At 39.6% G+C, this 121,896-nt stretch overlaps 1 protein-coding gene and 1 long non-coding RNA gene across 2 annotated transcripts; one reads left to right on the top strand and one right to left on the bottom strand.

Moving 5' to 3' along the window:
* Positions 1–24,733: 24,733 nt before the first annotated feature.
* On the bottom strand, positions 24,734–117,063 carry GRAMD4 (GRAM domain containing 4). The gene is made up of 19 exons (XM_026702959.2): positions 116,558–117,063; positions 83,589–83,793; positions 72,657–72,777; positions 58,778–58,898; positions 52,915–52,970; positions 50,828–50,960; positions 50,254–50,279; positions 49,339–49,430; positions 47,732–47,823; positions 45,478–45,526; positions 43,152–43,223; positions 42,230–42,273; positions 42,009–42,118; positions 39,529–39,683; positions 35,704–35,851; positions 35,071–35,164; positions 33,333–33,417; positions 29,806–29,874; positions 24,734–25,096 (listed from the first exon to the last, which is right to left on the bottom strand). Exons 1-19 carry the CDS (start codon positions 116,584–116,586, stop codon positions 24,995–24,997), a joined length of 1,803 nt encoding a protein of 600 aa, XP_026558744.1. The 5' UTR covers positions 116,587–117,063; the 3' UTR covers positions 24,734–24,994.
* An 89-nt stretch (positions 117,064–117,152) lies between these two features.
* LOC148125545 (uncharacterized) lies at positions 117,153–120,759 on the top strand. The gene is made up of 3 exons (XR_015743765.1): positions 117,153–117,347; positions 117,987–118,125; positions 120,572–120,759. It is a non-coding gene; the product is annotated as an uncharacterized LOC148125545 (long non-coding RNA).
* Positions 120,760–121,896: the final 1,137 nt, after the last annotated feature.

Consider the following 121,896-nt stretch of genomic DNA (forward strand, 5'->3'; position numbering starts at 1 on the left):
TCGCCGGCAGCCAGTGCAGCCGGCAGCGCAATCGGACAGTGGGGAAGAACAGGGACCAGTCAGGAAGTCTGTAGAGGACTCGGACGAGGGTCCTGCACCTGATGCAGAGATGAGCCCAGGACCATCTGAGAGTGGGGTGCTGCCTTTGGAGTCTGGCAACAGCGAGGCAGAGGACCCAGGGGAGCCTGTTTCCAGTGCACATGTGCACAGAGCTGCTAGAAGGCGAGAGCAGCTGAAACAAAAAGGGCGACTTGGGAGTAAGGCTGGGAGGTGATTGCCCCTAGCATAAGGTATAAAGGTCAGGCCAAGATGATGATACCTTTGCAGGAAGCAAAGTAGTTTGATCAATTCAGAGTCATCCTTGAAGCTCTTTGTACTTTGGTTGGGTTTTTTTGTACTTCGGTTAGTTTCTTTTCTAGTTCATTTGATACTTCTGTTTTTGGCAGCACTTCACAGAACTGAAAGGTGTGTGCTTATCTTGGGGGACTATTTGAGATTAATTCCAGCTGGGAATGAAAACAATTCCTAGTGTTGCAATAAAATAAGTCTTGTTTTTAAAATAAGAGTGTGAGTAATTACGGTTAGGAAGCTTGGGTCAGAACAACTGTGAACTCTGGCCATGTCCTGCTGAGTGGGACACAAGTATCACAATTTTCTCTTCAAGGGCAAAAACAACCTGGTAGACTGTTCCAACTACTGACCAATCTGCCATTTATCACACACAATGAAAATTTTTGAGCAGATACTCAATGAGAGCCTCCATAATATCATTGAAATCACTATCAACCAGTGAGGTTTTGTCCAAGGCTTGAGTACTTGTGCTCACAAGTGGAATAACCATCTTAGCCAATTTTGTGCCCCAACTGAGTACTTCCACCATCCAGGTCAGTGACAAAGATCTAGTGAAGAAAATCTCCTTCTGTTCCTTAGAATCCCATATGCAAAGTGACAGTGTCATTAATGAAATAGTGCAGGCAAGAATAAATGCAACATAGCTTGCAGTGGAAGGAAATTGCTAGAGTGTTCTGCGATACATGTATGCCAATTCACCTAAAATCAAAAGTGTATAAAATGGTAGTTCTCCCAGTAACAGGGTATGGCATTCAGGGCCGACCAACCACTAAAAATATAGAGAGATTTTTTCATGCCATGGAGATTTCCATGCTGTGTTGATCATAAGGTATCTCCATCTTGACTAGCAAAAGATGAGCATTGCACCAATAACAGAAAAAGTGGGAGGAAAAGGCCTACAGTGGTTTGGCCATGTTCTACTAGCAGCACCCCATACCATCACTTGTACTCAGGGGTGGGATTCTAACAATTCGCACTGGTTCGGGGTGAACCAGATGTTAAATTTACATCTGGTTCGTCGAACCGGTAGTTGAACCGACCGGCTGGCCCTGCCCACCCTACCCTGCCCCTCCCAGGAGACTCCAAGCAGCGCATTTTGGATGTTGGTACGTGCAGGGTCCAATTGGAGGCTCTGAGAGGGTGAAAAACGGCCAAACCGGAAGTTCTGGAAGTCCACAAGTGGGCCTGTTTCCAGCTTCCAGAGGCTCTCCAGAGCCCAGGGAGGCCGTTTTCGCCCTCCCAAAGGCCCAAGGGAAGCCTCCGGACTCTGGGGAAGGTGAAACATGGCCCTCCCAGAAGTTCCAGTAGGCCACGCCCACCAAGCAACCAGGCAGAGAACCGGTTGCTGGGATTTTTGAATCCTACCCCTGCTTGTACGGCCTACCATTTGAACATTGATGGCAAATGCTCACACAGCAGACCAAATTAAAGGTAACAGGCAAAAGTCACATAGATGTGAAAATCATCCATCGAACCAGGTTTTGCTATATTTGATCATGTGAAATAGCATTCGTTCATCGGAAGATCCTGCACCTGTGGAGAAAACACTGAGGATGAAGAATTTCTGTTGTCTAAATTTGCAAGTTTGACTGACCACTTTAGACTCCTCTGATATGACAAAGAGCCTTAGGCAGATGCTAAATTTGGGGAGGGGTGTCAGTCATTTCATTCTTTTTTGAAATGATTCTTGGCTAGAAGCTGTTGGCTCTGGTGATTTGTTTTCAGTCTCTGAGGAACGACTAGAATTTCATGCCTTGTCACCGGTATATGCCTCCATTTATCAGACTCCTTTCTCAAAATTGTCAACTTGAACATGAGCTTTATATCTGTTACAAGAAAGAACATTTTCTACAACTAACTTTTCTGAAAGTTTCACTCATTCAAAATTTCTGGTCTCTCTCCACCCCAATTTATTCTGGCCTATTTTAAAACCTAAACCAGGAAAAACATTTGTGCATATGTAAAACATTAACTCGTGTGTGAAAATCCTAAAATTACAGCCAGATTTGTAACTATGGCTATAAAAACAAGGCTTTTAATAACAAATAACAAATCAATGAGCTAGTCAATCGAAGTCTGTTATGTAACATTTATTTACTTGTTGAACTGTTTTATCCAATACCAAGTTCAGATTATACTTGTAACTTGCTTTGGGGCCTTTTGTCTGTAAATAAAATTGATTGATTGACTCTTCCACCGTTTCCAGGTAGACCTTTAAAAGGGAAAGGTGCACAGTTCATTAAACTTCAGCAGCTTTGAGACATCCTCATTGTCCTTTTGTCATCAGTCATGTTTTTTTTCCCTTTAAACAAAAGATTCTAAGCAGGGATAATCAATCTAACCAAAAAGAACCAAAGAACAGAAGCATAAGGTTCCAAAGATGTAATTGTTCTGACAGTTTGAACTTAGTGGATTTGGGGAGGAATAGTTTTAATGTCAGCAGCTATGCTACCCCCTCCTTTTTCTTTACTCTGACTAGGGAATCTTCTCCGACTCTTGGGCTTCTCTCGGTTGGAATTAGAACTGGAAGTTGCCTAGAGAAACATCCCAGGGCACAGATGTGTAATAAACAGCTGGTTAATTGCAACACCCAGGAAGACCATTAAGAAAGAATTCCTGTGACTGCCATTTAAAAAAAAAAAAGTTTGATTTGCAGTGATTTCTTCTACTTTTTCTCATCGGTGCAGCGCAATAGCCCTTGAGGCCTTCTACTTTAGATAGGAGGGGGAATCTCTATCTGTCCCTTGTTAGTGTAGTGAACTAATCTAGTTTCAGGCTTCTTGCCCAAAGTAAACCTCACCTCCACCTTTTTGGGGCAAGGTGAGCATCATCTGTCATAAAACATTGGCTTATTTGCTAAGGCTGCCGCAATGGATGTTGTAAATTACAAGATACCCATATTCCAAAATGCAAAGAGTGATGCGGTGGCCTAGAGGTGGAGCTCTCGTCTCACAATCAGGAGGCTGTGAGTTCTATCCTAGGTAGAGGCAGATATTTCTCTCACTGGGGCACACTGAGAATATATCTGCTGAACAAAACTCCTGATTGGTGACAGGAAGGGCATCTGGCCAGTAAACGCTCAGCTTCATTCAGTTGCCCAGACAAGGAATTATGGGGTCATTAAAAGGAAATGAATATACCAAAACACAAAGTGGTGAGTTATGGCTATACAGAGTTCTTGGCAACAACACAGGCGTGTTTCCCCCAACCTTCTCTCCTGTTTGAGGTTCCATCTCTCAGTGGAGTTTTTTTTTCTTTTCTTCATACAGGCAGAGTTCTAGTTGCTCTCACTCCCTTTTTGATCTTCCCAGCAAGGGTATCCCATACTGGGAGCACAATTACTCCAGAGCTTCTCATGGGAACTACAGACACTGAAGCTTCCCATCCTGTCACGTCACTAATCCCTTGGCTGAATTACTCTGGAGGGAAGAATAAGTTTAGAGACAGTTGCTATCACAGAGTTAAAGAAGAACAGATCAATCAATCCATGACTATTCATCTACACTAAAAAAAAAAATTTCACATATATGACTATGAAGAAGTAGATCGTAGTCCAGGAAATGATTGCGCCTAGCAGTCCTGAAGAACTAAGACAAGTGACTATAGTGGATGGATTGAATCAACGAGATTACTGGAATGTCCTTGGAAAACATAATTACTGCAAAAGATAAATGCAGATAAGAAGTATTTATATATACAGTCACTAGCAGTCAAATCTAAGTCACAAGCTTCTAAAACTGCTTTGCCATTATCTCTATTCCCACATCATTTCTAGGGTCCTCTCCCCACAGAATATTCCCAATTCACTTTTCACTTTTTTCCTGGACAGCTGGACATATTTATAAAGGATGACACTGGGTGGCATTCACTCACTACTTTTATTTTGTAAAAGTGCCTAGGGGACCAATGTTGAATCCAAGCATATTCTTGGCTGATGCCTGTTTGCAATGTTTTAACTACTTTTTAAACATTGTTTTATTACTAAATATTTTTTAAAAAACATGGTTAATCTGTAGGCTTGGCAGATAACATGCAAGAAATCTGCAGGCAGACATGGGAGGAATGTAGCGCATCACGTAGACAAGGGGTGCCATCCAGAGACAACAGTTGAAAAAATCTAAGGACACAAACATGGGAATGGAATGCAAAATGTCCAGCCAAAGAGGTGCCAGAATGTGAACTGTTACCAAAACACCTAATTTGAATCTTATTGGATACCACCAAGATGACCAAAGAGGGGAGGACCTGGGAAAAGGAAAAATTACTGGGTTTACTGAAGAAAATCTTCAGATCTGGCTTTGCTTCACTGTAACCACTTGGCTTCAGTGAATGGAGTCAAGGGTCTTTCTTTTCTGGATGTCCAGGCTGGGAAAGGTATGACATACTTGAGCAATGGATGGAAACTGATCAAGGAGAAAAGCAACCTAGAACATTCTCCTGACAGTGAAAACGAATCAGTGGAACAACCTGTCTTCAGAAGTTGTGGGGGCTCCATCACTGGAGGCTTTTAAGAAGAGACTGGACAGCCACTTGCCTACAATGCTATAGGGTCTCCTGCTTGCACAGGGGCTAGAGTAGAAGACCTCCAAGGCCCCTTCCTACTCTGTTATTCTGTTCTGAATTTGGACATGAAAGCACTATTGATCATAACCAGAAATATCTAAGAATCTTATTATACGTAAGATTCTTCCAGTCATCCCTTCCTAAAGATCTTTATTTCTCACACATGCTACATCTTTATACTCTGCACTTAAATAGCTCTACATTCAACTCGGCAGAGGTTCAGAAGCTTTTGAGGGTTCTTATTATATTGACACACCATACTCTGAATGCACTAATACCTAAAATGGCAGCTACGCAAATTTCACAGCCAATCAAGAATCTGGACTTCCTCTTTACACAGAAGGAATCATTTCACTCATTCTTTCACACAATTTGTGTAAAGCACAAATATTACACTATGTGGAGATTTCTGGGGAGCCGAGCTTATTTTGTACTGAAAAAAGCAGAGAATTATATTAAAAATATACACAAGAGGAAACGATTTCTTTGAAAGACTGTAGCTGCAATTAAAAGAGAATTTTAGACCTGCCAACACTATTAACAATTCTTTCTCAAATAATTCTTTTCTTACAAAATTCACCATTTTGAAACATAATAAGACTTCTCCTGCTAAATATATAGTCAGTGATTGAAAAAAAATGTTGCATTTTGGTCTTTACAGTGGATGGAATCAAACATTTGACACCTTTCCAGAAAAGAATGGAGGGTTTTAAGGAATAAAGAGGAATTATAAATGCTCTATGTTGCTTCAGTCACACAACTCTGAGCAGCTTATTGCATGGGGGCGGGCCCAGTCAGAGCCAGGTTCTCCAATGGCCCAGTCAGAGCCATTTTCCGGTTCTCTGAACTATTCAAAATTTCCACTACTGGTTCTCCAGAACTGGTCAGAATCTGCTGAATACCACCTCTAAACTGGACTTCCTATTTTTCCTTGAAGACATTTCATTTTTCATTTAAGAAGCTTCTCCAGTTCTGTCTTTTAAGCCGAAAGGATAGAACTGAAGAAGCTTCTTGGGTGAGAAGCCAAAGCACCTTTTGGATAGCAACACTCAAGATCCAAACCAGGGCAAAGCCATTCAGCTGACCAACAAGCGTCTTCATTGCATCAGCAGGCTTCAACCAAACCTGGAACTCAAGACAGCCTACAAAGTTAGCTATGACCCTTGCATAGCCCCATGATAGTCTGACAGCAGCCAATAAAATACATTTCTTGCACAGGAAGAGGAAGCTCAAGGGTAGGCCCAAGAGAGAATATAAATAGCACCCCCCCCTCTCCCATTTGTTCAGCTGCCCAGAACTTCAAACCATATGGTCCTGTTGATCAATAAACCATCTTTCCAATAAGCCTCCATGTTTCCAGTGTCTTTCTCCCCACTTGGAACTGAACCCAGATGGATAGTTCTTCCAACATATCTATATCTATTTATCTATCTATCTATCTATCTATCTATCTATCTATCTATCTATCTATCTATCTATCTATCTATCATCTATCTATCTATCTATCTATCTATCATCTATCTATCTACAGAAATGAACCTTGTCTTTCATAGTTTCTGTTCTAAGCAGAATCTGCATTTTCAGATATCTTCCATTTCTAGAACTGGAGGTAGAGAGGTTCATTAGATTTGGCAGGGTTTCTCTGCAGAACTGCCTTGCCCAGCTCCCATTCAACTGGAATAACTGGAAATGTAAATCTTCACATGTTTGCTGATCCCGATCCTCTGCTTCTCCTTTAGATGAAAAATAATCCAGGAGAGGTCTACAGTAGGTGGCTCTTTTTAAGAGATGATCACAGATGGCCAAACAGGTTAGAGAATTCTGGGACCTGAAGTTCTGGAGATCATCTAGATCCAGAGGGAAGCTCAGCCATTGAATCAGAAAGTTAACAATTTCCTATGTTCTAAGAGCAAATCAAGGAAGCAGCTTTTTTTTAAAAAAAAAAAACTACTACATGTAGGAACAGGCAGATAATTAAACTCCGACCTACATACTATTAGTGTTAGATATTATAAGCTGTTGATGTTTTAGGTTGTGGTGTTTTGGGATTTTCATTTTTAAGGGCTAGGGATATAGAAAATTTACAACTGTTTATATTCACAAGTCTTCCTTAACATTCAGTCTGTTTAAACAACTGATTTACATAGCTTTAAGCATTTCCCAAGAAACTCTTCTTTAAGAAACTAATTGGTTCACTCTTTGTAATGTGCATTTCCCTCCTGTAATCTCTTTGGGCAACTCTTAGAAACCCACATTCTTTTGAGATGCATATTTCCTTCCCCAATGAGGTTTATTTTTTGACAAACAGATACAAATGGAATCATTCTGTACTGGTGTCTATAATACAACAGGCCCTGCTCGGGCAAGCAATTTTTAGCACAAAAAGAAATCCTTCAGAGATTTCTTTTAAATCTCTAGCTTTCTAGTTAATCCTGAAAAAATTGATGTCATCCCAGCATCCTATCAAGAAAAAGAAAGGACAAGTTTCTTTGAACAGTCTTCTAAACTTAATAGCCACCAGCATATTTTTATTCCATGTTTCTTCTAAAAAACCTCTACAAATAAAATTTTACTTTTGGGCCAGAAACCTATCAATACTAAACAGCTCACAATAATTTTCTTCACTTGTCAGATCCAACTTATGAAGGCACAGATTCTAGCATGCAATTCTTGGTTTTCACCCAGTTTTCTCAATTATGGATTGTTGGTAAAGTTTACAGGAATAGAAATCCAACCATTTGGTAGATATGTAATAAACAAGACAACTTAATGTGACATGACTACTTCACATTATGTAGCATAATGTGAAGGTTCAATAATATATAAGGTCACTTTTGTATTTTTCTTTCAGAAGACTAAGTTGAAACAAATAGTTCAATGAATTAATGCTAAAAAAAGTTCCCAACATATTTAGAAGTTGTGACCCAACTACAAAAATCCACCTGAAACATAAATATACAAGGATTGTGCCACAAAATGAAATTACTTTTATTGTTCTTTATTGACTGCGAATTGACCATGAAGCTGAACTGCTCTCTGCAGTATATTCAATTTTCTCCTGGAAAGTTCCTTAAATCAAATTTAAAATGTTTGAGGATTTCTCAGGAGAACAAATAAAAAAAAATATTGGCTGGGAAATGTCCAGTCAACAATAATCAAATCTGGCAGATCAAACAAAGATGTTTAGAAAATACTAAATGTGCCCGGCCTTTTCACTTCTGTAATGCCTTCAGGTATTTTGGGGTGGAAATAGTTTTTCTTAGGTTGTCAAATAAGCAAGTAATGTTTCTCCTTTCTAGCTTGAAGGCCTTCATCCTGATTCTGAATCAAATTCACCTATCACATATGGGTTGCCATCATGAAAACTGCTACACAAGGAGGTTCGTGTTCAATCTGGAATTCACATATTTGAGTGATAGCAACTTCAAAATATACTTTTAAAAATCAGAAAGCATCAGTAGTGACCTAGGAATGCCTAACACACCAAATGTCACAAATAAGCTGTCCTCAGCATTTTTAATCCTTTCTTCAGAATATGAACTTATTCAGCAGCAGCTGTCATTGTGAAGTACATGCTGGTTTCAACCAACATATTCTTCCAGCATAGAATCGTGTTTTAATAGACTTTATAAATAATCAACAATTATTTTTAGTACATTTATTTCAGTACTGATTCCTGGTTGACTGTCTGGAGAAGTCCCTGCAATTTTCTTAACAGCTTTTTCAGAAGTGGTTTGCTATTGCCTCTTTCCTAGGGCTGATACAGAATGTCTGGCCCAAGGTCACTCAGTTGGCTTAATAATTAAGACAGAACTAGAACTCATGGTCTCCCAGTTTCTAACCTGGTGAAAAAACACTGTCAGCAAACTATATAGAATTTATTTTTGATCCCAAAACTGCCGGAGGTCTTTGTGCGACTTACAAAAATGTAAGGTACCCTTCATTTCTACTGTCTAAGTATGTAGGTATGTATGCAGAAGTGGTGTTCAGCAGGTTCTGACCAGTTCTGGAGAACCGGTAGCGGCAATTTTGAATAGTTTGGAGAACCGGCAAATACCACCTCTGACTGGCCCCGCACCCATCTATTCTCTGCCTCCTAAGTCCCAGCTGATCGGCTGGGTCTTCTTTGGTTGTCCTGCACGGGAGAACGGAGCTGGAAAGCAGGTTAGTAGGGTGGGGAGGGAATGTGGGGATTTTGCAGTATCCTTCCCCTACCATGCCCACCAAGCCACGCCCACAGGGGAATAAAAAAAAATGAATCCCACCATATATATGTATGTATGCATATATGTTTTTTATTTATTTATTTGTTTGTTTGTTTGTTTATTCATTCACTCATTCATTCCTTTTTTTATAATTAATTCAAGATGGCGAACATACCTGATGCTTCCTCCTCCTCCTATTTCCCCACAACAACAACCCTGTGAGGTGGGTTGAGCTGAGAGAAAGTGACTGGCCCAAAGTCTCCCAGTCGACTTTCATGATTAAAATGGAACCATAACTCTTAATCCGTATCCACTTCGGTATTTTTTCTTCAAGATGTGAGAAATTCAAGTAAGATAACACTTCATCTTTTTTTTTAAAAAAACCATACACTTCTGTTATTGGATGCTTAATTTATCATTTTGCAATATTTGGGCTTATTGATAAATATACAGATTGAGCACAATACATTGAGTCCAACTTTCAAAAACTAGACAAGTTCACTATTTCAGCATCAATATGTTCATCAAGTCAAATCTGCATATTAGAAAGAAAAATAGATGAACATCTGTCTCACAGCTATTGGAAGAGTAAAGAATAAACAGCACTGCATGTTTTTTTTTTTTTTAATGATGAAGAGTTATCTTTCTTGAATTTCTCACGTCTTGAGGAAAAACCAAAGCACATTATAGAGTTTAAGAGTTCTGGTCCCATTTTAAGCATGAAAGTCAACTGGGCCAGTCACTCTCCCTCAGCTCAACCCACCTCACAGGGTTGCTGTTGTGGGAAAATAGGAGGGGGGTGGTGGCATCAGGTATGTTTACCATTTTGAGTCATTTATATATAAATAGGAATAAAATAACGGATACAATGATGAAATGTTTATTTTGCCACAGAAAATATGACAGCCTCTAGATCATTTTAGGTTGCTTTTTCAATTGGCTTCTCCAAAGTGTCTTTTTCTTTAAGGTAACTGGATTGCTTTTTCCTTGGGAAAAATGTTTCATTCTCATCCAAAAAGCTTTGCCAGATGAGAAATGAAAGATTTCCCCCCAAAAAAACAAAACAAAAAACCCAGCTGAGTTGCCTTTTGTGGGGGAAAAATCATCTTTGAAACAACTATGACTTGTTTATTTTCATTATTATTATCTTTTATTCATTAACCATGAAACTCAGTCAACTGAACATTCAAAAACGTGTCACAAATACCATTGACTGGTGCTAATGGATTATTATTATTACTATTATTATTATTGTTTATTGTTTGTGACTAAGTTGACTTGTTCCATGCATTCTCTGTCACATATTTCAGTAGGATTGGTTTCAGTTTTCTCCAAATTTATCAATGGTCTCCGATTGCTTGAGTCCTTGGGAATATTCAGTTTCCCATCTCTCAGTTATCTAGAGGTTTTTAAGAAAGTAAAGCTAGCAAAAACTAGATTTTTCAAAGACAAAATTGGACAGCCCTTTGTCTGAAATGGTATAGGGTTTCCTGTTTGATCAAGGAGTAGGATTTGAAGATCTCCAAGATCTCTTCCAACTCTCTTATTATCTGTCCTGAATAGGCTTGAAGCCAATGGCTTTGAATAGCCACGTTCAAAGCTTGAAGTGTGGAGTAGCTGCCTTGAAACAGCTTGGTATTCCTGGATAGTTCAAAAGAATGTGCAATAATTACATGCTTTATATTTTACGTGCTGCAGGCTACTTCTGCTGACTGCCTGCAGTTTGGCAGTTTGATTCTCACTGGCTCAAGGTTAACTCAGCCTTCCATCTAGGGGTGGCATCTGACTGGTGTAACTACTGGTTCCGTGATTTTGCGATTTGCGATCTGCGCGCACGTGTGGAACGTCATCAGCTATGCTGCCCGAACAGCTGAGCAGAGCTGTGCGCAGGTGCACAGCGTTTGAAAAAGCACTATTTTCCTGCTTTTTCAACCGCAGCTGTGCTGCGCAGAGCAGCAGAGGTTGAAAAAGCAGGAAATAAAGGTCAGGTAAGAGCCCGGGTGGGCGGGTGGGTCAACACAGCAGCAGACATAGAACCAGCTCTACGTCTGCTGCTTTTCAGAGCTACCGGTTCTACAGAGCTGGACAGAACTGGTAGAATCCCACCCCTGCTTCCATCTTTCCAAGGTTGGAAAATGAGGACCCAGATTGTTGGGGGCAATATGCTGACTCTGTAAACCACTTAGAGAGGGCTGCAAAATATATAAGTCTAAGTGCTATTGCTATTAGAAGATACTAGTTTTCTTTTTCTAGCCACATATCCTTCTTGAATTACCAATGCACCATTTAATCAGAACAATTTATAATTCCTTATTTCAACAATCTAAGTTTCTATTATACAAAAACTTAAAATCTAAGAGTTAGCATACTGTTGTTGCAATATATTGCTGGAATCATCTAGTCCTATCAGTTTCCATGCACTATAGGGTAACACATTCTGTTACATTATTTTATTACTTTTATGGCTGTTGAGGAGCTCAGAAAGATCAACTGTGAAAAGGGGACGAAGGCATTTTTCAGGTAACAAGACTAAATCATCAGCATAGGTCAAGAAGACGATTTGATCCCTGCCAAAGTCAAACCCCCCTTGTCTGGCATTGATTTATGAATAATATCACTGATAACTAGAAAGAGCTAGCCCTTGGTGTTAAGAAATTCTCATTCTGAATGAGCACACTCTGAAAGGTTGAATTATATGATCTGTTATCGGGAATGCTTATATTGCTGCCCCTTGTTTTTCAATATCTATTCCATTCATGCAAAAAGCTCACTTTTCTAAAATTGTTTTGAAATCTAATTTAATTTTGGACATCAAGCATCAAAGGGCCTTTCACACATTAGAGAGAATCTATTAATACGTCTTGTAAACTCAATTATCTCACTGTTTTCCACCAAGGCAGAAGTGAGAACGGAACAGAAAAATCTATTGGCACAATCAATCAATGGGCGGGAGCTGAGTGTCTCTTGTGTTGATTCAGTCAGCCATGAACAGCTATTGAACCCACTCTGGGTTTTTCTGCCCGTCTACTTGAGAGGAATTCAATTGATGGGTGGCCTAGTATCAAAAGGTACGTGAGGCTTGTACATGAGTACAAACAAATTATGCAGAGGTGTCTGCTGGACTCCTGAAACTTTAAATCACATCCTGCAAGCACACACAATGCAAGATATGTTCAACATAATCAAACTGACCCATCATTTGAGTAACTATTATGCAATGACAGTAAACAGACTTGGGTCAACTCTATTGCACCCTATTACTCAAGAAACCTAACTAGTTTTGGAGCCTTGACATCTCTGTAGTGCGTGGATACAGGTTGGAAGAAACCTTGAACTTAAAAAGTGTTAAGTATAGGCTGCTGGAGCATAACAATGACATTTTTTAAAGTGGTCTGCAATATCAATCTCATTTTGAGAAAACTCTGTCTTACACTTAGGCAAGAAAAACCAAAAGTGAACATATAGACTGGGTGATACCAGGCTTAATAGCAGTAACTGTGCGAGGGCTCTTGGTATCTTAGTGGACAACCAATTAAATATGAGCCAACCATGTGCAGTGGCAGCCCAAAAAGTCAATGTAATCATAAATTGCATTAACAGAGGGATACAATAAAGATCGAGGTACTAATGTAACTCTATAAAGCCTTCGTAAGACCACCCTAGAATACTGCATCCGGTTTTAGTCACCACATGATAAAAAAGATGTTGAGACTCTAGAAAAAGTGCAGAGAAGAACAACCAAGATGATTAGGGGACTGGACGCTGAAAGATATGAAGAACAGTTACAGGAACTGGGCATGTCTAGTCTAGAGAACAGAAGGACCAGGGGAGACAGGATAGCAGTCTTCCAATATTTGAGGGGCTGCCATAGAGAGGAAGGGGTCAATCTATTTCCTAAAGCACCTGAAGGCCAGATAAGGAATAATGGATGACAACTGAACAAGGAGAGATTCAACCTGGAAATAAGGAGAAATTTTCTGACAATGAGAGCAATCAACCAATGGAACAGCTTGCCCTCAGAAGTTGTGGGAGCTTCATCACTGGAAGCTTCCAAGATGAGACTGGACTGCCATCTGTCAGCAATTGTGTAGGATCTCCTGCTTGGGCAGAAGGTTGGACTAGATGATCTACAATGTCCCTTCCAACTCTGTTAATCTGTAATCTGTAAACACCAACTTGTCACTGTCTGCACTTGAGGCATATATTTTTGATTCACCAGGTTGTGGGCTTCGTGTGAAGGATCTTAGCTACCAGAACTTTATGGACCCTTGTCTACTTGCCATCAAGAGCTAACTATGACCTAAAACACTCAATTTGACAACCACTCCACTTACTAGAAAGATGTTATCTTTGAATAACCTGCCCTTAGATGAGAATTACTCTTGCAGGACCTTCAAGTAGTGAATTTTTGCCTTAGAAGATTGAACGGCAAGCATCTAAATGTATACCACCTCTTATTTCTTTTTTCAGGTTTCCTTGTGTTTGTTTATGTTTTAAGTTTTCTAATCTTCTTCTTCTTCTTTTTCTTCAGCGTTTGTCTCGCGCTCGGGCGAGGTCCGCTAATGTCCTTGAGTACTGCTTCCACACCTCTCTGTCTGCCACGTGTGTCGGGTCTGCCTTCGCGATCTCTAGATCGGCCTTGATCGTGTCCATCCAGCGTTGTTTAGGTCTACCAAGCGGTCTCGCTCCTCCGACAGTCACCTTCATTACAGATTTGATGATGGATTCTTCCTTGGCGCGCTCACGTGGCCGAACCATCGTGGCAGGACTGCCTCATGACCGTGGGGATGGGCACGACGTTGAACCGTCTACGCACTTCTTCGTTCCTGACGCGATCGAGTAGGGTGAGGCCTACCGACCATCGGAGCATTCGCATCTCCATTATCTGGAGTCTGCTTTCGACTTCTTTGGTCGTCGGCCAGCACTCTGCGCCGTATATGGCCACGGGCGCACCACAGAGTTATAGATTTTTCGCCTTCAGGCGCATCGGCATCTTCTTGTCACAGAGGGACGCCCGTGACGGACTTCCATTTGCCCCACGCTGCATTGATCCTGGCTGCCACCTCAGTTTGTAGTAGGCCTTCTTCCCCAAGAGTAGTTCCCAGGTACTTGAAGGTGGAGGCGCGCGGTAGCTCCTGCCCGTTCACGTGGATGGAGCCTGTCATTTCATTGTCAGTGGTCAGGTATTCGGACTTCTTTAGGTTCAGCGTTTTAAGTTTTCTAATAATAAATGTTTACTAAGAATAAAGCTGAGTCTGAAGACCCATACAGATGCAAGCAATCTCATGTAATGAAAGCCTTCACATTTTAAAAGAAAAGTTTTCTCCGATTAAATAAAAAGAGAAAACTCTTTCCCTGACATTTAGCTTTCTAAATAGCAAACTACAATGGAATGTTGTAGTATGTCTTGGTTTAATCAGACGTCGGCCTTTAATTCTACTCTCAGAACAGCTAAAAAATATTTCAACAGCTTGCCAAATTGAATTTAATGTCTCAACATGGCCTTAGAGAAACCTCTTTTAGCATTACAGAATGACTTTACGGTTTAAGCTATTCATTCGTCAAACTTTAAATTTCCTTTTTCTGCATCAAAAAGTTCTTGAAGAAATGAAGTCCCCACCCGCAAAACCATTATTTGCCTGCATATAAATTAGAAGCAATCAATTGCACAAAACAACATCAAGTTCATTTGAAAGGAAATGGATTAAATGGTTGAGATTTCTCAAAGAAACAGATTTATAGTTCATCCCTTTGCAATTTTCTTTCAAACAAAGGGGCATTTGCTTCTGCCTGATAGTGTTGTTCTTCCTGGAACACAAGCACCCGTTAAGTTCTTTGTTGAGGAAATGTTAAGTTCTCTTGAGGAAATGCAATATGTCTTCTAAAAGTCTAATAATAACAGTAATGAATACAGAAAATAACTTTCTTATAATTTCTCCTGTTATAAATTTTGCTTGGTAAAAATTCTGTCTTTTTTTCAGCTACATTGTCCACCTAGTTAAATTATTTTGGAGAGCTACTGCCATCAAGTGATTCTGTGTGATAGTGCACTCAGGTTGCACAAGTTCTATCTTTAAGTATTCTTGGAATACAGGAATCTGTTTCTTACTGCCAATAAATGGTATGTTATTATTTAGATATACAGAAGATGGAGGGTTGCCAGTCAACTGCTGGAAAATTCCCACAAAGTTCTTGTCTCTCAAAAGGAACATTTCTTCACAAAAAAATGATTCTGGGACCCTAGAAGGAAAAGAGCAACAAAGATGACTAGGAGACAGGTGGCTAAACTGTATGTTGAACAGGTAAGAGAACTGGCTATGTCTAGTCTAAGGAGGGGAAGAGATGGGAGATCTGATAGTATTCGTCCAATGCTTGAAGGGCTGTTACAAAGAAGGGGTCGATTTATTCCACAAAGCACCTGAGGTTAGGATAGGAACCAATGGATGGAAGCTTGTTAAAAGAGAGATCCGATCTAAAACTAAGGAGAAATTTTCTGACAAGGAGGACAATGAACCAATGAAAAAGCTTGCCTTCCAGAGTTGTGGGATGCTCCGTTGCTGAAGGTTTTCACAAATAGATTGGACAACCATTTGTCTGAGATGCTATAAGGTTGGAGAAGAAGACCTCCAAGATCCCTTCCAGCCCGATTCATGCTGAAACTAGTAATTGATATTATATTCTGAGACTAACAATTACATCACAAATGAGAAAATATTTGCTGGGTATGCATAATTCCAGTGCAGTGAGCCTAATGTCATTGAAGCCCAACAACAAGAGATAATTGGGATTAATATTATTGCTACAGTATATTACTAACATCTTCTACAAAAAGTAGCATCGCCAAAAATGCCTTTGTCATACAATAACCAGTCTAATTGTTTCTGCATAAAGCGAATCCCAAATCAATTCGTTTAATTGGATATAAATAATTAATACGAATAAAATCAATAAAATATAGCCATTATCACGATACTGAATTTGTACATAAATTCGAAATAATGAATTATTGCAGTAATATCGTAACACGTTTAATTTACTTAATTTCCAACACAAATGCTTCTGTGTCTGATTCATAGTCAGTGGTGGGGTTCTGTAATTTGGTACCTATGCACGTGTTAGAAATACAATCTGTTCACCAGTGCTGGAAATATAGTCCTGACAAACATGAAAAGCATTGAGTTGGATAAATCAGAACTATGGCTTTCATCAGTAACACAGAACATTTCAACAGGAGGGATTCTTTTACATTCCTGTAATGGAGTTTACATCAATTGGTTAAGTCTATTAATTGCATTTCTTGTAGCTGCCAAAAGGCCACAAGAAAAACAAAATCTGATTTTGAAAAACAGCTGATTTTGGGTCTCCGATGTGAAAATTTATGATGCTGATGGTAGGAGATCAAGCTGAGAGGATGGGGAAAAAAAAAAACCAGGAGGATGGATTGAGATTATGCTTAGAATCAGTTCTGGAGTCTCTTTTCAAAAATTGACACTTTGGAAGGAAAATTCCCAGAGGTGGTATTCAGCAGGTTCTGACTAGTTCTGGAGAACTGGTAGCAGAAATTTTGAGTAGTTCGGAGAACCGGTAGTGGAAATTTTCAGTAGTTCGGAGAACCGGCAAATACCACCTCTGACTGGCCCCGCCCTCATCTATTCTCTGCCTCCCATTAAGTCCCAGCTGATTGGCTGGGTCTTCTTTTGTTGCCCTGAACAGGAGAACAGAGCTGGAAAGCAGGTTAGCGGGGTGGGGAGGGAGTGGGATTTTGCAGTAACCTTCCCCTGCCACGACGCCAAGCCACGCCAAGCCACACCCACAGAACTAGTAGTAAAAAAAATTGAATCCCACCACTGAAAATTCCTGTTGCCGGTGGTAGGTGCACAGTGCAGGTGGATAAAAACCATTTTGACTCCAATTCAGAAACTAAGAATGGGGTGAGATATGGGTTGGAAAATTATTTTTGGAAATGGATCTGGAGTCTCTTTTCCAAAATCACTGATTTTGGTATTCTCGAATGAACATTACTGATACCTCCAGAAGATGAAAGAGGCAGGGCTGAAAAATCGTTCGAGTTGAATAGAAAAATGGAGTATCTCAATTTGATTTGGAGTAGAATTTTATGCTTTGAACCTGTTCTGGCTTATCTTTTTTGAGAACTGCCGATTTTGTGTCCATTGGACGAAAATTCCTGATGCTGGAAGTTTGAGCAATGGGCAGTGGGATTCAAAAAAGGTTTGAATGCAAAAAAATGGAGTTTGGGAATAGACCAGGGTGGAAGAATGTAATGCTTAGAGTAGGATTCAGATTCTTTTCAACAACAGCTGATTTTAGGTCCCTAATTGCAAATCTCCTGATCCCATCAATAACTGATTGATTGAGGTGGGTGAAAATGCATCCGTCCATATACAAAAATGAAGCATAGGATGAGAGTCGCAGTGGAATTTTATGCTTAGATGCAATTCTGGATTGATTTTTCAAGAACAGCAAAGTTTGAGTCCCTGTAAAAAAATTTCCAGTAGGTTCTTGGGGTAGGGATGGGGTTAAAAAGATATTTCAACCTGAATGGAAAAATGGTGGGTGAGATTAGATTTGGGGTGGAATTTTAGCACCCATTCTGAACTTTCCTTTGGGGAACATCCAGTTTGTGTTCACCAGGAGGAAAATTCCTGGCGCCAATAGTAGGCATGCAGGACAAGGGTGTATGTAAAATATTTCAATCCAAGTGCAAAAATGGAGGGTGGGATAAAATTTGGGGTGGTATTTTATGCTTCAAACCAGTTCTGTTTTCTTTTTCCAGAAATTGCTAATCTTGAGTACCCTGGAGGCAAATTTCTTATTCTGCTGGTGACCTCTGGCAAAAGAAATGATGGACTTGACCACTTCTCTTGGCGCATGAAGGCTATAGAGCTGTGATGGCGAACCTATGGCATGCATGCCACAGGTGGCACGTAGAGCCATTTGTGCCGGCACGCGAGCTGCAGGCAAACTTATCTCACTGCGCATGCGCGTGCCTCACAGCTGATTTTCGGCTGGTTTGAGGCCTTTTTCAGCCTCCCAGAGCTTGAGGAAGGCTTCTGCAGGCTTTGCAGGTCAAAAACTAGGCCTGTTTCATCACTTCGTTTTTCTGGAAATACTGGAAATGATGAAACGGGCCTAGCAGAAACCTTCCTCAAGCCTTTGGGAGGCCGAAAAAGGCCTCAAACCAGCCGAAAATCAGCTGTGAGGTGCAGTGCAGGTAAGGGGGCGTGGGTGGGTGGGGATTGTGTGTGCATGCATAGGGGGCGTGGGGAGCATGCATTGCCTTCTGGGTGCTGGCACGCAAGCGCACACCCAATTTTTGGCACAGGAGCCCAAAAAGGTTAGCCACCACTGCTATAGAGTTTCGGACATGAACAACCAGGCTTCAGGTGAACCTGGTAATACTGAGTGGATCTGGATTTTGGGGTCTTCTGGTTCTGGTATTTTACCATCTTCAGCATTGGATTGTATGACACTGCCCCAGACAGACTTGTTGTGAAATTTGGGGGCTCCTTCTAGTCTGCTTGAGAAACAGGTGGCAGCCTTTTCGCAGCTTTGTGTTGTGCGCCTTGCTGGACCATAAGGCTATACTCACAGTCTCTCGTCTTCTGCTCACATCCGGAATGAATTACTGTAGCAGGCTCAACATGGGGCTGCCCTTGAAGAGTATCTTCAGCTGATGCAGAATGCACCTGTGCTGATAGTTATTATACCTCTTTTGTGCACTGTATGGGTTCCCATGTGTAATTCAAGATGCTCGCTTTGACTTTTAAAGCGGGGGGGACCATTTTGAGGGGCCACCTCTTCCCAATTACATCTGCCCATCCATCCACCAGGTCAGTAGAAGGCAACGTACTCTAAGATCCCGCCCTCTAAGGAGATTCTTCTGAGAGAAACCAAGCGGTGCATCTTTTCTGCTGTGGCCCCCACCCTGTGGCCCATTATTCCCTGAGGTGAGGTGAGCCCCCCATCCCATTAGCCTTCCAGATGGCCCTTAAAACTTTTTTTTTTTACCAGCATTGGGATCCCAGGAACAACTTATAAGGTGATTGTATGAGATTAAGTGATATTTATTCTCCCACTTTCTTAGGTTCTATTTTATATGTTTACGTTATGTGCTTGATTTATTTCTTTTAGATTGTCAGGGAGTTTTTAACTGTTGCTGTGTTAAATGCTACCCAGAGCTATTTGAGATGGGTGGCTATATGAATATATTAAACAAATAAATTCCCACGAAGAAAAACAACCAAGAGCAGAAAGCATTTTTAGGGTTTATTTAATTAAAAATTATAATTTATACCAAGATACCCTATTCCACCTCCCCCCCCCTTTTTTTTTTAAACGAAGAAAGTTCTCTTAAAAAATGTACAGGGCAAATTGTTTCAGTTCAGTTTTTCATACAGTACAACTCTGTCTGAACAAAAGTTACACTGCTAATGTATTATTTACAACTTCAAAATATAGACATAAAAAGTATTTCACATCCATTCTTTTTAATGATTAGTAGCAGAAAAAAAAAATATCTGCCCAAATGTACATAATTAGTTATAAACTACCAGATTTGCTTTTGCAGGTCAAACACTCCCATACTTCTACAGTATCCCCCCTCGGTTTATACAGCATAAAGTCCACTGACTTTGCAAGAGTTTTGCATTATGGTGCTACATGATTTGCCTAGAGTCAAATCCTGCAAAATTAATATGTTAATGTAATAAAATTTCTGATTCTAGCAGTTTAGGGAGGGAACATAAGTTGTGATCTGTTTTCATATCCTTTTATGATGACAAAAGGTCTCCAACATGACCACTATGTTTCTAGGAAAAGACCTTATTTAACTAAATTTTAAAAAATCATCATGAGCCACGGGAGATATTACTATATATGTATCAGCACAACAAATTTATAAAATGATTTTTTAAAAATGCTACTGTAAGGTAATACTTTGTATTAGTAGCACTAATGGAGCTACATTCAGTAAGTAGATAATGAAAATCCCATAGAAAGAGATGAATTTAAATCAAACCTAAGAGTGATTGCCTGAGTACAGAATAGATTGACAAATATTCAGCATTTCAGGATATAAGAATGAAAAAAAAGCACTGAGATGGTCCAGCACACCAAAATTATTTTTAGGGCATGAGATCAAATATCCCATATCACAAAGAACAGAAGTTAATTATGCATTAGTCCTTTCAGTACAAAAATGTAGATGGCTATAGCAAGGAAGGGCAAAAAAACCAGATAGTTCCCATTTTAATGCATATTCACCTAATTTTCCAAATGCTTGTCTAAATTAGACTGCATTGCAATGGCGAAATGTACATTTCACATCTCCTACAACCTTTTTGTGTATGGGTGGAAATGTGTATGTATTTTTTACAAATGAATGTCATCAAAAGTCTACAAAATTATATATTTCATTGTTGAAGTGGTGAATTGGGTACAGGAGAGATCAGGAAAATATGCACACAAATTGAGACATTTTTTTAATTTTGGTGGGAGAATTTATATCCTCGTGCAGAAATAGGCTGGGATAAAATTAAGGATTGGACACTGAGCTAAATGTTGCATGATAAGATTCACTTAATTCCTAAATGCCTGTTTTTTCATGTACACGATACAGACATTAATGGTCTTCACATTCTAATTTGAATACATGTTCTATTCCAGTCTCTTTTCTTTAAGGGATGTACTTTTAAAAGTACAGCTTATTCTGAACATTTTAGTAAGATCACAGAATAACAGGGGAAAATTGAAAGCTATTTACGCATACTGTTTCATTCTGAAAATATAAAAATCAAAGATTACCATTGTGGCATGACTGTACCTCACAAATAGTTTTGAAGCAACCACCTCCTAAAATAATAGTTTTCAACTTCATCAGCTTTAAGATGTGTAGACCTCAACTTCCAGAACTGGGGGATTCTGGGAGCAAAAATCTAGACATCTTGAAGTTGCCATCTTGAATCTAGACATCTTGAAGTTGGAGTACACTGTTCTAGAACAAGTCTTTGAGTGACTACCAAAAAAAAAAAAATGGTTATCCGATTTTCATCAGAAGCAGTAATTTTTGAAACAGACTGAAGGTTAAAAAGTACACCTGAAAATGATATAGAAGGGAGAAAAAAAATAGCTTCCTCGGTAAACAATATAATGTATTATTTTCCCCAGAGAAAATCTCACAGAACATAGAATAACAGGGAGGGATTTCAGAGGTCTTCTAATCTAACCTCCTGCTCCATCAGGAGACCCTGTATCATTCCTGACTAATGGCTGCCCCGTCTCTTATTGAAAGCCTTCAGTGACACCCACCCTTCTCCACTGTCAGGAAAATTATCCTTAATTCTAGATTGGACCTCTCTTTAATGATTCTCTACCTATTACTTCTTGGTCACGTGACCAAAATGCAGATGGTTCGTGTTTATAACATTTGCAGTGTCCCAGGGTTATGCCTTTGGTGACCTTCCTGACAAGCGAAGTAAATGGGGAAGCCAGATTCACTGAACCGCCCTCTTACTAATTTAACAACTGCAGTGTACCACTTAACAACTGTGGCAGGAAAGGTTGTACAATGGAGGACTACTTGTAGGGCAGGTAAAGGGCACAATCACTTCACATGAACTTGATACCATCCCTTTGTTGATGCAATCTAGAACTGTGTTGGCTGTTTTGGCAGCTGCAACACACTCCTGGGTCATACTTAAGTGATTGTCAACTAGGACTCTCACAGACACTGCTGTCGAGCTAGGTATCACCTATTCTACACCTTTGCAGTTGGTTTTGGGTTTCTTTCGCCTATGTATAAAGACCTTACTTTTCTCACTACTGAATTTAATTCTGTTTAATGGGGGCCAGGATCCTTCTGGATCTTGAGCCTACCTTCTAAAGTGTTGACTATTCCCCCCCAGCTTGGTATCATCTCCAAATTTGCTGTGCACCCCTTCTTTCCCCTCTTCTAGCTCATTTATGAAGATGTTAAAGAGCACTGGGCCCAAGAGGTATCCCATTGCATGTCCTTCTCCATGTAGATGTCGTTCCATTGAGGGTTGCATGTTGAGTGTGGTTGGTCAGCCAGTTACAAAACCATCTGTGATGCTGTCTATCCCACATTTTTCTCTTACCAAGAAATAAGCTATAGTCTATTTTATCAAATGCCTTACTGAAGATGAAGTAAACTATGTCCACAGCATTTCCCTGATCCACTAATTTAATCTTTTTTGTCAAAGAAGCCAAAGAAGAAGGTGTGTCTAGTATGATCTATTTTAACAAACCCGTGTTGAGTTTAATAAATTTTAATTAATAAGATTAAATATATAAACATGATTTTTAAAAAGAAGGGGAAAAACGCCAATTCTGTGTAAATACAATTCTAATTTAGGTTAGTAAAAATGTTAATCTGACACAATGTTTATATCCCCATCTTTACATTTACTTGCTGGGATTGTGCCTGGCAAAACCCTTATTTGTTCCAAGTTTTATGAAGCCTACCAGCTTAACATTTTATATATATCACAAAATGTTAATACAGAAATGCATTACTAAAAAAGGTGACATTTTACCATCACTAACTTTTTTTCCACGTTACAGTGCTGGTTCTCAAAACTGGGGGTCACAAGCCCCGGGCCCTCATCACCAACTTTGAGGGGTGCTACAAACGTTTTGAGTATGCAAATCAAGATCACATTAAGATGTTGCTCCCACTCTGCCTGATCACGCCAACAGCAATGTTATGATTTATTTAATTTTTAACAAGTTGCTGCTATAAAAGGCAATGTTAATCCAAAATAAACATGGAACAAAATACAGTATGAGAGCAGCTATCTCAAAAATGAAATCCAGATTTCAAGGGTCATAAAGAAGAAAACAAGTGTATTCTTACCATTAAAATTATGGTTTGATGGCTTTACCATTTATTTCCAGTGAAAAGGTTTTATGTTATAAAGTTGCAATATTTTCTCATGGTTTAATTCTATATGAATTGCAATTTCTATGTGAATTGCATCTTAATTATTAAAAAATCAGTGGTATATTTTTGCCTTATCCCAAGTCCACTGAAATCATGAGTTTAATTCATCATGGAAAATCACATATATTAAATTCATTTTAACATTTTAGGGGCTCGCATTACCACTGAGTTGAAAATCTCTGTACTACCTTATAGAAAATATAAGAGCATATGAACCTTTCAGATCCTGATTCTAGACCAATAATTAACATGTGTTTTAATCCTTTTAAGAAGTTTTTTAACAATTTTTCCCCACACATAAATCAGTTTGTTAAACTTTTCTAGCATTTATTACCCACAATTTTAGTCATGCTTCCTTCATTTCTATTTTTTTTTCTTTTTTGCAAAATTCCATCTTCTTATGACATCTGAAGTTAAAATAATTAAGCTTTACAGCAGTGACATGTTACATGCAAATGCATGTAACAAAGTCAACGACATAATGTAAAACAAGGGATTGGCTTGGGATAGACTAGTTCATAGCACAGAAGGATTCTCTCTTTTCTTATTTGACAGTTCCAATCGTATTTGTAAACAATTGACTCTATGTATATAATAAAAAGTAACTGAGGGGATCATTTGGAGTACAGAATAGATTCCAGGATCTACTGCTTCTGTTAGGAACCATCCACTCTTCAAAAACTGACTTTGAAATAAAAGAAACCAAAATTAATGTATCACGGCCACCTTTATAAAATATTAAATTAACATGTGGCGTTTTAACCATCTACTCAATTTCTTTTTCATGATTAAAGACTACCACACACGAAGTTAATTACTACAAAAAGTGTGGCTACAGCTCTCAAGAAGCTAAAATACCAAAGGAAAAGAATTATGGACACATACAAGGGTAACAGCAAGATCCAGGGGTTTCATCAAAATTATATTAATCCAATGTGGTAGCACTCCTTTTTTATAAGTATAGGACATTTCAAAGTACTACAAAGGGTGCAGAGCTTGTAGTACATTGATACAACACTATTCCCATTATTCCTCATCCACTCCAATGGGCACATTTGTGATAACTTTCAACTTCATGTTTATCCAATATTTTAAGGAAAATACAGGATAATGCAGCATGCCAAATAATTCTAAAAAGTTGCTTCGCTATTGAAAACACTGGAAACGTTTGTTACGTCAACACAGGGACATAAGATTAACGACAAAGAAAGATGTGTTAGGTAGGCTGAGAAGAAATGAGCATACTGACTATCTGAAGATTTAATTTCATCTCCCAACTGTCTCTAAACCTATAAATGCCTTTTGAAAAGATACAGAAGTCAGTATGAAGGTTTTCCGGAAGCACAGCTTCAAATACTCATACTTTCAACTATTATTTACATCTCATTTAGGTAGGAAAATGAATCATGTTCTTGACAGTTTTTGCTAAATTCAATCACAAACTTGCACCATAATGCCACTGAAATCAATGGAATTTGTGCAGTGGGTGTGTGCAGAACCCGTAGCTAAAGAAATATCAGATGAACCACAGAGTTCAGGGTATGTCTAATTAAGACAAGGCCTACCCCTCAAGCTAGTTTTACTAAGAATCTTCCTAAGCGTTTTAATGTCAGTGAACAAACATTAAAAGTGCTTAATGTGCAAGGTTAACAGTGCCGATAGCATTTTCACTGTTCTTTTATTTTATTACAAAAAAAAAAAACCCCAGTAAATAAAAACCAACAGAAACCATGGAAGGCATGTAATAAAATACACTTTCTGTAACATAAGACATATATATGCAACAAAGAAAACCATTGCAGGACTGATGATGAAGGATGTTCCACCTTTTTATTCACTGCTGGGTGAGTAAAACTCATGACGTTTCCTATAAAAACCCGGCAAGGATGATATACTAGCTTTCACTGGCAGATGCTGCAGAGGTTATCTTCACATACTGGCAGAAAATAGTCTCAAAAGCTTCGTCTCTGTGTACCATGGCACCAAACACGAGCGGCTTTCAGGTGGGAAAGAAAAAAAAACACCAAAGAAGTTCAATAAAAGAAGGACCAAAATGTGAGCATTCCAATACACTAGTAAGAATTATTAGCAGAATCCTATACAGTACCCAAAAGGACGTTCATCTCAATTTTTGACTTGTTTAAAATAGACCTACTGGATATACGCAGGACTCCTCAATTTAGGGCCAAGATGTTCCAGGTAACTTTAAATCCTTCCCTTGCCCCCAAACTGCTATGCTGTTAGGGGCTAGTCTGATGATTTCCGAAAGCAGCTGTTCTTGAAATAGAAGCGTTGTGATCTAGGGCAGTGTTATGATTAGCCAGCAGCAGGTGCGGATGGCTGAGGAGAGCGAGGACTCTGATGAGGGGCCAGGACCATCAGGGAATGGACTGCTGCCTTCAGGGATTGTGGGGGCTGGCAGCAGTGACGAGGAGGTTCCTGAGAAGCCTGTGCCAAGTGCATGTGAGCACAGGATGATTGATAGAAGAGAACAGCTGGAGCAACACAGGCGACTCAGGAGTAAGGATGCAATGTAACGGCCCCTCCCTCCATGGAATATAAGCCTTGTTTCAAAAGGTTTTTGCTTTTGCAAAAGGCAAAAACGCTCTAAGGACCCAGCATTGTAGGTCCACCTGGCGTATCTGAAGAATTCTGTCAAGGCTTTTCTGGTTGGACTAATTGGCTGCAAGCCATCTTTTATCTACAAAGAAGTTATTTGTAGATTAAAGCTGAGAAGGTTTGAGTTGCTGTGTTTGTTTGAGATTTTCTTGCTGGCAACAGGGATGGGTCAGAACAGGCAGGGATGTCAAAGTCAAGCCCGCAGCCTGGAAACAGCCCATGGGGTGATTAGGTAGAAGATAGATAGAGAGAGAGAGAGAGGGAGGGAGGGAGGGAGGGAGGGAGGGAGGGGGGAGGGAGGGAGGGAGGGGAGAGAGAGAAAGAAAGAAAGAAAAAGAAAGAAAGAAAGAAAGAAAGAAAGAAAGAAAGAAAGAAAGAAAGAAAGAAAGAAAGAAAGAAAGAAAGAAAGAAAGAAAGAAAGAAAGAAAGAAAGAAAGAAAGAAATGAATTCTTTATTGGCCAACTGTGATTGAACACACAAGGAATTTGTCTTGGTGCAAATGCTCTCAGTGTACATAAAAGAAAAGATACATTTGTCAAGAGTCAAGAATCATCAGGTACAACACTTAATAATAGTCATAGGGTACAATAAGCAATCAAAGCATACTAGGAAACAGTCAATATAAATCGTAAGGATACAAGTGACAAAGTTACAGTCATATAGTCACAAGTGGGAGGGGATGGGTGATAAGGAGTGATGAGAAGATTAATAGTAATAGTAATGCAGACTTTGTAAATAGTTGACAGTGTTGAGGGAATGATTTGTTTAGCAGTGATGGCTTTCGGGAAAAAACTGTTCTTGTGTCTAGTTGTTCTGGTGTGCAGTGCTCTATAGTGTCATTTTGAGGGTAGGAGTTGAAACAGTTTATGTCCGGGATGTGAGGGGTCTGTAAATATTTTTACAGCCCTCTTTTTGACTCATGCAGTGTACAGGTCCTCAATTGAAGGCAGGTTGTAGTAATTGTTTTTTCTTATATCTGACCCGGGGTCCTGCTCTGGAAACAGCGAAGAACTGGCCTGCGTGCAGCCCCGCTCCCCCGAGCTCTGTTTTCGCTGGCAGAGAGTTACAGGATGCTGTCACAGCTGAAAATGGAGCTCAGGAGTCCGTCTTCTGTGGCAGAGCTAGTCTCGGGCCCCCACAGGCTCCCCTGAAATGAGTGGTGTTGATCTAGCCAAGTGCCCCCTGGCACCCCCCCCAGGTCAAACACAACTCTGATGCGGCCCTCAATGAAATTGAGTTTGACACCCCTGATCTAGGGTCAAAAAATGCTCTACTTTGGAGCATTTCCTTCAAGAAACTACTGAGGAGCATAGTTTGGAAAAGGAACAAGGCAGTCCAAAGTTCTTCTCAATATTATGTTCCTGAATTGGAAAATTTTAGATATACATGCCTTGTCTACTTTGCTCCTCAGCTAAGAAATCTCCTAGCAGGGCTGGTGGACCAGTAACAAGCCAGCCTTCCCATCATTCCAACTTAAAACTATAAGAGTTAGTTTCCGGGTTGAGCCCTCCTCGCTGACAGACTGTAGATCGTGACTGTCCGCAGCTATGGTCTGTGCTCTTTCGTTGGAGAGCCCCGATCACTGCGATTAGGGGCTGAAGCTGCCTTGGAGGGGCGGTGGAGTAAGGGGAAGCCACAAGCCAGGTTGAGGGGAGCCGCATCTCCCCTCCTGGGCTTGGTCTTTTTCCCCCTGAAGACGACTGCAGTGATGGTTTAAAATGGCCACCCCGAAGAGGAGGACTCAGCTGGATTAAGATTTGTGCAGGGGGGGAAGAAAGAGGTGGATAACATCTGAACCAGGACAACTGGGCGAAACAACTAAACAAAAAGTACTCCGGGATTAAGGTAACATTGAACTTTTAAGAAAAGAAAAGTGAGCGGCGAAAATACAAAGGGACAGGAAAAACAATAAGCAAACAATTTTGACAGCTAAGCAGGGCTTCGAACCGGGAAAGGAAGAAGCTGGAACTAAAGACTTAATTAAATTGGACTAAAATATTTTGGCAATAAACAGGCATAAAATAAAGCTGGATTTAAGATTGTCAAAAAATAATAATAATAAAGTTTACAAATTGGAGACTGGACTGTGTTGGAATATTGAGGTTCGAAAAATCCTAAATAAAAAAATAGGGGGAAAAGGTGAAGACTTTGTATAATGGAGAGTGCCACCTTTTGACAAAAACTTAAGCTCAAACAAGGGAAAGCATCCTGTTTCTGAATGAACTTGTGTTGATATAATGTTAAAGAAATATTGAAACAAGGTAAGAATCTTAGAAAGTGAAAGCTGAACCAGAATAAAGAAAGAAGCAAGGAAAGACTGATTGTGGGATTGATTTATGTTTTTGGTATAGATCCTGGGCTGGAACAATTGAGAACTTTAGAAAACTGGGAGAAGAAAGAAGGAAAGGAAAAGTGTTTTTTGTGGACTTCAACGATTATAAAATATAAGAGTGTGTAATGATGATATCTCTTTGGGAATTAAAAATAGAACTTAAAAATATGAGAGAGTTACTACAGGAAAGAGGCGAATCACTTTGCTCTGTGTTAGAAGAAATGGAAATGGCGATTGAAGAATAAGAAGAAAGAGCTTCAGAGGAGGAGGAGTTGATTCAAGGAGAAGACATTTTAAATAGACAATTAACACAAAGAACACTACAAAGACAAGGAGAAAGAAGGAAGGCTAAAAAGTTGAGATTTAAGAAGATAATCAAAAAGGGGAATACCTGTGAAATCAGGAGAGGTAGAAAGATCCAGCAGAAAAGGGGGAAGAAAGATATCAAGAAAGAGAGGGGTATAAACTGGAATGAGAAAAGATATGGGAAAAAGAGGGGGAGGAGAGGCAGTAAGAAACAAGTACATGAAATAAAGAAATACAGAAATAGTAAAATGATGAAAAGAAATAGTTTTTTCAGAGATAATGGTTGATGAATTAAAAAGGGGATTCTGCAGGGTGACAAGGGGTAACAAGAATATATTTGCAAATAAAAAATATACTTAGAAAATAGGGTAATATAGATTATTAAAGGAGGGATAGATACTGATAACTCTTATTAGATGAAATACATTTTTATTTTTAAAAGAAAAGTTAAGGTTTATTGAAGAAATTGTAATAATTGAAATGAATGTGAAGATGTTTAAAAATGAGGTCAATATCAGTGACCAGAAATTGAATAGTCGATTTTTTCCCTTTTACTTTTTTGAAATTAGAAATAAAATTAAGGGGGGAAAATATGTTGCGGAATCCAAATGAAAAGATGTAATGATTATTATTGTAACTACTTAAAAATAATGGTTTATTGGGAATTAAGATGAGGGAATAAAGGTATATTTTAACCACTGAGGTGTCACACTCAAAGCAGTAAAAGGGGGGAAGCCTATACTTGTTTCTTTTTCTTTTGTGTTAAAACTTGTATTAATTTAGAATCTATAGAAAGAATATGTGATGGAAAGAAAATATGACAGATTAAAGAACTACTTAAATTAATAAGCTAATACGGACTATTAAAAGGAAGGAGAGACATTGGTAACCTTTTTTATTAGGCAAACATATATTGTTATTTTTATTTTTAAAATAAATATTAAAGGATTATATTTGAAATAATTGAAATGAAACGAAAAGATGTTTTGATTGAGATTAATGTAAGAGACTAGGATTAATTTGCTTGTTTCTCTCCTTTCTGAAAGTTTGGAATGGAAAAGGTAATAATAGAATTAAATATGCATATATGAATGTGTAACTACTGTCATATTTGTATGTAAAACTGATGACCCGGAAATATGTTGTCCACTAAAAAGAGCTTTTTGTTTTTATGTGAAAAACTGAATAAAATTTGTTTTTTTTAAAAAAAACTATAAGAGTTACAGAAAAGGGGAAAAAATGGAAGAAGAGAGAAGAGGGAAAGCATGGGTTTTATTTATTTTTTCATTAAATAAAGAAATAGTTTTCATTAATAAAATGATTCACATTTTTCAAACTAAGAAGTGCTCCAAAAGAGATAAAACCAGCATTCCAGACAGATAAAATTGTCAAGTGATGGTAACCAGCATGCAAAGGAAGTATGTAGGCTTCAGATCTGACTACTTACTTTTTGCGTAGATGGTGTGGATACTGCAATACCCATCCCAGATCCTGGGAGAACAGAAAGTACTTTGTACTAAAATAAAACATAAAAAAAAAACCCAATTTACATACTGAATACTTTCACATGCAACAGAAAAAGTAGGTTTCACCAGTGCAGAAATTTAAACGATATCTTATCTAGATATCCAAAGCTCTTAAAATAATGTATTAAAGTGTAGAATAGCCCACATCTATATGTATAAAAGCAAAATACCACTCATGCATCATCACAAAATCTCCAGAATCGTAGAGCCTACAAACTTGAAATGTGGCACTTATGTTCCCCTTGGCTTCTAGGTGCTCACTAAGAAAGGATTTTTCAAAATGACCTTCAGAGCATTAGTATTTTATTATTAACATGCTCTGATGCTAAGAGTTCTACTCCCCCTCCGCACCTGAACAGAAATCTGTTCCAAATGCAAAGCACAAGCAGGAGAGGAGTTTCAGTTTCAGTTTCAGAGCACCAAGAAGCTTAAATACAGAACAGTTGAGCTAAGCCACGCCCAGGCTCCTTGCTGTCTCCTTCCTGTTCACACACCAAATACTGCTTCAGTTTCAAAACAGCTTTCAACTCTCTCACACACTGACAGGGCGCTAGCCAGATGAATACTGATGGATGCTGCTAGGCAGAGGCAGAATTTTTCCCCCCTTATTTTTCTCCCCCAAAACTAAGCCCGACCATGAAGTTTCGTAACGAAGCATGGGTATCAAACTAGTTTGAAATAAGTGTTTCTGAATGTTGCTTTCACAGTGGAGGAAAAGGAGCAAGGAGAATCACTTTTTTCTTGTACAGCAGGAGTCCCTAACCCCCAGTCTATGGACCAGCATCGGTCCACGGCATACCAGAAACTGGACCGCACAAACAAGCCAAGTCCCATCCGTGGTATGCAGGCAACCCACTGCATGCAGGCAGACTGCCCCTTCCAGTCTGCAGGAAAACCTCTCTCCACAGATTCAGTCCCTGATGCCCGAAAGGTTGGGGGCCGCTGCTCTACAATCATGTTCCACACAGAGGTCAAATCCAACCACTAGACTGTATAAAGGTTTTTTTAAAAAAACAATGAGTACTGATCAGAACAGCCTAATCCTACCATTTTTTTGAAACCCCTGTGCTTGATTTATACTTACATGGCTAATGGTAATCTGAAACTATCATTTAAACCAAATGGTTGTGTCAGATTTACTTATGCACAGAACAAATCCATCAAAATAATTGGACATAGGCTAATCATGACTAATTCGTCCCACTGGTTCAGTGAGTCAGGATTTATTATAGATCAAACACTGCATATGATGGAAAACACTAACCACAGAAATTCAATGTGCCTTGTTAGCGAAACAGAAACAGAATCATTTTTTCTCTGGTTATTTAAAAAATTAGAAACCAATTTATTAAAAAATGTATCATTGCCAGCCATTTCTACAGCAAAGTGACTACAATGTGAGCATGGAATTTAGCATTTCTAGAAACCAAGTCAATGAATGTTATTTGGAGGCACGACCAACATTCTATATTCAGTGAAAAGGTGTTTAAAGAGAAGATTTGTGGTTAGTGTAGGACTATCTCATCCTTGTGCTCCCTTTCAACTCCACAGTTCTGTGATTTTGTCATTTCCTTATGTAGACCATGTAGAAGGCTGCCTATTTCAAACAAGTAACCCTGGGGAGTTACCAAAGAGTACATAGAAATAACATAGTACAGAATATAATTTAGAATAATAATTCATAGCAATAGCACTTAGACTTACATACTGCTTCGCAGTGCTTTACAGCCCTAAGTAGTTTACAGAGTCAGCGTATTGACACCAACAATCTGGGTCCTCATTTTACCGATTTCGGGAGGGTTGGAAGGCTGAGTCAACCTTGAGCCTGGTGAAACTTGAACTGCTGGCAGCCAGCAGAATTAGCCTGCAATACTGCATTCTAATCATTGCACCGCCACGGCTCATTCATACTATTATCCTTAGAACAACTCATAACACAGCAAACCTATTGGGCTCCATTAATGTCCCACCTAAGATCTGAAGAAATTGTCAGCTTTCTCAATCTTCCACGCCTCAGGGGAAAAGCTCTTTCAAAGGTCCGTAGCTGTGACAGAAAAAGCACCTCTCCTGGGTCTTGCTATGTGATCTCGTTTCAGAGAAGTAACTCAGAACATACCCTGACTTGCCAGATCTGATAGAATGAGCTGAAGCCCCTGGAGATACACACAATCCTGCAAGTAATCTGGCCCTTTGCCCTACAAGGCTTCAAAGGTGGTAATCAACACCTTTAATTGCCCTTAAAAGGTGACTGGGAAATTGTACAGCTTGTGCAGCAGGGATGTCACATGCAAGAGGAATCGGAGGACTCTTTAAGTTAATGCAACAAATCAGTCTGGGGGAAATGTTACCCCATCAAGAGCTGGAGAATGGAGGTCTCCAAAGCCAAGAGGCCAAAACCAGAGCCATTCAGGCTTTGCTAAGGATAGGTTACAGTTTGTTCTTTTCCCACCCTGACCCTGACTACCTCCAAGTGCTGGATAAGAATAAGAATTACAGTACGCTAAACTGTGATAAAATTTAACGGCAGAAATAAAATACCACTTTAATATTAACGTGTAATAGGAGCCATGGTGGTGCAGTGGTTAGAATGCAATATTGCAGGCTTATTCTGCGGACTGCCAGCAGTTCGATTCACACCAGCCCAAGGTTGACTCAGCCTTCCATCCTTCCGAAGTTGGTAAAATGAGGACCCCATATGTGGGCTCTGTAAACCGCTTAGAAAGAGAGCTGTAAAAGCACTGTGAAGTGGTATATAAATCTAAATCCTATTGCTATTATTACACATTGTGTATGTATATATCCCAACATAGACATTCTTGAATTAAATTTAATCCCAGGAAGGAAAAGAGACTTTTGATCAGCAAAAAGATTAATTGATGAGTAGAGGTACAATTTACTACAGCTGCACATATTTTAGCAATCAGTTGGAAGATTTGACTTCAGGCTGCTCATATAAGCATAGCAAATCACTAATATTCACTAAAACAGTCCTTTGTTTTCAAGGTTCTTTGGAATCTTGGTAAAAAAAAGATGTAACAGCTCTTTAGGGCAACTATATCTTTTTCATGCTTGCACAGAAATCTGGAGAAAAAAAATAAGAGCTTGCTTAAAGAATAGCACAGAGGTGAAAGTCTAAAGTATTCCTTCCAAGTTATTTTTGAGACATGAAGAGTCCTACAGCTAATGCTGTATTCCTACTTCAATCCTACAGCTAATGCTAAATGGGTCATATATTTTTGAACCTTAATATCTAGGGGCAGCTGTGAATGGATGAGCTTTTTAGTCCTAATCAGTGTTAGTAAATCTGAGGTTTTATTTTACAGAATTTCACTGCATCCATTTGCTGTTTAATACAGGGTTTAATTTTTTTTTAACATGACATGATGGATAAGCTTCTTCAACATAAAAGAAGTTAAAACAGAACACTGAAGAAACATCAAGTACTTACCTTTTGAATATCTGTTATATCTGCAAGTTTTATAACTTTATTTCTTTTAGATGAACCAGATTTGGAACTTTCAAAGCATAAGTAACTAAGGGCAAGGAAAGAAGGAAAAGTTTTTAAAAAGTAAAAAAAAAATCCTAAATGATTTAAAACGCTGCCTTTGAGTTATTTATATTTATTTATTTATATTTTGAATTTCTAGACACCCATCTCCCTCAAAGACAGACTCGGTATAATAACAACATAAATTCAAATTTTAAAACTTAATATGTATCGTATTGTAAGCCACTCAGAGTCACTTTGGTGTCATGCTCCTGTCAGAGTCTGAATCCAAGGAGGAAGACGAACAGCTGACAGGGAGTGGGAGTGTGGCTCAGTTGGCTGTGGAAGAAACTGGGGAAGGGCAAAGTCTGGCTGGGCAGAGCAGGGAAGAGGTAGAACAAGGGAGAGGGAGTTCAGAGGAAGACCTAGGCCCAACCCCTCTTCATCCTAGGGCATATAGGGAGGAACGGAGAAGAGAGCAATATGGGTTGCGTGGCTTACGGGGGAGGAAAGGGCCCCGATTCCCTTCATTAGCCACACCTGGGAAGAGAGTTTAAAAGAGATGCATGCTGGGTACGGCAGCTGCTGGAAGCAAACGTGAGTTTATCTTGTATTGACTTTGATTATCTGTGTTCCTGGCATCATCCCAACCATGTTGAATTACGGCCGTTCCTTCATGTCTGGAATTCCTTCTCCTGCCCTGCTGGACTAATTACCTCATCTTGACTTGATTGGACTTGACTTGATTGGTTAAGAGTTTTTGTTGGCCACGTTTTGGACTTGATTCTCTGCAGCCAAAGGCTGTCCCTGGGAGAGTTTTTCTCCAGCCAGAAGGTAACCAGGACATTGGGGGCAAAGTTGGAGCTAATAAAGGGACTTCTACTGATCATCTGACTGTATTGCCTTTGTGCCATGCCCAGGGTCATCACATTTGGCTAGTGAGATTGGGAAGCATATACATTTAATTTTAATATTTTAATGCTGAAGCCGGGTACCTTTTGTTTTATCCAATTAGCCCAAACTACATATTTTCTGGTGTTCTTACCATTTCATGGCATGCTTTTTATCACTTTTTTTTTTCTCTTTGCCTTTCTGGCACCTGCCTGGTTTAGACCCTGCAGGGTTTTTTGGCAAGATTTTCCAGAAGTGTTTTGCCCTTGCTTTCTCCTTTCTAAGGCCGAGAGAGAGGGACTGGCTCACAATCATGCAGATGACTCTGTATCTAAAGCAAGACTAGAACTCGCAGTCTCCCAGTTTCCTTTAATCACATATTAACTGTGAATTTGTCCTTGTGAAAAACAATGAAGACCTCATCCAAGAAAACCCCACTGAAAACAAGTTCACTCTTTTATTGGATCCTTCTATAATGTTCTTTTCCATTAACCTTTATATTATATCTCAAACTTACCAGACTTATAGCAAGCATCTTTAATCTATTCAATAACATTTTTATAGATTTACAAAAAGCTCTGAAAGTTATTTTCTTTCAAATACTTTTTTTGTAATTCACAAAAACGCGTAACTTCCACCCCCCACCCCCACTTAAATAGAGACATCAGATCAGGGAGGCAGAAATATGGACAACACTAGAATATGGGAGAAAAATAGCTCCCTAGCACCAGCTAGTGATTATCCAATTTTTTTGCAGCCCAGGTGGCCGTAGCTTTAACATTCTGCTGTAAATCAAACAAACACTTACTTTTCAGTAACATAGAGAACTCCATTCCTAATGTAATCAGTGGTTATCTTCCTATCTCTGTTTATCAAGCAGCAGCGCCAGCCATTTTCACACACTACAAAATAGTACAATTATTCCATTTTACTTTTATATGGGAAGCAGCTGTAATATTGGTACATTTCAGATACATTTAAAAGTTCTATATACAGAGTTGGCAAGGAAGCTCCTACAAGGAAAACTTGTTCATAAAGAACTCTTCATATTGAAGAGTTAAATCTTCAATGAACTTTGATTTATGTGGTAAGTTTTCTTTTTAAAAGTCACCAAAGCAACATAACCTAAATCTTGAGAATGCATACAAACTCTTCTAGACACTGAGGTAAATATTTCAAGCCAGGGTAAAAGTTAAAATTCTCTGACAAATGTATGCTCCAATTCCTCAAATTTATATTTCAACAAAGGTCAAACCAGCCACCCCACTTGTACAGAGACTCTGCTGACTGAAAGATAAAAGATTAATATTGATCTGCTGTACATGGAATCCAACAGTAGATCACATTATGATGTCGATCATTTCTTAATAATGTTACTTTATGGGCCTTTTTAAAAAAAAGTCTCATTAGTTGATGTCCACCTCCAAAGTTGTGTGAGTACCTGCCAATGGACGCTCATGTTCTGACAAATTAAATACTTCATGGAAGTTTCCTCTCTTGGTATTGTGAAAGCGGCTGGTTTCCTCATCCCGACTCACTCCTGTTGAGGTGTTTGAACCTACATAGCTTCGGGATGCAGTTGTTTGAGGCTGAAACAACATAAACTTGGCTTTACTAAACACTTGCAGAAATCATACAAACTTCAGTTATGTTATCTTCCCTTGTCCTCAGGAAATGTCCTGCTTCAGTGCTAGAAACCCATGTCTGATGCAGCTGCAATCCCTCTCCAAAATATCCAGGGTTGATCAACTTGTGAAGGATTCCATTAACATCAGGCTGTGAGTTAGAATTCATAAAGTATGCACAGACTCATTGTGTGATACAATTGCACAGGAAGGTGAATTCCAACAAAGCTCTTTCATATATAAGTAGTTTTACTTGACATAGGATCTCTTCTGAAGGCTGCCATGCACAGCATACCGTTGTGCAACTCCTTCAATTGAATCCTCCAGAGGACAGTATATTGTGTAACTGATCTGTGTTGTGGCCCAAAACAGGGCATGACATTTTTTTGGACATCCTTTTGAGGGATAAGAAAATGCATCTTCAAAAACAAAAAAAGACCCCCAATCTCAACTATGAGAACTTCAGACAGGAGCTTTCCGTGAGGTTTCAGGACCTGCCACCAATAAAGCATCAATATACTATGGTGCAATTTAAAACACTGCAGCTATGCATGTTCCCAAAGCACCCAAAAGCCATAAGTAGGATCTCATCAAAGTCATAAAAACAAGTGATTCAGTTGGCATGATATTTGTTCAGCAAAAATTGGTTAGCAGGACTATTACAAGACGGGGGAAATGGGCGACAAAATATTACCACAAGCCACCTCAATAAGCTTGATAATACAGTAGATGTTTTTAGGCGGGAAATTCCATTCACATTCCCACTTCCACAGGAAGTCCACTTCTATTCTAGCCAGCTTTTAATAAGCATAAGCTCAACACTGATTCAGGAATGTTGATTATATACAAGTAGTCCTTGACTTAGAACCATTCATTTAGGAACTCTTCAAACTTACAATGGCACTGAAATAGGCAATTTACAATCGGTCCATCGCAGCATCCCCATAGTCATTGAACCAAAATTTATGATTGGCAACCAACATGCATTTATGTCAAGATGCAGTGTCCTGGGGCCATGTGATTTCATTTTCAGCCTTTCCAGCTGGCTTCCAACAAGCAAAGTTGATGAGGGAAGCCGGTTGCGTTTAACAACCACGTGGTTCACTTAACAAATGTAGTGGGAAAAGTTATACAATTGGGCATAACTCACGTAACAAACACTTTGCTTTAGCACTGGAAGTTCTGGCCCCAATTGCAATTTTAAGTCAAGGACTACTCATAACAATACTTTCCTATTCCTTGGCATTGTAAGAGGGAAATGGTGGGGCAGAAAAACTTTTTTTTTTCAACTTTATGCATTTTGACTCATGGGCTCCAAAGCTTAATTTGCTGTTTTGTAAATGTGGCCATTTACACAGCAAATATATTCCAATATACACAGATTTAAATTTGGGATGAATTACAATTGCCAACATTCCCAGCTGCCCGGGCAACTAGATTGGTCTATCACCAAGTTTAAATGAAGGCATCTTTCATTTCTGTCTCAATTATTTTTCAAAGTACTGTAACATGTAAATCATTATAAGCAAGGGGACTTTCATGACTATTAATTTTGAAGGTATGTCATATTGTTAATAATGGTGTACATTTCTAGAGTTTTCTTCCATTAATCAAGCAAAGTAAAATTAAATAAAGCAATAGTTATATAAGTGCTCTGCCACATCAAGTTTATCAAACCACGTTTTCAACTGAATAGGGAAATATTGAACACAATGCAAAATTGATCCATTAATAGTAAAAAAAACAGTTTCTACACCTCTGGGTCTTTGGATTCAAATGAAGACCCATTACTGCAAATAATACAAATGTAAACATTACAGTAAACCACATCTGCATACACGACAGAGGTGGGAAGAGACAGCGGGAGAAAGAAAGAACAATTGCTGCTCATTATGAACACAAATGATCATCTGAAAGACAGAAGATATTCCACTCTAAGATCCATACCTTTTCATGACCTGACAGCTAGCAGGAGGAAAAAACAAACAAACAAACACAATGTGATGATGACCAAAGAAAAAAAAAAAGCAAAACCTATTTAATTGTATCATATGCAGAATCAAAATACGAACTGGGTGAATTGGCAAGATTTTTTTTTTTTTTGCATACCAAAAGACTAGATCCAATATATATTTTTAAAATCCCTAAAAGATATCAATGCACAGTTTTTGAATTTTATTAAAACTATGGGCGCCTGGCTAGATGTTCCCATCTTGAATGAATCCTGACTTGCTTTGCACAAGTTGGTGAAGTTTAATAATTTCCTCTAATGATGATTTAGCTGAAATTGGTTCACAAAAATATTTGAGAGAATTCTGTAGTGTGTGTGTGTGTGTGTGTGTGTTTTAAATGATTTTGAAGGGAGTGATGATTAAAATGAATTTAACTTTGCTTTTCACTTCTTTAATCATTTGGCACTAGCTGAATGAGACTAATTGTGGAAGATGCTGATGGGGGCATTAGTGGATCTTTTATACCAGGGATGTGAAACTTGCAGCCCAGGGGCTGGATGCATCACGTACAGCCCATATCCACCCCAGCTCCACAAAGAGAAAAACAGTCACAAAACATCACATGATGGCAATGTGACACCACAAGTTTTGACACCCGTATCTTATACTAATAACAAGGATGGAAATATCTATCAGGAGATCCATTGTGAAGCACATAGGAGCCATTTTAAACATTCAGGACAAAGAGTCAGATAAAACATAATTTAGGATTTAGTTGCATATTTTATATACATGTTCTCCCTTCAAGATAGCAAAACATATATTTTACTGTAGTGTCTATTTTTAGCTACCACACTTGGAGGGTGAAAGAAACTGTAACAGAGACACCAATTATTCACCCCTGATTTAAGGCTAGAAGTATTTTATTACTTTAAAAAAAGAAAGAAATTTCAATTTTTACTACTGTTATATGTTACCTGATTGTAGACAAACCAAACATTTGTTCAGGACTTACAGGAGGAACTCTTTATCTTTTAGCTCTTAACAATGTATTCAATGTCTTAACAATAACTATAGCTTTAGGATTGAAGCACAAAGAAGCAATTGTTGGTTTCTTAACAAGTCAATGGATTAAACATGCAGCCCCAGAAGTGCTAATCTGGCAAGCTGCTGCATTTTAATTCCGTAAACATAGCCAAGTTTATCATTACTCCAGATATATGACATTATTACAGTTGCACAATGAGCAAAATTAAAGATTAGTTTATATTGAACAATGGCACAAGCAGAGTCAAGTTCTTAGTTGGACTTTACTTGTATACCCCAAATCTAACTTTCTTTTCGTTCTGTGAATTCAAGTATGGTTAAGAACATATTACAATCTTTCAGATTTTAGAGGAAAGCATTTCCTTTTTAATTTAAAAAACAACAACCTGGCACTCTCTAAGTTGTTTTAAAAAGTCCTTTTTTCCATTGAACAATCTCTTACTTTAAAAGCATTCCTATTCCTATTCCTGAAGATTTTAGAAAGAAGTGGGCAGACAGGAATAGTAATGTAAATATTGGGCCTGAACCATGAACAACTAGTCCTCTGTGTGCTCTGATCACTGAAGCTACACAGATGTTGTTAAGTTGTGTTATGAAGGAAGAAGCAGGAAAGAAAGAAAGAAAGAAAGAAAAAAGAATTACCCGTCTTGATACTGTAGCATTAGCCCTTTCTTTGAGTTGAGGATCCGTAGGCAAGTTCAACCATATGATATAAGGAGTATCATACTTTGCCCGTAGTCTTGGACACCGTTTGAAGACAAAATCAATCAGAAAAAATTTAATTCCTGCATAAAGTCCTGCATAATTAGAAAGTCAAAGGTTGGAATGAGGAAAGTTTCATGACTGAAGTATGAAAACAAAATCTCTCTATATAACAGTGAAATACCATTCATGCATCATCACAAAATGAACCGTAAAGCCTACAAACTTGAAATTTGGCCCATATGTTCCTCTTGGCTTCTAGGTGTTCACTAAGCAAGGATTTTTCGAAATGACCATCAGAGCATTAGTATTTCGTATATTATTATTAACACGCTCTGATGCTAAGGAGTTCTACTCCCCATTTCCACCTGAAAAGAAATCTGTTCCAAATGGAGAAGAGTTTCAGTTTTAGTTTCATAGCACCAAGCAGCTTTAGTACAGAACAGTTGAGCTAAGCCACACCCAGGCTCCTTGCTGTCTCCTTGTTCACACACCAAATACTGTTTGAGTTTCCAAACAGCCCTCAACTCTCTCACACATTGACAGGATGCTAGTCAGATGAATACTGAAGCTGGTAGGCAGAGGTAGATTTTTTTTCCCTTATTTTCTCCCCCAAAACTAAGCCTGATCACATAGTTTTGTAGCGAAGCACGGGTATAGAGTTAGTTATACTATAAATACTAATTTGCAAATACAGGTAGCCCTCTACTTACGACCACAATTGAGCCAAGAATTTATGTTGCTAAGTGAGAAATTTGTTAAGTGAGCTTTGCCCCATTTAACAAACTTTCTTGCCACATTTGTTAGGTGAATCACTGCAGTTATTAAATTAGTAACACAGCTGCTAAGTTAATCTGGCTTCCCCATTGACTTTCCTTGTCAGAAGGTTGCAAAACATGACACCGGAGCATTTCAACCGTCATAAATATGAGTCGGATGCCAAGCATCCAAATTTTGATCATATGACCATGGGGATGCTCCAAGGATTGTAAATATGAAAAACGGTCATAAGTCACTTTTTTCAGTGTGCTGTTGTAACTTTGAACAGTCACTAAATGAGCTGTTGTAAGTCAAGGGCTACCTGCCCTATGAAAGAGGTCTTTAACAATATGCAGGGGCATATCTGAAGATCCTTTCTTTGGATCTTTAAAGTAGCTGCCTCTTTTTCCAAACTTACATAGTTTGTCAGGAAGTATTTCTGCATAGTTGCAGTGCCTCCCTCACCCAAATTCATCCTGAAAGCAAGCTTGCAAAGTGAAAGAGGCTCAGATATAGTGACTCACTTGAAGTTGGTAATAGCCACTATTTAAAAAAAAAAAAGTATTTCAAACTTTATTGCAACAAATAGTCAAGTAAGAAGTGTCTAAACCTGCTGTACAGCAGGATTCTATGAGGAGAGCCGCCCCACAAGAAATCATGATTAGGAAAGTCACCAAAGAACCTTACAAGTAGAATTATTCAACTTATAGGTACTGCTGAATATACAAGTTCAGGCTTTGAAAATAATGCCCAATTTATCATTTTCCTTGACGCTTTTATTGAACATAAACATTGTACGGTCCTTGTCTTGGAACGTTAATTTCCTGGTAACTCCAAGGCAATTTAGGGTGTGGCCCACCTTTTATTATACTGCAACTTTTCTAGGGACCTACATGTCACCCTAATTTCTGTTCTCCTACAAGATGTACCAGTGGAAGAAGAACTAGTCATTTCACTTCCTTTGTTAGACATCTAGACCAGGAGTGTCAAACTCACGGCGTCACGTGACGTATCGGGACATTTTTCCCCTTCGCTAAACCGGGCGTAGCCGTGGCCAGTGCATGACACATCCGGCTCACGGGCCAGGAGTTTGACACCCCTGATCTAGACCAACATCACCCAGTTAATAGCTAAATTGGTTACATTATACATTGTACCTACACAATTTCCTTATGCTAGCAATGGGGATGAGAATTATGCTCCTTATGTTTTGCTTTATTTTATGACAATGCTAACAATCATTTGTTTGATTTTAGGCCTTGGGCAGATGCTATACTTTACTTTAAACAGCTCAGATAAGCCTCATATCCTCTAGTTTGATATTTCATTTATAGTATTGCTTCTTGAATGTCTTTGTATTTCTGCTGTTATCTTGACTGATGATTGACACAAATGAGCAATTACTACTGTTGTTGTATTAATTAGCTTTGTACCTGATTCAGTAACCCGCATCTGAATATGGTAAACTAACTCAAAAATAAAGAGAAATAAAAAGAACATTGCTGACAGCTAAGAACAGATACATTGATTAGCCATCTCCAAACAGTGTGATGTTATAACATAAACTGCATAGGTGGTTTGGAAACCAAACCAATTGCTCATTTTTTAGCAGGATGTGGAATTCTAACATTTAAGAAAGCAAGAAAATATAATAGTTTTACCTATTGCAAGCCCAATGATCCGGTAAGGAATGCAGCAGGATGCAATAAAAGCTGCCCATAAAGCAATATATAGTTTCTGCGTTACTTCAGGCTGGACCCACATGAACAGACTGGAGAGAGAGAGAGAACAGAAAATAAAGGTAAATAGGCAGCATTTAAATATGTCATCATTCAGACCTGATGAAAAATGTTGTTAAAAAGAGAAGTACATAGAAACTTACTTTTTAATTTTTTCCAGTATATCTGACATTTTGCCAAATAAATTCTGTAATCAAGAAAGAAAATGAGTATTAGATTAGAATACATGTCTGTGTATATGAAAAAAAAGAAGTAGTTGTTTAAAAAGTTTACTTTTTAAATCAAACTCTATGCCAGGGGTGGCTAACCTTTTTCGTCTCCTGTGTTGAAAATTGTGCTTGCGCGTGTTTGCGCACACTCGCATGCCAGCACCCAGAAGGCAATGCGCCCGCCCCCCCACCCCCTGCGCATGTGCACATGATCCCGTGTGCACCACATCTCTGTGCATGCGCATGCCCCAACACGCAGCTCTGCGCATGCATGCGCTTCTCCCGTGCCCCCCATGCATGTGTGCCAGACAATCAGCTGTCAGGTGGGTGCCCATGCGCAGTGGGGCTCTTCCGGGAGACCTCTTGCGTGCTGGCAGAAGTGGCTCTGTGTGCCACTTCCATCACGTGTGCCATAGGTTCACCATCGTGGCTCTACACATTTACTATGTTCTGCTATTTCTCAAATCATCGTCGTTTAACAACCCCATAATCCCTTGTGAGGTGGAGTCTGGGCCACTGAATGGAGCTAGCCAAGTGTTTTAATAGCCGGATGCCTTTCCTGTTGCCAATGCGGAGTTTTGTTCAGCAGATATAGTCTCAGTGTGCCCAGAGAGAGGAATATCTGCCTCTACCTAGGATCGAACTCACAGCCTTCTGATTGTGAGGCGAGAGCTCCACCTCTAGGCCACCACACCACTCTTCTGCTGTTTCTCAAATGAGATGGGAAAATCAAGTGTGACTAATACAAGCCACCTTTCATAAACGTTCTGGTCCAGTAGGCTATACTCTCCAAGCACCATTTCTCATGTGCAGATTTCTCACAACTTGCTAAATAGAGATGCCAAAGATTTCATACCTGTGCTTTTTGTGCCACATCCAGAACAAGCTGGAACTTTTCTGACACGGTTAAGTCTTCTTTGGGAGGTTCCTAAAACAGTAAGTATGATTTGTCATCAAACCATGAAATGTGTGACTTTAAACTTAAAGAAAGGAAAAATACTCTCCAATAATGTTGTGGCTTATTTTAACTATTAATTTCCTGAAACAAAGCAGCTGCATAAACTGCACTTTAAAACTAACCAGCTTGCCTCTGATTTAAAGTGTCATTATTTTAAAAAGGAACAAAAGCACCCAATATATTCCTCAAAGCTATCCCCTAAGGCAGAGAGAGGGAAGAATAAGAGCCCTAGGCTTACCAAGCATTATTCGTTCATATAATAATACATACTTTATGGTGACAACCAGATCCGGCTTTTGTAAATATATGCCAGACTGTAGCCAATGTTTTTTTTTTTTTTAATCACTAGGCTGAACACAGCTAGTGGACAACCTTCACTTCTGTGCTCGAGGTACCAAGTCTGCACTAGCAAGTTTGGAGAATTTGGAGATTCAAAGAAATAAAACAATAGCAAAAGAATTGGAGATGGATTGTTTTACATATTTTGCAAACTTTAATCCAATCCAGATGTTTTGGCCAGTATGATCACATGGATCACAACTTTTCCATGTTAAAATAAATTCATTGTCTGGAACGACTGCAACTAGAGTATTTGAAAGACAGCTTGGTGCCTGAACAACTAAACTCATCCTACTACGAACACATAATAAACTATTAAAATACATAGTGTAGATTTAACATTTAACAAGCTTAAGACCTCAGTGATGTAGCTGCCCTCAAAGAGAAATAACTAGACATACCCTGACATTGGCAAATTATTTTAAGTCATTGTTCAGAATTTCATATATATTAGATTCCAGATACTTCAACATATAAGTCATATACAGTATTCCATGTTTCTTCTTTAACTAAACAGTGTACCATGGTCTTTTATAGAATATATTTAAAAAAAAAACATATGAAGTTACAATATGATTAAAGTTGAGTTGATTTAAAATTATCAAATTAGAAAATGCCTTATAGATAGTTCAGGTAGTCCTTAACTTACAATCAAATGTTTAGTGATCATTTGAAATTATAACAGCACTGAAAAAAGTGACTTACAACCAGTCCTCACACTTATGAGCTGTGGCAGCGCAATGGTTAAAAGGCACTATTGCAGGCTAAGTCTGCCCACTGCCAGGAGTTTGATCCTGACATATTTAAGGTTGACTTCTATCCTTCCGAGGTCGGTAAAATGAGGACCCCGATTGTTGGGGACAATATCCTGACTCTGAAACCGCTCATATAGTGTGCTGTAAAGTACTGTGGAGCAGTGTGACGACCAGGAGTGTAACACAAACATAACAAAATCCAAAGTGTAAATAAATGTCCTTTCATGCCTCCAGCTTGGCCCCACTGTTCAGTAATTCTCAGTTGGAGATAAAATGTATTCAAAAATAGTCTTCAAAAGAAAGCAATACAGTCCAAACTTAATGAGCAGATAGAGGTGAAATAAAAACAAACTACAATGAAGGAATTTCCACAACGGACCAGCATAAGTAATTACCAACTTCAAGGAGATAACAAGGCACAGTCTGTTGGAAGGACGCCAACCAAGATAACTTCAGCCCAAAATAACACACACTTTGCTTCTGGCAACGCTGTGTTTTAACCATCTCTCTTATATACTATTCTCTCCAGCTGCAACCAATGAGGGGGATCATGGCCACTTCCTCTCTCATAAGCCAAATTGTTTCCTTCTCCATTCCTCCCTGAAGAGGGGATGGACCTGGTTCTTCCTCTGACTGCCCAACTGGCCTCTGCCCTTCCCCAGCCTCCTCCACAACCTCCGGAGTCACACCTCCACTCCCTGTCGGCTGTTCCTCCTCTCCCTTAGAGTCAGACTCTAACAAGGGCATGACAAGCGGTATATAAGTCTAAGTGCTATTGCTATTGCAACCTTAGCAGCATCCCCATGAACATGTGATCAAAATCTGGGTACTTGGCATATGTTTACAACATGTCCTGGAGTCATGTGTGCACCATTTGTGACCTTTTCAGCTTCCAACAAGAAAAGTCAATGGCGGAAGTTGGATGTGTAAAAACTGCAGTGACTTGCTTAACAACCAAGGAAAAAGGGTCATAAAACTGGGCACAGCTCACTTAACAGCTGCTTTGCTTAGCAATGGAAATTCTGGTCCCAATTGCAATTGTAATCTGAGGACTAGCTGTGTAAATTTAAAACACATCAAAACGTTCATACAAACATTTCAAAAGTTATCTCAGCATCATTTGGACTTACAATAGGCTCAGAAACTTCAGGCACAATGCTCCATTGTATCCTCCACCCTCTAAAAAAACAAAGGTATTTGCATTAAAGGAGGAACACTGGTTTTCTATGTGGCTTCATAACAATGAAACAGAAGAAATCCTTTTGAAAAGCAACTCATGAAGGCAACTGAATATATCTTTCCAAATTTTAAAAAACTTTCTTTAATATAGTCCTGACATCCATCTTAAAGGGGTCTCGTAGTTCTGAATGTTCAATAGACTACATTAGATTGAATAATTAATAAAATGCATGGCTAAGACTTTTTAAAAATAAATAAATAAATAAATAGGCTACTGCAACAATGTTGTTGCACATAAAGAATTGATTCAATGTAGATTATTTGACTATGCAATCAGGATTTAACATCATGCTTATTATGATCAATAAAATATTCCAGCACAGAATTAAAATATAGTAAATAAGTATTTATACTTCAACTTTCCTAAAACTTGGAATTCCCTCTATACGTTTATTGTGTAAAAGGATTTCCATAAATACAAGTGGAAATGGGGCCATGTTTCAAAGTTTATCTCCTTTGGAAAGCCACATGATTCTGTCAATCAGTTCCTGATTACAATGATCACTTCTCACATTAGCTACTCTCAATGTGCGGATGTTTGCTATGAAGACAACGGCAGCAATTTTGCAGGCAATGGATCTGAATAGACCCTGCTCAACTCAATGGAACACCCTTGCTGACTGAGTCTAAGCCATTCCATTATAAGAAATGCAGGAACGGTAGAAGTAACAATAATATTTGGAATAAATTTGGCACATGAAAATGCGATGAAAAAGGGTTAGGGAAGGATTTACTAACACACCAACAATCCAAATGCTATGATTTCTCGCTTACTTTCTCCTCTTATTATAATTTGTAATAAAGAAGCTACAGTTATGCTGAATTTTATATTCCCCAAACATCTGAAACGCAATTTAACTGATTTGTCTCCTTCCCATTTAAACGTAACACAGAGGGCATAAATCACGTTTTATTTGCAAGAATAATCGAAAGGTCGTACTAGAGTAGAAGTAAAGTCAAAAATCCTGGATGAAAAACAAGACCAAAACCTATTTATTTAATCTATGTAACAGGGAACATTTCAGGTTCTTACTCTTTAGGACGGGTTGGGAGTTCCTGAATGGCCCTTGAAAGAATATTTTCCTTGATGAACTAGCACTACCAGCTACTAGTTCTTAAGTAACATATTTCTGACATGGAGGAAATCTATAACATTAAGTACTATAAGTAAACACTCCCTCAAGTCAATACTTCAGTAACTAGATGGGACATCCGTGCAGTTTGGTTGACAATAGATTGGAAGATTAGCCCTCACTAATGTGGAACAAATGGAAACCAGCTTGGCTAAACATAATCTAGCAGTCAGGACATCCAGTTATGAATACAGAATCCCAACCAGTCCTACTCAGTTGCCTGTGGTCTATACAGCAGACCATCTTGCTTCTGATTATGCCAACATGGTTTCTGGAGAAACATCAGGAATTTTGTTCCCTATAGCACAATTACTAAATCTTGAAGCCCAACCATTTGGTAATAGCTTACTACCACCTTCTCCCAAGGAGTTTCTCATCTCCCCAGTCTAGCCAACAAACCTGGGATTTTCCTGGTGGTCTTTCACCTATGTACGAATTGAGCCCAACTCCGTTTAGCTTCCCAGCACAGACGTGGTCAGCCAGGCGGAATAGGCAATTCACCTCAGACAACTTGCTGACAATTCCATGTGGCATAAATCAACTCAATAAATGTTATCTGCCACTGACAAAAAATGGAAATAATGTGAAGAAACAGTAGCAGGTAACATTTATCGAGTTATCCCATGTGGAATTGTCCTGTAGTGAGTTGGCCGTGGCAAAATGGCCGCACTGGGCTGGCTGTGGCAAGATGGCGGTGACGAGTTGGATGTGGTGAGTTGTCCTAGACCCTTCACCAGATACTGCCATCCACTGAGACAGTCAAAAAGCTAGAAACTGGATATTTCCATGTGCAGTACAAAAAATTTAAAGCATGTCACCACCAAAGTCTGTTATTTCCTATTTTGTTATCAATTTTTAAATTAAGTGCACTAAATAGGAAGACAATATAAAAATGCATTATTTATTTATTTAGACAAACTCATACACCATTTTAAATTGTATAAATTCTACCAGTATATACTCCAGTGTGTGTAACATACCTATTATTGACAACATATTAAAGAGCGATTACCTGGCTATGAGGTAATTTAGGGACAACCTCAAAATTGCTAAAAATAAGAACATAGGAATGGCCCAGCCATGCCATACAGCATTCATGTACATCTACAAATAAAAGAACAAATAAACCACATGTTATCTTTCCATGCAATTATTATGTTAAAAAGTATTAACAGCAATGGATAGGAAACTTTCATTGCAACACTACATACCTTGAATTAGATATTGAACACATTATTTTCACTATGTAAATTTGAAAGCATTCCTAATGTCATGTATTTCTTAAATTTCTATGCAGTCTCTGTTCAGAAGCTCATGGAAGCATACATGCAGTATCTTTTTAGGCATGGTTGCAGATTTCTTTAAATTAAAAAGAACCATAAAATATTTATTTGTATGACTGTTCATTAGTTTAACAAATTTATACAGTGATCTATCTCACTGAACATGATTCTGATGGTATAAACCTATCATAACAGAAGCAATACTTAGTCAGTTGAAAGGTTTTCTTTAAGAATTACTTCTTAAAGATACATTATGTCTGGATGACAGAGGCAAAGGTAGAAATAACACAGGTAGTCCTTGACTTACAACATTTAGTGACCATTCAAAATTACAACGGCACTGAAAAAAGTGACTTATGACCTTTTTCACACTTACAACCATCATAGCATCCCCATGGTCACATGATCAAAATTCGGATGCTTGGGAACTGATTCATATTTATGACCGCTGCTGTGTTCTACGGTCATATGATCACCTTTTGCACCCTTCTGACAAGCAAAGTCAATGGGAAAGTCAGATTCACTTAACAACCGGGTTACTAGCTTAACAACTGCAATGATTCACTTAACAACTGTGGCAAGAAAAGTCGTAAAATGTTGAGATCAGTTATGATCACAAGTCAAGGACTGTCTGTATTCTATAAAGAAATATTACCTGCAAGTGAAAATACCAAACATACCTCAGCTTGACTTTTTTTAACTACAGATGTTCTGAGCTTTCCAATTAAAATTCTCAACTTACAACTAGATCACTTAGCAACCATTCAAAATTAGGATGAACCCTCCAAAAACTACTTGTGACTGATTTTGAAGATATGATGAATTAACCCTCTCCCTTGCATTTTGGGCATCTGGCAATTGGCACACCCTTATGGCTGTTTGCAGTGTCCCATGGTTATGTGACAATTCTCGACGTTTTTTGCACAATTCTGGCATTTACTTCCAGCTTCTGATAAAAATTACCCAGTGGGTAAAATGGGTTTGCTTAACAACTGCCATGTTTGTTTAATGCTCATGGCATTTGCTTAACAACCACAAAAAATAACAAAAAAAAATCTGGTCCAGTGATGTAATAACTCGACTCAAAATGGCAATTACTTCTACCTGTAATTTTGGGCTCAATTACAGTTATAAATTAAGGACCACCTCAATTCACTGAATGTAGTACATCAGATTAATTGTAAGCCACGTTTTCAAAGAAATCATAAACAATTTCAAATATTGGCAGAATTGTTAGTGATTGTCATCATTTTCTTTTCTATAACAGAATTTAAATAACAGAACATTATTCTGTTAGTCAAATTGTGTGTTGCTCAACTAAGAAAGAACAACTTACAATAAAGGCAATAGCAGAAGTGTAGACAGAAAACCAGTCGGATAAGGCAGAAAGATTCTTCACAAAATTTGTAACAGGTTTGGCACCTCTCTCTAGGCAGAACAGAAAATATAGATATAACTTTAACTACTTAGGCGTGTGGTTTACAGGTACAATTGAAAATGGCACAAGAAAAAGATACAAAGACTAAAAGTAGAGACAGCTAATTTTTTAAAATCAAATCAAATGTCATTCAGAATATTTTTACAGATAATCTGTAGTCACTCATTTGTATGATCTTTGTATCCACAATCTCCTCTTATTACTTTTGTATTTAAACAAAACTATCTGTGATTTTTCAAAAGTCCAGATGCTAGAAACTGAATGATCGACTGAGTTACGTCACTTCATTTATATAAATACAAATTAATATACAAAACAGCCTCCAATGAAATAGAAAAATGATAAAGAGGCTTTGCTCTTGTTATGATCCACTTCACACATGCAAATTGCCTCTTGAAATTCATAACAATGAGCATGTTCATCTGAACTTATCCCCAAATCATTCATATTAGAACCATCCTAAATCTAATTTGTTTGCTTGTTCTGTGGCATACACCGGTCTCCTTATTTCCCCTTATCAGGTAAACTTATTCAGAGACAGAATACTAGCCCAAAATCTAAAACTTGTTAGTCTAAAACCTGACTTTCCCTGCTAGTAATCCTTAACATCATACTACACTGCCTCTCTTAGTACAAGAGATAGCAACAGAACATATAAATCTATCATTTGCTTGTAGTGCATATTTTAGATCTAGCCGATCTGCATTCTTACACTCAGAATGAACAAGATCTACTGAAATGTCACCTATCTGCATTTGGTATGTTATCCCATTACAGATATTATCAACAATATAAACATGGTTAAATACTTACTTAGTCTTCTCATATTTTCTGTTAGCCTGAAAGTAAAGAATAAACATTTAGAGAAGCCGCTTTGAAAATTAATGCATTTCTGTTTGCTATTAGTACATCTAAGGCAGACTTGATTCTAAAATGATATGCATATGTCTTTAAAGATAAGACAGAAAATCTTCGCAAGTTCAGAGTTAAATTAAAAATATGGAACGGTAATACACACTGTTGCTGATTACAGAAACACAAAGACACACTTGCACATGCGCATACATAAACAAAATGAGAGAAAAAAACAAAGAAAAATACATTTACAAAAATTAGTAGTTTAAAAATTCCGTTTCATTATAAATCAAATATAAAAGTAACAATTAAGAACTATATGATATAGAATATAAGCCAATATCAAATTATGATAGAATTAAAGGTAAAGCTTCTCTTCACACATATGTGCTAGTCATTTCCAGCTCTAGGGTGTATGATAGTCATGCCTTTAATTAACGCTATACTGTTTGTTATCTAGTACATTGATCGAAGGGATTTTTACGTTGATCGTCTTTACATAAGCAAATAGCCTTCTTCCAATATAATTTACCGTCTTGCACTGAGCGGCTCTTCTGTTTCCACTGTGTTTTCTTCTGGCTGAAATCTAAAGTCTTCAATATATTCTCCAAATTTATCATAAATCCACTTCTGAACTCTTGAACACACCATGTGGCTGCGTTTATCTAATAATCAAAAACACATCACATTTTTAAGTGACTTCCAAAACGATCAGTTGAAAACTACTTACAGAAGTAAGTAATATTCTGAAGCACAACCAGAAATTCATAAGATGGCAGGATAATTAATATTAACAGAATCTATTGCCCTAAAACATTCAGGAAACCAAACTTGTTCATTGGCAAAAGGGCTTGCCAGGAATTCTCATATTGGAATCAAGTTCCATCCATGTCTAAATGCACTGAATCCCCGGTACCCAAAAGCTTGGGGGCTGATGCTCTAAAGAGAGAGAAGAAAACAACAACTGAATGAAAAACTGCTGGTGACCTTCTACCGCTGCACCATAGAGAGTATCTTAACTTACTGCACCTCTGTATGGTTTGCCAATTGCCCAGATAGGAAAGCACTCCAGAGGGTTAAAGTCATTGCCCAGAAGTTCATTGGTTACCCTCTCCCCTCTTTGGAAGAGCTTTACAGCTCTCGCTGCCTTAAGAAAGTTCAAAACATTCTCAAAGATCCATCTCATTCTGGGCACCCCTTTTTTGAACTATTACCATCTGGCAGACAGTGCAGGATAATAAAAACAAGGACAAATAGGCTGAAAAACAGCTTCTATCCCAGGGCAGTAGCTCTTTTGAATTCTACTGTATAGTGCAATATTAATGCAATATCAGGGGTTTTCAATTCGATGTACAGAAGGTGAAGCATGTGTGTTTGTGTTTATTTTCATAGTCATAATGTACACAGAACATGGTATTTAACTTCGTTGTACGAGGTTCAGTGACAATAAACTAAACTAAACTAAACTAAAGTTTACATAAAAGATCATAAGACAGCAATAACCATTTCAGTTGTGCCTCATATAAGTAACCAGGTGTTCCAAGTGTGAATTTAATAAAAATACTAAATAAAACAGTTTTGCAGAAGAGCTCATATGCATGAATGAGAATTCCCATAGATATTATTTCAAGTCCTCTGTTTCAAGAAATATTGCATTCATCCATCCATTCACAAAGTAACCAATTATGAATTTAACTGCTTCTGAAAATTTGTATTTATTCATGTATTTTACAAAGAGAACTTGTTAGGTTAAAACCACTGTAAACTATTTATTTTGATTTTATTCTTGTAATATATTTATTTTGAGGCAACAACAAATGCCATTTCCTCCATAGTGTAATTCCCATCTTCAGATAACATAACAACCCTTGATAAATTTCAACAAAGAAAGGTCTGTCTTATTTATAGGATTCTTGGGGAACAGGGCCTATTTGCAGGGTAGATTTTGGTAAAGCTTGATTGAGATAAATCAATGTGCACATTTTCTCTGCTTTTCTTTTGCAGAGGGAAGGTCTTTACAGTCGCCAATCTGATAATTTCCAGATATGACAAAACTCACATTCCATCATCCTCAAACATTTGATCAGGATCTGTTGATAGTTCTGAATCCATAATTTTCTGTAGTATATTTTTTAATAAGTATTGCCAAGGAGAATATGTTATACCTGGGAATGCATAGACATTTACACTAGAATTTTTTTGATGTTTTTTTTCTTTCCCATGTTCTGCTTGGAATAATTCTTTCTACTGGTAAGTCCACGGGACAGAGAACACAATGGCTGGTTTAACTAGCTGTCAGCCTCCTTATTTTTTTTTCTATGCTGAGCTGAGGGTATGGCTGAGTTCCTTTTGATGCTTTTCAAAAAAAAAATTAACTAATCAAATTTAGATTTTTCTAAAAGCCAGCTTTTATTTTTATTCACTTTCAGTGTAGAAAGGGACTGCAATTTCCACATAACAGAATGCGTTAAGGCAGGGAGATGCACATTCTGCTAGATATTTCATTTATAAAACTCTACTGCTTAAGTAGGGGCATTCCTGAACTTGTCGCTCTTCCACACTCTTACAATTAAAGCCCATCTGTAATCATCAACACTTGTAATAATGAGCCAGGTGTACCTGTTCCATTCTGTGCTTTGGGGGGCTGCTGGGTAGATGGAGGTGATTCGTCTGCTCTAAAACAGATTAAGAAAACAAGTGCAATTTAGAATACATTCATTGAACAACGCAACTCAAGACCAAAAACAGAACCAAACAAAATGTCAATATTTCAAAGGAACAGAGAGAAGGGATTTCTTATCTTACAATTTCCACAAGAAAGATAAATCAAAGCAGCTGCTTTGAACAGCCAAGCTGGAACAACATTTAAGGCGGGCTCTGTAAGACTTTTAAGGCAATGGCTGCTTTTTGCCAACATATTCCGTTGCAAATGCCTCTTTTAAACAATCTCTAGATCGACTACCTATCCCAAATACGAGAATGAAATTGATTTTATTTTTAAAATGTATTTATATATCTAACTTAAGTACCCTACCCATGTCACAAACAAGCAACTCTGGGCAGTACACCACAAAACTGAAACAATAACCATCTAAAACCACTATCATTAATAATTATTTTTAAAATATGTGAAAACTGTAAATACAGAAGTAAAACAAGGCATAATAGATGAAAGAAGGTCAATAATAATGGCGTCACCTCATTAGCTTGCCTGTCTGAATTTAATTATTTATTCTGAAATTGGGAAAGACGCTCAGGTGGGCATCGAAGACACCAGGCTCATGATCGCGCATGCCTTATTCATCTTCTGAATGGATTAGTGCAATGGGTTCTATATGGAGGCGCCCTTGAAGAACATCTGGAAGCTCCAACAAAACACAACTTGGCATGCAGGAAGTTATGGGCAGCGCATCTGAATGTACTTGTGTTATACCACTGCTCTGCGAGTTGGGCCACCTCCTAATATCCTTCTGGGTGCAATTCAAAATGCTGGTTGTCACAGATAGAACACTTTTTCGTACGGTGCTGGTATATCTGCAACATCACCTACCACCCGGCTGATTCCACTCATCCCATTAGGTCTGACAAGGAGATGCATGCTGCAGGTCCCATTAATTAAAGGATGTTGCCTTACTGAACCCCCCAAAATGGGGCTTTTCTGCTCTAGCATCTGTCCTTTGGAGCAGTGGTCGCCAACCAGTGGGCTGGGGACAACTGGTGGTCCGCGAGAAAATTTTGGTGGTCCACAGAGAAATGTTACCCCCCCCAAAAGCAATTAATCCAGGCTGCGCAGGGACACAAGGCTGCACTGCCCACATGGCCTGTGGGAATACAAGGCGTGCGTCACTTGCATTGCAAACAACTCGAGGTAGTGAGGGGAGGGGGGAAAGGGCAGAGGGGGGAACTTGCCCACTCGCCCCACATGCCTTGCCTGGCCACCGGGCTGCTTCTTTACGCTTCTGTCGTCTTCCGCTTTTGGTTGCACGCAAGAAAAGCAGCAAAAGTCTTTCTTTCTCTCCCCCAAACTCCGCCAGAAATGAGTCTTTGGGACCCTGCAAGGCACCCTGCTCCAAGACGCTGAGCCTGTGCAACAAGTCTCACAAAGACTTGTTTCTGGCGGAATTTGGGGGAGAGAAAGAAAGACTTCTGCTGCTTCTGCTGCTTTCCTTGCATGAAGCCAAACATCTCACTCTCTCCCCTCCATCCCCCCACACCGAGAATGGAGCTGGAGATGGTATCCTGCGATCTCAAATTAAAAAAAAATAAAAATTGGTAGGAAAACGGGGTTGGGAATTTTCCTGCAGACTTTTGGGGGGATTTTCCCAGAGTCTCTGGTCCGTGGGATTTAAAATTATGAGTTTGGTGGTCCCTGAGGTCCAAAAGGTTGGTGACCAGGGGTGGGATGCTACCGGTTCTGCCTGGTTCTAAAGAACCGGTAGCTCTGAAGAGCAGCAGACACCGAACTGGTTCTGTGTTTGCTGCTGTTTGGCCCACCTGCCCGCCCAGGCTCTTACCTGTCCTTTATTTCCTGCTTTTTCAACCTCAGCTGCTTTGCGCGGCACAGCTGAGGTTGAAAAAGAAGGAAAAAAAGAGGCTTTTCAAACGCTGCACACCTGCGCGCAGCACTTTTCAGCTGTCCGGGAGGCATAGCTTAAGGTATTTTTACACACACGCAAAACTTAGTCACTAAACTGGTAGTAACACTGGTTGAATCCCACCCCTGTTGGCAACCCCTGCTTTGAAGCACCTTTGGTCCTGAGATTAGATTGGTCCTGAACAAACTAATTTACAAAATCAATCCCAACTCCTGAAAGACTCAGGCAGGTGGGTAAACAGGTAGTTGGGATCTGTTTTCTAGATTGGGTTTTTACTTTGGTGGTCAGTATAAATTTTGTAGATTGGGTGATTTTTGTTCCTACTTTGAGTGTCTTGTGTATCTTGTTGTCGTCCAGAGTTATTATATCAAGATGGGCATTGTTAGACTGACTAAATAAATGAACCTTCACTGTTTCACTCTTTCAAGATATGATACAGTTGTGTACTAGTCTTTGCAGGTTTCTCCTGGAAAGATGCAATATGCAAAAAATAATTACCCCACCCTCTTCAAATAAACATTTGAGTGATTGCAGCATGCCTGTAATGAGATAGCATCTCCTTTGAAATCATGCATAGAAGTGAAGATTTCAATCAAGAAAGATACTTGATTGCATTAATGATTAATGATATTAAAATATATGAGCTGAAATATTTTAGGAGCAGCCCTGCCTAGCCAAGAATATATACAGTATGATTTCAAGTTATCCCAAAATTCCACACAAGATATCTCTTGTAGAATGATACCGTATCTGTTTTAACATCTTATTTTCTTGCGACTGATTTCTGTAAAGTTATTGGTGGCAATATCAAGTTAATTTGTGTTTTGACACGCTGCAATTAGAATAGCATGCAACTGGCCATGAATGGTTCATGCCATACAATTTTACACAGCAGCAAAGTATAAGTTTACATTCCCAAATCCATATCCACCTCAGAAATATCCAGGATGGAATGCCAAAGAATTAACAAACTTTTTTAAAAATTTCTACAGCTAGCATGTGTAGTGCAAAAATTAAACATGACATCCTCGCCAATAATGTACCTGAGCATCTTAAAAGTGCCCCACAGAGTTTGAAACACCATATAGTCAGATTTTAGACCTCTTAAGAGACTTACTGTCTAATATTGCTCCCCTCACAATAAGCAATGCTGAGTTTATACTATGAGGCAGTGGTGGGATTCAACTTTTTTTTACCACCGGTTCTGTGGGCATGGCTTGGTGGACACCCTTTGTGTGCATGCAGAGGGTTTGATACTGACCTTCTCCTGCAATCCTGCACTCTCCCTGTGTGTTCAGCAGCTGATGTGCAGCAATCTACTGTGCCACGCGAAGCAGCTGAGCTTCAAAACCAGGAAATAAAGATCAGTATAGAGCCGGGGCAGGCAGGAGGGCCCAGCAGCTGATTGTCAGAGTAAAGCAGTTCGCTCACAGATGATCCTCAGAGCTACTGTTTCAGCCAAACCAGGCCGAACCGGTAGAATACTACCACCACTGCTATGAGGAAGCCCAGTCTATCCCAAATGTTTTGGGACGTACTCACAACAGACACAGAGATCCAAAACATTGGATTGTCTATTGAGAGTTTAAAAAGGAATCTTGGAGAGTACACATATGGGTTTATACCTATGGGTTTATCTATATCTATTAATATATTTGAATGTGGTTAACAGTTTCAAAAGTACTTCAGTTATTTAAATACTAAAGGCCAATTTTGAGTTGTAAGGGTTGAAATGCACATTGAAAACAAGTAAAATTATCTGCTGTTCTCCAATAGCTGGCTAGGAAAATGCTAGCAATTGAGACCCGTTCTCTTTCCTCCTGTACTGAGCCAGTAGCATTGCCAAAGGAGGAGAGACGGAATCCATGCGTACCCCATATCCATACAACAAAGAAAGCATGTGTCTGGTTATTCTTTTGGAATAAATCATTAAAATACTATTACAGCATTAGCAAGTGTGTGTCTTTGTAATCAAGAGTACAGATTAGGGCTGCACATAATCTTGCAGTATTCATTCCCACAAACCAAGTCAGATGAATACATTTTAGCTTTCTTCTTTGTAGTCATCAGTCTAATTTAAAAATATTTTTATTAAGTTTCTGAGGTTCACACTTTTGATAAGAGACGGATATTAGTCATCAAGAAGCAGGAGACTACAACTTCCATCAAGCCCACCCAGATCATATCTAATTACGTAAGACTAATCTAAAATATGTCCTGTATATAAGTGCATATAAGGTAAATAAAGGAGAATTTTTGCAGCTCGGAGTGGAAATGTCCTTGGTGCTTTCTGAGCTTAATTGTTTTCTTGCAGATGTTTTCTTGCCCAAACTAGATAACAAATCAGTGCTAGTCACTGTCACTATCTTCTAAAGTGTTGGCAATTCCCCCCAGTTTAGTATCATCTGCAAATTTCATGACTTCCCCTCTATCCCCTCATCTAAATCATTTATGAAGATTTTGAAGAGCCCTGGGCCCAAGAAAAAAACTTTCAGATATCCCACTGCATGCATCTCCCCATGTAGATTTGGTTCCATTGTTGACTACATAGTAGGTGTGGCCATATAAGAAATAACAAATGTAGAATGGTAAATAAGATATGAAATGGTATATAAAAGTGAGCATGAATTCGAATTTATGTCTGTACAAAAAGATGCAACCCGGGACTAAGCTGCTTTCCAAAAAAATGTTTTATGTTTTCATGTTTTGTGTTTTGTTTGTGTATGTTTGTTTATTGAAAATTAATAAAAATTTATATAAAAAAAAAGAAATAACAAATACAATTATAGCCCCCAATTTGCCAGTAAGGCACTGGTAGCTCTAATTGTAGTCGTGCTATGTGATAAAACTTGCTTTCAGCTTGTAAACTACAAGAAGTGACAGAATGTAATTCATACCAGACAAATGGATGATCGGACTATTTCAAATCATCTAGACCAGGGTTGTCCAACCCGTGGCCCGCGGGCCGCATGTGGCCCAGGTCAGCTCGTAATGCGGCCCAGTGCCCACCCCAAACTTCGTGCAAGAGGACGAGCCAGCGAGGAGGAGGAGGAGAGGCAGGCGTGAGGCGGGGCGAGGCGAGCACCATGCCAAGCAGCAACAGAAAAGGTGGGCGCCATCAGAGCGCTCCTCGTGACGAGGCAGCCGCAGCCCAAGAGTCCCGCTCCGCCACCTCCTGCTGTTGCCGCCGGAGCTGTTGTAGCGGCTTCTGCCGCCGCCGCCGCTGCTGCACCAAGCCTCCTGGTCCTTGCCTTCCAGTCCTGCCGCATCCAGCCGGGCCATTTGCAGGAGGAGAGGTAGGCGCGAGGCAGGCGAGCTTTCTCCCTCCCCCTCCGCGTTCCTTTCTCCCTGGTTGACTATTTTTTATGATATCTTATGAAAAAAATGTTTTCTATGGTTTTTTTTTTGGATGATCAGGTATCGTTATTGTTATTTTATTTTATGTGCGGCCCAAACCAAATTTTCATCTTCTAATGTGGCCCAGGGAAGATGAAAGGTTGGACAAGCCTGATCTAGACCCTTGTTCCCTTGGCAAAATGCCTCCCAGAAGCAGATGCTATTTTATTGCAATCCTTATGCATACTCATAGAAAAGCCGTTAAAATTCACACGATTGTATTATTTAGTATTTCTTTTCTATATTCCCATGGTAGAAAAAAGATAAGGTGGGAACAGAAAATAGGGGGTTAGAGAAGACAAATTTCTTGCATTCAAATCCCACTTTTTAAATAAAATATCTTACAAAGCAACATACAAAAATAAGAGGGTAGATACAAATATGTATCTATATGCTATCAGTATGCTATATGCTATCAATATGCTATCAAGAATAGACATCTCTTTTAAAACTCAAATTACGCTTTACCTTGTAGACAGATTTGTCCTTACCTTGCTTTTAGAATTTCACTGACTTTTTGTTCCAGTTCTATCCTCCTCAAGCGTTCTTTTTCTAACTCTTGTTTAAGTGTTTCAGCATTGGTTTCTTCTCTCAGCTTTCTTAGCTCCTCCTCTGTTAAAAAGGAGAGAAAAATAACCCAGGTATTATGTTTTCTCATCATAGACTTACTTGTGAAGGTTTTGTGCCAGTCTAAACAATCAAAACACCACAGAATAGTGAAAGCTTCTTTTTTTTAAAAAAGGAAAAAAAATCACAATATATCTTAATAAAATCAATCACACAGCAGGAATCCTCACTGCTACACCTGTGGAACTACAACATTCTGGCATAAATTCCTTTGGGACTATCGAAGATCATAGAAAATCCTATGTAAGAGCCAAGCCACTGCTCTTCCACCTAATAGGGATAGAATCAACCTTCACATGAATCACTGAATTAAAAATGAATCACAAAACATACTCTCACACACTGCATTCAGGAAAACTCTGGATTTCACAACTCTATTATTAGACATCTATAGCATTTCAGGAGAACAAAATTATTGTTTGTCACACAGACAACATCACTGCATAATTCATATCACCTACCCATGTTCTGCATCAATTCCAGTACACCAGACTGCCTCCTTGGATTACAACGTGAGTAAAACTACACCTAGGTTGTCATTTTAACAACAGAAGCAATTCTTGAGTGATTCTTGTCATCTTAAGGAAACCCACAACTCAGGGTTAAATTACTTGCTTTCCTTCCAGAAGGATTAATCTCTGCCCTCTTGAGGAAATGAACGAATCAATAAATGAATATTTAAATGAATATTTAAATAAATAAATAAATGAACAGGAAGTGGAAGGAGATCTATGTAATATTCTGGATTATTGTTGCCAATCACAATAGTCAATATTGGGTGAGAGGTATTAACAAGTTGTCATTCATATGGAGACTAAAGTAACTGCTGAAACTATGCCTCAGAGACAGTAGTACTTTAAAACTATAGAGCCAATTATTAACGGTGGCTTCCTATTTTACAACAGAGGGTAAAAATAGGGTGAACTGAATGAAACAAGTAACTTGGAGTTCCATTAACAGGAATAATAGCTCTTACACTCCTAAGGCTTGGCTTACACTGAAGACACTCCACATAACGTCAACAAACTGAATCACTGTATTCAGCTTTTAAAGGCTGGCTGGCTGGCTGGATTATAGTTACCTTTGATTACTGTCAAAGTAGCCATTGTTTTTGTGCCAAATGGCATCATCTATAGGTGTTTTTTCTTAATCTGAGTTGACAACGTTAAAACCTGGGAAAACGTCACATTACCATCATGTAATATTTAATTATTTACCAAATTTGTAAGGCCTATTGCAATATGAACATTGTCCCACAGGATTGATGCTACAGCAGAAGCAGCTCAAATAAAAATTGTTTCATCAAATAAAAATTGTTTTAAGGAATGGGATTTGGAGTGTGCCAATTCTGTTGGATCACACTGATGGATGGGTGGATACTATGGGAGGCACATAGTCCCCCCAAGAAAGGTAGTCCTTGACTTACAACCACAACAGAGCCCAACATTTATGTTGCTAAGTGAGAAATGTGTTAAGTGAGCTTGCCCCGTTTTATGACTTTTCTTGCCACGTTTGTTAAGCGAATCAGTGCAGTTGTTAAATTAGTAACCCGGTTGTTAAGTGAATCTGGCTTCCCCCATTGACTTGGCTTGTCAGAAGGTCGCAAAAGGGGATCACATGACTGCAACAGTCATAAATATGAACCAGGTGTCAAGCACCTGAATGTAAATCACATGACCATGGAGATGCTGCAACGGTCGTTAAGCATGAAAAGGGGTTATACACAGTGGTGGTATTCGACCGGTTTGGCCTGGTTCTGGCGAGCTGGTAGAAGCAATGAGCAGCGGAGACCGAACCAATTATCGCCAACACTATGCTATTGGGCCCGCCCACCCACCTGGGCTCCCATACTCACTTTTATCCACTGAATTTGAAGCGCAGCTGCTTTGCGCGGCACAGAAGAGTGCCGCGCAGCAGCTGCTGAAGTGACCGGCATCGTGCAGGCTTGCAGGAGGCAAGTTAGAACACCTGTGTGCCTGCGCAAACACCTCTGCGCCTATCCAAAGTGTGCGTTTGGCATGCACATGCACGCAAAGTACGTGCACACACGCAAAGCACACCCACCAAACCACGCCCACCAAACCGGTGGCAACAATCTTTGAATCCCACCACTGGTTATATGCAACTTTTTTCAGTGCCGTTGTAACTTTGGATGGTCATTAAGTGAACTGTTGTAAGTTGCGGACTATCTGTAGTTGGCCCTTTGTGTAATATTAATAGTACAAGAAAAGCTTCCAGGCAGAATTGTTTATCTCAGTGTTAAAGATTAGGAATATGATATATTTCACGTGCAATTGGTATCTTCGGATTGCATAAGAAAGGTTCAACACGTTTTAAGCAATAGCTGATATTAGATCAAGAAAACCGACCCAGAGCTAACAATAAAGGGGACATCTATAGCACATATTCCAGAATTATTGGGTATACACTAACAAGAGGAACAGGTAAATAAAATCTATTTAAAAAGCATGATTGCAGTTACATAAGCAATTATGACATCCTTTACTCCCTTCTATTAAAAAAAAATGTTGCTTGCCCCGAGTTTCACCTGACAGTGTGGCATCAGAATAAAGATCTTAGAACTAGGATATGCCTAGGATGATTCAGAAAGAGGCTGAACTAGTTTCTGCCATTTACCACCTGCATTTTATAAGCTTAGTAGCTGAGCAAACAATTCCTAAAAGGTCATTAAAATAACATGAAGGCAAAAGGACAAAGATACTTTTCATTAAGCACAGCTTGTGTAATCCACTGTCCTACGATTTTCTACATCTCTGATGTGGTAAAAGCACAATTTGTAAACAGGTTGGCAATCTAAGATAATTCAGAAACATACCATGGAGCACAGAGGGATTCTCTCTGTAAAAGCAGTTCATTATTGTGGCGTGAATTGTCCTTTTAGCAAGAAGTCTTAATCGGACGCTGCTCAGATATTCCTTTGTTTTATAGGAGGCCCAGGCAAAGACATTTGGCAACAAAAAAGAATTGGCGTGCAATGCATTTCAGATAGGGGATATCATCACGGATGAGTACTCTGGAGCAGTTTTATTCTTTCCATCTAGGAGGAGTGCTAGAAATGAATTAAGTAAACAGTCTCAGGACTCTGTCCATCCATCCCCCAGCAGAACGACGGCCCCAAACCACAGTGGAACCAAATCTCATGCAACAAGAAAGGCCAACGAAAGGAAATTTAAGTTTCAAAATGGGTTGGTTCCAGCTGGGGACTGTAAAGAAAAAAAAAAGAAACTCCGGGGTGTGGGGGAAATCCTCACTACAGATGGACAGCAGCTCAAAATATGGCTGACTTGTCCATCTAATCTCCCTCCCGCTTTCCTCCTCGTCACATGATGCAGAATGGAACAAGTGCAGGATTTCCTGGGCTTCCCACATAATTAATTCCTTCCTTCCTTCCTTCCCGCCCTCCCTTTTCTACTTCTATTATTTACGTAACATGTATCCACCCATTCTACCTTGTCCCTGACTGATACACACCTACACAGAGGCAATAATTAATAAACGTACCAGTCCTTGAGGAAAAAAAATGTGCACATGTGCACACACACGCTATCTATTGCTTTACTAACACAGATGCATCTATGGCGGTGGCAGATAAAGAGGTGAGAAATAATTCCAGAAGCCATGTCTGGCAGGCTTGCCCTGCCTTGTTATTCTTTCCAACCCAATGGAATTTTGCAAAGAAATTACGTAAGGGAGGCCAGGACTCTGTCAGCAAATAAGCTCTGAAATCTAACAGAGCAGGATCCGAAATATGCCAGGTTTGACTAGGAGCTACAGATAAAAAAAAGCTCTCTGTGACTTGAAATGCGGGCAATTGTTCTGTTCCTAAAGCCCTCTGTTCTTTCTCTGGTGTCCGGAGAGGAAAAGAACTCCTCACATCATATGGTGCACATTTTTCCAATCTCATTTACCAGCTATATCTACACAGAACTAGGTCTTGTGAAACTGCATGATTTGACTCAGGGTTCAACGCAAAGTTGCAAGCTAGAATAAATTTCCAACGCTAGACCTCAAAGTTCTCAGTTCGGGATATCAAAAGGCAGAATCGTGTACAAGTAGCCCTCCACCACAATTCAAACCAGAATCTCAGTTGCTGAGTGAAGCGTGTCAAGATGTCACGTGATTGCCCATGTGACCGCTTCGCTCAACAACCACAAGCCCAGCACTTCAGTTGCAGCCATTAAGCAAACTTGTGGATTATTAAGCAGGCAAAGTCTTGGGTAAAGAGCATGCGGTGTCAGGAGCAGGGGTGGAATTCAGCTGGTTTGGACTGGTTCAAGAAAACCTGATGTTAAATTTACACCTAGTTCGCCGAACTGGTACATGAACCGACCAACTGGCCCCGCCTGCCCCTCCCAGGAATGTCCACGTGGCCTGTTTTGAATGCTGGTAAGTGCAGAGTCCACGTGGAGGCTCTCAGAGGGCAAAAAATGGGCCTTCTGGAAGTCCAGAAACAGCTTCCGGAGGGAGGGCCTCTGGACCCACGGGGAGGCCGTTTTCACCTTCCCAGGGGCTTGAGGGAAGCTTCCGGACCCTGAGGAAGACGAAAACAGCCTTCCTGGAAGTTCCGGTAGGCCACACCCACCATGGCCCCGCCCACCCAGCAACCAGGCAGCGAACCGGTTGCTGGGATTTTTGAATCCCACCCCTGGTAGGGAGAGGTCAGAAGCTGAAAATCCTTCCTGGCAAAATCCAAATGGATTTTCACCTTGGCCTCCTCCCCACCTGTCTGAATCATCCCAGGCTGCTTGCTTTACTGCGCCGCCTCTCTGCTCTCGGCATGGATTTTTGCTCCTTCTCCATTCTGGGGGCTGGACGGCAGGGCTGCCTGCCAAATGATTTCCGCTCCCCTCAGTGCACCGAAGGGAATTCTTTCACAGGAATGGAATGGAACTAAAATCCCCTGCTCCATTTCTGCACCCAGCTAAAGGATTTCAGCAGCCTGCTCAGCAGGCTGCTCTTTCCGCTAGCCATAGAGATGAGAGGGAGCCACTCTAGCAGGTGGCAGTAGCTTGCAACCTTCCTTCCATGGCTCCGTCGCTGACTTTCTGAGGAAGCCAGCAGAGAAGATGGCAAATGGTGATGACATGGTCATGAGGCACTAGGCAATGGGTGCAAACCAGTTGCCAAGCACCCAGATCAGGATCACATATCCATGGGGTGGTTTGTAAGATTGCCATACTTCTGGACCATTGTTAAATGAGCAGTCATAAATTGAGGCCTACCTGTAGAAAGGGTTTAAAAGAAAATGACTGTTTCAAGTTTCAAACTAATATGAGAAAGAAACTAATTGAGCATCATTTAGTAAAACCCAGGCCTAGATTTGAATGTTAATCTTTTGTGAATTGCAATCTGAAATAATCAATTTCTCTTGGATTAGTATATAAATTTGATTTATACACAACTTATGTACTTCTCTAAACCTTAAGAACCAGTTTTGGTTCAAAACATATTTTTAAAGTATACTTTATTTTAAAAGAAGCAATTTTAAACATGAATTCCATAAAATGATTTTGTTCTGAATTTTTTTTTTTAAATAAGATTTTAAAAATTGAACACTAGAGGGAACTGAAGATTATAATTAAGGGAAAAAAGCATATAAACTTAACTTACAAGTCTAGAATGGAGCAAAATATTCTAACATCGGGCATAATGAAGCATATTTTTTGAAAAATGGACTCAGAAATTAATAGTATCAACAGAGACATCTGTCTCTGTGAAGAAATTGGGTCTAAAAAATGTTAGGGAAGGGGAACAAATTTGTTCAACAAATACTTGCCAGGATTGAGGCTGAGTTGAAAGTGGGTTTACCAATGGCTACAGGAATGACACGAAAAAAGATGAGTTACACCGAACATAAAAAGGAAACTGACTGAAGTCTTAATAATTAGAAGAGCTATGAATACCGTAAACGAAGAGCGTCGGATTTTCCTATACTTGATTTACAAAGGAGGCTTGTTAAAGTTTTGAACAATTTCATGAGAACAGTCAAAGAAAAAACTGAAAAGAAATCAAGTACTGTGACATTTGAATTAATCTAGATTGATAGAAGTAAAAGGAAGGAATATAAAGTTAGTTTATTTGAGAAAAACACAGAACACAGAATACTAGAGTTGGAAAGGACCTGAGGAGGAAGGAAGGAAGGAAGGAAGGAAGGAAGGAAGGGAAGGAAGGGAAGGGAAGGAAGGAAGGAAGGAAGGAAGGAAGGAAGGAAGGAGGAAGGAAGGAAGGAAGGAAGGAAGGAAGGAAGGAAGGAAGGAAGGAAGGAAGGAAGGAAGGAGGAGGAGGAGGAAGGAAGGAAGGAAGGAAGGAAGGGAAGGGAAGGAAGGGAAGGGAAGGAAGGAAGGAAGGAAGGAAGGAAGGAAGGAAGGAAGGAAGGAAGGAAGGAAGGAAGGAAGGAAGGAAGGAAGGAAGGAAGGAAGGAAGGAAGGAAGGAAGGAAGGAATCTAGCAGGGCTTCCAAGGAAGAGACATGTTTTCTATTCTTATTCTGATTAGGCCATGCTGGGTAAAAGCGTAATACCATCTTTAGTTTCTAGAAAATGGTCCAACGCATTCAAATATTTTGCTAGTAAACTGTTTATTAGCTTCAAGCAGAAGGGCACAGTAGAGTGCTGTAGTTATAACAGCATCCTAGCTCTGTAGCAGAACTCTAGTTGGTAAGGTGCCAGGCATTAGAGAGCCAACGAGGTAATGTAGGTCAGCAAAGCCAGATCACTATTTGAGATGATTAGCTGTCAACTGATCCATTGAAAGTGGCCTCAGCAGACATTAAAAAAAAACCCATCCAGGATTCAATCTGAACAGTGAGCTGTAGGAGAGGGAACATTAAGAACTGCGTGAGCTGGCTTAGAGATGGAATATAGATGACTTGTGTCAATGTCTGGGAGATGGGCAATTCCCAAAGAGTATGCAACAATTTGTTCACTCTTTCCACACATAATTAGGGAACTGAAAAGGGAATTGGGAGATTATTTTATCTGAGCCTGTGTTCCCATGCTGGATTTTCTTTAGTACAGAGTATAGTTCACCATTCCACACAGCCATCCTACCTTTGCATAATTCTTTTTCATTCCACAAACATTCTTGTAACAGCCCACTAATTAAAAGTAACGCCCATACGCACATATCCAAGGCAGGAAATGTATTCCATTCCCAACAAATGGTTGTCCAATCATTTTTTGAAAACCTCAAGCAATACAGCACCCCATAATTTCAGGAAGCAAGCTTCTTTCACTGTAATTGTTCTTAGTGTCAGGGAATTTCTCCTTAGTTCCAGGTTGGAGATCCCTTTAATAATCTTCCACCCATTACTTTTTGTTCCAATCTTCATTTAATTTAATCACAGCCTTCGTTTCATTTAATTTTTTCAATTATTGAGGCTGCCCGCTTCCACAACTCTAGTAGCTTACAATTAAAAAGAAAATGAAAAAGAAACACATATATCAAAAAGTGTAAAAGAAGCAAATAAAACTGTAAGTTCAATGTGGAACGAACTTAAATTCGTTCAATGTGGAAACAACTTCAACAACTTTGGGAGGTAAATAACTCTTCCTACAGATGGAGATCAATCCTGACAGGAGCTCAAGGCTGACTCAGACTTCTATCCTCCCAAGGTCAATAAAATGAGGACCCAGATTGTTGGGGGAAATATGCTACCACTGTAAACCACTTAGAGACGGCTATAAAGCACTATGAAGTAGTATATAAGTCTAGGTGCTATTGCTACTGCTATTGGATTTGATTTTTTATTGCTTTATACTGTTCTGCCTCCCAAGGAATGCAGTGCACTGCACCAACAGGATAATAAAAATGCTTTCAATAAACTGTTTCTGCAACCAGAATATACAATTAAAATAAAACGTTATTTTTAAAAGGCAGTTGAAAAGACTAATCCTAGAGAAGCTGTCACCCTGCTGGGTGAACAAACAACATTTGTCATTTAAAACAAGGCAGCGTGGGAGCTAGTCGCGCATCCTCCACGAACTAGCCATCTCAAAACCAGCTGAGTTTTCTCAAGAGCACTTGGAGAAACTTTCCAGTATGAGGCTACTCCTTCAATCTATATCAAGGTAGGTATTTCCAAGCATCTTGAACGCATCTGATTTCCCCCAAAGGACACAATCTTTTCCTCTTGTACATCTAATGTATATATGGGTAATGAATGTATGGGTGACCTTGGGCATCCTAGGCACTGCTGCCTTGGAAACAATCAAACAAAAGGCACAGGAGACTCCTGGGGTTTAACTGTCAGAGAAAGAAACTTAGGAAGGACTCGCCATAATAGATCAAGTGGTTAAAAGCAATAGAAGGAAATCTGTACCTTCAGACTTGCAGGTTTAATAGATATAAAGCAAAGAATCATTGGGTTAGAAGAGATTCAGGAGCTTTCTGGCTGGGGAATTCTGGGAGTTGAAGTCCTTCAGGCTTAAAGTTGCCAAGGTTGGAGACCTCCGTTCTAGTCCAACCACGTGCTTCAAGGCAGAACATCTTATAACATCCCAGTCAAATTATGGTCCAATCTTTTCTTGAAAACCTCCAGTGATAGAGCACCCACAACTCCAGGAGGCAAGCTGTTTCATTAATTAATTGTTCTCAATATTAGGAAATTTATCCCTAGTTCTGGATTAGATCTCTTTTTAATGGTCTTATATTGTGGTGACAAGAACTGGACACAATATTCCAAGTGTGGCCTCACTAGTGCATTAAGATTGCACGGGCTTTTTTGATAGCTGCTGCACACTGCTGGCACATACTTGGTCCACTAGGATATCTAGTGTAGTAATGTAGTAACTCTCTCAGTTACTACTATTAAGCCAGGGAGCACCTATTCTATATCTAGTGTTTGGCGTTCCTGCCTAAGTACACCACTGAACTGCATTTTGTTGGATAGGATCCAACCCTCAAGTCTATCAAGATCCTTCTAACGCTTGAGTTTATCTTCCAAAATGTTAGCAATTCCCCAGTTTGGTGTCATCTACAAATTTTATGAGTTTCTTTTCTATCCCTTAATTTAGATAACTTGTGAAGATGTTGAAGAGCCCTGGGCCCAAGACAGAACCATGAGGCACTGAATGCTCCCCATTATATAGTTGTAGTTCCATTGAGGACTGCGTGTTGGATGTGATTGGTCAGCCAACTGAAAATCCATTTGGAGGTGATACTGTCTGTCCCACATTGTTATATCTTACCAAGAATTGAGCCGTGGTCTACTTTGTCAAATATCTTACTGAAGTCCAAGTATACTAGGTTTACAGCATTTCCTCGATCCACTAATTTAGTCACTTTATCAAAGAAGACAATAAGATTTGTATGACAAGTTCTGTTTTTTAATAAACCCATGCTGGCTTCTAGGAATTGCCTTGTTCAGGTACTTACAAACCTGTTACTTAGTTACCTTTTCCAGGATTTTTCCAGGTATTAATGTCAAGCTGATTAATCTATAATTTCCTGGATCTATTTTTCCCCTTGTTGTAAACTGGAACCACATTAGCTCTTTTCTAATCTTCTGGTAATTCCCCTGTGCTATAGGAGCTTTGAAAAATTACATTCAATGGTTCCAAAATTATATCTTCCAGATCCTTTGGATCAAATCATTTCTACTCATCCAGGGTAGATAATGGATATATTTCTTTTACCTTAAAGTAGCATGAGTTCATCTAGTTTCCTGTCTGGTTTACTTGGGAGACCTGATGTGACTCATGCAAGTCTGAAGGTCATAAGCATGGATTTGAACTTGATGGCCCATATAAGCCCATCCTATTTTACAATTCATTACATTTTATTCCCATCATATGATAACTTAGTTTGCAACTTGTGGCAGGTTCTAAAAGCTTTATCAGCATACAGTACCCAGACAACTGTTTGGATTCAACTGTCTATAAACATCTTGCCTGAAACAAGTCAGCTCTAGCAAGAGGAGACTCAAAATTTATAAAATATTCAAAATCTTGAGAAGTCATCCTCTTCCAAATCTGCAATAACTCAGTGAGATAAGAACTGAGAATACGCATGGGAGTACAGAGTAGGAATCATTTGGGAAGCTGAAAGCAATGATCCCAAGTATCACAATTTATCGGCTGAATAATACTCTGACCCAGACCTGGACGTTATACATCCCATGGGCCACATCCTGCCTGCAGGTTGTCCCAGGCCAGCATGCAGCATTAGGTGGGGGCATCAGCAATAGAGGCTAGGGAAGGCAGTGCAGGATTGGAGTGAGGAAACAGCAGCCCTTCACAAGAGTTCCAATTTCTCATGTGAGCCCCTAGGAAAAATTAATTACCTAGCCCTTCTCTATCCTCTAACCTAGCCACGGACTACAGGTAGTCCTCAACTTACAACAGATCATTTGTCAGAGCTGAAAAAAGTGACTTAAGTCATTGCCCAGAAGATCGTTGGTTGCCCTCTCCCCTCTTTGGAAGAGCTTTATAGCTCCCGCTGCCTTGAGAAAGTTCAAAACATTCTCAAAGATCCATCTCATCCTGGGCACCCTTTTTTTCACACTTATGACTGCTGCAGCATCTCTATGGTCACATGATTGACATTTGGATGCTTGACAACTGACTCACATTTATGACAGTTGCAATGTCTTGGAGTCATGTGATCCCTTTTTGCAACCTTGCGACAAGCAAAATCAATTGAGAAGCCAGATTCACCTAACAACCACATTATTAATTTAACAAATGCAGTGTTCCGCTTAACAAATGCGGCCAGAAAAACCAGAAAATGGGATAAAGCTCACTAAACAAATTTCTCACTTAGCAACATAAATTCTGGGCTCAATTGTGGTCTTAAGTCAAGGAGTATCTGTGTTACTTTCTTCACAATGTTTCCTAAAATTCTGATACAAAGCAGTCTTCAAGGTGCCGTATTTGGTAACAAGGTGTTGTCTCACAAAAAAATGGTGTGTGTTAGATTAAGTGTCCCTGTAGCTCTTTATAAAGAATAAAGTAGATGAGTTTGTTGGAGATGAACTACAACAAGGAAGAGGAAGTATAGCACAGTGAGACTTGCAAGATTGATGTCAGCTCTGCTGTGTAGACCAAGAAATCAGCTCCAGGGGAAGGCTAAATTGAAGGTGGCCCAGCAGAGATACTACCTGAGACTTCTAAGGAAACAACACCTGAATGAAAAACTGCTGGTGACCTTCTACCGCTGCACCAGAGAGAGTATCTTAACTTACTACACCTCTGTATGGTTTGCCAATTGCACTGTGGCAGATAGGAAAGCACTCCAGAGGGTTAACGTCATTGCCCAGAGGATCACTGGTTGTCCTCTCCCACCTTTGGAAGAGCTTTATAGCTCCCGCTGCCTTAAGAAAGTTCAAAACATTCTTAAAGATCCATCTCATCCTGGGAACCCTTTTTTTTTAACTATTACCATCTGGCAGACAGTACAGAATAATAAAAACAAGGACAAGGAATAGGTTGAAAAACAGCTTCTATCTCAGGGCAGTAACTCTATTGAATTCTACTGTATAGTGCAATATTAATGCAATATCAGGTTTTCAATTCAATCGCATAGAACAAGGCTCTTCAAACTTGGCAAGTTTAAGACTTGTGGACTTCAACTCCCAGAATTCCTGAGCTAACATGACTGGAAGAGGAATTCTGGGAAGTGAAGTCCACAAGCCTTAAAGCTGTCAAGTTTGAAGACCCCTGGTATAGAATGTGAAGGATGTGTGTTTGTGTTTTATTTTTATAATTATAATGTACACTGAAGATGGTATTTAATTTCATTGTATGAGGTGCCATGACAATAAACTAAACTAAACCATGGTAACTGAATTTTCCAAGTTTGATTGTGCTTTACCTCCTCCTCCTTCTTATAATTATAGTGCCTTAAAGAACCCGTCTTAGCTGCATTATATGGCTGTTCTGCACTTAAAGAATGTTTTATCCCTTGTCACTCTGGCAATGGAGCTCCTATATTCAGCCAAAATCTCCCTTAGGTTTAAATAGACAGCAACTGCCTAGGTTTCTGTACCAGCAATATACATATTGTAATGGGCAGTAAGAATAAGCTTGAAGAACAGAATGAAAAGCTGCAACCAGGGAAATGGACAAAACAAAAATTTGAGTCCAATACTGAAATGTTAATTTGAGAAAACAGACTGAATTGTTCACCCTAGTTCTCTTGAAAATAAAAGGAGGGAAGAGGAAGCCCACTGAGAAGTGCAAAATTCTGTTACTGCAACTTTGCAATAAAAATTAATATTTAGTTAATATTAACATTCCTAACTTTGGTTTCCTAGCCTGGTCTACCTTCAAAGGGAAGAAGACATATATACTCATGTATTGATTTCTTCTGGAATTCTAGCCTGATCTCTACATAGGCTTCCAGGAACGGATCCCTGTTTCTGCTCAGATATTTAGGATGGGTGAAAAGTGGTAGAAAATATGTTACTGTGTAATAGACGTGAGCATAATCTTGGAAGACAGGAGGAAGAGCCACAGCCTTGGCAATCGTCTAATAAGAGAAACCTGATACCAGAGGAGAGAGAGGGGGTAGAGAAAGCATTTCAGAAGGGAAACCTCCCTATTTCTCTGGAATGTTAAAGGTGAGGTAGAAGGACAGTGCTTTCAGACTTACAAGATTCTTACTGTAAATTTACAGGAAATGTAGTATTAGTACTCATGGGTTGGGTTTCCTGTCTGAACCAGAGATGGTATTCAACAGATTCTGACCAGTTCTGGAGTGGAAATTTTGATTAATTTGGAGAACTGGCAAATGGCACCTCTAACTGGCCATGCCCCCATCTATTCTTTGCCTCCCAGCTGATCTCCTGGGTCTTCTTTGTTGCCCTGCACAGGAGAACAGACCTGGAAAGTAGGTTAGGAAGGGCCGACGCACTATCCTTTCTTCACAACTTATAGGCAGATAAAGGATTGCTGCTGGATTTTTATCAGATACATTTTGGACATCTTAGTATACTGGAGATGTTACCTTCAGTGATACGATGGAATCAAATCGACCAATCTTGCTATTCCTTTTATTTAGTAGACATGCACACTTCTTATTTTTTTTCACAGGGCTTTTCCTTTCCACATCAATTGTATCTTGCCACAAAATAGTTAAACTAATGCTGCACCCCTTTCCAGTTTTGACAAATAGTTACTTAGCTGCCATTCCTTGTTTACTTGTACATTCTAACCAGAGATTTATGATGTTTGGGAGAACGTTCCAAAACATCCTGCTTTGGCTTCAAACATTTTTTACTTAATTCAGTTGCAATTCGCCTTGTTATCCAAAATGTTATAGCAATATAGCATTTCCTTCTGTGACTTGTCTTGCAAGCAGTTTTAGATATTTACAACAACTGCAGTCCTTTTCTTCTTTTTAATGCTTATAGATTAATTTTATACTGTACATAATTAAAAGAGTATACTTGAAAATATATCAAATGCGTGGATTCATTGTGTGCGCCACAGTTTAATAAATTTGATAAACAGAAATTAAATGCACATACCATTTAAACAAAGCCAGACTAAAGCCCCAACACTTAAACCATTATACAAAAACCACTTTTACTACCCGTAAAAGAACTATGTTAATAACAGAATCTAAAAATGGGCTTGTTTTATTATCACAACCCAATTCCTGCTTCTATCCATCATTAAAATATTCTGAACTTAGACTGAATGGAAAGCAAACTAGTTTGGAGATTACTGTGTGCAGTATACTTCTGGCTGAACAAAGAAAAACTCAATTTCTTTGTACTCACGGAGAAAGTGCTTTTCCAGCAAGGCAATTTCCAAGTGGCCTTTGATCTCATTTAATCTGTCAGACTCTGTTCTGTTGTAATCGGGAACTCCTGTCGCCATGATGACAGTCCCAGGACCAGCCTACGGAGAGAGGGAGGGGGGTTATAGATGCTGGCAGCTCAGAAGCCAATCTCTGGAGGAAGAAGAGAAGCAAGACCATCCCACACACACCCCTGGCACACACTCCAAAATGCAAATAGAAAGGAGTAGATCAGCAACGGTTATCTTTTTATTTACTAGTTTATCTGGGGCAAACCAAGAGCTGGGCAGAGCCATGTACAGCATTAGCCTGCTGACATGAATCAATGGAAGCTCATGAAAGGAACCCTATCTCCCTCACGGCGTGTCTCGCATCAGTGCGCCTGCTCAGACCTCCACGCCAAATGCTTTGATTTCTGCAGCAAGAAAACGTCATTATCTAAACTCCCTCTGATTGGCTAGAAGCTGCCTCCAAATAAGGATCCTTCCAAGTCAATTATGGGCCATGGTTTCAAGAGGGCCATTTAAACAATTAGGAAGCCCGTAAACTGAAGAGTGCGGCACTCAGGATAAACCCTCTCTCATGAATATGCGAGAACAGTTTGAGGGGATCAAGGAGGGTGAGGAGGGGGAAAAAAAAACTTGCAATGTTTAAAGATTCCTACCACTGTAATATTCTTGAGATATTAACTTTAAAAAAAATACACAGAGAGAGAATAGGACAGATAATGCAGCATTACAAAGATCAGGACAGATTGATATGCTCATGTAGATTTGGGTATAAAAATAAATAAATATATAAAAAATAAATAAAAATACCAGGGAGTGTGTGTGTGTGTGTGTGTGTGTGTGTGTGTGTGTGTGTGTGTATCAATTTCCAAGCAAGACAGAAGCTATACGGTTGCAGGAACTGAGCATGGCTAGTCTAGTGAAGAGAAGGATCACCCTATAAAGCCTTAGTAAGACCACACCTAGAGTACTGCATCCAGTTTTGATCACCACTATAAAAAAAGATGTTGAGACCAGTGGTGCATTTCAAAAAATGTTGCCACCGGTTTGGTGGAAGTGGCTGGGTGCACATCCACACACTTTGCGTGTGCGCGCATGCCCGATTGCACGCTTTGCACAGGTGCAGAGGCTTTCCAACTCACCTCCTACAATCCTGCACTCTCCCTGTTGCTTCAGCAGCTGCCATGCAGCGGTCTGCTATGCCACGCAAAGCAGATGCGCTTCCAAAGCAAGACATAAAAGTTAGTATGGGAGCCTGGGGGACAACAGGTGGGCCCAACAGCAGAGAGTCGGAAAGAACTGGTTCGGTCTCTGCTGCTAATCGGCGCTACCGGCCAGGCGAACTGGGCCAAACCGGTAGAATACCACCACTGGTTGCAGAGAAGTGCAGAGAAGAGCAACCAAGATGATTAGGGGACTGGAGGCTAAAACATACGCTGAACTGTTGCAGGAACTGGACATGGCTAGTCTAGTGGAGATAAGGACCACAGGAGACATGATAGCTGTCTTCCAATATTTAAGGGGCTGCCACAGAGAGGAGGGGATCAAGCTATTTTCCAAAGCACCCGAAGGCCAGACAAGGAAAAATGGATCGAAATTGAAGGAAAGATTCAACCTGGAAATAAGGAGGAATTTTTTGACAGTGAGAGAAATCAACCCATTGGACAGCTTGCCCTCAAGAGGTTGTGGGAGCTTCATCACTGGAATCTTTCAAGAAGAGACTGGAGTGCCATCTATCAAAAATGATGTACGGTCTTCTGCTTGGGCGTGTGTGTGTGTGTGTGTGTGGACTAGATGACTCTGTTAATCTGTAATTCTGGTTGTAAACTATGATTATCATAAAGCACATCACCACATGTGACTGGACTTGATTTTATTACCTTTCTTGTGACTGTGGTTAGGCGAATATGATGGTCATTAAGTGACCCACTGTTTGCTAATGAGCGGTGGGTTTTGGGGGTTTTTTGGAGGTGGGGGAGGTTGCAGGAAACCAGACATAAAGACGGCTTTCTGGAAACACTGTCATAAATCATGGTCGCAGGACCTTGGGGTGCTGCAAACAGCTACAAATGTGGCCCCACTGCCAAGCTCCTAAAATGTGGTCCTGTGACTTCAAAAAGGGTGATGTTGTGACTTTGAAGCCAGGTTGCAAGTAGCTTTTTGTGGGGGAGGGGCTGTCCATCAAAACTTTGAATGGTCATTAAGAGATCAGTCATAAATTGGGGACTATGGTATAAACTTAAAGAAAGGAAGAGATGCATACGTATGAGAGGGTGAATGAATGCTAAAACATCTTGTAAGAACAGATGGCCATGCATGAAAGGAGCTAATAGACAAGGCCACAATTGTTATTCTATTAATATATTATATATTAATATGTTAAATTATTGTTTCTAAAGCTGCATTTGAGATTAGAACATGTCGCGTAGGGATTAACGGGAGCTGATAGTAGTTCAGTGGGAAAACTGGTGGGAAAAACAATGCAGACAATAAAGTTTGCCTCAAAACGTATTTGTGTTATTATGAAGTTTAAAATAATATCACTTGAAGGTAAATATATTGCCACTGATAATTATAGTTTTTCCCCTTCCGGGAAAATGGTACTGTAGCAAGAGATGTAGATGAGTTAGAAAGGAAGAATCTGTAAAAACTACATTTCAGAAATAAAGAATTAAGCAGAAAATTCAACCACAGATCTGAGAGGAAAACATATACATTGATCAAGAATGCAGCAATGCATTTTCCCCACTTTTTAAACCTATAATATATACACAAACATTGAAAGTAAAACTGAAACATGTGCCAATATCCTTATTTATACATTTAAATATAGTGAAGCTTATCTCCGATGCAAATGCAAAAAAATTCAGACATAAGAGCTTTTAATTTTATAGCGGGATATTTTCTTTCGAGCATTCAATATACATACATCTAGAAATTAATTTTCTACATAAACCCCCTCCCCCAACATTTTAGGAATATGAATTCCTATGCAGTCCTTTTATTTGTCTCTGCGTGTTAAAAAGGAAATCAGAATCACTCCTGTTTTTATCTTTTTTCTTGTTTTCTGGAAGATTGGCTATGCGGTCATCTGTGGAAAATAACGTCGTATCATCAATGGCTGACCTAACAGTAAATAGGCAGGTAGGCTAGTGTCATTCTGAAAGGCTAAAATTGTACTCCATTATCTGCTTCAATGCTTTTACTGTGTTCTGAGAAATGGTGATACTTCAAAAGCAGCCACTGGGAATCACAAGTATTTCTGCCACGGAAATCGGGGTTAAAAGTATGCAGATTGAGGTACTATCAAGTGATCCAGAATCAATATAACAGAATTCAGTTCCATGTAACTGGATATAATTCCACAGTCAATTCTAATCCCCAACCCCTATTAACTACAAGAGGCCAATGCTTCAACAATAAAAATGATGTAACAAGTTGTATTCTGGGCTTTTATTTTTACCCCAAATTCCTATGTTCCCATCAGTCTTATTTTCTTATTAATACACCCAGATGCACAAATGGAAAGTTACACTTGCTTAGCACTTATCTTTGTCCCCATAAGATATTAATCTAACTTCACAGTATTTTAAACACATCAACGTAGAGTTCTTAGAAGGTGAAGCAGAAATGACTTTTAAATTATAAATGAAGGCAAGGTTTTCACATAATTACTGAGGAAAGGGACATTTAGCATGCTTGTTCAGAAATAAGTACTCTGGGTTCAGTACCTTTTTCAAGCTATAATTTTATATTGATTTATCTAGAAAGTAGGACTGAAGGAACTCAGTCAAGCTTACTTCTGAGCCAGACTATTTAGCAGGAACAATCCGTTCTTCCAGAGTCACCTTCTCCCTTATAATTTTGAAAACTGCACAACTTGTTAATGATTTGAGAAAGAAATCACATAAAAACTGCAATACAAGCCCTACATAAAGCTTTATGTAATGGAGCCTATGGTATCTCCCCAGCCTGTAAGTGCTGGCAGAGTTGATATATTATGGGTTCCTATTATGTAAACAATGTTATCTATCAGGACCCAAATGGGGCCTTGGAAGTGCACTTTCCATTTAGCCTTTTGATATAGCCTTCCATCTGAAATTTAAGGGAATCCTACCCTTCTAGCCTTTCAGAAGCCATGATGACCAGGCTCATTACATAAGCATTAGGCTAAAATGGGGGTTGAGTCAGAAGGTTAATAGTTTGGTTGGTCTGGTGCCTAGTGAAAAGGATTGTTCTGTTTTTGTTCTATTGCTTTTATTGAGATGATGTAATGGGTATTGGGAATGGCTTTGAGAGACGGAAGGCACAGGCCACTACTAAGGCAGCGCTCAGATTATTTGTCGAGGTAGGCCCCAAAAATAACGGTTTACATTCCAGAGATCTAAAGGACCTGGAAGATGCAATCTCGGAGCCACTGAATATAATATTTCAAAGCTCTTGTAGCACAGACGAACTACCAGAAGACTAAAAAAGAGCTGATGTTGTTCCAATCTATTAAAAGAGGAAAAAAATGGAACCTGGAAACTATCAACCAGTCAGCTTGACATCAGAACCTGGGAAAATCCTGGAAAAAAAAATAATCAAGTGGAGAATTTGTGAGTACCTAGAAACAAACAAGGCGATTACAAGATGAAGACATGAGTTAGTTAAAAGCAGATCATGCCAGACAAATGCTATTGCCTTCTTTGACAAAGTGACTAAATTACTGGATCAGGGAAATGCTGTGCTCATGGTATACTTGGACTTTAGTTAGGCATTTCACAAAAGTAGACCAGAGCCTATTTCTTGGTGAGAGAACAATGTGGAATAGACAGGACCACCAAGAGATGGATTTGCAGTTGGCTGAATAATCACACCCAACAGGTAGGCCTCGATAAGACTATATCTATAGGGAGGAAGCATGCAGTGGGGCACCTCAAGCTTCTCTCTTGGGTCTGGTGCTCTTCAACATTATCATAAATGATCTCAATGAGGAGATAGAAGGTGAATTCATCCAATTTGTAGAAAAACACCAAGCTGGGGGGCATTGCTAACAAGACGAACTCAAGATTCTGAAAGAACCTGACAAAGTGAACACTGAGCAACAAGATGCAGTTCATTGGTGAGAAAAGTAAGGTCCTACACCTAGGCATTAAAAACTAAACATATAGGTATTGAATAGTAACTGGCTCGACAGCAGTAACTGAGAGAGGGATTTAGGTGTTCTAATGAACCACCTCTTAAGTATGAGCCAGCAATGCGCTACAGCTGCCAGAAAATCCAATGCAGTCCTAGACTATATCAAACCAAGGATAGCGTTTAGATCACAAGAATACTGCGCTAGTGAGGTCACAGAGAAGAGCAACAAAGATGAAAAGACACCTGGAGCAGAGGTGGGATTCAGCAGGTTCTGAACAGTTCTGGAGAATCAGTAGCGGAAATTTTGAGTAGTTCAGAGAACTGGCAAATACCACCTCTGACTGGCCCCGCCCCCATCTATTCTCTGCCTCCCGAGCCTCAGCTGATCCACTGGGTCTTCTTTTGTTGCCCTGCACAGGAGAACGGAGCTGGAAATCAGGTTAGTGGGGTGGGGAGGGAATGGGGATTTTGCAGTAACTTTCCCCCAGGAGTGGGGAAAGAATGGAGATTTTACAGTATCCTTCCCCTGCCACGCCCACAAAGCCACGCCCACAAAGCCACCCCATGCCCACGAAGCCATGCCCACAGAACTGTTAGTAAAAAAAAATTGAATCCTACCACTGATCTGGAGGCTAAACCATACAATGAACGGTTAAGGGAACTAGGCAGGCCTACCCTATCAAAGAGAAGATGCTAACACAGAGCAGAGTGTCAGCTTGCTCTCCAAAGCACCTGAGGGCAGGACAAGAATAAAGGGTGGAAGCTTTTTAAAAGAAATAGAACCTAAAACTGAGGAGAAATTTCTTGATAGTGAGGACAATCAATGGAACAATTTGCCTCCAGGAGCGGCGGGTGCGCCATTGCTGGAGGTTTTCAAGAATAGACTGGACCTCTGAGGTCTCTTCCAGCCCTTGGGGTTGGTTTGGGCCTGCCCCTGACAGAGGGCACTATTACTATATTATTTATGTTATGTTTTCTTCATTTTTAGTGCATTGCGTGCGGGTTTTTTTTGTATGCTGGTCAAAGCCAATCGGAATTGAAATGCAACAGAAATCTTAATGCTGTGATGAATAAATAATTGAAAAAAAAGTCAGCCTCAGAATGTAGATCAGTTCAATAAATCAACTCCACATTAAGACTAAAATGGCTTTTTAAAAAAAATTAAGATTGGCTATAGAAGCAGAATCATCCAAGTCTGACTGTGTTTTCTTTCTTCTCTTTGTTATGCTCATGTGAATTAGGGAGACATATGCCTAAGATGTTTACACATACTTTCTTCATCGTTTAGGCTTAAGCAATATGTTTGCTTGTTGCCTTGGCCTATCTCTGAGGCTCTGCACACTTCATTCTCTAACTTACACAGTTGTCAAGCCCAAGCAACCACACCCACATGTGTAGAATTCAAGCATTATTATATTCTGCCTGTCATACAGGAACCTCCTCAGACTGGTGGCCTTAGCATGGGGACAGATAGATAAGGCTTTATTGAAGCTTAAGCGGGGTGGGTGGGTCCATTCTGGATCTCTTGTGGCTCTGCAAGAACTCAAAAATAATTTTGCCCTCCCTTCTTCCTGGCTGAGTGTCTCCCAACCATAGCTCAAATTAGAAGCTGATAGGCCTCAGTAGCACTTAGGATTAAAGACAAAAAAACATTCTTTCGAACATGCCAGGATGCATATGGAGCCCCTGTCCATAACACCGTGGATGTGTCTTTTCCTGATACCTCTTCAACTGCAGAGGATAAATGGACAATCCCAGGGAAAAATGTAGCTGCTTTAAGGAACTGCTTGCAAGCGCTAAGTTAACATCCTGACATGTTCCCCAAATGCCCTCTTGTCCCACAAGTCTAAGTGACATACTGCCGTAGAAGTTAACACTGCCACTGTCACTGTTTTATAAATTTCAATCTTTTTTTCTGATGGGGGAGCTTTTTCTTATTACTTTGTGTACCATAAGGCAGCAGAGAAGTATTTCAGCAATTAATATTTTATCCTTCCGTTAAAAATTGCCAGAGAGGGAATTATGCAATACCTAATTTTAAGAGACAGAGGAACAGTTAAATCTAGCAGCGCCAATGTTAATTAAACTTCAGCGAAATGTTGGAAAGCTTCTATATTCAACAAGCTTCTATTCTATATTTGGTGCAACAAATCTTTTTCTTCAGTCATATCCACCCACCGTATTATGCAATGATTCTTAACAGTCAAATTGCAAAAATGGGAGAGCCTGAAAAGCTGCAAAAGAAATTTCACTTATTTCACTGATATGTAGCCAGCTTACTAGCATCCAGATATGACAACAAAAGCAATGTTCCTTGAAATACTTGAAATCCTAAATTGCATTAACGAGGGATACAATCAAGATCAAGTGAGGTACTAATACAACTGTATAAGACCATACCTAGAGTACTGCATCCAGTTTTGATCACCACACCCCTTTGTGGAGATTCTAGAAAGAGTGTAGAGAAGAGCAACCAAGATGATTAGGGGACTGAAGGCTAAAACATATGATGAACGGTTGCAGGAACTGGGCTTGGCTAGTCTAGTAAAGAGAAGGACCACGGGAGACATGATAGCGGTCTTCCAATATTTGAGGGGCTGCCACAGGGGGGAAGGGGTCAAGCTATTTTCCAAAGCACCTGAAGGTCAGACAAGGAATAATGGACAGAAACTGATCAAGGAGAGATTCAACCTGGAAATAAGGAGAAATTTTCTGACAGTGCGAACAATCAATCGATGGAACAGAAATTGCCCTCGGAAGTTGTGGGAGCTTCATCACTGGAGGCTTTCAAGATGAGACTGGACTGCACCTGTCAGAAATGGTGTAGGTTCTGCTTGGGCAGGGGGTTTGACTAGATGACCTACAAGGTCCCTTCCAACTCTGTTAATCTGTATCTGTATCTACTTTTATGTATTTGTTTATACACACTTACAAACTTCGTATACCACCTATCTCAGAGGCTTAGGACCATTAAAATAACAATATCCACACAAATAAAAATCCCCAATGCAACAAATCCCCAAAATATAACAGAGTTAACCTGAATCCCCTTTCAACACCAAATTTTTAATGGAATTTGTAGTTTTAACAATCTTGAGAAAAGTTAGCTGGATGGGGATCACTACAGAACACTGTTCCAGTGCAGGCTGGAGAAGGAGGAATGCTTTCAGAGCCCTAAACTCATGTAGGGTAGGGTCTGTACAGTGGTGGGATTCAATTTTTTTTTACTACCGGTTGTGTCGGCGGGGCTCAGTGGGTGGGGCAGGGGAAGAATACTGTCAAATATCCAGTCAGAGGTGGTATTTGCCAGTTCTCCGAACTACTCAAAATTTCCGCTACCGGTTCCCCAGAACTGGTCAGAACCTGCTGAATGCCACCTCTGGGTCTTTACCTTCTTGAGATGAATGCAGAGAACAAGAGAAATGAGTGCTGGAAATGAGAGAGCTGGCTCTGGAGACACACAGAGGCTTAAACCACAAAGAGATTTGAAAGTTAAGGACAGATCTGATTATACCAGAAATGTAAAAAAAACTTCTGACATGTGATGGTTGGGAAGATATGTCAAGGCATGTCAAACTCCATTTCATTGAGGGCCACATCAGGATTGTGTTTGACCTCTGGGAGGGGAGGTGTGGCCGGGTGTGTGCGGCCAGCTTGATGTCATTCATGTCAGAGGTGCCTGTGGTGGCCTGAGAGCTATGCCAGCGAAAAAGGGCTCCCAAGCTCCGTTTTCAGCTGCGATGGCCTCTGCCACCCTCTGCAAGTGAAACTGGAGCTCAGAAGGGCTGCAGGCAGCCCTCCCGAGATCTGTTTTCACTGGCAGAGGCACCACAGATCGGTTCTTTGCTGCTTCCCAGTGGCCCCATGGGCCAGATCTAAGCATCCCATGGGCCAGATCCAGCCCATGGGCCTTGAGTTTGACACCCCTGGTTAAGATGCTGGAGTGATACAAAGAAGACTCACATTCAATCAAATGTCTGAAAGCTCACTTGGTGACCTTGAGCCAGTCACTAATTTAGCTGAACCTTTTTCAAAGGGTTGTTATTGTAGGGGAAAAATGAGAAAAAAAATAATATAGCACTTTCTAAACTTCCTGGATGAATGGTAGGATATAAATATAATCAATAAAATATTCCCTGTGTTTATCCAGTGCTTTGGGTCTATTATGTGAGTTGTCTGGTTTTGGCTTAATCATTAAACAAACTCAGCCACTGTGTTCAGTAAACCAATCCAGGTTTATGAGATATTGTATGGTGATATGTGGAACGGGGTTAACTCTGGCTTATTCGATGAAATTTAGGGAGCTCTGTGAATAGAGTGGTTTAAAGAAACATTTCAATATCCATAAAGTTTTTGCAATAAAGCTTTATGGAAGGGGAAAAAAATGACTCAGGAGTTTCAACTCATCTCAGAGCTAACAAATAAAACAAAAAAGGAATCTAAAACACATACAAAAGAATCAGAAAGAAATAAAAGGTTTTTAGTTTTGTGAGAAAACCAGCAACAGGGAAAACAAATTTAACCATACTAGCCTTGAGAACGTTTTGTTTTGATGAACCTTCTAATTCACCTTTCAAGGTCACCTCATGGAGTCAATATAAGAGCTCATCTGTCCACTTTCTTTTCATGACATGGCACAGAGCAAGTTATTTTTAACTGAGGAGTTTGGAGCAAGCAAGTCCACAACATTTTAGAACAACCACTAGAGAGATCTTGTTACTTTCACTGTGCCTTGAATGTAAAAAAAAAAACCTTTATCATATTAGTACAATTTAGTTGCCTTTGGCTGCTCTAGACTTAAAGACCATGTTAGTTCAAATAAAATAAAGAGATTACGTTTTTGCTAAATTGTTATTTATTTATTCTTCAAACCTGAAATTAGACAAAAAAAAAATCAAGTTTGGCTCTAATAAGAAAAAGCTCTTCACTCAAGGTCCAATACAGACTCTCAATATAGATTCCTATCTCAGAAAGATGCAACACGGAAGGACCAAAGTCACTTCCCTTCATATTTGCATTTTTGGTTTTCAGGAGATCTCCAGATCCAATCAGTATATAGGCAGCAAGAAAGATAAAATATGCCATCCTTCTCCTAACAACTGTTTGCATCAAATTCAAAGTTCTTTATAATTATATTTAGATGCAAATGAGTACATTACTGCATACACAGCATATACATGCCCTATTTTTTAGTTCGGTTTGTTTGTTTGTTTGTCAAATTTATAAAATCACCTCACAATTTGTGAGTACATCAATAATTATAAAAGAACCCAAATTAAATCAAAAGATAAAGATACAGCCAAGTCTGAGTGTAATATAGCCCTCTGTAAGGAAATCTCCAGATATACTGAAACATAATTGCCAATAATGGGTAATGAATTAATTAATTCTTAAGGAAAACAAAACATAGCTAAGCATAATGTATAGTTGGGGACCAACAAAAAAATAATAATAATAAAGGTGGTATTCAGCAGGTTCTAACCAGTTCTGGAGAACTGGTAGCGGAAATTTTGAATAGTCTGGAGAACCGCCTCTGACTGGCCCCGCCCCCATCTATTCTCTGCCTCCTGAGTCCCAGATGATTGACTGGGACTTCTTTTGCTGCCCTGCACAGGAGAACGGAGCAGGAAAGCAGGTTAGTGGAATGGGGAGGGAATGGGATTTTGCAGTAACCTTCCCCTGCCACGTCCACCAAGCCACTCCCACAGAACCAGTAGTAAAAAAATTTGAATCCCACCACAGGCGCAACCGCAATAAAATGTGCAAACATCTTAAATACTTACAGGGTCTCTCAGTTCATCATAGCCTGATGTACGAGGTATTTTCATAGGGATTTCATCTCCACATTCAGTATCTGAAGCACTGGGAGATTCTGCTAAGTCCGGGAACTCATCTCTCTTATGTCCTCTGAACCTTATTTTGTCCAGCCTCTTTAGCATGTTCAGCACTGCACCTTTCTGCTTTATCTTAACATGACGGTTGGAGTCCCTGAAGAACACAAATGGAAGAAGAAGAGGAAAGTATAAGATTATTATAAGGACATGTATTGGTTCTGTACCGCATCAATCCCACAATTCTTGGCAGTGCCCAAGAACACCCAAAGCAATCTTATGGTCTATAGTGATCTGAATAAAAACACTCAGAAAAATAACAATTAAAAATTATCAATTTCTCTTCCCATTTGAACTCAAAGAAGTTTCCAAAATCATTCTAAAAGCAAGAGAAGAAGAGGTCAAAAATATTTCAAGGGATATTATGTCACAATTGGAGACACAACTGATAAGGTTTGTTTTCTGCTCCATACAGTCCTCACTTTAAATGAGAACACTCTGAGAAAGACTTTTACTGAACAGTTAAAAAGATAGGAAGGTTTATTTTGGATTTGTGTGAGCAACCCAAAGTCATATATTTCAGATTGAAAACCATGTAAATTGAAATAACAAATAAAGTGGCCCTCACTTGTGATAGAAGAAATACTGTAATTATATTATACAGAATGTCCTTATTACTAAAAACCATCACACTGCAGAAACCATGTTTTTTTAAAAAATAATAATTTGAATTCACGTTTTATTTTACCAAATGACTTTCTACAGAAAGATAATACTTTTTGCCCACGAAAATTTCAGACTGCATTCAGATTCAGTCATATTTAAACCAGATATGCTAAATCTATGGGATACATTAAATCAGTTGCTTATACTGATTTCAATAAGTCATTACTAAATAAATCTCTATCAAATCCACGTTCCTTTCCCTCAGACACATAATGGAAATGACTGTTGGGTCAAAGTGTGTGTATTTTATCTAATTAAACATACATACCACCAATATAAAATTTTAGTTGACTTAATAGAATATGAATGCATGTCATTCATTAGAAAGATCTAGAAATTTATTGTTTCTAAGTGTACAGTATGAGCTAAGAAATTCTAGGTTTGGTTCTCATAAGTTTAGGAAAACGTATCCTTAGCCCAGCATAGTACAGAGATAAAAGTACTAATATTACTAATACCGGTATTATTTATAGAAGCAGTACTAATAAGCTAGCATCAGTATAAAATTAAGAAATGTACCAAAGAGGGCCAACAGAGGAAAACATAGCCCTGATATATTCATTTATTTTTTTTTCAGATTTGCGTGCAATAACTTTGATTGGCTTACATTCAGCATTCCAAGAAGATTAAAGCACAATAATTTAACAATTATCTACCTAACAAATGAAAAGAATCACAGTAATACACAGCCAGTCCTTCACACGGCAAATGAACATAAAACTTATCCAGAATCAAAAATGAAATCCTACTGGAATCCATAAGCTTCCATACTGACAACTGCCCATCTGGCTAGGATTGCTGTTAAACCTGTTTCTCCCCATTCCAACATTTACAAGTCACGGGAACAAAAGTTTATGTGCAATTTTTATTTGGAGAGATATATATCCAAGCACCATAAGCATATTGATGAAACCTCACACGGCCCATCAGATTACTTCCCCATTGGCTTCATGTGGTTATTAGGGGAGGGGAGAGAGTTGAGCCCTATGGCAGTCCACAAAAGAGAAGCCATGCACCCAACCACTCCTACCAGCTCCACTGCCATCATCCGTAACAATCTGCCCAGGAAGGACAACCAAGACAAAAGTGTCCTCCCTAGACAATCTTTGCAGATGATCCAGAAGCAACTTACAGGCTATAACATCAATGCCAGTAGCAGACTCCCAATATCACTGCACCTAGAACATAATGTTCTTTCTTGTCCCATGCTTATGACCTCAAACCAAGTATGACTTGAACTGGAAAAAAAAAATCGACAGCTGGGAACATGTACGAATTAGAAGAGGAAAATCCTCAGAAATCTTAAGAAATTGCTTAGAGCAAAAAAAAGCTCAAAAACTTAAAACAAGCCATGAAATATGCAGATCTGCATTCCTGGAAATAACATATTATTGTGTCACTGACTCTTTCCTCTTTTATGGCATTCTCCTATTCACATGACACAACCATAGATATATTCAATATCATTCATATACAGGAATATACATTTTCCCACAATCTTTTACAACTGCCTAACATTTAGTAATGCTAGCTATCCCTTTTCTTAATTGGTTGTCCTGCCAAACCAGCAACACACAGTCCCATCTGTCTCAAGTTCCTTGTAAGCAGTCTGAAAATTCACCATAAACTATTCTCTAACACTTCAATAGGTGGAGTAAAAATCCATGTGTTCCAACACCATGAGAAGACAAAGGGCACATCTTTCATTTTTATTTTACATCTAAGTCTTCTTGCATGAAGGTCAATTTTTGCCCAGTCCTCAGGTGTATTTTCCCCCAAAGTTCATACTGTGTGATACTACAACTAAAGGCACACAAGAACACATAACAGTAGACCTCATTATCAAAACGCTACCTTTCCATCATATGTCTCACTACCGCCCATTTGCTTGGCCCACAGAGAAGCAAAGCAACACCTACCTTTTAGCCCAACCCATGTCATAAAAAACCCAAAAGACTTTTAGAAAGATTGTGATTATGGTTTTATTTTATATTTATATATAAAAAAAAACTTCCAACTATAGTAACTTTGCCCATTTAAGAGTCATTTTCTCGTTCTTTTGATTTCCACATATATACTTTTAAGTCCATGCATCTTAGAAAGCAGCCATTTGTTCACTGAAACTCACACCCCAACATCTTGTAAACTATGATAAGATGTTTTGCTGAACCAACTAGCGTATCAAACTCTGGAATAAATCCACTCCTCTTAAACGGAAGCTTTTCTTTAGCTGCCAACATGTAAGAGGCCAGTATCTCCTTACGTAACACAAAAGTTTGAAGGAGAATTCTTTGAGGCGGAGAAACTTCAGAAACGTAATGTATATATATTGATATATTCAAGCTGTCTAAACCAGCTAGTTTAAAGTACGGTAATTATCATTACAAATCCATATAGGCTAAAAAAGAAGTAGCCCTTCCTGAATATCGTGGGGCTTGTTCTCTAACAAATGCACTTAGAATTACACTACTGTGCTTTACTTCAATAACCCTTCTGAATTAAAATTTGAGAAACATTTTGAAATTATTCTATAGGAAAAAAGTTTCTGAACTGCCTAACTTATTACACTTCATATATATTGCATACTTCATCCAGATCATTGTAAAAAGTTTTTTTCTTGTACCATTAATAATGTACCATCAAAATTAAGATGCACATATTAGTGAAATGAAATATGTTTATTATGTTCTTTTTTCAAACAGTTTTTTGAAGTCTCAGAAAATCTAAGTACGAGCTATAAATCCTGATTCCATTCTTTTTTGTCCCATTATCTACTATTGGTTACTAAGCTAATAGTTATAGAGTACCTTTTAAATCATTAAGATCATTATAAGTGCATTTGCTTCATCATGGGCTTTTTTTCTAGTGGTACATATTTTCTGAAATTGCCCCCCCCATCCCAAAAAGTAATTTGAGCACCCATGATTAAATTCTTTAAGTGCCTTTTGCTTAAAAATGTCAAAATGCTGCACTAAGAGTATTGGCAATTTCCTGGGAAATCTGGAAGTTTCTGTTCTTCCTAGAGTCCATAGTGATTCAGTTATTTTCAAGGGTGGCCAGGAAGTTATATGGGAGTAAATCTTCCACTACTGTAGTACTGGGGATGATTAGAAACACTCTGAAAGATTTACTTCCAAAAGAATGGACCAGCAAAGTCCAGAAAACATTCTAGAATATTCCATCATGGGGTATTCTTTGCATACTACTGATGACTAATCCAGGTCTTTCCTTTATGAATGTTTAACGAATGGAACTATATCTACGTGGAGGGAAACACGCAGTGTTTGGAAGGGACACTTTGGAAGGGACAGTCAAAATTTAGATTCTTAACAGATTTCAGCATTGGGTCCTATCTAACAAGCTGCAGTTTAGTGCTAAGAAAAGTAAGGTCTTAACACTTAGGCAAGAAAAACAAAATGTTCAGGTACAGGATAGGTAGTAACTGGCTCAACCTAGTAGTAACAGTAAAAGGAGTCTGAGTATCCTTTAAGTATGAGTCAGCAGTGGGCCAATGCAGTCCTAGGTTGCATCAACAGAGTGATAGCATCTAGGAACATCAAGGGAAGTGAGAGCCATTTTGGTCTAGTGGTTAAAGCACCAGGATAGAAAACAAGAGACCGTGACTTCAAGTCCTACTTTAGCCATGAAAACTTAGCTGGGTAACCTTAGGCTAGTCACTCTCGGTCAAACTCACCTCACAGGGTTGTTGTGATAGGGAAAACAGGAGGAGGAAGGCATGTTGCATATGTTCGCCACTTTGAGTTATTTGTAAAAATAAAAGATATAAATAAGTAAATAAAAATGACAGTACCACATTACACTGCACCAGTGAGGCCACCCTTGGAATATCACATCCAGTTCTGGTCACCATAATACAAAAAAGGTGTTGAGACCTTACAAAGAGCGCACAGAAGAACAACAGAGACGATAAGGGATTGGGACACTACGTTCAGAGGTGGGATTCAGAAATTTTGAGTAGTTCGGAGAATCGCCAAATACCCCCTCTGACTGGCCCCACCCCCATCTATTCTCTGCCTCCCGAGTCCCAGCTGATTGGCTGGGTCTTCTTTGGTTGCCCTGCACAGGAGAACGGAGCTGGAAAGCAGGTTAGTGGGGTGGGGAGGGAATGGGATTTTGCAGAAAACCTTGCCCCAGGAGCGGGGAGGGAATGGAGATTTTACAGTATCCTACCCCTGCCATGCCCACCAAGCCACACCATGCCCACCAAGCCATGCCCAGTAGTAAAAAAAAATTGAATCCCACCACTGACTACATTGTATGATGAACAGCTGTGGGAACTAAGTATGTTTAGCCTAATGAAGGTAAGGCTCAGGGAAGACCTGAGGGCTGTCACAAGGAAGAAGGAGGTCAAGAGGGGATCAACCTGAGTAGGAGAAGAAGGAAAGGATGGAAGCTCATCAGAGAGATGTAGAAATATTCCTAGAAATAGAAATAGGAGCAATTCCGTGACAGTGAGAACAATTAATCAATGGAACAGCTTGTCTCCTGGATTTCTGGTGCTCCATTGCTGAAGGCTTTCAAGAGATTAGACAATCATTTGTCTGGGATGGTATAAGTTTTTCTGCCTTGGGCAGGGGTCCCTTCCAGCCCCATAATTCTAAGATTTATTTATGTATTTCTCCCTCCTTTTGTTTTGAATAAATATAGGGTTTTATTAACCATCGTAATTTATTGCTATTATTGTATTAGCATTAAGTTTGAGATGTAATTCTTCTGATACTTTATTGAGCTTACTTGATTATTTTAAGGTAGCAGAGAGCACCAAGTTTGCTATCTCTCCAGGAAACACCCTCCAGCAGAGCTCCTTCATCATATTTTGGTATACGTTTGTAGTTCATACAAACGATTTTATTACGATTTAAATAAAAACTATTGTTCACAATTTCCCTTGAAATTAAACTGAAAAAATTGGAAAGGGAGGGAAGCTGGCTGCAGAAAGCCAAGACAGAATTCCGTAGTGGAAAAACTGCCATTTCTCCCCACATCTCTCTCCTCCATGAGAATCTCATCAAATTTTCATTTTCTTTTGGGAAAAATAATCAGAAGCCGTTTTGTTTCCAGCAGCCTTAATGATTATGAATGATAAAAATGCAAGGAATTTTTCAGCACAGCACCAGTTCAAAGGATCAGCAGTAAGTACTAAAGGCTTTACATAATATTTTACAAAATCCACAGATTATAATAAGATCTTGCTTAACAGCTGCAAGTAACAGGCTTGGGGAAACTGGCTTGTAAAACAAAAAAACAAAAGTAAAAAAAAACAAAAGTAAAAAAAAACATGCACATTTCATATTGAAAAACATAAAAGCCAACAGATGGGAAAATTTCTCCTATCTATTCATAGTTAGTATTGTTCACTTCCATGCAAGTTTCATTAGCCTCCGGGTTTTATTTCTGTTTTCAAAATCGGAAACCATATCCAGATTGCAAGATTACCAGTGCTCAGGAATTCTAAGCTTCTGATTACGTACTTCAGCTAGTTCATACAAAAAGTCTAAAGGCCACACAGCCAATTTATAAACACATTTTAGTAGGAGCTGTAAGGAAAACACTGCCACTAACAAGGAAGAGAACAGCTCCAGCTGGCACTATTAAACAAGGAGAGAGCTGGAGAAGAAGAAGAAAAACCTCTTGTAAGCAACAGGCCTATCTATTCAGCTAGCTCAAAACTGAACCACTCCCATCATTTCCAGAAGCTGAATCAATATTGCTGGGAATATCAATGGTCTTGATTAGGAAGGAGTGTGGGAAGCACCAGTTGCTTCAATCACTTGTAGGCGATCTTCAGTTTTCAGAACAAATGAGGTTTATTGGGGACTAAAACTCATCTCTTCTGGGCCTGTTTATTTTTTTACAGCTTCAAACATTTTTCTCCCAGCTAAGTCTTAAAAGTAGGCAAACATATAATCTTATTTATAATGCCCATCATTCCATTATCCATTTGAGCAATGGGAACTCAAAACCAGGAATGAGGTACGTTTTCATAGCCGTGGAACTATACTTAATTGTTTAATATTGTGGTTTTTATTAAAAATTACAATTACTAGACATAAAAACTAATACTGGTAATCTTTGAGTTACGAATATAATGGAGCCTGCCAATTACAGTCATAACCCGAGGATTCGTTGGAGAGAATCGCGTAAAATGAACGTGAAAAATTCCTTTCCGCCACGCATTCACTAACCGAATGCACAGGTTGTTAAGCAAATGAAGTATCTCAAGAGTGGGGGAGGTCATTGAGGGGGGCTAGTGATAGAACAGGACTCCCCTGACCCACAAAGGTAACTCATGCTCCCCACAATTGCTTCCCCCCCCCCCCCAGTCCTGCCGCGCTGGATGGCGAGGGCTTGTAGACTATTTTCAGGTTTGAAGTAAAATGTTAATGCACAGGTGTCAAACTTGCGGCGTCACATTGCTGTTACGTGACACAGAGCCGGGGTGGGTGTGGCCTGTGTATGACGCATCCGGCCCACAGACCACCAGTTTGACACCCCTGTGTTAATGTATCTCCCGCTTAAAATGGCAGAAAATCTTTTCAGAAATCATACCATTGTAGGAAGTTAGCACCCATCCCTCTCCTAGAAAATTGAAATATCCTAGGAAATATTAAAAAGGCAGAATATTTCTCCTAAAAAGAGTAGAAACTCAGAAGCAGAAACTCACCTCAAAAGCAGAAACTCACCCCCACCTTTGTTAATGGGTGAGCCATTAAGGCCTGGGCCAGAATACTTTACATAGCAAAGATCTCCAGGTAAATCTATAGCAATTGCTCAAAAGCCCTTTCAGTGCATCATCATCCAGCAAGGCTCAACCAAGCCTGGAACTCAGGACAGCCTACAGAGTTGCCCCTGCATGGCCTCATGGGGGTCTGACAACCCATCAGAATATAAGCTCCAATTCATATCCCAACAAAGGTTATAAAACCCAGGCACCCTCAGCACCTCAGCCCTTTTCTTGATCTCTTCCTTCACCTTGAAGCATGTGATCATCCTTCCTTTTCACTCTGGAGCTCCAGGCCATGTGGTCCTGTCCACCATTAAACCTTCCAAACAGCGTCCGTATTTCCAGTGTCTTTTTCCCCCACTTCGAACTGAACCCAGAAGGATATTTCTTCCAACACCATCAAATTCAGTGGTACCATCAGAACAGATTTAGAGGTGTGCCACTAAAAGAGGAAACTGGGGGGGGGGGGGGAGAAGGCTCCTCCTGCTTTAAAAGGGCAGCTCTGAAAGTAAAAACAGGCCAGCCGCCATTTTCCATACTTTAAACTGGAAGAGGCTCCCATGACTTGACAGCCAAGATGACAGGCGTTATAGATAAATCACCTTCCGTCTCACACCCTCTCAAGCTAGGCTTTTCATATGCACAAAGAAGCTATGTGAAAAAAGGGACAGGAAAAAAAAAATCAATTCTGAGCAAACAGAGAAGGTGGAACATGCTACCCTTTTTAAAGAGAGACTTTTCTTATGACATTAATGTTGATGAAATAAATTAGTAAAATTAATACAGGTCTTGGCATGCCTTTATCCTTCAGTACAAGACACATTGATTAACTAACCTCCCTGTAATTTAATTTTCAATCACCAACAATATTAATATACTCAAGACTCACTAAAGGTTGGTTTATTAAAATAAGAAATCTATTAATGCTTCTTTTGTTCCCAATGAGCTTGCTATGACTTTTAAAATATGTATTTGCTGCAATAATAAAGGCCCAGTTTCTTTCATTATAACACTGATTTTCATTGAACTTATTTATATTTCAATCCTTCACTGAGCTAAAAGAAGTGCAAAAGCTGATCTTCGGGAAAGCAAGGAGGGTAATGCCCCTTTGTAAAATTGTTTGACTATCGTATATTGCACTGCTTCTTTCTGGGTGTGTGTGGTCTTTGCTTTTATTTTATTTTTAATTTTATTTATCTTGTGTTTTCAAAGTTTCAACGTCTTAAGGGCCCAGGGTCGTGTGAAGACAAATAGCCCTTAATTGTAACTAACCAAACTAAGTCATTAAGCAAGTGAATGAGTGAGGAGACGATACGGTGGCTCAGTGGCTAAGACGCTGAGCTTGTCGATCAGAAAGGTCGGCAGTTTGGCAGCTTGAACCCCTAGCGCAGCATAACGGAGTGAGCTCCCGTGACTTGTCCCAGCTTCTGCCAACCCTAGCAGTTTGAAAGCATGTAAAAAATGCAAGTACAAAAATAGGGACCACTTTGGTGGGAAGGTAACAGCGTTCCTTGCACCTTCAGCGTTTAGTCATGCCAGCCACATGACCACGGAGATGTCTTCTGACAGTGCTAGCTCTTCAGCTTTGTAACAGAGATGAACACCGCCCCCTAGAGCCGGAAACGACTAGCACGTATGTGCGAGGGGAACTTTTACCTTTATCCCAATTAAGGGGTCAAATATGTTGAAAGAGAAGAGTTGGTTAAAAAGATAAGATCATGAAAAGGCTTTCCAAAATAAAAAAGCTATTCCACCAAGAGAAGATGTAGATGATGCTAATTTTATGGAATTAAGGGAAAGTTTCTTAAAAATGAATGGATTCCTGACATGACATGACCAGGTCATAGACCAGATAATCTACCAATACAAAGGGCTGGAACCTGCTTACCTTTCCTAAGCATCACATGTAATAGGAGGTAAAGTTCCTTCTGGAAAAGTCCTAAGAAAAAGGATTGCAGACCCAAAAAGCTTCTTCTGGCTAGCTTCCTCTTCTCTTCTTTATCGATCATAGGGACTAGCATAGATTTCTCTATTTCATTTGTCACCTCATCACTCCTCTACACAGTTGGACATCCTGTACAGGTAGTCCTCGACTTGTGACCACAGTTGAGTCCAAAATTTCTGTTGTTAAGTGAGACATTTAAGTGAGTTTTGTCCCATTTTACGACCTTTCTTGACTCAGTTCTTAAGCAAATCACTTCAGCTGATTAAGTTAGCAACCCGGTTGTTCAGCGAATTTGCCTTCCCCATTGACTTTACTTCTCAGAGCTTGTCGATCAGAAAGGTCGGCAGTTTGGCAGTTCGAATCCCTAGTGCCGCATAACGGAGTGAGCTCCTGTTACTTGTCCCAGCTTCTGCCAACTCTAGCACCTCATCATATGACCACAGGACACTGCAACAGTCATAAATATGAACCAATTGCCAAGCATCTGAGTTTTGATCACATGAACATGGGGGATGCTGCAAAGGTCGTAACGGTGAAAAAAGGTTGTAAGTCACTTTTTCTGCACCATTGTAACTTTGAACGGTCGCTAAATGAACTGTTATAAGTCAAGGACTCTCCTGTATAGGCAATAGTTTCAAATCTGATTAGCTAGACTGCGTGCGACTGAGTTACACTGAGTCAAAACATAACCAAAAATGGAGAATAGCAGCTACTCTGCAAAAGGGTAGCATAAGTTGCACTGGAGGATAAGAAAACTATGTAAGGAATGCAAGACTTCTCTTCTGTCCCATGGGGACCCCTGATTAAGAAGGCATGAGATTTTTGGCACTCACACATATGGCGATACTAACACCACCCATTATAATAACACAAAATTCTAGGGAAAGATGAGGAAAGAAAAAGGAGGAAAGTCAAACCTAGACAACTAAGCAGTCTGACATGCACACAGAATCTTACCTAAAACCTACTAGGAGAAGTAGTCCTTGACTTACAACCACAATTGTGCACACATTTCTGTTGCTTAGCGAGACAGTTGTTAAATAAATGTTTGCCCGATTTTATGACCTGCCTTGCCACAGTTGTTGAGTGAACCATGATGGTGGTTAGGTTAATAACATGGTTGTTAAGTGAATCCGGTTTCCCCATTGACTTTGCTTGTCAGAGAGTTGCAAAACGGGATCACATGACCTTTTGGGACAGTGCAACGGTCGTAAATATGAGTCAGTTGCCAAGCCACTGCATTTTGATCACGTGACCACGGGGATGTTCAGAGGTGGTATTCAGCCAGTTCTGACAGGTTCTGGAGAACCGGGAGTGGAAAGTTTGAGTAGTTCAGAGAACTGGCAAATACCTCCTCTGACTGGCCCTGCCCCCATCTCTTCCCTGCCTCCCCAGTCCCAGCTGATTGGCTGGGTCTTCTTTGGTTGCCCTGCACAGGAGAACGGAGCTGGAAAGCAGGTTAGTGGGGTGGGGAGGGAATGGGATTTTGCAGTAACCTTCCCCCAGGAGTGGGGAGGGATTTTGCAGTATCCTTCTCCTACCATGCCCACCAAGCCATACACACTTAGCCACGCCCACAGAACCGGTAGTTCAAAAATTTGAATACCACCACTGGGGAATGTTGCAATGGTTGTAAGTGTGAAAAGCAGTCATAAGTCTTTTTTTTCAGTAACTCTGAACGATCATTAAATGAACTGTTGTAAATTAAGGACTACCTATAGTACTAGGGCAAGGGACTATGAAGAAAATGGATGATATCTAGCTGCCAGCAGCCAGAAGACACACCAAAAAACAATGAAAACAAACACAGCATCTAAACAAAAATGGCGGCCTGAAGGGAGTCAGCCAGCATAAAGATATTGAGAGGATGATAAAAGAACCAACTAATATTTAATTTTTTATGTCAGTGAAAAGAATGTTTACTTAACCATATCATAGACTATTGGTGCTCATTAAGCTCTAGAACAGAGGTAGTGTTTTCTCATATTCATCACACAGAACAAACTCCCCATGAAGGTTGGGAAAAGGTTTTTGCCATAAACTACACATTTATCAGTTTTTTAAGGATTTTACTCCAGTAAAATCTAGATTTTCTCCTTCAGTCCTAACAATAGCGTCTTAAACAGTATACTGCATAAACTATTTGTATCCATATGATCATTATGTTTGTTATGCATATTTAATTATTTATTGTATCAATTAACTGGAACCAAAATTAAACTAAAACTAAATTAAATAGTCAATGTAACTATAAATTTTATTTTTAACAAAGGAAAAGAAGGGGAAAGGAAAATGGGAAGGGAGACTGAACATTTATCTCTGGTGCAAAATAATTGCAAAAAACATTGAAGTCCATCAATGACTTCACCACTAACAGTAATATACTATTACATCTTGTTCTGTTCCATTTTAATGTTTTAATTTTTTAATTCTGGTCTTTGACCATAAGAAATGATTGATTGAAACATCAACTAAATCAGGGGTGTCCAACCTTGGCAACTTTAAGACTTGTGGACTTCAAGGTTGGACAACCCTGAACTAAATGCTAAAAAATCCCTTTTCTTGTCCGTATTTTAACTTAAATTGCTTTGTTATTTCTTTCAAAAAAAAAAAGATAAAGAAATTGCTACGTATTGAATGGTTTCTTTGTTTGAAAAGATTCTTGAAGAACTTGGGGAAATTTTCTACCAATGTTTTACAATAAATCCAGTATCAGTCCATAGTCCATATATCCTAATGCATGTGAATTGATTCAACAATTAAGAAACGGATTCTTTGTTAGTGTGGGCTGTTGGACTCACTGAAAAACTGGAGCATACATTTCATTACTTTGATGGCATTATGCATGTGACAAATTGTATTGTAAAATAACTAACACAACCAAGTTAGAAATAAACTTACAATGAAGAATAAATTTCATTTGGTCACCTCTTACTAGCTGTATCGATATTTTCCATAATAGATTAGCCTTGTTTGTAAAACTATTATCTTGGATCAATATACTAAATATGGAGGACTGCAACATTTACGTTCCTCAAGCTCATATAGATATTTACAATTGTTACATGTTTTTCTAACTTAGGCTGTGTAAAGAAATGAACATTCCTCTTTCTAAAATTAAGAAAACCTGGCCTTATAAAAACAACAGAATGAAGGTTAACTGTGGCATACTAGGAGATCTGCAAAAAAAAAAAGCCTATTTGAGCCTCTATGATCATGTTTCTATTTCTGCTTTTTTTTAATGCAAAGGAATAACAATAATTAAAAAAAGAAAATCTTTCTGGAGCAGCTTCTGCAGTATTTGTCAGCACAAAGAGAAAAACAGAAACCGTGGCATTTCAATTTTTTTAAAAAATTATCTTATGTCTTCCCACCAGCTACCTACACAGAGTCTATTTTGGTTTTCATATACACATTATTAGTAAACATCCCAATTATATAAACGATTTATAGGAAGCCACACAAGTATTTAGGCTCAGCATCATTAGTCTACAAGACTGAGTCTGTCCATGCAACAAATTCAAGTTCTTTGCTGAGACAAGACTATTTGCTCTTGCTTAAGATAATAAATAGTTCCCTTTCTTGTTATTGGAAACATACTATTGTGTAATAATATGATCCCTCTCTGAAATCTTCCAAAAATAAATATTTACATGAGCTTACACAAAACTCCTCATTTCAGAAAGTCACGAATATCTTCTTCCCATTGAAAAATCAGAATCACCATACTTTAGGGATAGATTTCTTTTTTCCCCAGCTTTTTCCCCCCAAGTGCACAATCTACTTCAGGGGTGTCAAACTCGATTTCATTGAGGGCCGCATAAGAGTTGTGTTTGACCTCAGGGGGGCATGGCCAGTGGTCATGGCCAACTCAACGTCACTCGTATTGGGGGCGCCTGTGGCGGCCTGAGCACTTTGCCAGCAAAAACCGGCTCCCAAGCTCCGTTTTCGGCTATGACAGTTTCCTGCAACTCTCTGCCAGTGAAATGGAGCTCAGAAGGGCTGCATGTTCTGTTTTCACTGGCAGAGGCACCACGGGGCGGTCCTTCAATGTTTCCAGCAGCCCTGGGGGCCAGATCTAAGTACCCCGCAGGCCGGATCCATCCCCTGGGCCTTAAGTTTAATAACCTTGGTCTACTTTTTTTAAAATCAGTTGAATGTTGATTCATTGGTTGTGAAAAGAATTGACCAACCAACTTGTTGCCTGAGCCTGATGTTATGGGTTGAGAGAGAGGAACTGGCCCAAAGTCACGCAGCCAGTTTTCATGCCTAAAGTGGGACTAGAACCCACAAACACTTAGTTTCTGCACCAACACCTTAATAATTAAACCAAACTGGTTCTCTCCTTTAGGCACTGATTAACCTTAATCACTCTCCTGTCATTATCCTTAAATTGTTCCCCTCCCCAATTTCAAAACATGAGACAAATCCTTACATATGCAACAATTTAATTCAGTTATATTCAGCACTAAAATAAACGTTTCGGCTTTTTAAGATGTTTTTTTTTTTCTGAGCTCACATGTGTATGCTGAATTCTTAAGAATTCATAATCCATGAATTAGGATGAATTCTATTTGTCCTCCCCCCCACCCCACCCCAAGATAACAGCTAGGCCTGTAGAAGTCTATGCTTTATCAGAATTAGAAGGGCACTATCACTAGTTGGCTCTTGGATTTCAGCAGTCATTCCCACAGCTATTATGCTCCCTGAGTCAAGCCAAGAAAAATCATTCACCTTTTACAGATAACAGCACGCTCTGCTATGTTAATCATAGGAAGCACAGAGTTATACTGGAGTCACTGAATCACATGCCAGAATCTCACTTTGCCACTGCTGGGCAAGCCAAATGAATACCAACACTTAGAAATACCTAGATAAGTCACTGGGCATATGATTTAGACAAGACACAAGGAATGCCGGGCTCATTTTAAAAAGCATTTGCAAAAGCATTACATATTAAATACCATAAGTCCACAAAGAAATGTATCTGAAAAATTGGCACATGCCTGGTGGCCTTAGAATATGCTGCACTATCATTCTCACCATCTCCAATGTGGCCAGATGTCTAATATATCTAGAGAAGTGATGTAGAACCTTTTCGACACCAAGTGCCCAAACTGGAAAATGTGGGTGCATATGCCTAAGCATGAGTGTGTGTGCGCGTGCCGGAGCAACGGAAAGCGAAGACCAGCTGGCCAGTGTGCATGTGTGCAGTGCACCAGCTGGTCTTCGTGCACATGGGAGCGTGCGCACACCAGAAACTGAAGAGCAGCTGGCGCTCTAGCATGCACAAAGACCAGCTGGCCAGCATGCGCATCGGCCAGCTGGTCTTCGGGTTTCTGGTGCTCTGGCGCGTGTGAAGACTAGCATGCCAGAAACCAAAAGAGCTGGCAACGGCACGTGTGCCCAGAGAGGGCTCTGTGTGCCATCTCTGGCATGCGGGCCACGGGTTTGCCACACGGATCTAGAGGGTATCATATTGGTGGTGATTCTTTCAAAATAAAAGAATAGTGAGTTTGTGTAAATCACACATACCACCTTTCCTGCCACCTTAAAACCATCTGCATGCCTTTCTGTGGAAAACCTATGAGGAGAAAGCCACCAGAAGGTTTAGGAGATAAGAGATCTACAGATTAACCCAAAACAGCACCCTGGGAAACCTTTCTTCTTGCAGAGGGCCTCCTAAAACTAATACCAAGCATCATGACAAAGATTTGGCTGGTTCAGCATCCTGTTCCCGGCCAACAGCATACTCTTTTATCTGGGGGTGCAGATAACTAACCATCTGAACTGGTCTCTCCACATGTCATCCTTAGTGAAACGTGCAAACCAGCATCTGCATTTCCTGTGTCAGATGAGGAGAGTACATCTTTCTTCTTCTTTCCTGGCCACTTTTTACAGAGGCACAATTGAGAGCATTTTAACAAACTGCATCAGTGTTTTGTTTGGTGGCAGCAATGCCTCAGGTAGAAAGTCCATACAGAGCGTGGTAAGGGCAACCGAGATCATAAGAAGCTCACTCCCATCATTCAGGATACTGCTTATAAGTGGTATGTGCTTAGAGCTCAAAGCATTGTTAGAGGACCCCACACACACTTTACGGTCTGTTTCTGTTGCTCCCCTCTGGGAGGAAGTTTCGAAGTATTTCTGGCAGGACTACCAGATTCTGTAACAGCTTTGTTCCCTATGCCATCTGTCTGGTAAACTTCTAAGATTCGGGGGGGGGGTTTACCATATACATATATACATCTGAACTAGACTGTGTTGTTTCTCTGTGTCATATATTATATGTGGTATATGCATAATTATTTATTTATTTATTTAGTCCTGCTTATGTGGTATATATTGGAGGTGGTGATTCTTTGAGAGCCGTGTGCAATGAAATTTCATTTTAATATATGTCGGTTAATATACATTCAAAGTGACAATAAAGTTATTATTCTATTCTATTATTATTTAGAACAAGTGCAGTGTCCCTTTTACATTCAGGGTCTACTACCACTGGTATTCAGAAACAGTAACTTTTACTATATGCTTTTTACCTTTATTTTTAGCTGTAAAGGTCATGCAAAATAACACACAGGTTCTAAATTTAAGAACATCAAAACAGCAATAATGGGTCAGATTAAAGGGCTCCTTTCCATCCTGGCCTTGTAATGCCATAAGCAGGATGACAGCAACTCATGCAAATGTCATTTAATTAGCATAGCTATTACCAAAAATGCTTCCGTTTCATCTAGGTTAAAGCAGCATTAAAATGTGCTTTTCACAAGCCAGCAAAATGATGAATATCAAGCTCTTTCACTCTCGAGCAAACCAGGCTAGGTAGATGGGGGAATTCCCCTCTTTCCACAAGTGTGTATATATAGGCGTATAGGTGTGTATGCGTGCCTGTCAGAAACAACACTCTCAAAATGCCCAGAGCAAAATAAATACATGAATAATATTGGTATGAATTTATAGCTGCTAACTAAAATTATTTAATTGACTAAATTAAATTTAATTGACTAAAATTATTTAATTGACTAATGGTTAGTAAAACAGGGGCACCCTCGGTATATATCAATCAACCTCATTCTTTTTTTTAAAAAAATCATTGTATTTATTTATTAGCTTATAATATATAATACGAAAATGCGAAAGAAAATAGTAGGAAAATAGGAGAGGAAAAAGGGATGGGGGAAAAGTGCAGGGCAAGGGGAAAAAAGAAAGAAAGGGTGCTGACTTTCAACTCCCTTTGGTGCAGTAGAATAAGATAATAACATCCAAGCTCAACTTTTTACTTTTACATAATAATATAAACTAGCCATTTCTATAACAACAAACCTATGTAATCCATAAAACCCAAAATCAAAGTTTCATTTTTTTGCCACCTCAAGTACAAAATCTAGAAGCGATTTCCAAGTAGTCATCCATCCTCACTCTCACACAGAAATTAATAAATCCGATTATAGAACTTAGTAAAGTCACCATAAAACAGGTTCATGATAACTTTTCGCCAATCAAAAATCAAACATGGCACTCCTAAGTATATCTACTCAGATGTAAACAACACTGAATTCTGTTAGTGTTTGGGGATAAACCCCCGAGCAGAGTGCACAGCAGCAGTCTAACCAGGCAGCCAAATGAGAGAGTGAGGCTGGGCCCAAGAGTATACACACACTAGAGACAAAAAACACTGTTTGTGGTTTTAAATAGGTATTTAATTCACACAGAGATTAAGAATAGTCATACAGTCCATATGTCAGTATCCAGTATATCCATCCAGTTACCTAGTCTATAAACAGTAAATACAATGTCTTTATCTGCTTGTAAATCTTCTTCTTCTGATACCTTTCTCTCAAAGACAACGCTGAGTATGAATAGCTCACCAAGTAAACACAGTCCTTTTGTTCAGTAGAGAGAAGTATCTTGCACAGTAGACATCTCATACAGGAGTAAACAGTAGTAGGCAAACAGCAGACAGACCAGAGACCAGTAACACCAGGAACCAGGAATCAGACCAGGAAGACCAGGGACTCGAAACCAGGATCAGAAAACAGGAAGTGTTACGTCTCTCTCACTGCCTCTTATTGCAGCTTACAACCGCACCCATAATTATCCGATGACATTGCAGTTTTTGGAGCTTAAAGCTGCAAACACTTAAACCTAGGTTTTATATATTCATTCACCCAAACCAGTTGGTGTATCCATATACCCAACAAATTCAATGCTGTGTTACCTGGCGTTTAAATCCTGATTAAATTAATTTTAGTGCTTAATGATCCCAACATCTGTCTAGGGATGTGGATAGATTGTGCATGCTATATAGGCTTTAGATCAGTGTCCATAAGTTTCCTTAATTACTTGCTTAATTAATTCAATTATTGTATGAGCTAATAAGGTAACAGTAGTGTTCAGATGAAGAAAAGAGTGAAAATTAAAATTAAAAACCCAACGCCAGCACAGCTCCAAAACAAGGGTAATTGAAGCAAGCAGGCAAAGCAAAGAAAGCAAGCAAGGAACATTCCACTTGGAAAACAGGCCCCTAGGGCATGATGCAAAGAGCCACCCTCAGCTGGGTTGATCCTTGTGACTTACACCGTCATGCCTATAGAAAGCAATACAAAATTGGTTTGCTATTGTTGTCTTCCATACTTAGTTTTATTTTCCACTCTAGCCTATCAGGCATTCTCTGGAGGTATCCCATTCAAGGACTACTTGATCCTGATGTTGTTGAACCTTTTGAGATCACTCAAGTTAAGCAAGGGGTAGATAAGGAGATTAATTCTTAACTCAGTTTGAATCTCTGCAATACACCCACCCCGTCTCAACAACTGACTCTGGGCAGTGTATATCCTAAAATATAAAAACGATTTAAGCAGTTTAAACAGTACAAAATAAATATATTGGTACCGAGTGAAAATGATGGTATACAGCCAGAAAGGAGGGCCCTTAATGTAATTGGGTCCCAGGCATTGGCATACAACCAAATCTCCACCACCTTGTGAAAGGCCAACCGGATTGGGGTCATCCTGATGTCTGAAAGGAGAATATTTCAGAGGGCAAGGACTGTGGCAGAGAAGGCACATTTCCTGATTTCTGCCAGTTAACATTCCTTGGCTAATGGGCTTGCAACATGCCCAACCTGCCTGAACAAATTGGATAAGTAGAAACAACTTGGAGAAGACAATCATTCAGCTAACCCAGCCTCAAGCCATATAAGTATTTAAGGGTAATAACCACCACTTTGAATTTTATCTGGAAGCACACTGGCTCATGAAGGAATGGTGTTACATGCGTCAAATACCTAACCTCCTTTTACTACCTGTGTAGCACATTCTGCACCAATTGAAACTTCTGAATGCTCTTCAAGGGCAGGCCCATGTTCAGTGCATTGCAATAGTCCAGATGAGAGGTATTGAGGGCATGAGTGATTATGAAAAAATCTCTCAATCAATGTTGCAAAAAAAATCCCTCTGGAAATTCATCCTCAGTTTAAATTAAACAAACACTAAAATTAACTTTTCAACATGGTCTTAGAAGTCTACACACAATAGTGAGTTTGAGGATATTAAAAAGTGACATGTGAATTACCAAAGACTTTCTAGATAGCAAAAGTGCAATTGCTATTTAAAAAAATGCTTTAGTGCATAACGTTGTTTTCCATAATGGAAAACAGAAGGACTTTCTTGCTGATTGCTTTTTTTGTAACTGAAAGTATTAAGCAAATTCTGATAAAGCACCCTGCGTGTGTGTGTGTGTAGATATGAGGGCACACCCTTGTGTACTATATTTGTATATCTTGGAGATATTCCCCTTCAGCAAGAAACTAGGAAAAACTGTGACCCAAACCCCTACTAATTTATCAAAATGGCACTGCACTACAGACAGATGGTGTGGTGGAATGACCTTGGGAGATAAGGAAGAGATGCTGCCAAGGCAAGAATCGGATAAGAGAGGACACCGCCCACAGCTGCCTAATGGGCAGAGAAAGTGATTCAGAAAAGAATTTTCCTAACCTTTCAGGCTGTAAAAAAGATGGTGGGAGATTTGCACAATCAGACTTGCAAGATGCTGGTAGCCTTACAATAAAGTAGAATTAGCTCATCGTGCAGTGTTTCCTGTCTGGTCAACCTGGGAAAATCTTGCAAGCCACCTCTTCACTCCCATCTTCCAATTATATTACAGATGGACTTCTAAACAGAAGTGCTAAGCTTGGGAAAGGCTGACATGGAACATAATGTGGGTGAAAGAAGGGTGACTCAGAACATGGAGATAAAACATCTGCTACAGCAAAAGCCTAAGGAAAGGAAAGGGCAAAAAAAAATAATAGTAATCCGAAAGTTCAGTATGTAGATGGAAAAAGGGTAAGCAGCAGTCTTCAGTTCAGAGGTGAAACACGAAACTCAAGAGACAAACTGAAAGAATATCAAGGCAGCAATTCTACTGGTAAAAATGACATTTTTTTCATAAACCATCATTTGTGATAGTTCGTCAATGTGGAGACATGCGTTGCGTTCACACTGCTACATTCAATGTTTAGACAAGGTTGTCACTGAGAATACAGAAATGAACATATGTAAGTGAAGGAGACGTATCCGCGACAATGATTGTGTAACAGCGGTAAGAATTGAGTATGTCTATCTAAGGAAAAGAGATAGATGGGGCAAAGAAGAGGGAGTAAATTTATCCTCCAAAGCACCTGAGTGAGGACGAGAAGCAGTGGATGGAAACTAATCAAGGAGAGCCAACTTAGAACTAAGGAGAAATCTTCTGACAATGAGAACAATTAAGCGGCTTTGGGTGCATGGATCTGGGACTTAACTGGATGGGTGGCACTACCTTAGACAGGTCCTCGACTTGGGGGTTCTCCTGGTCTTGTGACTTCTGCTCAAAGAGCAGGGGGCAGTCGCAGATGTCTTGTACTCCAGATGCAGCCTTTCCTGGATCAGGAGTCCATGAGCTCAGTCATTCCATCCCTGTTCAACTCACATTTGGGCTACATGGGGCTACTACCCTTGAAGAGCATTAGGAAGATACAGCTGGCCCAGACTGGCATCTCTGTGATGGAGGCAGATCTTAGGGCTCCTGAAGCGGAACGTGTCATACCACTGTTTTGCAAGCTGCACTGGTTGCCAGTTCATTTCCTTCCGGGTGAAGTTCAGGATGTTGGTTAACACCTTTAAAGTCCCGTATGGCCTGGGTCCAGATTACTTGAGGAACCATCTCGCCCCGATGAGACTCAACTGCCCCACCCACACTGGCAGAGGGTGCATACCACAGATCCTGTCAGTCAAGGAATTTTAACTGGTGGGGTGCAGGAAAAGAGCGTACTCTGATGTGGCTCTGGCCCTCTGAGGTGAGATTGGCTCTCACCGTTCTGACTTTCTGCAAGAGTCTTAGGAGCTGGTTTTGCCAGTTGGTTTGAAGCCCCAATGGGAGAACACACTGGGCATGGTTGATTGATTAAGAGCTAATTTCCCCCCTCTATTAGTTGTGGGTGTTCCATCACTGGAGGTTTTTAAGAAGAGATTGGACAGCCATTTATCTGAAATGATATAGGGCAGGAGTCCCCAACCACTTGGCCCCGGACCGGTACTGGTCCGTGGATCATTTTGTACTGGGCCGCAAAGAATGGTGGCTAGTGGTTGCTTGGGCGCCACCATCTTGTTTTGACGGCGCTTGAGAAAGTGCTTTCGGGTGAGCTTGTCGGTCATCTGTTGGAAAGCGGCATTTGGGTGCTGAAGGAATCCTCGCGCCTTAGTTTCATCGAAGGGGGGGGCGGCTTCGAATGAAGAACCGTCCCGATGGTGGTGGAGTCTCACATTACTCAGGAGGAGATTAAGAAAGAGCCCAAAAAGCCCATCGACCGCAAGAAGGTACAAAGGAGGAGTTGAAAGTGGTAGGGAGAAGCGGGGGACGGCTGGTTGGCCTTGTTCGTGCGTGCTGATGCCGGTACCGGTCCGTGGATCATTTGTACCGGACCGTGGTACAAAAAAGGTTGGGGACCACTGATATAGGGTGCCCTGATTGAGCAGGAGGTTGGCACATAATGGGCAGAGTTGGTATCATGCTGGTCATGATAACTTGGCATAAATATTATCATTTTGATAGAATCAGGGCTTGTTGAATGCAACCATGATTTTTGATGATCCTTCATTAAAGAATCTGGATCCCACCCAAAAAATCAACAAAAAAGAAGAAAATCAGAATAAGAGTTGAAAGGGACCTTGAAGTTCTCCTAATCCAACCCCCTGCTCAGGCTATAATCCTATAACACAGGGGTCTCCAACCTTGGCAAAACTTTAAGACTTGTGGACTTCAACTCCCAGAGTTCCTCAGCCAGCTTTGCTGGCTGAGGAACTCTGGGAGTTGAAGTCCACAAGTCTTAAAGTTGCCAAGGTTGGAGACCCCTGCTATAACATTTCAGACAAATAGTTGTCTAATCTTTCTTAAGAACCTCCAGTGTTGGAGCACACACAACTCCTGGCAAATCGTTTCACTAATTAGTTGTTCTAACTGTCAGAAATTTCTCCTTAGTTCTAGATTGATTCTCCCTTTGATTTAGTTTCCATCCATTGATTTTTGTCTTGCCTTCAGGTGCTTTGGCTTGGAAAATAGGTTGACCCCCTCTCCTTTGTGACAGCCCTTTAGATATTGGCACACTGCTATCATGTCAATGCCTACTTGTTTCCATAAATTATATCATTATATTTATCGGTTTTGATACATTTGAAATAAAGCATTAATACTATGAAGAATAACGTTTACTGTTATAACCATCCTGTGGTTAAAAATGTGGTAATAATATCATACCTGAAAACTGCAATATACTAATAAAAGTTTGTTTCTGAGAAGCCTGTGGTTATATTTATCTCATTAAGCATCTCAATCGGAAGGAACTGAATGCTATCCTGTAGTAAATTGCAATAAAGTAATACAATGAGGTGGTTGTCTTATTTAAAAGAAATCCCAAATCTCCATAGAGTAATTTGGTGCAATTAAGTTTTTTGCTTTACTCAATACAAATTGTTCCTTTCACTAGAGCAATATAATACAATGCATGTGTTGTCTAAATAAAGAAAATCTGGTAATGCCCTATCCCAACAATTACACTACTCAAACCTTGGACTAAATCTCCTAAGCCCCTCTCTTGTCTCACTCCCCAAAAAACAATAAGGGCATAGCCTAGTTCCCACCCACTGCAATCACAGGGCCATGATCAACAAGCCATTTTCTCAATGCAGGAGACAGTTGCTTTGGCCTTATTCTCTGTAGCTACAGACTTCAGCAGGTAAGCTACTTCCCACCCAAGTTTCTTCTGTGCACCACCAGAACACTGAGAAAAACACATGATAGTCAGGCAAGACTTGTGCCACATCAATTGCAGCCAAACCATTTTCTACTTCATTTGCTTTTATGCAAATCTAGCAAGGGCAGCCGGTTGATTTTAATGCACAAAAAAGTCTGCATTTGATTTGCAAAACAAAAAAACCAAAAAAAACCCAAAGGATGTCAAAGTCTATTTGTTTTTAACTTTAGAACGTAAGCATTGTTCCAAAACATTTGAAATGGTATTAGTGAAATGAAGAACACTTTGGTATCTCTACATGCTTGTAAATCATCTGGTTTCATCTGATTCTTGGACTCCAATTCCTGGAATCATATTTTTCTACATGTAGGTCTTTTACTTGAGGCTTCTAGACATTGGATTGTAATAAAAAAAAAAAAACTAAACAGATTTCACATGCCTGGAATTTATCCAAAAACACAGTGAAAGAGGATCTAATCATTGATGCAATGAAAAACTATTTCAGAATTATTTATCTAAATTGTTCTTATTTGCAGGCTGTGTATTTAAAGCAAGCTTCTACCTATTATTATTTTTTTTGCAACATTATCAAATGGAGAGATTAAAACAAAGGAAGGGCTTACTATTACAAGACTAGACTTTATGTGTCTCTTTCTTTTGCCCAATATACAATATGTAGGCCTTGTAGCTATTAATAAAAATGTTAAACAGGAAGGAGATACGGCAGCAGAAACTAAACAATTACACATTGTTTTGGTCATAACGGGACTCTAGGTTTAAAAGCACTTTTTTGGAAAGATTTTAGCACTTCTGGTTTCTTGGCACTGGTTTCCTACATCTCAAAAACTGGGGAAATATAACTGGATGCTAAGACCAACAATTGGGATGTTACAACCAATAACACCATTTGGTAAAAGAAAAGAAAAAAAAACCATGCCATACGGAACAGCTGCAGCTGATAAAACAACAGTTCTTCCCAGCCCCTATATTAAAACACAGGACAAAAGAACAACAACACAGCAGGGTATCTTAACACCGTTTTGCTTTAGAAAGATAAATTATAAAATAAGAACACTCTGGCTCCTTTTTTTGAAAAGAAGCTTGCAATTTTTTGCTGGCCAAAGGTCGAATTTAATATTTGGGGAGGCAAAAATTACAGTGTGGGCAGGAACGGTGACAACTCTGCCAAATGCACAGTGGAAATTTGTGGGACGGGGAGGTCTTTGCTTTTATAAGGCTCAAAATGACACTGGACTGTCCATTTTCAGCAAAAAAAAAAAAGAGTCAGAGGCGGCACAGGAAGCCTTTAAAAGGTTTGTAAACTATAAATGGCATTGGAATTATACACTGAAGAGCCTAATCTAGAATACATTTTTATCTATCAGTTTATACGCTTATCTTTACTGTCACAAAAAAACAACTCTAAATTGACTTTCCATGATCACCCACAGGTATTCGTGTCTCAGTAGAAGAGACCAGCCCTGTCTCCTATTTCATACTACATTTAATTATTTATGTACCCATTTATTAATTATATTCATATGCAGAAAAACTCAAGGCAACAAACAAAAGGACGGCCATTTATGTCATTCCTCGAGCCCAGAGTTTCTTAAAATGGTCAGTATCAACCTCCAAGGGTTGATGGAAGTATGCAAAGGGTTGAAAAATGCCTGGGGATTTGAAGGGGGCCAATAAATGGCTGGGGGGGTGTCAATAGAAAAGTGATAATGATGGAAAGTCGATTGGGGTCAATTAATTTTAGGGGTCTTTGCAGAGCTCCAGGCTAGTCCCTAGGTCCGAAAGATGAGGTAGCTAGTAGTATCCAACTTTGGATGGTCACCCAACAGCAAGAGCAGCCCTGAATTGTCTCTCTATCCTCCTCCTCTTCTTCCATTCCTCATTAGTTAAAATAATATTTATTACATTATTTTCATATAATAAATTGAGGGTTGATGAAGAATACAAAACTTTATAAAAAGGTCAATTAGCTGAAGAGCTGGCGGACCCCTGCTCTAGCCATAGTCCTTTCCAAAGTAATCCATAGAAGATGTAGCAAGGAGGGGGAATGTATTTGGCCGAAGCCCTCAAGAACTTTCCCCCATTGGGCTAAAGTTGAATCCTCTAGTCTCCATCCCAAAATGAAATATTATCATCTTTCCTTCCACTGTGTTCTTCACTGTTTAGCTTTATACTAAAAGCTCTTTCTACAAATTGAGATTCATGATTCAAATTTTATTTGTTAATAAAACTAAAAATAAATACTAATACACACACACAAAACTAAGTAAATTACTAATCCAGCAGTGCAACTCTTTCTCATTTTAATTGGGTATAATGATGGGGGACATCTGGCCCCATCAAATTAAAATTAAAATAGCACTGGTTTGTTGACCAGCTTGTAGTCAATCTTCTATCTACCAACTTAAAATATTAGCTGCTTTGCAAACCTCATGTGAATTGTTCTGGATCAGCCTTTAAGCTATTTTACACAAGAGAGATCACAACAAACCAATTTCTTGGCCTTCTTTGTTAAAAGAAGAGGAACATGGCGCAATATATTTGCACAAATGTAGCCACTGACATCACATAACAATTCTCTAGGAGATAGCTACCTCTGTGAAGATTAACTCTGATCCAGGCAGGATCATTGTTAAGCAACGATCAATAAGAAAAGGTAAATAACCAATGGGAAGGCAAGATAAACTTAAGGGTTCCTTCAGGGAGCAAAACATCATTTCTTCACTTTACTGAAGATAACCTTAAAGTATAATTTTAGAGTACAGCCATTTATGGATGTTGTCATCATTCAGTCGCTAAGTCATGTCTGATTATTCTTCATGACCCCATGGATCATAGCACACCAATCCCATCACCCTGTCCTCCGCTGTTTCCTGGAGTTTGCTCAAATTCATATCCATTGCGTCATTTATAGACGAGCCTATCGCAAAAACGAATAGCATAATTCCCCTCTCTTTTTAAAAAGTGTGCACTAGAATGTTCCTCCAAACTAAATGACTTCTTAACGTTTTAAAAATGCCCCTTTTAATAGTATCTCCAAATCTCTGTCACGTTATATCCCCGATTTACAACCCTGGCGACTTTAAGGCACGTGGTTAGGGAATTCTGGGAGTTGAGATCCATACATCTTAAACTCACCAAAGCACTAATTCAGAGTAATGATCACTGTTTCTCAGCTTTGGTGAGTTTTAAATGTGTGGATCTCAACTCCCAGAATTCCTCGGCCACACACACACACCTACACATACCTATCTACCCTGGGAACAGACAAGAAATCACATGCCTTAGCATTCAGGTTCTAACCCTCATGAGGCTGGAAGTCCATTCTGGCATTTTGAACCGAACTGGGAAAAAGAGTTGTTATATCTTAAAAACAAGTGTTACTTAAACTTTTTTTTTCTCTCAGGAACTTTCCCACTTTTAAAGATTATGGAGGAGCCCCAAAGAGCTTTTGTCTATATGGGTTATATTTATTGATGTTTACTATATTCAAAATTAAAATGGATGCATTCACTGCTGCTATGGGTGATCACAATTATTTGGTGGGATTTTAATAGTGCACTTATTACAAATTATTGTAATCATTGTACTGTAATTTTCAATGTTTGATTTTATGGACCCGGAAAGGATCTTGGAAGTCTCCTGAAGCTCTCTGTCCCACTTTAAGAAATGCTGTCTTAAACAAGTCAAATGTTCATAGGTGAGGAAAGGAACCTCAGCAGTAAATTCTGAAAAACAGTTTTCCTCTTCCTTCTCATCTTCTTCATCTAAGAGCTGCACACTGGCTGTGCACCTTTGTTGGCAGAAATGAAGCTATTACGCATCTTTATTGGCGGAAATGAAACTATTCCTCTAAACAAGTCTGCCACTTGCTAAGAATTATAAAATGAACCAACAATGCAGAGTCCTAAAAATCCACATCAAACTTGTGTCCCAATTTTCAACCGTAGCAATATGTAACACTGTCTGAAACTTGAAATATGTATGTATGTTATGGATGGATGGATGGATGGATGGATGGATGGATGGATGGATGGATGGATGAAGTAATGGAAATATATATAGTTATTTACACATTTAGAAGTCTTCCCATAATTACAAATAGCTCAAAGGAGAACAAATTGCCTTTATACTACTTAATACAAGAAGGCAACATGTCACAAAGAAATTGGAAAAAGATTTTCAAGAGGCAACTGGACTTCCTTGTTTTTCTTTGGAGACATTTTTTTTTCTTTGAAGAGCAGAAGAAGCTTCTTGGATGAGAAGCAAGATGTCTTCTAAGAAAAATAAGAAAGTCCAGGTCCTGAGATTCAAACATGGAATTTACTGCATGCAATTCACATACGGCAAGACACTGTCCTTCCTCCATTTCTCTCTCACAATCCATGGTATAGATACGCTAATCTAAAATAACTGACGTAATAATGGTTGGAAACAAGGTTGGCTTCATAAAGATTGTTACAAGGGAAGAACTCCTGGCTGCTTCACTCCTCTCAACTGCTCTGTCACCTTTGAAACAAAAACAGAACAGAGGTGGGTATTCAGCAGGTTCTGACAAGTTCTAGAGAACCAGTAGCGGAAAATTTGAGTAGTTTGGAGAACCAGAAAATACCATCTCTGGCTGGCCCCGCCCCCATCTATTCTCTGCACCCAGCTGATTGGCTGGGTCTTCTTTGGTTGCCCTGCACAGGAGAATGGAGCCGGAAGTCAGGTTAGTGGGCTGGGGAGGGAATGGGGATTTACAGTAACCTTCCCCTGGAGTGGGGAGGGAATGGGGATTTTACAATATCCTTCCCCTGCCATGCCCACCAAGCCACGCCCACCAAGCTACACTACTCCCACCAAGTCACGCCACAGAACCGGTAGTAAAAATTTTTGAATCCCACCATTGAAACACAGCATCTGCATTTTTACTGTCACAAACCTGCAATATCTCAAGAAGCATCAACAAAGACAGAATTCAACAACTCCACCACCACTACCAAACCCTTAATTCCTGCAATAGTCAATATCTCTTTGATTGGCTCAGGTTGCAGTTTCTCTCCTTTGTTCTGCATGTATCTCTACCAGGCTCTTATGTAAGTGTCCATTTCTCCTTGCCTTCTAACAAGAACAAAAGCTCAAAAGCAACTACATCAAAGAATGCTAACAGCAGCAAGAAACTCACATGATGAGGCCTGTGAAAGACAAGAGCCAGGGTAAACAAACAAGGGAGAGGCAGCCCAGACTTCCAAGGCCAGCTTCATCCAGGTTTCTTCATGGTTTTTGTACACTGCCAGAGTTTTAGAGTAGGCCATCATTTGATCAACCTCCCAGATTCTCTCCCAATTTATAGCACAAGAAGAAAAATCTATGTGATGGGAATCATAGATGCTTCACATTGGATAGAGATACATGCACTATGAGATACATACCATTATATTACTACGCAATAATTAAGTTTGAGGTTATTCTGTGGAATAGAATAGCATAGCATAGCATAGCATAGCATAGCATAGCATAGCATAGCATAGCATAGAATGAAAAATTCAGTGGGAAACCCTGAAAATCTATTGCCCAGGTGTTTGCAATACTGGTTTGATGGACCAGTGATCTGATTCAAGTGGTTTGGCTCAAAATGCATCCCAAATCATCATGTGGTTTCTTAATGTGTTGAATTAACTTGGCCAGATGTAGAATAGTCAACAAACTGTAGATAAATAAATCCAGTGTTGTTTTTCTGGAAGGCACTAGATTATGAGAGTTGGTGTAGTATTTGGATCTGTTTCTTCTTCTGCCATTGTCCCTTGAGAACAGAGTTTTTCTGGTTTATTTGGAAAACTTCTGATGAAAACCCAGCTCAGATCAGAAGGGAAATGAGTGATGTTAGACAGATGTGGTATTGGTCTGCCAAACTCATTTTATTGTTGCTCTAATGTTTTAGTCTCCTTGGAAGCAAGGTGGAATAATAATGCAATCAATGCTTATTATTAATCTCTATCTGACTTATTACTCTTGTTGAATGTATTTGTATGATTATAAGCAAAACAATTCATTTCCTTTACATTGCTGGAGAGAATTTTATTTTAACTTTGTAGTAGCAATGGATGACATCATTTGTAATGTCTTTTTCTTAGACTAGTGTAATGATGTGCTTAATGCACTTTAGAGATTAGCATAATATTCTTAACAAATTTCCATTAAGCTTTGATGGTAATAATTTCCATAATAACCACTGTCTGCAGCAACTTCTTGTCAAACATAGAAATCATCACCCACACTTATCTATGCTTTGCTTTTTAAAAAAGTATTTAGGGAGATGAGCAGATTGTTTACAGTGTTTGTGGAAGGTCTATGAAACCAAAATTAGATTTTTTTTTTCCATCATTCAGCTGTACGGATAAAATGAAATATTGTCATATACTTTTGTTTAGGTAGTAAGAAGAAGTGAAGTTCCAGCCTGTTAAAAGAAGCAAATAAATTCCTTTGAACTCATACAAGTTGGGCAGCAGATCCCTTGAAAAGAACCTGCTTGCTTGTTTCACATCACATGTCTTATGCATCTCTTTAGCAGGGAAAGGTGAAGAAGAACAGAGGAAAAACCCTTGGATGGAGATCGAATGGGAGGAGGGGATATACACGTAACAAAGAAATTGTTGTCCATCATGTTCAATGTTCTGACCGCCAGTTGCTTCTGGGAAACCCATAGGCAGGCTTGAAGGTGAGAAGAACAGCTCTGTAGATTTGTCTATTTCACTGTATAATTCAGTGTAACTATAAATAGAATCAAAATGAACTTTTATTCTCCTCCCTGCTATTTGGAATATACCTCCTTGCATGCCCCTCAAAGATCAAAAAGGATCATTGCCATGAAAACATTATGTAACTCTGAAGTACAGAAATCCTGGTGGATTTGCTCTCAAATTGTTAAGGACCGTCCTGGCAAAGATTTTCTTCAAGTGTCAGGTGATTCTGTATTGTCCTTAGAGATACATTGATTCTGCTAAACAAATAATTCCCTCAACACTGTTCAACTATTTACAAAGTCTGCACTACTATTACTATTAATCTTCTCATCACTCCTTATCACCCATCTCCTCCCACTTGTGACTGTATGACTGTAACTTTGTCGCTTGTATCCTTACGATTTATATTGACTGTTTCCTAGTATGATTTGATTGCTTATTGTACCCTATGACTATCATTAAGTGTGGTACCTGATGATTCTGGACTCTTGATGAATGTATCTTTTCTTTTATGTACACTGAGAGCCTATGCACCAAGACAAATTCCTTGTGTGTTGAATCACACCTGGCCAATAATCCTATTCTATTCTATTCTATTCTATTCTATTCTGTTCTGTCTTGAGATGCTGACGGTTGAACTTCAATTTTTGTCCATGCAATGTTTGGCCTTTTGTCCTGCTGATAATAAAGTCCACCACACCTGCAAACCACAGAATGAAGAATGCTGTTCTGTTTACCACTGATATCAGAAGTCTCCGACTTTATTCTTAACACCAGTCCTCGGGAACTATCTCTCATGACTAAAAGAAAACAATTGCAACCCTCTGGTTCATACCACTGGTTTCTGAAGCAAAAGTAAGACATCTACTAGTTCAAAGGTGGAGCCTAGCAATCTACAATATTCAAATCTAGAGAAAGCAAGAATGCTTCAGTTGTAGCATTTGGTACCTTTGCTGTACCTGTAAGCAGATCCTCCTATGTTTAGGAAAATACACGTTGAAATTCAGGAGACAATAACAGGGAATGACATGTGATTGCATTGTGTCATGCCTCCATAAGATCTTTGAACACACACACACACACATACACACACATACCTGTGCCAGTCCAGAAAAAGGTGTGGCTTCTTTGAGGAGTTGCCAACACTTTGCCAGCACGTTTTCGAACCAAACACCGCACGCGCTATTTAAAGGTCAGGGCAATGGTTTAGATTGAGTCTCCAAAACTTTCTATACATCATTTGGACATTGACTTGTATTCAACAGTTTAAAGCCTAAGTGCCTCTTTTCAAGGTGCAGCCACTTTGTTAGAGAAAGGCACTTCATATATACCCCAAGAGAGAATGTGAAAGCACAACACAACTCTACTAGCTAATAAACAAAATTCTGCTACCACATCTGCCAGCCATGGTTTGAAAAGCTTGAAAGCAACATGTACAGGTAAATCTTGACTTAGGACCACAACCGAGCCCAAAATTTGCACTGCTAATCAAGACAGTTGTTAAATGAGTTTTGCCCCATTTCTTGCCAGAGTTGTTAAATGAACCACTGCAGTTAAGTTACTAACATTGTTGTTAAGTGAATATGGCTTCCCCATTGACTTTGACTGTTAGAAAGTCACAAGGAGGGGATCACAAGACCCCAGGACACTGAAAACATCATAAACACTTATCAAGTTTCTGAATTGTGATCACGTGACCATGGGAATGTTGTAAAAGTTGTGTGAAAAATGGTCACAAGTTACTTTTTCAGTGTTGTTGTAACTTCAAATGAATAAATTAATGGTTGTAAGTTGAGGGTACTACAAATTATAACGGAAGACATGTTTCAGGGGGAGCAAACAAATAACGCATAGTTCGCTTCTCCCAGCAGTCAAGCTTAAGAAACAAACACTCAGAACCCCACTAATTCTACAACAAATGAAACTTTCGCAAAAGTAAACAGCCCACTCAAGAGCTCTATTTATTCACCAGTCCCAAGGACACTATTTAAAAGAATTTCACTTATTCACACTTCTAGCCACATCTTCCAAAAAGAAAACCTCCTTAATATTAACCTAGGGGAAAGCAAGTCACAGCAACCAGGAGCATCTGGCTGACCTTGACTGATTTGATCCAATTAGTCCTTGGATAGGACACCACCAGGAAATCCTTCAGCTGTTAAGGAGACTGGCAAATCAAGCCCAGACCTTAGGAGAAGGTGAATGACAAACAATTTCCATACCGTTGCCCAGAAAACTACCTTGATGCCTACCTATAATTATCGCAAGTTTGGGTCAAATCAGGGCACAAAAGCAAGGAAACGATTTCCTCTATTGAAGAAAGGATACCACAGAATGAGGGAGAGATGAAAGGAGCAGCAATCCTTTCAAGGACAGAAAGTTGCTTGCTCAAAGGACAGAGACAAGATTTTGTCCCTCGATATTTTTGGGGGGGAGGGGGCGGGTGGCAGTGGAGGAACAACAACCAAGAGAAGGAAGGTTACCGGTGGAGAATAAAATGAGTTGAAAAGAGGACCGCCAAAACTACCATTTTCTCCCGAGGAATCCCTGCAACTTGCTGCTGCTCGGCCTCCATTCCTTCCAGCAAAGGCATTCAGGATTTGGGGAGGGTAGAAAGGTCCTCCTGTCCATGGGGCGGGGGCGGGGGGGCTGGCTTGCATCCTTACCATTTATATTGACTGTTTTCTAGTAGGACTTGATTGCTTATTGTATCCTATGTCTATTATTAAGTGTTGGGCCTTATGATTCTTGACTCTGGAGGAATGAATCTTTTCTCTTTATGTACTCTGAGAGCATTTGCACCCAGACAAATTCCTTGTGTGTCCACACTTGGCCAATAAAAAATTCTGTTTTGTTCTGTTCTCTCTTCCTATTCCTAGTTTTAATTCTAATTCTTATTCTATTGTATGAAGACACCAGATTAGGGAGTGTGCTAAACAGGAGCCAGGGAACCTGAGAAACTTGAGAGGATCCTAAGTGGCAGCTATGAACAAGCCCCAGAGGGGGAAAAAAGGTGCCCCCAAAAACGGTCACGGGAACTCCCTCCCAAAAAATTTTTTAAAAAAGATTACAGCAATTTCTTGGACGGGGCGGAGGTGGGTTGGGGAAGGGGCGGCTTTCCAAAGTCCAACTCTCTCCAAGCAGGGAGCCCCCCCCCCCAAAAAAAAAAGGAAGGACTGGGTCCAGTTTGGAGCAAAAGGAGACGCGAGGCGGGACGGAGGGGGAAAGTCGAGGCTCCTTTCTCCATTTACTCCCCGATGGAGAGTGGGGGGGTGCGGGGGAGGTGGCCGAGGCCCAAGCGACGGCGAAGGGAGCGAAGCTGGAAGGGAGAGGCAGGACGCGGTGCGGGGAAAGGGCTCCGCGCTTCTCCGTCTGGGCTACTAGGAGGAGGAGGAGGAGGAAGGAGGCGGGCGGGCGGGCGGCAAGGCAGGGCGGGCGGGGGGATGGCGGGACGGCTTTGTTCCTCACCCTGCACGGAATTCGGACCAAACTTTCATCCACGCTGCCAAGCCGGCGATGCCCTCGCTCAGCTCCCTTCTTCCACCGTCGCGATGCCCGGAGCCTCGTTGCCGCAGCTTCTCCGGATTGCGCCACCGCTTTTCCGACAAACGCGCGGGCGCTTCGCTTCACCGCCAGCCCAAGAAAGAGCCCTCGGCGGGGCGGGCAGCACCAGCGGCGGCAGCAGCAGCAGCAGGTGCTTGTTGGGCCGCCAGGCACCCCCCACCCTCCCCCGCCCTCCTCAGCGCCCCAGCCAAGGCCGGTGACGAGAGGCCTGCGCAGCCGCCGCGGCCGTCACCGCTCTCGCCTTCCTTCAATCGCCGGCGCCGGCTGCCTCCGAGGCGCGCAAAGGGGCCGGCCTCCGACGCTCTCAGCTCCGCCTGTTTCCATCTGATTGGCAAAGGCTCCGAGCCGGGAGCCGTCCGGGAGTCCCGGTGAGGTGGGAGGGAAGGGGAGACGGTTCTTTGGTCCGGCGGCCGTCAGGGGGTTCTCTGAGGCCCGGCGGGCGGGCGGGCGGGCTTCGTTTTGCCGCGCTCCCTTCAGGAGGTGGACGCGGAGGAAGGAAGGGTTAAAGAATCGCGATTCGGCCGAGCTCTTCGACGGGTTAATCCAGAATAAAATTATTTGCGTAGGAATAAAAATACATCGAAAGCATTTCACGCAGGCCGATTCAATGGGGACTAGTAGCGCAGAATTTGTTGCCCTCGCTGGTCTTGAAGTAAACTCCCCGGAGGACCCCACCGTCTTCTGAACAGAATTGGTTTGTTAGCAACGTTTTGTTTTCGTTTTATTAACTTTAACATGAGGCTTCCTCCCGGCCTCCCATTCAAGTACAGGTAGTCCCAGACTGAACAACAATTTGTTTAGTGACGGTTCAAAGTTACACTGAAAAAAAAAAAGTGACCATTATTCGCACTTATGGCTGTTGTAATATCACGTGATTTACATTCGGATGCTTGGCAATTGACTCACCTGTATGACAGTGGCGGTGTCCCAGAGTCATGTGGTCCCTTCTTGACACCTTCTGTCAAGCAAAGTCAACTGCATTTGTAATTTGACAAGGGCAAATGTGGCAAAACTCACTTCAGAAATTTATCACTTCACAACATAAATTTGGGGGTCAATTGTGGTCGTAAGTTGAGGACTACCTGTATTTGCTAGGTCCTGTCTTGTTTAGGTTTTTTTTTTCCCCCATTCATTGTCTAAATGTTAACACTGGAGATCAAACCAATTTCACAATGTAGCAATGGCACGGTGTATCATTTTAAGATTTAATATGAAGTGTGAAAATAACATGCGGTATGTAGGTTGGAGAAAAACAGCTATCGTAGGCCAATCCTGGAGGAGCAGCTAGAATGGAACATTGAATATGATTTCTATGTATTTCTTTTGTTTGCAGAAGGAGCACCTACAAGCATAGCTTTCTGATACAAGTCATCATGAAGTCATTGCACAAATGATGTACAGGAAGTCCTAATTCTCAACCCAACCTTCATTGTTTTGTCAAGTGAGCAGTAAGCTTCTTCTTAGTGTTCCAGGTAAGTGCGGTCTTACCTGCGCATGAAAGCTTTATGATCTTTTCTGTTAACCAAGAAGATTTTCAAAGATCTCCCATAGGAAGTTAATGTTGATTCTCAAATGCAGGTTATTCTATTGTGCACTCTAGAGAGCATCTAACTCCTTTGTAAATTTCTTACACAGTAGTTATACTGAGTAATTGAATCACCTTTGTTACAAATTGTTTGCCTTAGCAATCAGCTCTTTTCGATAAAGTCCCCAAAGCAACTTATTTATCAACAATTTCAGAACCCCAAATTCTTTATATTCATATACATGTGAGAAACCATTATTACTGATTCACTTCCTGCTTTTCTGTTGCTGTTCTATTTTTTTTGGTTCTGTTTTTTTTAAAATATATGAGGCATTTTTTAAAAACCATAGCAGTTAAAGCATGGGACTAGAAACAGACTGTGAGTTGTAATCTTACCTTAGGCACAAAGACAGCTGGATGACCTTGTACCAGCCCTAGGAAGAAGTCAGTGTCAATCATTTCTGAAAACCTTACCAAGAAAATGTGTCCAGGCATTGTCCAAAAGTCAGATATGATTGAATAAAAGAATATATATTCTGAGAGCTAAGATACTGTGCGGAAATCTTAAACTCCCAGGCCTCTGGTAGAGGACTGAGAATAAGGAAGGCAATACCATTAACACACACACACACACACACATCACACATACACCAGTATATAGACATGTATATGTACAGGTATATATGTATGAAAAACCATTATTGCTCATACCACATGTACATGTATATATACAGTATATGTATATATAATATAAGTATAAACTTTATATATAAACTATATCATCAGCCTGATCCTATACTAAGTTCCATTGAGTTCAATAGGCATAGTGCCCATTAATTTAGGATTTCACTAGATACCTTAGATTTATCACTTACGCAGTACAAATAGTCTAGGTAAATCATACCTCATCATTTCAAACCAGCTTTAGCAGCCATTCCCTGGTTCTGCTTCTCAGCTGAAGTGATGTATGTTTCAGTGCCTTCATGAACGATCATGGGTAGTTATTTTATATTTTTGGAACTTGGTAGAGAGGTGTGTATATGCATTCACATGATGATGAGTCAGATGTTCTTCGCTCTGGGAAACTCTTGGGCGCCCTGCTATCAAAACCTTGTATCCTTTCTTCACGTCAAATGCATCTGTTATGAATCAAGGACTGGGATACTATCCTTGTTAATGTGTCAGCTGTTCATCTAGGGAAGAAAAGACACAATATTGTCTTTTTGTCTCATTTAGAACTATGTTACCCCCCTTTAAGAAAAAAGGGGTATTCTAAAGAGCTATACAAAGTGCAAGAAGAAAATAATTCAAAATATGTTGTGATATATTTTTGTCTTTCATGTAATTACCCATCAAAGAGAACTCTGCAATGGAGAAAATCAACCAACAGTATTTTTTTTTTTTACTGAAGCTTCTATTTGTTCTATATAGACTGATGAAACCCACTTTTATTAAAGCGGTCCAACCTTAAGACACGTGATTAAGCATTCTGAGTCTTTATTGCAGGCTCTTAGCTTCTTTGATGGTTAGTTTCTTAGCCGTTCTTCACCTGACTTCCTTCTCATATTTCACTAAAGCTGCCCTTAGTGTAAGAATCTGGCACGGAGGAAAAACTACCCACATCCTTCGCTTTTATTCTAGTGACGTACAGGAAAAGGACACCTTTGCATTCTGGTGTATGTACACACATACGTACACATACCCCACTACAAATATACAGTGGGGAGGAAGATAACTATTTCCTGTGCTAACTGATTAGAATCATACAATCGTGGGAATGGAAGGGTACCTTGGAGGGCTTCTAAGGCCCCCAACCTTTTGAGCACCAGGAACCGGTTTCAAGGAGAGAGGTTTTTCCACAAATCGGAGAGGGCATGGTTTTATGTGCCCGTTTGTTTCCACGGCCTGGTTTCTGGCATGCTGCTGATCGGTGCCAGTCCACAGACTGGAGGTGGGGAGGGGTTGGAGACCCCTGTTCTAATCCAACTCTCTACCCTCCCTGACAAATGGATTGAGCGCCCACAACTCCAGGAGACAAGCCATTCCAACTGATCAATTGTTCTGTCAGGAAATGTCTCCTTTACATCCAGGTTCCCTCTCTCTCTAACAAGCTTCCACTTGTTGCTTCTTATGAATGTGTGGTTGACATTTGGGCTTTGTTACACAATGTCAGTGCCAGCTTGACTTTTTGACACCTCCTGATGAACTGGGAGCTTATTTTACATGAAAAGAAGAAGTGGTTCACAAAATAGGCCAGAACTAGAAGAGTAGTATAGATGTGGTGTTGTGATATAGGGCCTGCCTGTTTTGTAGTGAGTATACAGCATGCATATGAAAGAGAGAGAGTTTCTGTTGCAATATTACAACCTCCATTTCTACTCCATCCATCACAGATGACTCTGCTCTAAAGGCTACGGATGAACAATCAACAGGTCTACTGTAATTGGTATGAAAGCAACTCCACAGCACAAGATGATGTGACCTTCAAACATCAGCTCCTGGCTATCACCCAGTTCATAATTTACACCAAGCCATGCTACTTTTAATCATGCATTACTGAATAAATACCACAGTGACTGGATTGGTGTAGTGCTAACAATATTATTACGTAGCACTATGCATGAACATACTGAATTTGCTACTGTATAGTCAAAATATGGTCAACAACTAGCCTGTCTCCCACTTAGTTATGTGACTGGAGTCCATTTTAATGATGGACAGAGGTAGAGCTGAATTGGAAGCAAAAAGCCAACGGTGCAATCTTATCTCTTGACTTTGTCAGGTTTCGAGATTGTGTCCACAGTGTAGAAGTGCCAAACTGATTTTTTTTTTTTTTAGCTCGGGGCACTGTGGGGTCAGGCATATCAGATAAAAGAATGGGGAAAGGGGGAGGTGGGCCGGTAACCTTAGAATTATAAACATGGATGGGGCCAGGTTCTTTCAGGAATCCAAACAAACAGCTAAGGGATACTGCCTGGAGTATACTGAGTATGTTTCCTGGAGTTTTGGAAGAATCAGTCAATTTGTTTCAGAATATGCTGGTGGTAAATGCAAAAGTACAGGATATATTACTATTGCGGAAGTTTGGCAGTCTTAGTATACTCATAAAAAAATAAAACCAACTAAGATTGTGTTCCATAATTCTAATTAACCAAAACAACAACAAAAAACAAGTAATAAAAATGCAATGATATGTTATGATATGACATACATATTACACGTACACAGACAGACAGACAGAAAGAGAGACAGACAGGTTTCTCAAGCATATATAGATTAATGTGTAACATAATATGTTTGAGTAAAAGATTACCATAGTCATTGTAAACTTCCATACATCATCTGTATCTTTCTTGCAAATAACCTCAAGTAATCCAGTGGGAATTGGGCCATAAATTTGTCAGTCCGATATTGAAGAACTATAAATCTCTTGGCTGTAACAAGAACAGAGAGAAATTTCATTTTCATTGTTTAGCTATCACTTTCCATATAATAGGTATATAATTCAAAATAATGTCTGCATCTGAGAATGTTAACCTTTGTCTTAAAGAGAAATTAATGTATGCAATTGCCTCTTTCCAGAACATTGTGAGAGAGCTACGTCACTGTGACTTTAAGATGTGTGGACTTCAACTCCAAGAATTCCCTAGCTAGCCAAGGATTTAGACCACAATGGGACTTCATCCCTGATAGTGGTCACACTTTGCATTAACGTCCC

Source organism: Pseudonaja textilis, chromosome 5, assembly GCF_049901715.1.
Source record: "Pseudonaja textilis isolate UNSWEBS1 chromosome 5, rPseTex1.2, whole genome shotgun sequence".
Classification (NCBI taxonomy): domain Eukaryota; kingdom Metazoa; phylum Chordata; class Lepidosauria; order Squamata; family Elapidae; genus Pseudonaja; species Pseudonaja textilis.

Excerpts from the sequence above, each read along its gene's own strand:
- GRAMD4 (XM_026702959.2), bottom strand. The coding sequence starts at position 116,586 with ATGAAAGTTTGGTCCGAATTCCGTGCAGG. Across the intron at positions 50,280-50,827 it reads GAGCCGCTCAGTGCAAGACG|GCTAACAGAAAATATGAGAA; the intron begins GTAAATTATATT and ends CTTTACTTTCAG. Across the intron at positions 43,224-45,477 it reads CTGAAGTTTCTGAGCCTATT|GAACCTCCCAAAGAAGACTT; the intron begins GTAAGTCCAAAT and ends TTACTGTTTTAG.